This window comes from Diceros bicornis, chromosome 17, assembly GCF_020826845.1.
Source record: "Diceros bicornis minor isolate mBicDic1 chromosome 17, mDicBic1.mat.cur, whole genome shotgun sequence".
Classification (NCBI taxonomy): Eukaryota; Metazoa; Chordata; class Mammalia; order Perissodactyla; family Rhinocerotidae; genus Diceros; species Diceros bicornis.
Genome location: NC_080756.1, coordinates 20,894,634 through 21,038,812, shown reverse-complemented (window position 1 = coordinate 21,038,812; position 144,179 = coordinate 20,894,634). Strand labels below are relative to the sequence as shown.

At 40.0% G+C, this 144,179-nt stretch overlaps 4 protein-coding genes, 3 non-coding genes and 3 pseudogenes across 12 annotated transcripts; 5 read left to right on the top strand and 5 right to left on the bottom strand.

The window, feature by feature from the left end:
• The first annotated feature begins 11,204 nt into the window (after positions 1–11,204).
• On the top strand, positions 11,205–12,140 carry LOC131415729 (olfactory receptor 8S1-like). Its single transcript, XM_058557550.1, has one exon. It carries the CDS (start codon positions 11,205–11,207, stop codon positions 12,138–12,140), a length of 936 nt encoding a protein of 311 aa, XP_058413533.1.
• A 2,660-nt stretch (positions 12,141–14,800) lies between these two features.
• Positions 14,801–23,809, top strand: LOC131415536 (ubiquitin-conjugating enzyme E2 E1-like; annotated as a pseudogene).
• Positions 23,810–29,109: 5,300 nt separating this feature from the next.
• Positions 29,110–31,842, top strand: LOC131415728 (olfactory receptor 8S1). The gene is made up of 2 exons (XM_058557549.1): positions 29,110–29,882; positions 31,680–31,842. The coding sequence occupies exons 1-2, from the start codon at positions 29,110–29,112 to the stop codon at positions 31,840–31,842; spliced, it is 936 nt and encodes a 311-aa protein (XP_058413532.1).
• A 10,274-nt stretch (positions 31,843–42,116) lies between these two features.
• Positions 42,117–43,873, bottom strand: LALBA (lactalbumin alpha). Its single transcript, XM_058557548.1, has 4 exons — positions 43,741–43,873; positions 43,253–43,411; positions 42,694–42,769; positions 42,117–42,177 (listed from the first exon to the last, which is right to left on the bottom strand). The coding sequence occupies exons 1-4, from the start codon at positions 43,871–43,873 to the stop codon at positions 42,117–42,119; spliced, it is 429 nt and encodes a 142-aa protein (XP_058413531.1).
• Positions 43,874–69,230: 25,357 nt separating this feature from the next.
• On the top strand, positions 69,231–70,235 carry LOC131415535 (olfactory receptor 11A1-like; annotated as a pseudogene).
• A 13,123-nt stretch (positions 70,236–83,358) lies between these two features.
• Positions 83,359–104,844, top strand: LOC131415534 (uncharacterized; annotated as a pseudogene).
• Positions 104,845–118,485: 13,641 nt separating this feature from the next.
• Positions 118,486–137,728, bottom strand: KANSL2 (KAT8 regulatory NSL complex subunit 2). Of its 6 annotated transcripts, XM_058558383.1 has the most exons (11): positions 137,666–137,728; positions 136,872–137,130; positions 135,623–135,801; positions 134,991–135,105; positions 133,952–133,978; positions 130,692–130,859; positions 130,308–130,470; positions 128,845–128,941; positions 124,675–124,928; positions 119,966–120,085; positions 118,486–119,266 (listed from the first exon to the last, which is right to left on the bottom strand). In XM_058558383.1, exons 2-11 carry the CDS (start codon positions 137,120–137,122, stop codon positions 119,135–119,137), a joined length of 1,506 nt encoding a protein of 501 aa, XP_058414366.1. In that variant the 5' UTR covers positions 137,123–137,130; positions 137,666–137,728; the 3' UTR covers positions 118,486–119,134. The 6 variants fall into 6 exon arrangements, with proteins under 6 accessions (XP_058414366.1, XP_058414368.1, XP_058414369.1 ...); XM_058558385.1 differs by lacking the exon at positions 137,666–137,728 and having other exon boundaries at positions 124,777–124,928; positions 136,872–137,276; XM_058558386.1 differs by lacking the exons at positions 119,966–120,085; positions 137,666–137,728 and having other exon boundaries at positions 136,872–137,277.
• Positions 119,490–119,627, bottom strand: LOC131416594 (small nucleolar RNA SNORA2/SNORA34 family). The gene has a single exon (XR_009222613.1). It is a non-coding gene; the product is annotated as a small nucleolar RNA SNORA2/SNORA34 family (small nucleolar RNA).
• LOC131416592 (small nucleolar RNA SNORA2/SNORA34 family) lies at positions 120,908–121,040 on the bottom strand. Its single transcript, XR_009222612.1, has one exon. It is a non-coding gene; the product is annotated as a small nucleolar RNA SNORA2/SNORA34 family (small nucleolar RNA).
• On the bottom strand, positions 128,617–128,753 carry LOC131416591 (small nucleolar RNA SNORA2/SNORA34 family). Its single transcript, XR_009222611.1, has one exon. It is a non-coding gene; the product is annotated as a small nucleolar RNA SNORA2/SNORA34 family (small nucleolar RNA).
• Positions 137,729–144,179: the final 6,451 nt, after the last annotated feature.

Sequence of the window (144,179 nt, the reverse complement as noted above, 5' to 3'; positions counted from 1 at the left end):
CCCATCAAGGGATGAATGGATAAAGAAGATGTGGTATATGTACACAATGGAATACTACTCAGCTGTAAAAAATATATGAAATGTTGCCATTTGCAACAACATGGATTGACCTTGAGGATATTATGCTAAGCAAAGTAAGTCAGACAGAGAAAGTCAAATACCATATGATCTCACTCATAAGAAGATAAAGAAACAACAACAAAAACACTTAGATACAGATATTAGATCGGTGGTTAGCAGAGGGGAAGAGGGGCAGGGCAAAAGGGGTGAGAGGGCCCATGTGTATAGTAACAGGTGGCAACTAGACTTTTGGTGGTGAACACAATGTAGTCTATACAGAAGTTGAAATACAATGATGTACACCTGAACTTTATATAATGTTATTAACCAATGTTACCTCAATTAAAACAAAAAATTTGAAACTAATTCAGCCTGAACTTTTTTTTCCAGAAAGGCCTGATGTGGCCTATTGAGCACGCATCATACTTCTGCTTTATAGTGTCCAAAAGCCAAGAGTGATGCCCTTAAAGACAGGGATGTTGCCTCCTCCCTTATCAGCATTTCTTTAAGAATAAGCATTTCTAGTCAGAAACTAAGGATTAATTACTGACCTTCTGTGCTCACCTCTTGAACACTGACCTGCTGTGCTAGCAAAGCATCTCATGACTGTAATAAAAGAGATGTACCTGTCATAGGTGATGTATGTTCCTTTTTCCACGATGGTATATAACCCTGCTTCTTCAGAGTGCTTCCTTCCTTAGTGAAGGTCACTCCCAGACTATAATCCCCAAAACTGGCTCATATAATAAACTTACACCAAGTTTGATTTATAGATTGATTAACGATTATTTCTGTCAACACATATGAAGGGGAAGTGAGTTTCAGAAACTACAAAAAAGTAACAAGAAATGGTGTCAAGGTGAGGAATTATTTTTTTTAATAAGAAAAAGATTTGGGTGACATCAGCAACATGGTGGAGTGAGCTGTTCCCTTTGTCTCTTCCTCTCTGAATTACAACTAAATGGACACTCATTGGCCAATGGAGGATATCCGCACAGCACAACAGGATGCCTGAGGACCCACGCAGCTATATATCTGAAAGTAGATGGACTGGATCTTTGGGAAGTAGAGGAGATAGGTGAGCACACCCCTCCCCGGCCCTGGCAGCTGTGAGCCAGGTGATAGAGCCTCACACAGTGGCCAGCCCAACTCTAAGAGAAGACAGAGACAGCCTAGCTTGCATGCAAATGCTATCCCGGCCTTCGGGAGCACCCACCATGCTGTAGCAGCCCCACCAGTGGGAATGCTCCCTATCGAGTGGCCACAGCTCAGCCCCCATGAAGGAAGACATGAAACCATAAAACTCCTAGAAGAAAACATAGGCAGTACATTCTTTGACATCAGTCTTAGCAGCATCTTTTCGAAAACCATGTCCACTCAGGCAAGGGAAATAAAAAAAATAAAATAAACAAATGGGACTACATCAAAAGAAAAAGTATCTGGAAGGTAAAGGAAACGATGAACAAAACAAAAAAATGACCCACCAACTGGGAGAAAATATTTGCAAATCATATATCCAACAAGGGGTTAATTTCCAAAATATATAAAGGACTTATACAACTCAACAACAAAAAAACAAACAACCGATCAAAAAATGGGCAGAGGGGGCCAGCCCAGTAGCACAGTGGTTAAGTTCGCCCATTCCCTTTCAGCAGCCCGGGGTTCACAGGTTTGGATCCCCAGAAGGGACCTATACATTGCCTATCAAGCCATGCTTTGGCAGGTGTCCCACATATAAAGTAGAGGAAAATGGGCATGGTTGTTAGCCCAGGGCCAATCTTCCTCAGCAAAAAGAGGAAGATTGGCAACAGATGCTAGCTCAGGGCTAATCTTCCTCACAAAAAAAAAAAAATGGGCAGAGGACATGAATAGACATTTTTCCAAAGAACATATACAGATGACCAACAGACACATGAAAAGATGTTCAACATCACTAATTATTAGGGAAATGCAAATCAAAACTACAATGAGAGGGCTGGCCCCATGGCTTAGTGGTTAAGTACACATGCTTCGCTACTGGCGGCCCGCGTTCAGATCCCGGGCATGCACCGACGCACTGCTTCTCCGGCCATGCTGAGGCCACGTCCCACATACAGCAACTAGAAGGATGTGCAACTATGACATACAACTATCTACTGGGGCTGTGGGGAAAAAAAGGAGGAGGATTGGCAATAGATGTTAGCTCAGAGTCGGTCTTCCTCGGCAAAAAAAAAAAAAAAAGAGGAGAATTAGCACAGATGTTAGCTAAGGGCTGATCTTCCTCACCAAAAAAAAAAAAAACTACAATGAGACACCACTTTACACCTGTCAGAATGGATATAATCAACAAGACAAAAAATAACAAACATTGGAAAGAATGTGGAGAAAAGGGAACCCTCATCCACTGCTGGTGGGAATGCAAATTGGTGCAGCCTCTATGGAAAACAGTATGGAGATTTCTCAAAAAATTAAGAATAGAAACACCATACAACCCAGCTACCTCATTACTGGATATTTATCCAAAGAACATGAAATCAACAATTCAAAGAGATTTATGCACTGTTATGTTCATTGCAGCATTATTCACAATAGCCAAGATGTGAAAGCAACCCAAGTCCCCATCAACTGAGGAAGAAATAAAGAAGATGTGGTACATATATACAATGGAATACTATTCAGCCATAAAAAAAGACAAAATCGTTCCATTTGCAACAACACGGATGGACCTTGAGGGTATGATGTTAAGTGAAATAAGCCAGACAGAGATAGACAAACACCGCATGATTTCACTCATATGTGGAAAACAAACAAACACATGGATAAAGAGAACACATTAGTGGTTACCAGAGGAAAGGGGTTAGGGGGTAGGCGAAAGGGGTAAAGAGACACATATGTATGGTGAAAGATAAAAATTAGACTATCGATGGTGAGCACGATGCAGTCTATACAGAAACTGATAAATGACAATGTACACCTGAAATTTCACAATGTTATAAACCATTATGACCTCAGCGAAATAATTGGAAAAAAAATAACTCTCATAGCTGTGCCATGGGGTTGGCGCCACTCTCCTCCATCGAGAGATCCTCTGAGCAAAGCACTCAGTGTGGCCGCTGGGTCTCTCGATATTGCCACCAAGAAGAGATATGTCCCATCTGGATCACCATTTTTGTTACTGAACCAAGTGGGTTCACCTCCTGGCAGAGTTAAAATCAGACTCTCACCCAGAAGTAGTTATCACACAAAGTAGAACTTATTTGCAGCAAATAGGAGGCCACGTGGAATCATTTCCAAAGTCGTGGCTGTCCCCAACCAAAGGAAAGCAGGGGCCTTTTATTTCGGATGGGGAATGAATATTCAAAAGGGAGACGTAGGTATTTGCTTGCACAGGCTCAGTTGGAAAACATGCTTCCACATACATTGCAGGTTATGGTAATAAGGCCTAAGCTCCTCTCAGAGGGGAGATCTTAGCCTTAAAAATGAGGCAAAGGTCATAGGCATTGTTCTTGTAGTGGGGCCTGGTCTGATTCAGGGTGGTTGGTGATTGCATCTCTTACACAGTTAAATGCTTCCAAGCCCACCCTTAAGTTCCTCGGGGCAGTTAGTCAGTGACATAACCACTCACTCTTAGCACACACACACACACACAGAGGCACACACACACAGTGGCTTGGGGAACCCTGCCCTCCAAGCTCCTGGCCCTCACTGTGAGAGTGTGTTAGGGTTGATGGGGTCCTGGGCCTCACTCTGGGCAGGAGTGCAGCTGCCATCATGCAGAGGCATCTGCCAGCCATAATGCAGGGTGTGGCTGCCTGGAACCGGGGAGATGCATATGTTCTTCAGTTCTGTCCTGTCTCTAGTTCCTCCCACTTTGCCCCTCTTCCTTGTCCCCTCGGGAGCACTCAGCATCCTGAAGATGTCTGGGAGCAGGATATGGGTGTGTGGGAGCCAGAGCCATACCTGGGCATCAGCCCATAAGTCAAGGTCACGCCACACGGAGACCCAGGAGCCCCTGTGGACACAGAGAACAAGTGAGGTGAGTGGGGCCCTCTCACTGGCCAACAACCGCCTCCTGGTTCTGCCCTGGCCTGGCGCCTACACCATGGTGAGCCACCGACGATCCACAGAGATGGTCTGGCAGATGGAATGCAGCTCCACAAAGGCCGTGGACTTTGTGGCATGCTTCACCAGACCAATGTAGCCTAGCGAGGAGGCAGGAGGTCAGGCTAGGTGGGGCTTTCCTTCACCATGCTCCTCCCCAGGCCTCCACATGGCCTCAAATGTCACCTTTGTAGGGACCCTGAGAGATGCACACAATCTGGCCCATGAGCTTGTTGTCTCTCCACCCCTGGCACCTGCTTATCTGTGCTGACCGGGGGATGGAGAATGTCACTAGTCCCCAAGGCCATGCCCTCCTCTCACATGCTGTGCCCACAGCCAGGGTACCCTCAAACCCCCTCTTCACCTGCTCAACTCCTTCCATCCCCTACTCCCCATCTCCAATGGGTTAGGAACGTCCTCTGGGCTACCTCCACCAGACCCCTGGGCTTTCCCATCACAGCCCTGACCACTCTGGGCTGTCACTGTGGGGTGGGGTCTGGTCTCCCGTGTACTGTGAGCCCCATGATGGCAGGACCAGCCCAGAGCAGGCACTCAGTGAGTGTGGGCTGAACAACCAAGGTACTCCTCCCTCTCCCCAGCCTCCCACCCTCCCCAGGACAGGCCCCCAGCCCCCATGCCACACTGCCTGCTTCCATTTGGGAACAGTTCCTGCTTGAACCTGCTGGGCAGCCATCCCCCCCTCCTTCCGGTGACAATGCCTCAGTTTCCCTTTGAGGAAACTGCCACCCTTATGCCATTGTGGGCCTGTCAATCAAGAGGCCAGGGCCTTCCCTGACCAAGGAGTGGGACTGAAAGGTGGTAGTCAGGAATTTAAGCCCCTAGTGACACAAAAACTGCAAGCCACAGGAATTCATCATCCCATCTGCAGCACCCTGAGGAAACTACCCCCTGGTCCCAGCTACCCAGATCCCAGGCCTGGTTTCCTTTCTGATACCTGGTTCTGCACAACTTTCCTACAAGTCCCACCTCGGGGCCTTTGCACTTGCTGTTCCCCTGAGATATTCATGTGACTCTCTGTCCCTTCATTCAGATCTCTCCTCAAATGTTGCCTCTTCAAAGAGGCCTTTCTTTAACCTCCTCTATCTAAAGCAGGAGCCCCAATCACTCTCTATCTCCTTATCCTGTTTTATTTTTCTTTGTAGTGCTTGCCATCATCTCATGTCGTACAATGTATGTATTTATCTCTGTAGTAGGTGTTCTAGAAGGACAGAGATTTTTGTCTTGTTCATTGCTATATCTCCAGCATCTGGCACCTAACAGGGGCTCAATCAAACCAAATGAATGAAAAAAAGAAGAAGAAAAGGATGACATTTAAAGATAATGCGATCGCCATGTAGGAGGACTTAACTGGACGAGCAAGAACACATCTCATTCGTTCTGGGCTCTCCCATCTCTCCCAGTGCCTGGCACTCGCTTTTACTGAAGAAAGAGTGAATGAATAAATGTTTTATTGATGTTTGCATCACATGGGTTAATTTAAGTGTAACATGTCCTCTGTGTTTGTTACTTATATGTTAATTCCATTAAAGTGTTGATGACTCTTCCCTGCCTCAATAAGAAATAAAAATTTTGGACTTTAGACATTTCATAAACCCATTGTATGATTTATTAAAAATAATTCATTGTATACTTTAATTATTACTCTTTAAGAAACTCTTTTAAAAATTCATTGTATACTTAAAGTAGAAACTCCAGAAACTTAAGGCTCAATAATATTCCCAGGGTGGAGTTATCTCCTCTCATTTAATTATTACAATGGACAACCCTGTTGTAGAAATAAGGAAAAGGCAAAAGTACGCTCAAAAATGAACTGGAGCTCAGTGATGTATCACAGCTCAGCTCCGTTGACAATTCCTAAAGGGCATTCCCAGCCGCATGCTGCCACGAGGAAAATGTCCATTTTCCAGCAGATAAATTTTTCTTTAAATCTCTTTCTTATTCTCCCTTTTTCAGCCCCCATGAAGCCTAATAATAGTCTCCTCTAGGTTTTAAATAACCGCCTTCATTCAGAAACTTCCAATACTGCCCTGGAGAGAATCCCCTGTGGCTCCTACTAAGTTTAACATCCTAGTTAGCTGGAAAGGGTGTGGTTAGCGAGTCCAGAGCTCAGCTTCAGGCTGGGATGTCAGGGAATACGGGGCAGTGACCCAGCTCCCCTGGGGCCTGACCCAGCCCACGGCTGCCTAAACACAGTTGGCCCTCTGATAGGTTCTGTTAGATCGTTCTCTCCTTAAGTGATACTCTTAAAAGAGTTTTCAGAATCACAGAGGAAATAAATGAAGACAAGGCACATTACTGCACCTGAGAGCATGTGAGAAGGCTTTAATGAACTATATGCCTGTTGTTCAGAATATGAGCTTCATTAGTGAGATTGTCCCTGTCTTTCCATATACACGGTGTCCTGCATTGCAGAATGACACCACTCTAGGTTAAGGTACTCAGGAGAATAATCCTGATTCTGTGATGTATCCAGTGCTTTCAGAGCTTGAACTATTCTAATTTCCTTCACTCGTTGAGGGAAAAGAGAAAAAGCTATGCACCCTGTAAAGAGTCAGATTCTTGTGACAAGAGTTCTCTTACAGGGACATTTCACCTCTGACGTGTCTACCTGTGACGGGAAAGAAAGAACACGTGGAGCTGCCTCTTTCAAGGACAACCAGGAGTATGGTAATGTCTTCTCTAATTTTCTGGTGTTCCCCCTATTTTTTTGCCTGTAAAATTCTGTGTATGTTTTAATTCTTCTGCCTACCATCTCCCCCACCTCCACCTCCTGCCAGTGCATGATCCATTCCACTCGTCCTACACCCTGAGGCTCCTGCCCCACCCATCCCTCAGCCCTAGGCTAGAGGTGGGTACGTGCTGCTCCTTGGCTGACCGTCTCTCCTGGGTGGGACTCTGATATCTCTGTTTCTCCAAATGATGCACTTGTACCAGCTGCCTTGGACATCTTCTTAGGAAGGTCTTTCTTCCCTCCCTGCTTAACACTGAGGACAGTGACACTTTAAAGCATAAATCTTCTCATGCCTCAGGATCCCAAAAGACTTCAGAAAGCTGACACCTAGAATGAAATAAGAACATCAGAGATAGACATTGGACTGTTTCAGGTGCTTATTTTCCCTCTTGCTCAGTACTCCAGTTAGAAGAACTGCAGTAGACTTTTCCCTGTTATTGAAATCACCTGTAGATCTAGTCATCATGGAGACCCTGTGAATAGTGCAAGGCAGCACAGCAGGGGATAGCTCTGAGAATAATTTCAAGTGGATGGAGTTTGTCATTGGTCCTTGCTGCTTCCAGCACTGATATCCTTCTCCCCAGTTCAGATCTCTCCTTTCAGCACACTGGATCACTCAAGTGACCTTGTCCGGCCTGACCTTCCACACACACCCTTCACTGTTTTCTTCATTCCAAAAACATCTGTAAGCAGCCAATGTGTGCAAGGCACTTTGCCAGACACCTAAAGAATCTCTCACTTTATGGAAACCTGTTGTCAAATAGCTGACCTTTTGGACAAGATAGGGTAACTAAGATATCTCCATCAGAGTTGTTCTGCTTAATTGTGGGCTTGATCCTTAAGCCATTGAAATAAATCTGTGATTTTCTGTATTAACAGCTGAGTTGGGGAAGATGCTTATTTTATTGAACCTTCTGAGAGCCATAAAATCATGAACATATCCAATATCCTTCTTCATCTCTTTGTAAGAGAAATTGATCAAACGACCAGATGTGCCATGGACGTGAAGTGTCTGTATTGGCAAAATGGTGACACAGGTGCTTATCGAAGACACTTCTGAAATCCTCTTTTTACATCCCCTACCCTTCCATGATTGGTCTCCCTGTTTTCCCATTTAGTCTTTTCCTGCTCTCACCCCATATTCTAAATTTGGCATCAGTCTTTTTATACCTTAGGATTAAATGAAGCCGATATCTTCCCTTCTGAAAAGCGACTGCAAGTTTGATTTATTTTTATGCTTAATCGAGCTAGGATTTAAACGAAAAGATTTGTCCTTGGTTATTAAAGAAATCTCAGACATCAGTTTGAGGTGCTATTTAGTGATGGTGAGGGGAGGGGGGGATTCCTTTCTTTGTGATGACTTGAAAACCATATGAGGGAAGTAGCTGCTGCCTTCATTCATACAAAATTTGGATGCTGGACAGGACAGAAAATGATTCTCCATAGATGCTACTGCGTTCTTAAGATGAGACTTGAAGCACCTATGGACGGTGTCCAGGTCCCCTTTGTAAGTGAAAGTGGAAGAATGGAAGCAATTTTCAGGAGAGCCACAGCTATACGTATTTTGAAATATCCAACTCTTTGGAAAGAATGACTTCCATTCTTCATTTTACTTTGCTTATATAGATTCAAGACAGAGTGTTTGCTCTCAAAAGAATTTGCAATTTTTTTTTTTTTTTTTTTTTTTTTTTGTGAGGAGATCAGCCCTGAGCTAACATCCGCCAATCCTCCTCTTTTTTTTTTTTTGCTGAGGAAGACGGCCCTGGGCTAACATCTGTGCCTATCTTCCTCCACTTTATATGGGACGCCGCCACAGCATGGCTTACCAAGCAGTGCGTCGGTGCGCGCCCGGGATCCGAACCAGCGAACCCCGGGCCGCCGCAGCGGAGCGCGCGCACTTAACCGCTTGCGCCACCGGGCCGGCCCAAGAATTTGCAATTTTATCCATGCAGGATCCTCAAAAATAACTTCTCCAGCTGGTTATGCTTCACCATCCCTGGATCTACACTAACATTCCGCAGGCACACAAAGGTGAACATTGCCCTATTTGTCCTGGCACACAGGTAACCTAGACTTGGGTCTAAGATGGGCTTAAGCCTGGCTGATGGATTTGTTAATGGGATCCGAATTTAAGCCTCTCTTCGTATAAGTTAGCACCTGGTCATAGATTCCTGGCAAAGCTGGAAGGGTCAGAAACAGAGCTCTCTGAATCAGCAAGATTAAATATTTTTGTAAGGACAGAAGCCTACCATGGGATCAGACTGTGGACTGACAGACAGAAACAGAATACTGGTAAATTAGCCTCAAAAAGTCCAACTGAGGCAGGAATCTTCACATAGGACAGTGACTTACTACATAGTCCAAGAAATTGGGGTTTTAAATGATTCTCAGTATCATCATTAATATAAATTGCTCATCATCTGGTCCTCTTGGACACACAGTCGATACCTACAACAAGAGAATGCAAGAAAAGTTTTTTTAAAAACTGTAAGACTTTCACTCTGACCCTCATGGGAAAATAAAAGAATAATGCATCCACAACATGAATGCAAGCAGCTTCTTGCAATGATGGCAAAGTGCTTGTGAATTCTAAAAAATTAGAGAGCATCAGAGGATGTTGCAGTGACATGAGACAGCACGCTCTGTGTAGGTAACAGCACCCTTGAAATTCAGCAGCAGTAGCCCATATGCAACATGGGTAGGCAGCATGGTAACTTTGATGGACAACAATGTCAGCGATGCTGCTGCCAGGCATCGGTACTACTGGGGCCATTGGAGTGAAAGAATGAGATTGTGCTTAGAGTAGTCAAGAGGTCTTGTCTGAGGCACACATGAGATGCCATATAGAAGTTTCTAAAATTATCTGAGAGGAATTTGAGAGGAAATGAGAATCTAACTGGTGGGGATAGAGCCAGAGAAATGCTGATTTGTGATTGTTGTTGTTAAATTGTAGTCCATGGTCTCAAGGAGCTCACAGTCTGGAGGGGAAAACCCAGACAGATGTTTAACATGAGAAAATAAGCAGAATTCAGAGTACGACACAAGGCAACTGAGAGCAAGGGGCTCAATGATTTGAACAGAGAGCTGTGGGTTAGAGGAGGAGAGAACAGAGAGCTGTGGGTTAGAGGAGGAAGTAGCCAAGACAGTCTATAATGAAACTGGCAGGTTTATATGTGACCTTGGAAGGCCCCTGAGAGACTGGATCAGTGGAATTAAGAGTAAGACATCTGAAGTGGAGAAGAATGTGAGCAAAGACACAGACACAAATAGACCTTTCTGGTATCAAAAGCAGCCAAAATGGCTGAAAGGTTAAGGGCAGATGAGGAAGAACTCCAAATGTCAAAGTAAGAAAAGTGTTCCTTATTACTGTGGACTAAGCCTAGACATTGGTCTCATAATTATTTTAAAAAATGTAATTTATTTCCTGTTTCTTCTACTTGTTGTCAACATGACATTACAAAATATCCCTGAACACCAGACTTCTCACTGGAAAAATGGGGATAAAATTCCTTACCCTGGGGATAATAATTGCTGATCAAATCTCACAGAATTTCCTTGAAACAATTGAGATAGTGATTAAGAAAGTGCTTGTATTTAATGAAATCCTATTAAAGTTAAATGTGTTGTTTATGAAACAAGGAGCAAGGACACATTATGATTCACAGGTCCCCAGCACTTTTGCCTTTCTAGGCCCCTTTTCCATAAAAATATGTTAAAATTTATACTTTATGATTGCAGTTATAAAGACAAATATAATCCAATCTGCATTATATTCATTATTTCTTCTGATCTTAAAACAAATAAAAATATTTTCATCAGCCACAGAAGAATTGTGGCCCTAGGCACTGTACCTACTGCACCTAATGGATATGGGCTTTGGTAAGGAGCCATTGGATGCTTGTGAACAAAAAAATTAGGATTGAGAAACTGAAGAGAGAAAGTTTAGAAAACCACTGCAGATATGTGCTAGAAGTTTTAGGATATCTAAACTATAGGAAGAATGCAATAGCATCTAAATACTGTGAACATGTAAGTGAGCAAGAGATACTCATTTTTCCAGTTACATCTCTATGGAAGAGGAATAGGATTCTCTGAAGTGTGTGAAGACTGTGACCCAAATCTATGATAACAAAACAGGATAAAAACTCTTACTGAGATACAGTGAGGGCAACTTTGAGATGTCTGAGAACTGAGTCCAGGCAGAGCAGGGAGGGATGTATGAGAAGAAGGGTGATGCTGTGAAGGAGATAGAAACAATCATAGGAGATCACACCTTTTCTTTTATTTTATTCCAGGGACATATCCTCCACAAATGGCCTTGAGGAACCACAGCACCATCACTGAGTTTATTCTCATTGGACTATCTGACAACCCCGTCTTCGAGGCCCTGCTCTTTGTGCTGTTCCTGGGGATTTACCTCCTGACCCTGATGGGGAACCTGACGGTGCTGCTGGTGATCAGGACTGATTCCCACCTCCACACACCTATGTATTTCTTCTTGAGTAATTTATCATTCCTGGACCTCTGCTTCTCTTCTGTCACTGTGCCCAAGCTACTGAAGGACCTCCAGTCTGAGAAGAAAACCATCTCAGTAGAGGGCTGTCTGACTCAGGTCTTCTTTGTGTTTATCACTGCAGGTACTGAAGCCTTTCTTCTCTCAATGATGGCCTATGACCGCTATGCCGCCATCTGCCACCCGCTGCTCTATGGCCAAGTGATGAGCAACCAGCTCTGTGTGAAGCTGGTGCTGGCCTCCTGGGGCCTGGCCTCTCTCAATGCAGTCATCATTGTGTTCTTGGCTATTAACCTAGACTTCTGTGAGGCCCAAACCGTACACCACTACACCTGTGAGCTGCCCTCCCTCTTCCCTCTGTCTTGCTCTGATATCTCCATCAATATTGACATCTTGATCTGCTCCATTCTACTGCATGGTCTTGGAACCTTCCTCCCAATCTTCTTCTCTTATGCCCGCATTGTCTCCACCATCCTGAGCATCAGCTCCACCACAGGTAGAAGCAAGGCCTTCTCCACCTGTTCCTCCCACCTCATTGCAGTGATCCTGTTCTTTGACTCAGGTTTGATTCGCTATCTGATGCCCACCTCTGGTTCCTTCCTAGATTTGCTCTCTTCTCTGCAGTACAGTGCAGTCACACCCATGCTGAACCCCCTCATTTACAGCCTAAAGAACATGGAGGTAAAGGCAGCTGTGAAAAGGACATTGGGGAAATATCTGCACTATTTTAGGTAGTGAACAAGGACACAGAATAGTAGGATATGAGTCTGTGTTGCCAAGTATTTGAACTTAAGATCAAATTCTGGACCACTAACTTGAAGGTTAGTTGGACCTCTAACCCTCTCCCAGCTATACTGACAATGAAAAGTAAAATATACGAAATTATATCTAGGCTATATCTGTATAGTTTGGTCTATTTTTTCTTCTACTCCCACACACCACTACCACCACTGTCTTTCTAGAACTCATAGTTAAATGTGTATCTCTGAATTAATCATTTATGTATCTTATCTTGTCACCCTCATTATTTTTTGTCTTATTGATATACTTTGTTCAAGATTTCATCCAATTCATTGTCCTCTGTAGTATTTAGACTATTTTTATTACTTCTTTATAATTTTAAACATCTTAAATCTATATTTATGAATTTCAACTTTAAAAACAAAATATGTTGACACCTCCCGTGAAAGATTATAAATTTATTTTACTTTAGCAATCTTCCTCCTCCCTCTGCTACTTTAATCCACTCCTTGCCTTCTTTTTTTTGTACATTCTGGGGTTTTTTCCCTGGATATTATCAACAAATTATTATCTTTGCATTGTGTGACTTTTGAATCAGTTAAATTCTGGATTTTAATCATAATCTGTAGTTATTTAGGTTTCATTCTATGAATAAATAAATGTATTTAATATTCACATTTAATATTCGCATCCCTTTCATAGCGCTCGTCCCCATTTTCATTTTCCCCTTTCCACAGGACAGCATAAGGGTTAGATGATACAGGGTCTTAAGAGCCCAGTTGCCTGTGTTCATACCCTGACTCCGCCCATATAAGCTTTATGATCCTGACAAATTACTTAACTTCTCTGCACCTCAGTTTCCTATATATAAAATTGGGATAATAATAGTGTCTACATTGTACAGTTATTGTGAGGATTAGAAGAAATGGTACATTGAGCACCAGAACACTAATAGCCACCATCTGAGGATTACCCATCATTGTTCACGAGTTCTTTATTTCAGTCTGCTTTTATTTTGTTGTAGTGTGCACTTATCTACATTTTTTTAAGAAATGGATATTATGAAATATTCCAACACCTTGCATAACTGAGAATCTCTTTATTTTGACTCTACATACGAATGAAAACTTGCCTCATTACAGAATTTTGTGGCCCCATTTTTTTCCTCTCTATATATTATATGTTGTCATCTGGTGTCTAATGTTCTACAGAAGTGTAAGGACAGCATGACATTTTTGCCACAAACAAAACATAGAAAACAAAATAACACCAAAAGAGCAAAAAAACAGTAAAAAAAAAAAAAGTTTAAAAAACAATAACATTGGGCTGGCCCCATGGCTTAGCAGTTAAGTGCGTGCGCTCCGCTGCTGGCGACCCGGGTTCGAATCCCAGGCACGCACTGACGCACCGCTTCTCCGGCCATGCTGAGGCCGCGTCCCACATACAGCAACTAGAAAGATGTGCAGCTATGACGTACAACTATCTACTGGGGCTTTGGGGGAAAAAAAATAAATAAATAAAATTAAAAAACGATAACATCTCAGAAAAATTCAGTGAGCATATATTATAACATATATTATAATTGTGGAAATATAAACTCATCAATTAAAAGGAAAAGACTTTAAGACTGTGTTGCAAAAGCTACATGCTATACACAAAATAAAGACTTCAAACAAAGTGACTCATGAAGGTTGAAAGTTTTTTTAAATTGTTCTAAGATCTAAACTAGAAAATGCATACAGAGAGAAAGCAGTTGTCGAAGTATAATTGTCAGCCAAAATTGAATTCAAAACAAAAAAAAAAGAAATAGAAAAGGAATTTAGCACAATGGTCAAGCAAGTAGTAAACACTCAATAAATATTTGCTGCTTGAATGAATATAACTCTCAAATTTGGAAGTGTACAACCCACAACGATGTTTACAAGCCACAAAGAAAATATAATGACTGCGAACATTAACTGCTCAACTCACAGAGCATAAAATACCGTAGAAAATAACAAGGGAAATGAACAAATTTATAATAATTGTGAAAGAAGTTTATACAGATTTTAGAGTTCTTAACACATTAAATAGACAAAACAAAAGTAGTAGTAAGGAAAAACCGAATAATGTAATCAACAATAATGTCCTAATAACAATATATCTAATTATATACCCTACAAATCAATGTCCATGGAACATTTACGAAAACTGACCAAATAAAAAATTTCATAGAATTCCAAAAAGTAGAAATGCAACAAATTAAATTCTCTTTTCATGGTGTGATAAAATAACAAATACATAGCAGATGTACATAAAATAAACAGAAACCAAGAGAAACATAATTATTTGGAAATTTTAAAATATGCTACTAAAAATATGTGGACAAAATATACATAGTATGACCAAAACTGAACTGAATTTAAGATGAATAGTCTTAACTACTCATATTACTGAACAGGAAATTTAAAAATAAAGTAACAGGGTCCGGCCCAGTGGCATAGCGGTTAGGTTCACGCGCTCTGCTTCCGCGTCCCGGGGTTTGCTGGTTCGGATCCCCTGGCAGGCACCCCACATATAAAGTAGAGGAAGATGGTCACGGATATTAGCCCAGGGCCAATCTTCCTCAGCAAAAAGAGGAGGATTGGCAGCAGATGTTAGCTCAGGGCGAATCTTCCTCACCAAAAAAATAAAAAAATAAAGTAACAATGAATAAATGATTCCAACTGTCAAGGCCAATAAAATTAATTTCAAAAAAGCAGAAGGATAAAAATGATATTAAAAGCAACAATTAATTAATCAGGAAATAGAAAACCAGAATTACCAAATAAACGATGCAGTGTAAGAGCTGTGTGTATGTGCATGTGTGAGGTAATTTCAGCTTTCCTTCTCTTCACCTAACAAAGACCTATAGGAGTAACGTTACCATTCAGGTTTGCATTCTTCTAAGTCTTTTAGCAAAACTGAGAAGGTTGCATTTCTTTGCATTTGCTCTTTTGTCTCCACCCCTTCCCACTCCACAGTGTCAGAGAGAGTGTATGAAAGATTCCAGGCCGGCTCCGTGGCTTAGTGGTTAAGTGCGTGCGCTCCGCTGCTGGCAGCCCGGGTTCGGATCCCGGGTGCGCACCGACGCACCGCTTCTCCGGCCATGCTGAGGCCACGTCCCACATACAGCAACTAGAAGGATATGCAACTATGACATACAACTATCTACTGGGGCTTTGGGGGAAAAAATAAATAAATAAAATTATGAAAAAAAAGAAAGATTCCAGAGCATGCCTGACACCACGGTTTTGTTATTCCAAACTAAGGGCTTTTGATTTGGGCCCCATTCTCAGAAACTCTGTGCTCTGCTGGTCAGAAGGAAAATATAGTCAATCTTCCATAAATCAGATCAATAAAAAATGATAATAATAAGAATGAAAAGATAAGGTACATAAATCTAATATCATCCAACTATGACGAGTCCCTGGAAGAAAGAACCGAAGAACCAGAAAATAATCTTTCCAAAAATCAAAGGAGTTTCCTAGGAAAAAAACAAAGGATATGATATTCATGTGTAAAGGGTTCGACTTGCTCCCACACGATAATAAGACTCACATCCAGGTACAGCGTTATAAAATTTCAGAAGGTCAAGGATGAATAAAATGAGGAATGGACCGACCAGAAAGCAACATGGGGGAACTTTCTAAGCTGTCAACAAGAAAAATAAAGAAAATAAGAATATCTAGGGAAGGGGCCAGCCCGGTGGCATAGCAGTTAAGTTCGCGCACTCCTCTTCCGCGGCCTGGGGTTCACCATTTCGGATCCTGGGCCCAGACATATCCACCACTCATCAAGCCATGCTGAGCGGGCATCCCACATAGAAGAGCTACAACTCTACGACTATGATACACAACTATGTACTGGGGCTTTGGGGAGAAAAAAGAAAAAGAGGAAGGTTGGCAACAGATGTTAGCATAGGGCCAATCTTCCCCCCCTAAAAAAAAAATAGGGGAGGCCGGCCCCATGGCTTAGCGGTTAAGTGCTCGCGCTCCACTGCTGGCGGCCCAGGTTCGGATCCTGGGCGCGCACCGACGCACTGCTTCTCTGGCCATGCTGAGGCCGCACTCCACATACAGCAACTAGAAGGTTGTGCAGCTATGACATACTACTATCTAGTGGGGCTTTGGGGGGAAAAGATAAATAAATAAAATCTTTAAAAAAAAAAATAGGGGAAGAAACTTTAATTTATGCATGAAAGTCATGACTAAATATGAAGCATGCTAAAATGTAGCATGATTCTAAGAAATCGATAGACTATAAGAAAAGTAATTAATTGGAACTTGATGCTTATGACATATTCCCAAAAGCAGCACATATTTAGGACCACTGTCAGATCAAATCACACTACTATGCTTCAGTGAATAATACCTCATCAGTCAGAACACGATTTTTGGTTTTCAATTTTCAGAATCAATCCACAAATGCAATGCAAATAATAAAATCCTAAACAACGTAAATAATACAAACAATACAAATAATGATCAAGATATAAAAGAAAAGGTGAAAGGAAATGTAAGGAAAATAATTTCCTTATGTTTCGCTGTAGGAATAAAGACACCTAGCCTAAAACTGATAGAAGAAATACAGTTGTGCCAGATTTTGTCTGTTTGGTCCTAATACCATCTTTGTGCTTCTAAGTCCCTCAAATCACAGACTAGAAGCTGGCAAACTATATCTCCCAGACTCCTTTGCCGACTGAAAATTCGCTGGTGAGAGGAACTCACAGAAGACCAAAAGGAGACAGATGCTTTTGGTTTTCCTCACCACCAGTGGGCAGAGGTGTATCTTTTGGAAGATGGCAAATGTTAGGTTTTACAGTTTCTAAACAAAAGTAATGGAGGGTAGAGACAAATCTGGCCTGGCAGAGCACATCTGAATTTCTAACTGACCATATTCTTTGAAGACAGGCCCTAGAGATTGAACACTTTTTTCCCTGTCTCCTGACTGCTGCTGTCACTGCTTGTGAGGCCTGGTCTCCACATTTTGTGGAGTCTGAACTAAGTCTGTGCCGCTTTCCCAAGGGATGCCTCACCCCTACATATTTGGCTAAGAGATTCATGGAAAGTTTCTTAGCAAAGATGTTTTACAGAGTACTAAATTTTAAGATCTATCTTCTTTGAGATCAAAAGAAGCCTAGAATTAGATATGTAAATGATCTAATCAGCCATTCCTGGGATTGGTGAGGGAGATCATTTGCTTTGTGCCCAAGAAATAGAATGACTAAGGGACACAAAAGGCAAATGCACACACTGTATTTCTGCTAGAACAGGGTTTCTCAACTTCAGCATGCTTGATGTTTGGGACTGAATAATACTCTATTGTGGGGGCTGTCCTGTGTATCGTAGGATGTTTAGCACCATCCTTTGTCTTTACCCACAAGACATTAGTAGAACCCCCCATCAGTTGTGACAACCATAAAGGTCTCCTGACATTGCCAAATGTCTCTTGGGAGGTAAAATTGCCCCTAGTTGAGAATCTCTGTGCTAGAGCATCTAACTTAAATTTCAATCTACTTTCCTACTATTGTGAGCCAATGCAGGCACTGAAAGAATTCCAGAAACCCTTCCTCTCTAGATCCCAGGGCTGAGCCTACTCAAAGAGTCTTCTCTATTCTTCATTTCCTTTAGACCCAACCCTCTGTGGGTCCTCATGGCTTCTTCAGCTAAGATACTCCCAAGACTGCCATACCTATCTTACTACCCCTACTCCATGAAAAAGATTTGGATTGCCCCTCTCCCTTGAGGTCTAGAGTTAAGCAATGTCCAAGGTCCTTGGCTTTGCTTGGCCCTCCTGATAGAGACATTCAAGCTACATGGAAAAAGAAAGAGAACTTGGGTGTCTTTTGCTCCTCCACTGAAGGGTCCACATCTATTGTGGTGGCCTTATTGTGTCTTCACGGGCTATTGCCTCATCTCAGAACTCCTGGATTAGGGATGGGGTGAAAAGAGGGAAGGCCGGGGCCTCCCCTTTATGGCTACAGTGTGTGACCTACACTGATTTCTGAGCTATCTTGAGAGACTGTGGTACTGACGTGAATGAGCAAAATTTTATCTCAAACAGACCTTCTTTCGAATCCTTACTCAAACATGTAACATCTGTGTGAGCTCATATAAGTTATTTAATTTTTGTGAGTTTCTTTTATCTCTAAAATAAATATAATATATATATATATCTTCTGTGGGTTTTATAAGGACTCAGTGATGTATACAGACCTAGGCATGCATCTATTATACCTAGAACTATATATAATCAAAGCACATAGACAGACTAACTAACTTATAGTAAACATTCACTTAGAATATAGTGTGGATCCAGGAAATATTAGGTATACGTTTCCCTGATGGCTACACTGAGGCACCCCCGCGTGGTGGAGAATAAGTGCTTTGTTGATGTCTATCATGTAGCATGAGTAAGAGACAGATAATGTAGCAAAGAACCCAGCTGAGAGACTGGGAGCATTAGAAAGGAGAGGTAGGGATAAAAAACAAGAAATATCTCGGCCTTCCAGGAGTTTATGATGTAACTATGGTGAAAGAATCGAAACACGTAACTCAAAAACAGTGAGTAATTGTCCAAGTGTCCTTAATATGGAAGACATGTGCTAAAGGGAAAGAAAAGAAGGAGAAGGGAAACCAGTCAACAAAAGCCTGAGATTGCAAATTCTGTTTATTCATTTACTGATTCATTCATCAAGCTTATTGTGAGCATCTTGAATGTGTGGGGCACTGTGCTTATTAACAGGGATTTAACACTAAAGAAGAAAAGTGTACTGTAAGGGTTAATTCCAGCAGACTTGAATTGGCCTGAACTTTTTTACTGAAATAAGAGACATATCTGAATGGCACTGATCCCTGGTCAAAGTATGACATGTACTGATGAATAGTGTTGCTTTGTGTCTATAGGTCCAAGGTGAGTTTTGAGGTCGCTTAGCCCAATGTGTCAACATTGTTTATTGCTAACAATGAGATGGATGATTCGTATCTGGTCTCAGTGAGACTTCACAGAGGCCTCTGCCTTTGGGGCTGGTTACATGGCAAGAATATGCTTTTGTGATCAACAGGTTATAATATCAGTCTAGACTCCTTTTGAGCTCCATGGTTCCAAAGTGTTCCATGCACCCATCAGTTGATTTCTGATCTGAGAACAAAGTACGTCCTGATATGGCAGAGAAGGATAGCTGGAGCTTGCGCCAGGTCTCTCTGGATGCCTTGCTGTAAGACAGCCTTTGGCTGTAAGGTTTATCCTTACTTGATGCTATTGCCATATTGTATCCTTTTCCTGCTATAATCATAGATCTGTAAGCATTGTTATTTGGGGCCCTGTGAGGGTCATTTAATCATCAAACACTGTCTAACTGCTGCCATTAGTTCAGTTGCTATCAGAGGTGGGATTAGATGTCTGTGCCTACCCCAACTCATTTTTAACTAAAAATATGGCTAGGGCATTATTTAGATAGAAAAAATATGATTCTGATAAAGAGGGTGAAAATGATTCATTGATGCCTGATGGTTGCCAAGCCACCCTTGGTCTGAAGTAGCACATGATTTGAAATCTGCTACTGATAATAAAACTTTCCAGTGGAATCTGAAAATGGTAAAACCTAAACCTTGGGATCCAGCAAAATGCATTAGCAGGAAACTTCAAACTAATGGCAGGTCCACTAAAATTCAGTTCCATGGTTGCTGCATTCAATGTTAGCAAAACTAAAAGCTCAGAATCTCCTTTGGTTGAACTTCACCAGGAGATGAAGCTCCAACCATGAAACCAGGGCAACCATAATGATAAACTGGCTACACCTGTGACACCAATTACTATTAAAAATTTAGTTCAAGTGGGACAAGCTGACAACGGAGGGCAAAAAACCATGAAAGTAAGGAGTGTTGAGTGAAAGAATTGCGACATTTTGTAGTGTGTTAAAAGCAGCTCCCTGATGAGCCCTTGTTGAAATGGCTACTGAGAATTTTAGATCAAGGGGCAATGTCTCCATCCTTGAACACTGCTGAGTGGAGGACAACGTTTGCTAGCTCCTGAGGGAATGTTTGGGCTCACCTTGGATCTTCAAATGGCTGCTACCTTTGCCAGGATGATGTGTGGGGCAGCCGCTGGTTTACTAGACTGGATCAAGGGAGCGATCTGTCACACATACCCAGATATATCTGAGCTCCTGGTTCCAATGTGTTTCACACACATGTTGGTGGTTTCTAATCAAGAGAGAAAGCACATGCTGGTGTGGCCCTGCAGAGGGAAGAAAATTGAGCTCCCTCCAGTCCTCCCTGGACCTCTCGCTGCAAGGCAGCATTTGGCTGTGATGCATGTCTTTACTTTAAAGCTGTTGCCAGATTGTATCCTTTCCCTGCAAATCATAGATTTGTAAGAATTGTCATCTTAGATCCTTTGACTCTTCTTTATCAATGGAACTCTGCCTAACTGCCACCATTAGTACAAAAAAAACCTCTTGCGTTCAGGGAGTTTGCAGTTTAGTAGCAGCTGAATGGCAAGTATGAGACCAGCAAGGAGGCCCAGCATGGCTGGGAGGGGTAGTTTCTCATAAGCCATAGGGAGAAATGGGTGGTTGGTCATTTAGACTTCTGCAATGAAGTCTGAATGAGCTAAGATTATTTTGTCCTAAAGCTATAACTAAAGAGACCACTGGGGATTTTGAAAAAAGGAGAAATTAGAAGATAGCTGGGTTTGGGGAAATTTTATCTCGAGGAAGAATGCATTATAAGTACTTAAGGACTTGAAGGAAGTTCAATAAAAACAACACAATATATTAGACCAGTCATAGGCAAAATCAACTTAAGAAACAATGTGATTGACCATTAATATATCCAATGTGTTATTATATCTAAAAATATAGAATTGGAAGCTTGAACATGTCCCTCTGTACCCTGTAATCCCAAGTTTGAACTTCCTGGCGCTCCTGAGCTGAGCTGCAGCTAGAGCCATCAGGAAGCTGGGGGTGGTAAGGCTCAGGCCCCACGGGAGTTCTGTTAGGAGGAGTGTGTGCAGGCCTTTCTCTCCAGGGACGGAACACGCATGTTCCTGGGAACATTAGCACTTGAGTGATGGACCTATGAGTGAAAGGTTGGTATTACCCCACGCAAATGTATCTTTCTGTCTGAATCCCAAGCATCTAAGGAAGAACTAAAACAGAGCTAAGTCTTCCTATCTTGAGGATGGGAAAGCATGAGGAGACTGAAGTGCAGAAGTAGGAACCTGGAATGGGGGGACTGGCAACGGGCCTGCTGCTACACCACAGGCACATGGGGTGGAGACTCCCTTCTCTCGCGAGACTGTTGCCACTTAAGGAACTCAAACAGCCAGCCTTTGGCCACAATGAGCCAACCAAAACAGTACGGAGAGACAGTCGGAGAGATAAACAAGTAGAATAATCAGAACAACCCCATAAAAAATGTCAAAGGAGATAGACATGGACCTAAACAACCAGCATAGAAAAAATAATAGTGAGGGTATTTAAAGAGATTCAAATACAGTAAAATAAAAGACACTCTGGAACCAAGAGCTATAATCTTTTTTTGGTGAGGAAGTGGCCATGAGCTAATATCTGTTGCCAATCTTCCTCTTTTTGCTTGAGGAAGATTGTCGCTGAGATAACATCTGTGCCGATCTTTCTCTATTTTGTATGTGGGACACGACCACAGCATCGCTCAATGAGTGGTGTGTAGGTCTGCACCCGGGATCTGAACCCGTGAACCCCGGGCCACAGAAGCGGAGCATGCAAACTTAACCACTATGCCACTGGACCGGCCCCTATGATTTTCTTATTTAAAAACTCAGACTTCCGGCTTCAGCTCAGAGATGTAGAGGGCTGGAAAGATATCACTCCCACTCTCAAAGCAAGAAATAAGCTGGACAAACTGAAAATCAACAACTTATCTTGGACCATTAGAGAACTGTCACAGGCAGATGGCTACACAGTAATCTGGACAGAAATGAGTGCCTGTAAGGAGACACAGGAAGTGAGCATTTGCTTACCTAGGACAGAAGCTGCCAAGTGTCATATGAACTAGTAGGAAGATTAAACTAAAAATGTTGACAAATTGCTAGAGGCTGAATGTATGCTAGTGTGAGACTGTGGGGATCTTGAAGGCTGCAGTCATAGGGAGGTTCCTACCTTCTTGTAGTTTGTTCCTCCAGGAATCCTACCTGGCTCTCACAGGGAGGATGGGGGAGAAGCCAAAGAAAGCTCTCCGCATGGTGCAGGCTGGGGTAGGGGAACAGCAGCCACCATCAAATTCTCCCAGGCCCAGTTCCCCTATCTCCCTTATGGAACAAAAGGCTCATCCTGAAGCAGGAAATTCATCAAAGCCCATCTGAGAGCACCGGTGCAATCCCAAGGCAGCCTAGGAAAGGGATTCACAACATTAGCCTGAGGAAATTGGTGAATATGGAAAGGCAAAGGTAAGAAAATAGCCAAAACAACTCTGAGAAAGAACAAAATTGAACCACTTACATTACTCAATTTCAGGACTTATTACAAAGCTACAGTATTCAAGACAGTGTTGTATCTGCAAAAGGATAGCAAAGGATTAAACAGGTAGATCAATGAAACCAAAAAACAATCCAGAAATAGATCCACACAAATATGATCAACTGATTTTCGAAACATACAAAGGAAGCTCAGGGGAGAAATGAAAGTCTTTTCAACAAGCGGTGGTAGAACAATTGGATGATGTAAGGGCAAATACTAATTATAAATCACAGGCCAATTCTCCTTGTTGATAATAAGGGAGAGACTTCTCTCCTCCTGCCTTTTTCTTAGAGCATTTACTTTAGAAAACTTGTAATTGTAAGTTCTTTTTCTGTCTCTTTGAAATGTATATAAATCTTTTTAAAAGATAAATAAGCCTCTTCTAGCTGTATTACCCAGTAATGTCTTTCTCAAGGACCTAAGAACCATCTCTTTAAAATGTAACGATCAGAGAAGATAGCACCCATCTCCCAGTTTCTGTGGAATGGTAGGAGCCTAACCTCTCAGAGGGGCCTCACTCCAAGTTGCAAAACTATCTCCTGTCCTCATGGTGTGAGAAGTTTGTTTTCCTTTGGATAAAGCCAATTAGCAAACACAAACGACCACCTCAATTACCAGGCAAATCTAGAAAGAGAATATGTGTGATAAATGGTGCTGTCAAGTTCTCTTACTTAAGGACTCCTTTTTGTTTATCCTGAGAACATGTATGTAATGGGCTGTATCTGTTTGGCTATTGTGGTATAATGGTAAATAACTCTTGATCCTCCTCCTAACTGCAGTGCTGGGCCTAAGGGAGACATTTATGACTGGAAATCAACTATACTTGGTCCACTGGGTTCTGGATATGAAGGTGGTGTGTTTTTTCTGAATATCACATTTTCATCTGATTATTCATTCAAGTCACCAAAGGTTAGTTTCTGCACCAGGATCAATCTCTGCAACATCACAGTCAGGGAGTTACCTAATTAAAGACAACTGGAGTACCACTTAGACTATTTTAAAGGGTTTGCTGTTGATTTATTCTCTTTTCACAGACTGCGTCCTTGCAGATCCTCTGCTTGGAAGTATAGCCATTCAGTATTTGACCAACAGAGCAGAACATGAAAGGATAGCCAGACAGCGGACCAAGTGATATGCACCATAATTCACATAATTTCTATGCAATGTGAAAGGGCAGAAGGCATCTTCTCACTGTGCTGCAAATCTTTATGGCCTTTACTTTATATGACTTCTGTGTGTATGTTATACTGATTCTACTCTCTGATTTTATCCTTTGGAGACTGGGAGACACCTCCAAAAGGTAAATGCTATCAAGAGTAGAACTTTAAAAGAATGAAACTGGACCCCTATCTGAAACCACTCACAAAAATTAACTCGAACTGGATTAAAGATTTAAATGTAAGACCTGAACCCATGAAACTCCTAGAAGAAAACAAAATAGTAAAGCTCCTTGACATGGGTCTTGGTAATGATTTTTTGGATATGACACCTAAAGCACAAGCAACAAAATCAAAAATAAATAAGTGGGGGACTACATCAAGCTAAAAATCTTCTGTACAGAAAAAAAAATCAACAAAGTGAAAAGACAACCTGTGGAATGAGAAAAGAAATATTTGCAAACCATGTATCTGATAAGGTGTAAATATCCAAAATCTATAAAGAGCTCATACAACTCAAGAGCAAAAAACCAAATAATCCAATTTAAAAATGGGCAAAGGATCTGAATAGACACTTTTCCAAAGAAGATATATGAAAGGCCAAAAAGTACATGAAAAGATGCTCAACATCACTGGTCACTAGGGAAATGCAAATCAAACCACAATGAGATATCACCTCACGCCTATTAGACTGGCCACCATCAAAAAGACAAGAGATAACAAATCCTGGCATGGATGTGGAGAAAAGGGAACCCTTGTGCATTGTTGATGGGATTGTAAATTGGCACAGGCACTGTAGAAAACACTATGACGATTCCTCAAAAAATTGAAAATAGAACTACCATATGATCCAGCATTTCCACTTCTGGGAATATATCCAAAGGAAATGAAAAAACTAACTCAAAAAGATATCTGCACCCCCATGTTCATAGCAGCATTATTTACAATAGCCAAGATGTGGATATAACTTAAGCGTTCATTGATGGATGAATGGATAGAGGAGTTGTGATAAATAGAATATTATCATAAATGAACATATCATAAATGTTCATTTATGATAATATTATCATGAGATTATGAGAATATTATCATAAATTCTATGATAAATAGAATATGACAGAAGTGTGAACAAGTAGAATATTATTCAGTCGTAAAAAATGAGGAAATCTTACCATTTGCAACAACATGGGTGGACCCATAAGGCATTAATGCTTAGTAAAATTATGCTAAGTAAAATAAGTCAGATAGAGAAAAACAAATACTGTATGATCTCACTTATATGTAGAATCTAAAAAATTAAAAAATAATAAACTCGTAGAAAGAGATCAGATTTGCGGTTCACAGAGGCAGAGGGTGGGGGGAGAGAGAATTGGAGGAAGGTGGTCAAAAGGTACAAACTTCCAGTCATAAGATAAATAAATTCTAGGGATGTAATGCACAACATGATGACTGTAGTTGACACTGCTGTGTCTTGTATAGGAAAGTTGTTAAAGGAGTAAATCCTAAGTTCTTGTCACAAGGAGGAAATTTTTTTCTTTTTTCTTTTCTTTTCTTTTTTTTTTCTTTTTACTGTATCTACACGAGATGATGAATGTTAGTGAACCTATTGTGGTAATTATTTCACATTATATATAAATCAAACCATCATGCTGTATACCTTAAACTTATACAGTAATGAAGGTCAATTATTTTTCAATAGAACTGGGAGAAAAAGGACTACTTTCAATTTTTCAAAACAGGACAGAAGTCCAGATTTTATTTGGAATCCTCTACTTTCTCTGAGGCATAAACAAAACATTTCCATGAGCCAAGATTAGCCTGTGGCCATTAATCATGATATCTACAAAAACATGTTACTATTTATGTATAAATTATCGAACAAAAGGAAAAATGTATTTGATTCTGCAAACATTTCAAAATAGCATATCACTTCTATATCTCCTTCATAGACCAAAATCCATACCCTACTCTTCATTTCTTTAACAAAAATATCAGTTTTCTTCATTCTTGCTAATTGGAAAGAAGTATTCTTTCTCCTCTCAAAGACCTGTCTCTCTCCCCAGGAGCTGAATTCCATCCACTTTTTTCCCTCAGAAATCTTATTTCATCAAGTATACCCTCTCTCATCTATATATTCAACCACTCTCTCAAATCAGCGTAAGTATACTACATCAAATCTCTCCCATCTAGAAAAACACCAGCAGCCACTGTGTGCCCTTCCGTGATTCAAGGCACTGGATTCACTGTTACACTTTTTGAAAGACTGTTCTTTACTTATTGTTCCAATTTTTCTTTGCCTTCTAATTATTTTTAGTTAATTTCAGCTTTATTGGGGTATAAATGACATATAAATGTCTTTAATCCTTATTCAAATGCAGTGTGGCTCCTGTCCCCACTACTCTTTTGAAACCACTCATAGATGCACCAATGAACCCATTTATGGCTAAATCCAAGAGGAACTTTTATTCTGTTACAAACTTTCATCCCCTGTAGCACTGTATATTGTTGGTCAACAGGTTAACATGCAATCATTATCCTTCAAAATTAGTATATAATAGATATATATTAATCGAAGAAAATAGAAAAAAAAGAGTAGGACTTTGTAGCTGTAGATTAGTTATGTTTAAAATGCCTACTTGCAAGTCTTGCTTCTTTGGTATGCCAAAATATATTTTGTGATGTACTAAAGGTCCTGAAGTCTACCAAATATCGTAGTGCATCTTAGCCTAATTCATTATCTGTTATCTATTATCTATTTTATAACTTTAAGTTATAAAAGTAGCCGTAGATGACTAGGAATTAGGTCATTTGTATTAAACCCAGATCTACTTCTGAGTATGTGTTTCACGCTGCTGTGAAACATGTTTTACCTTTTACCTTTCTCAGTTTGTAGGGAGAGGATTTCCTTTTACCCTTCATAACTCAGAAAGCCCCTGACGTATCATCTCAAACACAAAAAACAAGCTCCTGAAGGCAAAAAGAAATTTATTTCACACTTATTTTTGATGGTGGGAAGTTGGAAGCAATTTGGGTTAGTTAGGAAATCTAATTAGAAAGACAAAGGCTAAGCTGTTACAGAATAGGTCCCAAAATATAGTGAATCAAACAAAATAAAAGATTATCTGTCTTTTAAGTCCAGAGATGTCCGGATGGTCCACAGTGAAAGGCCCAACTGTGTGATCTCCTCGGGACTTATTCAATGAACGACCATTTAATCCTCATCCACGACAAAGACTGATAATTGCTCTCTAATACTTGTCCTGCCCTTCTACCTTTCACTAACAGAACTTTCCCACGTTTTAGACACATGACTATTCATTTAATCTAGAGACCACATTTTTCAGCCCTGTGTGGGCTGGGTAATAGTCAATGACGAAACAATCGTTAAAGCTGGGTGATGGATACAGAGGGGTTATTATACTATTCTTTCTACTTCTGTATATGGTTAAATTTGCCCACAATAAAAGGTTTTTACCACAATTAAATTTTTTTAAAGTTTTTAATCTATTTGGATTTTATTTAAATTTAAATTGCAAGAAACGTAAGAATTCATTTTCATTCTTATTCAAGAATTCATTCATAAGAATTCATTTTGGATGACGTGATAAGATTTTGTTTTCTTCTATCATTAAAACATCTTTAATATCTTTTAAAAATATCTTCAATATCTTTTTCATTTTTATCTTTTATCATCTTATTTTCATAATCATAAATATGAAATCAAACATAAAAAAATAGGAAGGAGGGGAACTATGGACAGAGCAAAGGAGAGATGGAGAGAAGAAAGGAAAGCAGGAAATTCCAAGCTTTAGAACTAGGAAACCTTAGAACTCTGTTTTTTTGCCTTTAGAAATTATTGGCCAAGCAAGGGCCCCTCTTGTATGATGTAGCCCACTGAAACAAGGGTGATACAGGGGAGGAATAGTTAGCCTTGGAGAATTCACTCAGATTCAGAGCAGACCTCCTGCTTAAGGGCCCTCCAGGGACCTCTCTCACTTTCCAAGGTCTAGAGCTGAGATTAAGTCCCTCTGCCCGTTGTTATTTGGGAGGCAGAGTCAAGAAGTCTTCTCCTTGGACAGAAACACTATAGGGATATTTCCTTGCTCAGAAGTCCCACCCATGAATCTTCTAAAGGAAAGACAAAGTTGAGGGAAGCCCATAGAGCCCTAACCATAACTGTGGCTTTTGCTCCAGTGTTGGAAAGGATGCCGTTCAAGTATCCTCCATTGAAAGCATCTCTTATTAGCCTTAGGAGCCCGCATAAAGACAAATCTCCTTCCCATTCAAATCCATCATCTCCTAAAACTATCCACTCTGGGAACCTGTAAGTGTACAACCCCTGAATAGAGATCAGATCTTCATTTATCATCTTCCTGAGTAACCCATCAAGGAAGGAGAGGTGACCACTTTACTGTCCTCTGGTCTAGACTAAACCTTATAACTGTCCATTTTACCAGGTGTCCTAGGTGTTCTTTTATCTCTCCTCTTCTTTTTTTTTTTTCTTGACTTTACCATCCTTGCAATACACAGAAGATGGTCCAAGTTCGACTTAGCTTCCTCCAAATCCCCTGGTACCAACTCAGAGAATAGCATGGTCTTCACGGACTCTCATGTTACCTACTGAGATTACAGTGCAGACAGTGGACATTATAGATTCACAGAAACCCTGGAACCTTTAGAATTTCTAAGCTGCAATGGATTTGCGATACAGCCTATGTTTCCCAGATTGGTTTTGTGATTTTTTTTTCGTGAGAGTCTCAAGTGACTTACTCACGAACTTACCAGTGGCAGAGAAAGGTCTAGCACCATCACCAGGGGTCACAATACCCCTATAAATCATTCAATCATTCATCATGTCTGTCAGACAGATGGTCAGCCAAAATGTCTTTTGCTTATTCACTATACCAGTCAGCCTTCCTGTGGTCTGAGCTCAGTTCCTTTTGGAACTAGAGAACAGCATTTCTCAGTGCTCTGGAGTCTGTTCCCAACTCCCTTCCTTTCCTTCTCCAGTCCGAATAATCTCTGTTCTCTTCTCTTTCCTTTCTAGGTCTGATTCTCTACACACTTCCTTACCACCATCTCCACCTTGGCCAATAGGTTACTGCCCTGAGCTGGGAAGGGCAGAACAGGTCCGACACAACATGGTTGTATCTGCTACATAACCTGTCCAGGGTCAGCCCTGAACCTTTACTCATAATTCCCCATCTGCAGGCATGCTCTGAGACTGATAACCCATTTGAGTATTCTTGTCAGTTCTTGTCCCTCTGAAGGGAAACTTCAATGCTCCATGGAAGTTAGTAACATAACCACAGTCACTGCGTTTGTTCTCCTAGGACTATCCAACAACCCTCAGATCCAGGGAGTACTCTTTGTACTGTTCCTCGTGATTTACCTCCTGACTCTCGTGGGGAACCTGCAGGTGCTGCTGGTGATCAGTACCGATTCCCACCTCCACACCCCCATGTACTTCTTCCTGGGTCACCTCTCCTTCCTGGATGCTTTCTATTCCTCCATCATTGTACCTAAACTGCTAGAGAACCTTCTTTCCAAGTGGAAGATTATATCCCCCCTTGAGTGTTTCACCCAGATCTCCTTGGTCATACTTGCTGGGGGCACTGAAGCTTGCCTCCTTGCAGTCATGGCCTATGACTGGTACCAGGCTGTGTGCCACCCACTGTTGTATGTGGTTGCTATGAACAGGAAGGTATGTACTGGCCTGGTGGGAGCATGCTGCGCCATAGGAACGGGGACTGGACTAGCTAACACCATCCTCCTGGCTCAGCAGCACTTCTGTGGCCCCAACCTCATCCATAGTTTTGCCTGCGAGTTTCCCTCACTGCTCCTGTTGGCCTCTTCTGACCCCTACATTAGCATCACCTCCATCTTGACCACCATGGTGGTCCTGGGCCTTGGCAACTTTGTCCTACTGCTGGGTTCCTACACCTGTATCATCATGACAGCACTGGAGATCAATTCTGCCACGAGTCGGAGCAAGATCTTCTCCACCTGCTCTTCTCATATTCTTGTGGTCACCATCTTTTATGGTTCAGGAATTTTCAGGTATGTCACACTACACTTCCCTAATATAAATGTAGGATATCCCTCACCCTAGGTGGCCTTGGTCTGTAGAACAGAGCATTGCAAAGTAGCAGGAAAATAATTGTATGGGAATACAGAAAGCCTAGGTTCTAGCTCTGGCTGTGCTGTGGACTAGCTGTGTGTATTATAAAAAATCCATTTTATTTCTGAGGCCTCAATATCTAACTCTTAAAATAAGCTTATACAAGGACTAAAGATTTTCCTACTTTCATTAACCTATGGTTTGGGAGTTCTCAAAAGGAAATCAGAGAGCTTGGGGTAGATTTTATTCACTGCTAGACAAAAAGATAAAACATATCATCCTTAAAACAGATGCCATCTTTCTTTCCTACTGGAAGATGATGCCTCTTATTTGTGTCGTAACTATTTATTAGGCACCTACTGTACAGCAGCTGCTTCACATGGTCCAGCTCAATTTTAGCACATATCACACCACAAGAGAAACTTGCTAACCCCATTTTCAGATAAGAAAACTGATTTACAGGAGTAACCAGGTAATTTCTCAAAGGTCCCAGAACAACTTAGTAATGGAGCCATAATATAAACCAAATCTCACTGCCTTCAAACCTTATGTTCTTTCCTACCACTCTTCTCTCAAACATAAAAAGCTCTAGCTGATGAGTCCTCACTTACTAGGAGACAGAAAAATTAATGGTCTGTGCTCTCTGCTGTTGAAGTGGAGATGGATTTGCACAAATTTCTCCACACTTTCTCAATGCATGTTACTTGGAGTGAAGTCAGGAGTGGGAAAGAATGATAAGGAATGGTCCAGGCCAGCTCACCTGAGCCTGTGGACAGATCTCTCTATCTCTCTCTGTCTGTTTCCTCATATAACATAAGGGAAGAATAAGATTTCTCTTACCTCTTTCACAGAAATATTAGGAGGGATAAATTATATGATGAAGAATGACAGTAAAATAAATATCTTTTTTAACCAAGCACACTAGAACCCACAAAGAACCTTCCAACGATGATGGCACCATTGCAAAAAACAAACGTAATGCTTCTTTGGCAAATAGTCCCAGTGGCACTTAACAAGATGCATCCAAAAATTTAATCTTATTATTTTGCATTCATATCTTGTCTTCAACACATTTTGATCTCCCACTTGATTCACCAAACTTGGCTTCTTTTCTAAGCCAAAGAAAATGCACCTAAGGGGACTAATGTTTGTTCCACTAAGCATTATAAAAATAACGTGCTGTGATTCTGAGAGTAATTCCAGAGCCATAAGTGTTGGGAACAATGACTTTATTGGACTAATAATACAGTTTTGCAAGGAATAATCATCACAAGATGAGAACATACAGTTGTATATATATGTAAAAGAAGAGAAAAAAATCCTCATATTGTCATCTTAACTATTAAGGAAAGATGCTTAGAAGAGTATGAAGTGCTACGGAAATGCATGAAATTATCAGTAGTTCTATTCTAACCCCTGCACTTGATATACTGTAGGACTTCCTTTTTCCTATCATGTTCTGCATAAGATCACTTATGTTTGGAGGTGTCTGAAGGCAGAAATGACTGACTTCTCACTGATCATACAGTCATTTCTAGATGCTGTTACCAGCATCCTTTTACCCTTTGTAGCTCAGAGATCCCCTGATGTATCATCTCAAACGCCATGAGTGACAGTCGACTCAGCTCTGAGGACCCTCTTTGCAGAGTCTCTGGGATGGGATGGACCGAGGCTGCCAACAGCATTGTGGCCATTGTCCTGAGCTCGGTTTACTCCTTTGTGCAATTCCCTTCAAGGTACGTGACTCCAGCATCCGGCTCAGCCCTGGAGCAAGTGCTCTCTGTGCAGTACAGTGTGGTGACCCCGCTGCTAAACCCCCTCATCTACAGTCTGAAGAACCAGGAGGTGAAGGCAGCTCTGAGGAGGGTGCTAGCCAGGAAGCCCAGGCTTACCATCTAACCCAGGCTCCACTGCCTCCTCACAACAAGAGGAAAAGTTGTGGGAAGGAAGACGAGGCAGGAAGAGCTATCACCACTCAGCTATCTCAGTGTTCATTCTTTTCCAAAACAAAAGCCTGTCTCAGTGCCCTTCCCTTGTCAAGCAAGATGGGAAACCTCCACAGAGGAGATGACACCCATCCACAGGGGCCCAGTCACCACACAAGAAAATCCTCACAAAAACAGAATGGAGGATCCTCAAAAGTTAAAATAGAACTACCATATGATCCAGCAATCCCACTTCTGGGAATATATCCAAAGGAAACAAAAAGACTAATTCGAAAAGATATCTGCACCCTTATGTTCATAGCAGCACTATTGACAATAGCCAAGACATGGAAACAACTTAAGTGTTCATTGATGGACGAATGGATAAGGAAGTTGTGATATACATAATGGAGTATTATTCATCCATCAAAAATTAGGAAATCTTACCATTTGCGACAACAGAGATGGACCTTGAAGGCATTATGCTAAGTAAAGTAAGTCAGATAGAGAAAGACAGATACGGTAGGATCTCACTTATACGTGGAATCTAAAAGAATTTTCTTTTAATTTTTAAAAAATAAACTCATAGAATAAGAGATCAGACTCGTGGTTACCAGAGGCAGAGGGTGAGGGGAGGGAGAATTGGAGGAAGGTGGTCATAAGGTACAAATTTCCAGTTACAAGATAAATAAGTACAGGACTGTAATGTACAATATGATGACTATAGTTAATACTGCTGTATGATACATAGGAAAATTGTTAAAAGAGTAAATACTAAGAATTCTCATCACAAGGAGAATTTTCTTCTCTTTTTTCTTCTTTCTTTTCTTTTCATTGTATCTATATGAGATGATGGATGTTAGCAAATCTATTGTGGTCATTATTTCACAATATATTTAAATCAAATCGTCATGGTGTACACTTTAAATTTATACAGTAATGTATGCCAATTATTTCTCAATGAAACTGGAAGAAACAAGAATACTTTCAATTTTTCAAAACAATACATAAGTCCAGATTTTATTTGGAATCTTCTACATTCTCTGAAGAATAAATAAAATATTTCTGTGAGCCAAGATTAGCCTGTGGGCCATTAATTGTGATATCTACAAAAACTTGCTACTACTTATATAGAGAACAAAAGGAAAAAATGTATTTGATTCTGCAAACATTTCAAAATAGCATATCACTTCTATATCTCTTTCATAGATCAAAAGCCATATCCCATTCTTCATTTCTACAACAAGAGTATCACTTTTCTTCATTCTTGTTGATTGGAAAGAAGTATTCTTCCTCCTTCCAAGGACCTATCTCTCTCCCCAGGAGCTGAATTCCATCCACTTTTTTCCCTTAGAAATCTAATTTCATCAAGTATATCCTCTCTCAGCTATATCTTTAACCACTCTCTCAAATCAGCGTAAGTATACTACATCAAATCTCTCGCATCTAGAAAAACACCAGCAGCCACTGTGTGTCCTCCCTTGATTCCATGCACTGAATTCACCGTCACACTATTTGAAAGAATATTCTTTACTTATTGTTCCAATTTTTCTTTGCCTTCTAATTATTTTTATTTAATTTCAGCTTTATTGGAGTATAATTGACATATAAATGCCCTTTAATTCTATTCAAATGCAGTGTGGCTCCTGTCCCCACTACTCTTTTGAAACCACTCTTATAGATGTACCGATGAACCCACTTACTGCTAAATCCACGAACAACTTTTACTCTGTTACAAACTTTCATCCCCTGTAGCACTGTATATTGTTGATCAACAGGTTAACATTTCAATCATTTTCCTTCAAAATTAGTATACAATGGATATATGTTAATCACAGAAAAATAAGAAAATAGAAAAAAAGAGTAGGACTTTTTAGCTGTAGATCAGTTATGTTTAAAACACCAACTTGCAAGTCTTGCTTCTTTGGTGTACCAACATATACTTTGTGACGTATTAAAGGCCCTGAAGTCTACCAAATATCATAGTGCATTTCAGCCTAATTCATTATCTGTATTGTTATAAAAATAGCCGTAGATCACCAGGAATTAGATCATCTGTATTAAACCAAGATCTATTTCTGAGTATGTGGTTCTTGCCACTGTGAAAATGTTGTACCTTTTACCTTTCTCAGTTTGTAGTGAGAGGATTTCCTTTTACCCTTCATAGATCAGCGAGTCCCTGATGTATCATCTCAAACACAATAAACACACTCCTGAAGGCAAAAGAAAAAGATTTTATTACACTCTTATTTTTGGTGGTGGGAAGTTAGAGTCAATTTGGATTAGTTAGGAAATCTATTTTAGGAAGATAACAGCTAAGATATTATGGAAGAGATCCCAAAATACAGTGAATCAAACAAAATAAAAGATTATTTGTCTCTAAAGTCCAGAGATGTCTAGATGCTCCACAGTGAAAGGCCCAATTTCCTTCTGTAAGGCTGTTTTGTGATCTCCTAGGGACTTGTTCAACCAACCACCATTCGATCTTCATCCACAGCAAAGACTGGTAATGTTGTCCAGTATCTGTCTTTCCCTTCTACCTTTCACTCATAGAATTTCCCACGTTGAGGCACATGACGGTTCATGTAATGTAGAGACCACATTTTTCAGCCCCCTGTAGTCAAAGCTCGGTAACAGTCAATGAGCTGATAATTGTTAAAGCTGGGTGATGGATACAGAGCAGTTATTACACTATTCTTTCTACTTCTGTACATGTTTAAATTTGCCCACAATAAAGTTTTTACCACAATTAAAATTTTATTTTAAAGTTTTGAATCTATTTGGATTTTAACTTGCAATACATGAAAGAATTCACTTTGCATGACATGATAAATTTTATTTTCTTATTTTATCCTTAAAATATCTTTAATATCTTTTTTAAATATCTTCAATATCTTTTTCATTTTTATCTTTTATCATTATTTTATTTTTATAATCATGATTACGATTTAAAACATCAGAAAATGAGAAGAAAGGAAAGGACGTGCAGAGGGAGGAAGGGAGGGTAGGAGGAAGGAAGGAAAGGAGGAAATTCCAAGCTTTAGAACTAGGAAACCTTAGAAGTCTATTCTTTTATCTTTAGAAATTATTGTCCGAGGAGGAGTCAAGATGGCGGCGTAAGCAGACTCTGAACTCACCTCCTCCCGTGGACACAGCCAATTTACAACTACTCGTGGAAAAATTACCCATGAGACAGAACGGAAAACTGGATGAGAGGAACTCCTGCAACAACGGACAACCCTAACTGAGGTGAAAGAGGCAGAGACTCCCTTCTGGAGAGAAAAACGCCGCCTTCACAAGCCGCCAGCTTCACGGCCGCCGGGAGCAGCTCACAGGTACGCAGCCTCCCTGGAGGCGCGGGGCCCTGAGCCGGGGAGCACCCCCGCTGTGGGCATTTTGTGGACCCAGCACAATCGAGACCAGCGGCATAATATCTGACTGTGCCTGCTGCTAAAACACTGGGGAGCACCCCCAGAAAACCTGGTTCACAAAGAAACTAAAACTGGCTCTTAAAGGGCCCGCGTGCAAACTCACCCGTTTTAGGAAGCACCCTAAAATCACCAGGAAGAAAGGTGTACAGTGCTTTGGTGACAAGAGACTCACCTAATAGGCCCTGAGTGCATCTCGGTGAGGGGTGAGACCTCCCCAGGGACTGGGACATTGGTGGCGGCCATTGTTGTGGCCTGGTGTGGGCGTGCTGACACAGACACCATTGGAGTTCTCCCTGGGGCCTGCTAGCCCAGGGTCTGCCCCACCCGCTAGAGCACCGATTTAATCCAGCTCAGCCAGGGCAGGCAGCCCACCCTAGAGACTGGCCCCACCCAATAACAAGCCCTCAGGCAACTTGTGGGCCTGCATAGATTGGTGACTGGATTCTCTGCAGCCTGGCAACTGAGCCGACTTGAGCAGGGCAGGGTGTGCACAAGGAGCGGGTGGAGAGTGTGGGGCGGTGGCAGAGTGTGTGGGGCTCCCTCCGTGGAGAGACTGGGTCTGCTTGGAGAGGTCGGGGCACTCACACGGGGCAGGACTGTGTTGACTGTGTGTGTGGACCTGTGGGCGGCAGGGCTTCTCAGCTGCAGAAGACTTATACTTCTCATAGACCCACATAGGAGGTTTGCTCCACCTTCCAAAACCTAAAACAATTGGGTGCTCCTGTGCCTGAGGCCAGCCCCACCCAGCTGCAATCCTCAGAGAGCTGACAAGAGACCTAATAGGCTAGAGGCTTACAGCAATTGTAAGGCCCTGAGCCTAACAACCTGCCACGGTGGGGGCCTACTCACTTAAAAGAAATACTGCAACACAAATGTGGTATTAGAACTTGCAGCCAACTGTGCTGGGGATCCCCATACCTGATAAAGAGACTGAAGGGCCCACAACAACTACAAGCAGCTGAGCATTACAACAGCTGGCCAGGAGCATAACTCAGCCTCCCTGGGCGCCTACAGGGAGAGCAAACAGGCCACAACAGAAGGACACACGTAGCCCACATAGGGGTCACCCCTGGAACATTGAGAACCGAGGGAAGCACATTGGAAGCCTCCTAAGGCATCACTTACATAAGGTCACCTATCCAAGAGCAGGAGTCGTAGCTGACCTACCTAATATGTAGACACAAGCACAGGAAAAGAGGCAAAATGAAGAGGCAAAAGAATACATTCCAAGTAAGGGAACAGGACAAAACCCCAGAAAAGGAACTAAGTGAAACAGAAATGAGCAACCTTCCCGACAGAGAGTTCAAACTAAGAGTGTTAAGGATGCTCACTGATATGGGGAGAAGAATAGATGAACTCAGTGAGAATGTCAACAAAGAAATGGAAGATATAAAAAAGAACCAATCAGAAATGAAGAATACAATACTGGAAATGAAAAATTCATTAGAGGGACTCAAAAGCAGAGTAGAGGATACAGAAGAACGGATCTGTGAGCTGGACGAAAGACTAGAAGAAATTACCCGAGGTGAACAGGTAAAAGAGAAAAGAATTAAAAAGACTGAGGACAGTCTAAGGGACCTCTGGGACAACATCAAGCGCACTAACATCCGTGTTATAGGTGTCCCGGAAGGAGAAGAGCGAGACAAGGGGTCAGAGAATCTATTTCAAGAAATAATAGATGAAAACTTCCCTAACCTAAGGAAGGAAACAGACATCCAGGTACAGGAAGCACAGAGAGCCCCAAACAAGATAAACCCAAAGAGGCCCACACCAAGACACATCATAATCAAAATGTCCAGAATTAAAGATAAAGAGAGAATCCTAAAAGACGCAAGAGAATGTCAAGTTACGTACAAAGGAAACCCCATAAGGCTATCAGCTGACTTCTCTGCAGAAACCTTACAGGCTAGAAGAGAATGGCATGATATATTTAAAGTGCTAAAAGGAAAAAACTTACAGCCAAGAATACTCTACCCAGCAAGGTTACCATTCAAAATGGAAGGAGAGATCAAAATTTTCCCAGATAAGCAAAAATTAAAGGAGTTTGTCACCAAGAAACCAGTGCTACAAGAAATGTTAAAGGGACTGATTTAAGGGGAAAAGAAAAGACCACAAATAGGAAAAATTATCTATTTCCATGATTAGAACGTAATGGATACAAATGCACAACAAAGAGGTTAGATATGATATCAAAAACATGAGGGAGGAGGGGAGTTAAAGAGTACAGCTTTCAGACAGAGGTCAAACTAAAGTGACCATCAATTCTGTATAGAAGAAGAAAGGAACAGAGAAGGACTACTAAAACACTGAGAAAAAAAAAAAGTTAAAAAATGGCAGTAAGTACATACTTATCAATAGCTACTTTAAACATCAATGGACTAAATGCTCCAATTAAAAGGCATAAGGTGGCTGACTGGATAAAAAAACAAGACCCATATATATTCTGCATACAAGAGACACACTTCAGACCTAAAGACACTCACAAACTGAAAGTGAAGGGATGGAAAAAGATACTCCACACATGGCAATGAAAAGAAAGCTGGGGTAGCAGTACTCATATCAGACAAAATAGACTTTAAAACAAAAACTGTAAAAAGAGACAAAGAAGGGCATTACGTAATGATCAAGGGAACAATACAACAAGAGGATATAACACTTGTAAATATCTACGCACCCAATGTAGGTGCACCTAAATATATAAAGCAATTATTAACAGACATAAAAACAGAAATAGACAGTAACACAATAATAGTAGGGGACTTTAACACTCCACTTACACCAACGGATAGATCATCCAAACAGAAGATCAATAAGGAATTGGCCTTAAATGACACACTACAACAGATGGACCTAGTAGATATATACAGAGCATTCCATCCAAAAACCGAAGAATACACGTTCTTTTCAAAGGCACATGGAACATTCTCCAGGATTGATCACATATTAGGCCACAAAACAAGTCTCCATAAATTTAAGAAGATTGAAATAATACCAAGCATCTTTTCTGACCACAACGGTATGAAACTAGAAATCAACTATAGGAAGAAAATCAGAAAAGCCACAAATACATGGAGATTAAACAAAATGCTACTGAACAACGACTGGGTTAATGAAGAAATCAAAGAAGAAATCAAAAAATACCTGGAGACAAATGAAAATGAAAATACGGCATGCCAGAATTTATGGGATACAGCAAAAGCGGTTCTAAGAGGGAAGTTTATAGCGATACAGGCCTATCTCAACAAACAAGAAAAATCTCAAATAAACAATCTAACAATGCACCTGAAGGAACTGGAAAAAGAAGAACAAACAAAGCCCAAAATCAGTAGAAGAAGGGAAATCATAAAAATCAGAGCAGAAATAAATGAAATAGAGACTAAAAAAACAATAGAAAAAATTAATAAAACCAAGAGCTGGTTCTTTGAAAAGATCAACAAAATTGACAAACCTTTAGCTAGACTCACCAAGAAAAAAAGAGAGAAGGCACAAATAGGTAAAATCAGAAATGAAAGAGGAGAGGTTACAACAGACACCTCAGAAATACAAAAGATTATAAGAGAATACTACGAAAAGCTATATGCCAACAAATTCGACAATCTGGAAGAAATGGATAAATTCTTAGAATCATACAACCTTCCAAAACTGGATCAAGAAGAAGTAGAGAATTTGAATAGACCAATCACGAGTAAGGAGATCGAAACAGTAATCACAAACCTCCCCAAAAATAAAAGCCCAGGACCAGACGGCTTCCCTGGTGAATTCTACCAAACATTCAAAGAAGACGTAATACCTATCCTTCTCAAACTCTTCCAAAAAATTGAGGAGGGAGGGATGCTCCCTAACTCATTCTACGAAGCTGACATTACCCTGATACCAAAACCAGACAAGGACAACACAAAAAAAAAGAAAATTACAGGCCAATATCACTGATGAACATCGATGCAAAAATCCTCAATAAAATACTAGCAAATCGCATACAACAATACGTTAAAAAGATTATACACCATGATCAAGTGGGATTTATTCCAGGGATGCAGGGATGGTTTAACATTCGCAAATCAATCAACGTAATACACCACATTAATAAAATGAAGAATAAAAATCACATGATCATCTCAATAGATGCAGAGAAAGCATTTGACAAGATACAGCATCCATTTATGATAAAAACTCTGAATAAAATGGGTATAGAAGGAAAGTACCTCAACATAATAAAGACCATATATGAGAAACCCACAGCTAATATCATCCTCAATGGTGAAAAACTGAAAGCCATCCCTCTAAGAACAGGAACCAGACAAGGATGCCCACTGTCACCACTCCTATTTAACATAGTACTGGAAGTCCTAGCCAGAGCAATCAGGCAAGAGAAAGAAATAAAAGGGATCCAAATAGGAAAGGAAGAAGTGAAACTGTCACTATTTGCAGATGACATGATTTTATATATAGAAAACCCTGAAGAATCCACCAGAAAACTTTTAGAAGTAATAAACGAATATGGTAAAGTGGCAGGATACAAAATCAACATACAAAAATCAGTTGCATTTCTGTACACTAACAACGAAGTAGCAGAAAGAGAAATTAAGAATACCATCCTATTTACAATTGCAACAAAAAGAATAAAATACCTAGGAATAAACTTAACCAAAGAGGTGAAAGATCTGTACACCGAAAACTATAAAACATTTCTGAAAGAAATTGAAGAAGACACAAAGAAATGGAAAGATATTCCGTGCTCTTGGATTGGAAGAATTAACATAGTTAAGATGTCCATACTTCCTAAAGCCATCTATAGATTCAATGCAATCCCTATCAAAGTTCCAACAACATTTTTCACAGAAATAGAACAAAGAATCCTAAAATTTATATGGAACAACAAAAGACCCCGAATAGCTAAAGGAATCCTGAGAAAAAAGAACAAAGCTGGAGGTATCACACTCCCTGATTTCAAAATATACTACAAAGCTATAGTAAGCAAAACAGCATGGTACTGGCACAAAAACAGACACACAGATCAATGGAATAGAATCGAAAGCCCAGAAATAAACCCACACATCTATGGACAGCTAATCTTTGACAAAGGAGCCAAGAACATACAATGGGGAAAAGAAAGTCTCTTCAACAAATGGTGTTGGGAAAACTGGATAGCCATATGCAAAAAAATGAAAGTAGACCCTTACCTTACACCATACACAAAAATTAACTCCAAATGGATTAAAGACTTGAATGTAAGACCTGAAACTATGAAACTTCTAGAAGAAAACATAGGCAGTACGCTCTTCGACATCAGTCTTAGCAACATCTTCTCAAACACCACTTCTGACCGGGCAAGAGAAACAATAGAAAAAATAAACAAATGGGACTACATCAAACTAAAAAGCTTCTGCACAGCAAAGGAAACCATCAACAAAACAAAAAGACAACCTAACAATTGGGAGAAGATACTTGCAAACCATACTTCTGATAAGGGCTTAATCTCCAAAATATATAAAGAACTCATGCATCTTACCAACAAAAAAACTAACAACCCAATTAAAAAATGGGCAAAGGACTTGAACAGACATTTCTCCAAAGAAGATATACAGATGGCCAACAGACACATGAAAAGATGTTCAAAATCATTAACTATCAGGGAAATGCAAATCAAAACTACAATGAGATATCACCTGACGCCCATCAGAATGGCTATAATTAACAAGACAGGAAACAACATGTGTTGGAGAGGATGTGGAGAGAAGGGAACTCTCATACACTGCTGGTGGGAGTGCAAACTGGTGCAGCCACTATGGAAAACAGTATGGAGATTCCTCAAAAAATTAAGGATAGAACTACCATATGATCCAGCCATCCCACTGCTGGATATTTATCCAAAGAACTTGAAAACACCAATTTGTAAAGGTACATGCACCCATGTGTTCATTGCAGCGTTATTCACAATAGCCAAGACTTGGAAGCAACCTAAGTGCCCATCAAGGGACGAATGGATAAAGAAGCTGTGGTATATATACACAATGGAATACTACTCAGCCATAAGAAACGATGAAATCCAGCCATTTGTGACATCATGGATGGACATTGAGGGTATAATGCAAAGTGAAATAAGTCAGAGGGAGAAGGTCAAATACCGCATGATTTCCTTCATTAAGTAGTAGATAATAACAACAATAAACAAACACATAGAGACAGAGATTGGATTGGTGGTTACCAGAGGGGAAGGGGGGAGGGAGGAGGGTGAAAGGGATAATTTGGTACATGTGTGTGATGATGGATTGTAATTAGTATTTTGGTGGTGAACATGATGTAATCTATGCAGAAATAGAAGTACAATGATGTACACCTGAAATTTTTACAATGTTATAAACCAATGTTACTGCAATAAACAAAAAATTAAAAAAAAAAAAAAGTATTGTCCACCCTAGGGCCCCTCTTGTATGATGCAACGCACTGAAACAAGAGAGATACAGGGGAGGAATAATTAGCCTCACAGTGTCCACCCACTCACCCCATTTCCTCCCTCTCCATCCAGGAAGAAAATACAGCCAGACTCTCAAAATCAGGCCCTTTATTCAGGACAGAGGTGGAATTCATTGTTGTAGGGAAAGTGCCACTGGGGGCACTGAGCGAGGATCAAAAGTCCAGTGCACCAGTCATGCATCCCTGAAGAATAGTCCTCAAATGTCCAGTGGTGTCAATACAGGGCCCAGGGCTTAGAGGCAAATTAGCTTCAAGCGGGTAGAAAGAAGCAAACTGAGGTAGCCTCAGGAAAGAGGAGTTCCGGAAACATAAAGAGGGCAGAAGCAGCAAAGACAGCAGGCGCTCACAAATCCTCGCAGAGCCACTGTTCCAGCTTCTCAGAGCAGAGGGCTTTATGAGCCAACCTGAAAATGGAAAATGAGACAGGGAAAGTTGACTGATTGGATCTTAGCTCAAACTCCCATCTAGCTTTGTCCCCAGGAGGGCTGAGGTGGAAGAGTGTGGATGAAAATTACAGAAAGACTCTCCTAGCCAGGTGGCAAGGTACACTGAGCCACCTAGTGGGGTAGTCATTTTTTAAAATCCAATAAAATTATAGGGCTAGAAAAGATGTGCAATGGTACCAAGGGCTTGCTTTAGGGTCTAGGACTAAAGACCTAGAATTAGGTATTCAAGTCCAGGTGAAGGGAGGCCTGGGGCTCAGCCCTCTATCAGGGATACCTAAATAGGAAAATTGCTAAACAGAAGTGTAATGATGAAGACTTGAAAACTGAAAACCTGAGTCTGATCGATGAGTTTTGTTTTGGAGACTACATTCTGTGTTAAATGACCAGGATATAGAGAGAGGGGAGTGGTGCTGGGACTAAAGGAATGAGAAGAAGGAGGGAAGGGGGAAAAAAGAAAATAGAATGGGGATTCACCAGTAGTCAATTCCTTTATTATCCAGGATCTTCTTGGCACACATCATGTCATCAGTAAGGTCATCATCCAGGAACTCTGGCAGAAATTATAGAGAAAAGAATGAGAGAGCTAAGTATTACCCAGAAAGGTGATGGGTTTCCTCTTCCCTGGATCTAGTAGGTCTGGTCCTTCTCTGAACTGCAGGCTTATGCCTGTTGCATTTCTCTCTGGGAAAGCCAATATAGTAATGCCTCTCCCTAGGTAGGGACTCCCTTCACCTCTCTGGGGTATCTCCGGAGGAATTCTCAACTTCATCAACTGACTTACTCTGAAGATGCAGGGTATCAAACTTCAAGATTCCCAGACAGCTCAGATCATCTAGCCATGAACTTCAGGGGACTGTCTGGGGATTTGCTGATCATGAAAAATTCTAACAGCCTCTTACTCAGTACTGTCAATTCAAGTGCCGCAGTTGATGTGGAGTCCAAGGCAGTGAAGCCAGAGATGTGCTTGACACCAAAAAGGAGATAATCCCAGGCTCCAGAAAAACAGAGGAACAGGGTAAAAGAAGCTACTCACTGTCACAGGAGATGTCACAGATGTTCCTTGACTGAAGGATCTGGTTGTCGCTGCACCAAATTTTATTATTGATCTGGAAGAGTCCATATTCTGTGCGGCCATTGTTATTGAGTATGGTTTGTGTGTCATAACCACTGATATGAAATATGGTACAGATCCCTGAGGGAAAGATGAGAAAGAGATATCACAGAGGTGTCCAGGCACAGCATAAATGAGAACCTGTATTCCCAGACAAACAAAAGCTCTCCATCTGATCTCCAAATATGGCAAAGCACAGAATATCTTGATGAGATGAAAAGAAGAGTTTTGAAAAGGATCAGATAATAGGAGAAAGGAAAGACAAGAGAATAAATGTAATAAAAGAGTAAACAGATAAACAGAGAAGATAGGATTATTCGGTAATTGAATGAAAGTGAAGAAAAGTGGAGGAAAAAGAGGTTGGAGGAGAGAAGCAGACGAAGGGGACAACAAGGGAGCAGAGAACTCACATTCAGGCAAAGTGGTGCCTTTATAGCCATCCATGGGTTTCAGCACCTGGGACAGCTCACATTTTGTAAATTGCTTGGCCTGGATGGCAGGGAACAGGATGCCCACCAGGAGCAGAGGGATGAAGGACATCATTTTGGCTGTCCCCAAGAACCTGAAATGAGGGCACCACTCAGCTTCACCTCCTTTTATTCTTGGAGAAAGCCTCAGAGGCTCTGGCACCAAGCTCCTATATCCAGGAAGAGGATGAAGAAAGACTGATCGTGCCAACACAGAAACTCTTGAGCCTGCCAACTTCCTTCCGTAATTTCACCCCACTTTTTCTTCCCCTCCTCCAATCTCTAGTCCATACCAGGTATTATTCTCCGTCCAGAGAGAGTTCCAAGCATGATCCAGTTTCCCATTTGGCTTTGTTTATATCTTTGTTTCTTATAGGATTGGTTCTAGGAAGCAGGATGTCCCCAGCCTACTTCAGGAACAAGGGAGGCCTCAGGAGTAATATGAGTGAGGCAATCAGAACAGACAATAAGGGTCCATGGCCAACTACCCCTTCCCCCTAGAAACATACAGAATATGGAAAAGAAGTGTATGTTATCACATACCATGGCCCCAGGATTAGAGCTGGCACTTGCCCAGCCAACCTAGGCACGAAACAAAGCCGAGGAGGAGTCCCTTGATATAGTGGCTCATGGCTGAAGGATCAGGAATAGGGATAGAATATGGCAACATAGACAAGGAGAATCAGACAAAGCTTGGATCCAGAGACTTTCTACTTCAGAAAGATGGAGAACTTCACAAGTGTGTATGACAATATTTAGCTATCCTATGAGCTATTATCAGGCTCTCCACCCCCAGGAACCACTACCACTAAATAACCAGACACTACATTGGCATTAATTAAGATGCTATGTAAATCCAAGACTAATAAATTTGTAACAGATTTGTTCATGGGTATAGAAAGTTGTAGACAGCCTCAGAATTGGCCACAGAAGGTTAAAAAGAGAATGACCCAAGCCAGAGGGAAAATTGGACTTTAAGCACTTTAAGATTGGACTAGGGTATATCTGAAGCTCACACAACAAGATTCTGGATCTGAGCTTCAAGATCAGTGCCCTTGAGCAAGTAGAGTTAAGGATACTAGTTCTGAATAATTTCTTCAACTTATTGACATCAAGTTTCATATCATGGTGCCAATAGCTGTTAGCCTCCTTCATGCCAGGGCTCATCCTCCTTATCTCGATCTCTAAACCTTATTTCTTATATTGCAAGGGGTATCTACCCCAACTAAACTGTTTAAGACTTCCAAACTGAAGGTACTGCAAACTGATATCATACAGCTCTTCAGAATCAGGGCAAACTCCTCAGTTTTATCCTATTTTCTATACTACAGATAAATAGTATATGAAGTAGCACTAGTGAAATGAGTGTGGAGGATCTTGGTGTGCCAAGAGAAATGAGCAGAAGGTCCTGAAAGCAAAGAGATACATGTTCAGAAACACAGCAAAAGTGCTGCCACTGCATTTCTCCTCCATTTCACCTAGAGGCATTGGAAGGATCCATGGAGGACAGGAATAGGAATTCTATCACACTAAGCAAGTATGGTTGAGAATATGGCTGGGGGTGAGAGGATGACCTTGAACTATGTGGGAGAGGGACAGATAAGAAAAGCTAGTCCTGAGGACTAGTCTTTCCAATATTGGAGTCTGGTGTAAAATACCTTCTGCCTGGGCTATGGACTAGTACCTGTTATAGAATAAAATAACGAGTCAGGGTATCAGGAATCACAGGGACTTTCTACACTTCCAGCCAAGTCAAGACTTATGGCAGCAGCCTGCTTGCCTGTAATTTGGCTGTACCTCTTCCCTTCCCTGTAAGCCATAAAAAGCAGTATCCAAGTCAAGAATCACAGCTAAGTACAGAAAAGAAAATAAATGTGCCTCGGGCAAGAGGAACCATTATTTTCCTAGAAATGTTTGTAAAATAGCATATCTGGGACTCATCTGAAAAAGAAGATAGAAATGTCTAATGAGAACATTACAAACATTCAGAGAAAGATATAGATTCTTGGAGATAGACCAAAGAAGAACAACAAACAATGATCCCAGCAGAGAAAGAGGAGTTGCGTGGAAAGACGTGAGCACGGCTAATGGAGGAAAGCTCCTGCCAAAATCTCCCTTTCCAGAGAGATTTAGTTAGGGTGCTCTGCGTGCAGGCTGAGATCTGAATCGAGGCAGTGAAGAGACGTTTACAACACACTGGATTTTTCGGAAATATACTAGGAAGCTATGTTTATTCTCTCAAATGCTATGGTAAAAATCAGGGTTTCTCAAACCAGTCCTTTTTGGAGAACTTCTAGAGATTAAGAAATCAGAAGCATCTGCTTCAAAATACATTTGGCAGTAGCCATTCAAAACTACCAGTTTGTAGGTGAGCAATAGTTCACAGAGAGAGCCCAGGGCAACCATTTGGAGGGAACACCCTAAGGGCCACAATAATATGGATCATTACTTATGGTTAATATTCTCACCTTGTACTCCTTCCTCCCATAATTCAGGTAAATTATCACTAGATGGACAATGAAGCTAGATCTTGGGGCTGGCTCCGTGGCACAGCGGTTAAGTGCACGCGCTCTGCTGCTGGCGACCCAGGTTCGGATCCAGGTGTGCACCGACACACCGCTTGTTGGGCCATGCTGTGGCAGTGTCCCACATAAAGTGGAGGAAGATGGGCACGGATGTTAGCTCAGGGCCAGTCTTCCTCAGCAAAAAGAGGAGGATTGGCATGGATGTTAGCTCAGGGCTGATCTTCCTCACAAAAAAAAAAAAAGAAGCAGCAGCTAGATCTTGGACTTAAGACCCACATTTCGGACAAATTCTTAATTGAATTAGAGAGTTATTTAAAGCAAATAACATTTGGAGATGGAGTGCTTTCTATTGGCACTTTTGTTTTTGGTTGCTTGTGCAAAACTCCATGCAAAGTTGCTTAGCACTATGGATTCAGGTTCTATAGCCACACCGAAGGCCTGCTCTCAATTTACATAGGATTGTTTTGAATTGTTTCTATAAGTGCTTTTTTTGTTGTTGTTGTTTTGGGTTTGGGGAGGCTTGGGGGTTTTTTAGTCATTTTTTAATTAAAATAACATTGGTTTATAACATTATATAAATTTCAAGTGTACATCATTATGTTTCGACTTCTTTGTGGACTACATCATGTTCACCACCAGAAGTCTAGTGCTTTTATGCTTAAATGAACCATTGATTTATTTTTGTGAATTGAGAATAGTGTCAACAAAAAATGCAAATATACAAATGTAAATCAAAAAACACAAATTATTTTATGATTTCCTTCATTAAGTAGTAGATAATAACAACAATAAACAAACACGTAGAGACAGAGATTGGATTGGTGGTTACCAGAGGGGAAGGGGGGCAGGAGGAGGGCGAAAGTGATAATTCGGCACATGTGTGTGGTGATGGGCTGTAATTAGTATTTGGGGGGTGAACATGATGTAATCTATGCAGAAGTAGAAGTATAATGACGTACACCTGAAATTTATACAATGTTATAAACCAATGTTACTGCAATAAACAAAAATTTAAAAAATTAAAAAAATAAATTAAAAAAACAAATTATTTTAAAATGTACTAACTAAAATGAACTTGACCTTCTTAATTGAATATTAGCTAAAACAAATTGATATGCATGTAGTTACCAAGAAAGTAATGAAATTTCTATGCAACTGTTAATAGATAACTCATTTTTAATTTATAAAATGTCTATCTTTAAATAAACATATATTTATATAATTTTACATCAATACCTTTGATAGAATCTTACATCCTGTTTTTTAATGTGGTACTTTTTTTCCTTTTCTTTTTTGATTGGCTTCCCCCTCCCCCTTCTCATTTCTTCCCTTCCACACATTGTCACAGTAACTCACATTAAAGTCTACCATATATCTATCCATATTTTTATCAATTACTGTATTTTTATATATACATATTGTTTTGCTATTCATTTAAAAAAATTTAATCCACCTGAAATTCTATCTGGATTTCCTCTTCTGTTCATCTTGTCATATTTGTCTATTCTAATACAAATATCTTGCTGATTTCATCGTAGTGGTAGTGTATACTAACACTGCAGTTGTAGTGTTCCACCACTGTGGTAACTAACAGTGTAGTGGTAGTACTAACATTCATGATAGTGTTCCATACCAATGGAACATTTGGTATGTTCTGATATCTCAGATGACAAGTCTTCCTTGTTATTCTCTTTTTTTAGAAAATTAATCAAACTTTTAATTTTCAAAAATAATTTAAACTATTGTAATAATATTATAATAAACTCACATATACAAAGATTATAATAAACTTGCACATAGCTTATACCCATAGATTCACTCACGGTCAACATTTTGCCACATTTGTGAATTCTCTCTCATGTTCTTTTTTCTCCAGCTTTATTGAGATATAATCGACATATAACATTGTGTAAGTTTAAGGTGTACAACGTGATGATTTGATACACGTATATATTGTGAAATGATTACTACAATAAGGTTATTTAACACCTCCATCCCCTTACATAATTACCATTTGTGTGTGTCTACGAGTGATGAGACCATTTAAGATCTACCATCATAGGAACTTTCAAGTATATAATATAGGTAATATAATATGTTAATATAATATAGTTAATTATAGTCACCACGCTGTACATTAGATTCCCCAGAACTTATTCATCTTATAACTGTAAGTCTTACCCTTGGACCAACTTCTGCACCCCCAACCCCTGGAAACCATAATTCTACTCTGTTTCTATGAGTTTGATGTTTTTAGTTCCACATATGACTGAGATCATACAGTAATTGTCTTTCTCTATCTGACTTATTTCGTTTAGCATAACGCCCTTAAGGACTATCTATGTTGTTGTAAGTGGCAGGATTTTCTTCTTTTTCAGGCTGAATAATATTCCACTGTATGTATATACATTTTCTTTATCCATTCACCAATTGATGAACACTTAGGCTGTATCCACATCTTGGCTATTGTGAATAATGCTGCAATAAATACAGAGATTTAGATATCATTTCAAGATTGTGATTTCATTTCCTCCAGATATATACCCAGCAGTGGGTTTGTTGGATCATATGGTAGTTCTCTTATTAACTTTTTTGAGGAACTTCCATACTTTTTTCTCTAGTGGCTCTACCAGTTTACATCCTCCCAACAGTGCATAATGGTTCCCTTTTCTCCACATCCTCACCAACACTTGTTATCTCTTGTCTTTTTGATAATAGCCATTCTAACAGATGTGTGGTGATATCTATTGTGGTTTTGATTTGCATTTTCTTCATGATTAGTGATGTTGAGCATCTTTTCACGTACCTGTTGACCATTTGTATGTCTTCTTTGGAAAAATGTCTGTTCAGGTCCTCTGCCCATTTTTTAATCAGATTATTTGGTTGAATTTTTTGTTGTTTTTGATTTTTTGCTATTGGGTTTTAGGAAATATTTTTTATGTTTTTTATATTAACCCCTTATCAGTATATGGTTTGGAAATATTTTCTCTCATTCTGTAGGTTGCCTTTTCATTTTGTTGATTATTTCTTTTGCTGTCCAGAAGCTTTTTAGTTTGATGTAAATCTGCTTGTTTATTTTGCTTTTATTGCTTGTGCTTTTGGTGTCATATCCAAAAAATCATTGCCAAGACCAATGTCAAGAAGCTTTTTCCCTATGTTTTCTTCTTAGGAGTTTTATCATTTCAAGTCTTACATATATGTCCTTAATCCATTTCAAGTTAATATTTGTGACTGGTATAAGATAAGCGTCCAATTCACATTCTTTTGCATGTGAATACCCAGTTTCCCCAGCACCAATTATTGAAAAGACCGTCCTTTCCCCGTTGAGTATTCCAACTCCCTTGTCAAAGATTAGTTGACTGTATATGCATAGATTTATATCTGAGTTCTCTATTCTGTTCCATTGGTCTATGTGTCTGTTTTTATGCCTGTACCATACTGTTTCAATTCCTATAGTTTTTTAATAGAGTTTGAAATAAGGAAGTGTAATGCCCCCTGCTTTGTTCTTTCTCAGGATTGCTTTGGTTATTTGGGGTCTTTTGTGGTTCCATCCAAATTTTAGCATTATTTTTTGTATTTCCATAAAAAATGCTGTTGAAATATTAATGGAAGTTGCATTGAATCCGTAGATAACTTTGTGTAGTATGGATATTTTAACAATATTAATTCTTCCAATCCATGAACATGGGTTATCTTTCCACTTATTTGTGTCTTCTTCAATTTCCTTCATCAATGTCTTATAATTTTCAGTGTACAGATCTTTCACCTCCTTGGTTAAATTAATTTCTAAGAATTTTGTTGTTTTTGATGATATTGTGAATGGGATTGTTTTTTATTATTATTATTTTATTGTGAAATTTTTGTTGTACACTATTGTTTGTCAGTCAGCGTATAAATGCATCCCTTCACCCCTTGTGCCCACCCCCACCCCCCTTGCCCCGGGTAACCATCAAATAGTTCTATCTGTCCATATGTTGGTTTATCTTCCACATATGAGTGAAATAATGCAGTGTTTGTCTGTCTCTTTCTGGTTTATTTCACTTAACATAATACCTTCCAGGTCCATCCATGTTGTTGCAAATGGGATGATTTTGTATTTTTTTATGGCTGAGTAGTATTCCATTGTATATATAGACCACACCTTCTTTATCCAATCCTCAATCAAGGGACACTTGGGTTGCTTCCATGTCATGGCTATAGTGAATAATGCTGCATGGATTGTTTTCTTTATTCCTTTTCAGATAATTTATTGTTAGTGTACAGAAATGCAACCGACTTTTGTATGTTGATTTTGTATCCTGCAACTTTACTGAATTAATTTATTAGTTTTAACAGACTTTTAGTGGAGTTTTTAGGATTTTTCTATATATAAGATCATATCATCTGCAAACAGACTACTTTACTCCTTCCCTTCTGATTTGAATTCCTTTTATTTCTTTCTCTTGCCTGACTGCTCTAGCTAAGACTCCCAGTACTATGTTGAATAGGAGTGGTGAGAGTAAGCACTCTTGCCTTGTTCCTGATTTTAGAGGAAAAGCTTTCAACCTTTCACCCTTGAGTGTGACATTAGCTGTGGGCTTGTTTGGCCTTTAATATGTTCCTTCTATGTTCTATATATTCTAATATTCTTAATATGCTATTATTCTTTTTCAAAATATGCTGACATTCTAATTATTTTTTCATACAAATTTTAATATATTTTATCTAATTTCCGCGAAAAACCTGTAAACATTCAAATTAGAATTACATACAGTATGCAAAATAATTTTTAGAAAAATAACTTTTTATGATGTTAAATCTTTAATCTCAGAATATATGTGTTTTTCTTTTGTTCAGATGTTATTTTACATACTTCAGCAAGATTTTATAGTGCTTTCATACAGACTCAATGCCTTTTTTGTCAAATTTATTCCTGAATATATGACACTTTTTATCATTAATGTGAATGAGTTATTTTCTTCTTTCCATTTCTAGGTATTTACAAGTAGTACCGAGAACAAGTACCTTTTTGTAAGTATATCTTCTACGTGGCCACCTCACAAAATATCTTATAAATTCCAGTATATTTTTTACTAATGTTTCAGGGTTTCTAAGTATATGATCACATCATCTCCAAAGTCATGGGTAAACTCTCTTTTAGTTCTTTGGCTTCTAGCAAAGAGAAAAAACTCTCAGAAAAGCTATGTGCCTCTGCCGTGGCTGAGGCCATAAAATAATTAACAACAACAATAATAGTAATGTTCTCTCGTGAGAACATAGAATTGTTGGCCTGTTCTCACTCAGGTCTGAAGTTTATGTTTACATATCCACGTCCAGTCAAGGATGGACTATAGCAGATGATATGGTGCATGGACCAGATTCTCTCCTCCACTTACAGGATAAAAGCACTCACTCCCCCAGCTGCTAGGAGGGTTATCTGCAGACAGTATTCAACTGAAACCCTCTCTGAGAATTACTCTCAGAGGAAGAGAGCTCTTTTGCCTCAAAAGGGGATAATTCTTCAGGGCCATCTCAGCTCCACAACTTCTATGGGATTGGCTGAGTACTCTGTAGTGCATCATAATTAAACTTGTCCCTCTAACTAATCCTACTTCCTTCAGGTTCTCATCTCCTCATATATACACACAGGCGTTGATTCCAAAAGCACTCTCCCATCAACTTCTTGTATACCAATCTCCATCTCAGAATCTGTTTCCTAAGGAATCTGACCTGTAACAAAGAATAATAATAATGACGTCTAGTTTGTGGGGTTAGATGTCCAAAACTAAAACTACTGAAAACAGGAGCATGAAAGTCAGGCAATATTTAGAGTAAAATTTCCTAAGGCCTTATATTCTACAAAAGAGTGGTTAAGATATTAATTAACTTTGCTAAGAATATACTAGCAAAATTTTCAAGTCAACTAGTAAAAGGACAGAAATATAATATATAAATTCCAAACTCAGGCCAGCCCCGTGGCTTAGTGGTTAAGTGCGCACTCACTGCTGCTGGCGGCCTGGGGTTCGGATTCCAGGCATGCACCGATGCACTGCTTCTCTGGCCATGCTGAGGCCGTGTCCCACATACAGCAACTAGAAGGATATGCAGCTATGACATACAACTATCTACTGGGGCTTTGGGGGAAAAAAATAAATAAATAAATAAAATTTAAATGGTTTAACATTCGCAAATCAATCAACGTGATACACCACATTAATAAAATGAAGAATAAAAACCACATGATCATCTCAATAGATGCAGAGAAAGCATTTGACAAGATACAGCATCCATTTATGATAAAAACTCTGAATAAAATGGGTATAGAAGGAAAGTACCTCAACATAATAAAGGCCATATATGACAAACCCACAGCTAATATCATCCTCAATGGTGAAAAACTGAAAGCTATCCCTCTAAGAACAGGAACCAGACAAGGATGCCCACTGTCACCACTCCTATTTAACATAGTACTGGAAGTCCTAGCCAGAGCAATCAGGCAAGAGAAAGAAATAAAAGGGATCCAAATTGGAAAGGAAGAAGTGAAACTGTCACTATTTGCAGATGACATGATCTTATATGTAGAAAACCCTAAAGAATCCACCAGAAAACTTTTAGAAGTAATAAACGAATATGGTAAAGTGGCAGGATACAAAATCAACATACAAAAATCAGTTGCATTTCTATACACTAACAACGAAGTAGCAGAAAGAGAAATTAAGAATACAATCCCATTTACAATTGGAACAAAAAGAATAAAATACCTAGGAATAAATTTAACAAAAGAGGTGAAAGATCTGTACACCGAAAACTATAAAACATTGCTGAAAGAAATTGAAGAAGACACAAAGAAATGGAAAGATATTCCGTGCTCTTGGATTAACTTAGTTAAGATGTCCATACTTCCTAAAGCAATCTATAGATTCAATGCAATCCCTATCAAAGTTCCAACAACATTTTTCACAGAAATAGAGCAAAGAATCCTAAAATTTATATGGAACAACAGAAGACCCCGAATAGCTAAAGGAATCCTGAGAAAAAAGAACAAAGCTGGAGGTATCACACTCCCTGATTTCAAAATATGCTACAAAGCTATAGTAACCAAAACAGCATGGCACTGGCACAAAAACAGACACACAGATCAATGGAATAGAATCGAAAGCCCAGAAATAAACCCACACATCTATGGACAGCTAATCTTTGACAAAAGAGCCAAGAACACACAATGGGGAAAAGAAAGTCTCTTCAACAAATGGTGTTGGGAAAACTGGATAGCCACATGCAAAAAAATGAAATATAGACCCTTACCTTACACCATACACAAAAATTAACTCCAAATGGATTAAAGACTTGAATGTAAGACCTGAAACTATGAAACTTCTAGAAGAAAACATAGGCAGTACGCTCTTCGACATTGGTCTTAGCAACATATTTGCAAGCACCATGTCTAACTGGGCAAGAGAAACAACAGAAAAAATAAACAAATGGGACTACATCAAACTAAAAAGCTTCTGCACAGCAAAGGAAACCATCAACAAAACAAAAAGACAACCTAATAATTGGGAGAAGATATTTGCAAACCATACATCTGATAAGGGCTTAATCTCCAAAATATATAAAGAACTCATGCATCTTACCAACAAAAAAACTAACAACCCAATTAAAAAATGGGCAAAAGACCTGAACAGACATTTCTCCAAAGAAGATATACAGATGGCCAACAGACACATGAAAAGATGTTCAAAATCATTATCAGGGAAATGCGAATCAAAACTACAATGAGACATCACCTCACACCCGTCAGAATGGCTATAATTAACAAGAGAGGAAACAGCATGTGTTGGAGAGGTTGTGGAGAGAAGGGAACTCTCATACACTGCTGGTGGGAGTGCAAACTGGTGCAGCCACTATGGAAAACAGTATGGAGATTCCTCAAAAAATCAAGGATAGAACTACCATATGATCCAGCTATTCCACTGTTGGGTATTTATCCAAAGAACTTGAAAACACCAATGCGTAAAGATACATGCACCCCTGTGTTCATTGCAGCATTATTCACAATAGCCAAGACTTGGAAGCAACATAAGTGCCCATCAAGGGATGAATGGATAAAGAAGATGTGGTATATATACACAATGGAATACTACTCAGCCATAAGAAACAATGAAATCCAGGCATTTGTGACAACGTGGATGGACATTGAGGGTATTATGCAAAGTGAAATAAGTCAGAGGGCGAAGGTCAAATACCGTATGATTTCCTTCATTAAGTAGTAGATAATAACAACAATAAACAAACACATAGAGACAGAGATTGGATTGGTGGTTACCAGAGGGGAAGGGGGGAGGGAGGAGGGCGAAAGGGATAATTTGGCACATGTGTGTGGTGATGGGTTGTAATTAGTATTTGGGTGGTGAACATGATGTAATCTATGCAGAAATAGAAGTATAATGATGTACACCTGAAATTTGTACAATGTTATAAACCAATGTTACTGCAATAAACACAAAATTTAAATAAATAAATAAATAAAAATAAAATAAATAAATAAATAAAAATTCCAAACTCATACAGGAAAGACATAGAATAAGAAAATAACAGACAAGCAAAAAATAGAACTAAAATGTCAAAACAGAATTAAACTAAAAACAATAACAGAAAGATACATGAAAAATCCCCCAAATATTTTGAAATTAAAGAACACACTTCTAAATAACCACTGGTCAAAGAAGAAATCTTAAGGGAAATTAAGAAACATGTTGAACTGAATGAAAATAAAAACATTGCATATTAAAATCTGTGGGGTGCAGCTAAAGCCTTTAGAAGGAAATTTATATCATTAAATGCTTATATTAGAAAGGAATAAAAGTTTCAAATCAGTAATCTAAGTTTCCACCTTTTCTGTAATTAAACTAGCCCTTTAAAAAGAATAGTGGAAATATCCATCCAGACTTACATGGCAGTATTGCAGGAAAAAAAAAAGCACTAATATGTAATGTCCTCACCTATGTCAACCTATACTCTGGTGCCCATGGAAAGAGGGCAGCGTCCGATGAGAAAAGTAGCCTGGACATTCCAGGTTGGGGGCATCAGAGAAGTAAATCAAAACCTATGGAGATGGAAATAGCAGAGAGCAGCACCAGCAACTGAGGAATAACTTCCAAAAACACAGCTGTAGAGGAATATAAGATAAAACTCCCACTTTCCAACTTTATTCAAGAAGAAACTAACTCTTGAAGGTGAATGGGGGGGTACAGATGAACACTTGCATTACAAAGAATCAAACTGTGATGAATATACGTCAGAATCAGAGAATGACAGAAGAGCTATCGGACCAGTTTGAAAACATGAGCAACCTCTAAGATATGTGACAAGCGTTGGGAAATCAGTACCAGGACTCACAAATTGGGTGAGAAGTAAATGGGTAAGAAGGAGAGATCAAAATCCAAAGGAGTTAGGAATGAATGGCAAGTAACAGCAGGTTAGAATTCAGGCAGTTGGAAACAGGGCAGAACACAAAGATCAGGAGTCCCTGTGGCATTTACCCTTCAGCACAGCTGGAATAGAGGACACCTTTGGAAACAATAACATGCGTTTCTATTCTATTCTTAAAAGAGCTGTTACCACTTCTGAGTTGACAAGAGTGGGAGCTCTGACAGTTCAGCTATTCCTCTATTCAGGATGACTTTACCACAGATTTTTAAATACCTTTGTTGAGGGAAAATTTACATACAATTAAATGCACCTATTTTAAGTGTACAGTTTGACAAGTTTTGATAAATATATATATCCATGTAACACACAACTAAAATTTAGAACATTTCCATCACTCCAGAAAGTTCCCTCATATCCCTTGGCAGTCAGTGCCTCCTCCCTGACACGAGGTAAACTTTGATCTTATTTCTACAACAATTAACGAGTTTTGGCTGTTCTAGAAATTCACATAAATGGAATCATACAATATTATGTTTTATGCCTGGCCTTCTTCACTCAGTATAGTATTTTTTATGTTCATCAATGCTGCTGTGTGTAGTCACAGATCACTCCTTCTTATTAATGAGTAATGTTCGGTTGCATGACTATACCACAATATATTTATCTACTCACTTGCTGGTGGACCTTTGAGTTTTTTTCCACTATGGGGCTCTTATGAACAAGGCTGCTTTGTACATTTGAGTGCAAGTCCCATTGTGAATATATGTTTTCATTTCTCTTGGATAAATACCTAGGAATGGAACTGATGTGTCATTTGGAAGTGTATGATAATCTTATTTTTTAAATGTAAAACTTTTGTCCAAAATGGATGAATTATTTTTGCATTCCCATCAACGATGTATGAAAGTTGCCATTGGTCCACATGCTCATCAACACTTGGTTTTATCAGTCTCTAATTTTAGCCACTCTAGTGGATATATAGTGGTATCTCATCATAGTTTTAACTTGCTAATAAATATCTCTATATGTAACAATTGACCAATCCTAAATCTTCTTTTGTGAAGTTCTATTCAAATCTTTTGTCCGTTTTTTATTATGTTGTCTTCTTATTATTAAGTTGGAATAGTACTTCGTATATACAAGATCAAGTTCTTTTTCAAGTATATTTATTGTAAATATTTTCTCTCAATCTGTGGCTTGCCTTTTCATTTTCTTAACAATATCATTTGAACAGCAAAAGTTTTTTTATTTTGATAAAGTCCAATTTATCATTTCTCTCTTTCATGTTTAATGCCTTTTATGTCCCAGCTAAGTAATCTTTGTCTACATACTCCAAGTCACCAAGATTTTCTCCTATGTTTTCCTCTAGAAATGTTATCATTTTTTACTTTTAATTTATATCTATAATACATTATGAGTTAGTTTTTGTGTACAATTTAAGATAGGGGTCAGGGTTTGGTTTGGTTTCATTTTTTTCCTATATGGACAGTTGTTCTATAAGTGTCTACATAGACAATTGTTTTATATATATATATATATATATATCTCCAGTTGTTCCAGAACATTTTCTCAAAAGACTGACTCCCTTCCACCCATTGAATTACTTTGGAATCTTTGTCAAAAATCAGTTGAAATTTATGTGCTCGACTATTTCCATACTCTTACTTTGTTCCATATATAACATATCCTTATGCCAATACAACACTATTTTGATTAGTATAGCTTGATAAGAAGCCTTGAGACCAGGTAGTGTAGCTTTTCCAACTTTGTTTTCTTTTTCAAAATTGTTCTAGCTATTCTAGGTCCTTTGCAATCTATGGAAATTTTATAATTCTCTTCTAATTTCTACCAAAAAATCCTGATGAAATTTTTAATTTGAGATTTCATTAAATCTATAGATCAATTTGGGAAGAATTGCTATATTAACAATACTGAGATTTCCAGTCCATGAACATGGTATAGTTTTCCATTTATTTAGGTGTACTTTAATTTCAATGCTTTGTCATTTTCAGTTTATACATCTTGCCCACATTTTGTTATATTTATCCATATGGTTTTGTGTGTGTGTGTGTGAAGAAGATCAGCCCTGAGCTAACATCCGATGCCAATCCTCCTCTTTTTGCTGAGGAAGACTGGCCCTGAGCTAACATCCGTGCCCATCTTCCTCCACTTTATGTGGGACGCCGCCACAGCATGGCCTGACAAGCAGTGCCGTGGTGCACGGCCGTGATCCGAACCTGCAAACCCCGGGCCGCCAGCAGCGGAGCACGCGCACTTAACCGCTACGCCACGGGGCCGGCCCCTGTTTTTATGCTATTTTAAATGGCATTCTGAATTTTATTTTCCAGTTGTTTATTGCTAGTTAATAGACAAAAAGTCAACTTTTGTATTTTTACCTTGCATTCCGCAACACCGTCAAACTCACTTATTTGTTCTGGTATTTCTTTGTGGTTTCCTTAGTATTTTGTATACACCTAATCATGTCATCTGCAAATAAAGATAGTAGTGTACTCAGAGTTTTTCTGAAGACTAGGTGTTGAATTTTTCAAATGTTTTTCCTGCATTTATGATTTTTCTCCCCTGTTCTTTAATGTGGTAAATAACTTTGATTTTTTTAATATTAAACCAATCTTGCATTTCTGAAATAAACCACACTTGGTCATGATATACGAGCATATTTATATATTGCTGGAATTAATTTGCTAAAATTTTGTAAAAGATTTTTGTGTCTGTGTTCATGAGGTATACTAATCTGTGGCTTTCTTTTTTTTATTTATTTTATTGAGGTCATATCAGCTTATAACACTGTAAATTTCAGTTGTACATTATTATATATCAGTTTCTATATAGACTGCATCATGTTCATCACCAATAGTCTAGCTTTTATCCATCACCATACATACGTGCCCCTTTACCCTCACCCCCTGCCCCACCAGGAACCACTAATCTGTTCTCCTTATCCATGTGTTCATTTATCTTCCACATATGAATGAAATCATACAGTGTTTGTCTTTCTCTGTCTAGCTTATTTTGCTTAGCATAATACCTTCAAGGTCCATCCGTGTTGTCACAAATGGCACAATTTTGCCTGACTTTCTTTTTCTATAATGACTTTGTTAGGTCTTGATATTAGGATTATTCTGGTCCCACAAAACAAGTTAAGAAATGTTACCTCCTCCTCTAATTTCTGAGAGAGTTTCTGAAGAATTCACCTGTGAAGCTATCTGGGTCTAGAGTTTTCATACTGGGAAGGTTTTAAATTATGAATTTAATTTATTTTGTAGTTATAGGGCTATTCAGTTTTTTGTTAATTCTTGTGTCAGTTTTATCAATTGGTATCTTTCAAATAATTTGTCCATTTCATTTAAATTGTCAAATTTATTGGCATAAGATTGTTCATAACATTGTCTTTTTAATCTATTAATATCTATAGGGTCTGTAGCGATGTCTCCTCTTTCGTTTCTGATATTGATAATTTGTACTTAATCTGGATTTTTTTAATCAACCTAGCTGAAGATTTATCAATTTTATTAATTTTTTCAAAGAACTAATTTTTGTTTTATTGATTTTTGTCTATTGTTGGTTTCTTTTGTATTTTTGTAGATTTCCACTCTTATCTCTATTTCCTTTGTTCTATTTCTTTGAGTTTACCTTGCTCTTCTTTATCTAGCTTCTTAAATTGGAAGCCTAGATTATTGATTTAAAATTTTTATCTTTTCCAATATAAGCATTTAAAGATACAAAACTCCTTCTAAGCACTGCTTTAGCTGCATCACATAAATTTTGAAATTATTATTATCATTTAACTCAAAATATTTTCTCATTTCCCCTGTAATTTCTTCCTTTACCCTTGGGTTATTTAACAGTATGTTGCCAGTGACTATAGTTAATAATACTGTATTGTATATTTGAAAGTTACTAAGAGAGTAGATCTTAAAAGTTCTCATCACAGGAAAAAACTTTGCAACTATGTGTGGTAATGGATGTTAAATAGTCTTATTGTAGTGATCATTTCACAACATATACAAATATTGAGTCATTATGTTATACACCTGAAACTAATATAATGTTATATGTCAATTATATGTCAATTAAAAATATATATTGACTAAATTCCAAATATTTGAAGATTTTCTAGATACTTTATTGCTATTGATCCAATTTACTCCCCTTGTGGTCAGAGAAAATACCTCTTTTTATATTATGTATCCACTAACATAGATTTATAATTACTTTTTATGCTTTTGTGTTTTAAATTCTATACCAGATTTTAAAGTGATTTATGCACCTACTTTACAACAGTACAGGATTCTATATTTGTCTGTATATTTACCTTTACCAGAGAGTTTTATACCTTCATACAGTTTTGTACTGCTGTTTATCATCTTTTTGTTTCAACTTGAAGGGCTTTCTTCAGTATCTCTTGTAAGGCAGGTCTAGTGGTGATGAACGCCTTCAGTTTTTGTTTGGGGAAGTATTAATTTCTCCTTAATTTTTGAAGGACAGTTTTGCTGAATATAGTATTCTTGGTTGGCAGTGGTTTTTTCTTTCACACATTGAACGTATCATCCCACTCCCTCTATCCTGTAAGGTTTCTGCTGAGAAATTGGCTGATAATCTAACAGGAGCTCCCTTGTACATGACAAGTCACTTTTCTCTTGCTGCTTTCAAGATTCTCTTGTTGTCTGTGACTTTTGACAGTTTGATTATGATGCATCTTAATGTAGGTCCCTTTAGATTGATCCTAATTAAAGTTCTTTGAGTTTCTTGAAATTATATGTCCATTTATCTCCTCATATTTGGGAAGTTTTCAGCCATTATTTCTTCAAACAGGCTCTCTGTCCCTCTCTCTCTTTCTCCTCCTTCTGTGACTCCTATAATGTATATGCTGTTCCTCATGAGGATGTCCCATAAGTCCCTTAGGCTATCTTCATTTTTCTTCTTTTTTTTCTTTTAGCTCCTTTGCCTCAGTAATTTCAAAATTTCTATCTTTAAATTTGCTGATTCTTTCTTCTGCCTGGTCAAGTCTGATGTTGAGTCCTGTCAGTGTATTTTTCAATTCAATTATTGTGTTATTCAGTTTCAGAATTTCTGTTTGGTTCTTCTTCATAATTTCTCTCTTTGGTGATATTCTTATTTTGTTCATGCATTCTCATTTTGTTCATTTCTTGATTTCATTTAGTTGTCCATCTGTGTTCTCTTTTAATTCGTTAAGCACCCTTATAATGGTTATTTTGAATTCTCTGTCTGGTAATTCACATTTTGCCATTTCTTTAGGGTTGGTTTCTGGAGGTTTAAATTGTTCTCTTGAATAGGCCGTGTTTTCCTGTTTCTTTTTATGTTGTGTTATTTTCTATTTCGACTTCCGTATTTGAAAACTCAGCTGTCTCTCCCAGTCTCTGGTTTCATATAGGGAGGACTATCTCCAATCAGCCTAGCTAGAGAATCTGGAGAATGATCAAGCCTTTTCTGGGGATGCAGCCTCTCTGGGTTTGCACAGGTAATCTCCTAATTAAATAGGTTTGCCTGTTTCCACTCAAGATCTCCTTGTGTCTGTCTGCAATCCTTACAGCCTCTATGGCGCTGTAGAAAGTTGCAGTACTAGAGTTCCACCTAGTGTCTGTCTGTGGTACTTCAAACTCTGGTGCTAGACCAAGCCACATTGATTGCCTTTGTTTTCTATGGCCCCCAATATGAAATCTCATTCCTGTCAGTGCTTAGATTCAGGCAAGACAGAAAACAGTCTCTTGGCAGCACTCCAAAAAGTCAGAATAATGGATATACCTTCCACTCTTTTCCTTCCCAAGGAAGAAGTCAGGAGTTGGGGGTTTCCTCCCCATCATGCCACGTGGAGAGGAAGGGCTCAAGTGAGTGAATGTAAGAATTTGCCTGCTGGGCTTCAGTGGGGTTGCCTCATGCTTGAACCTTATGTCAATAATTTTTTTTTTTTACACAAAATAGCCTTCAGCACTTTCAGGCCAAAAATATAAATATTTTTTTTCTGTTTACCCATGTTTGGGGTCTACTGGCCTCAAAAGGTTAGACATAACAGTTTGTACCCACTTTCAGGAATACATATAAAGGATATAAGCTTTCAAATCTGAGATGCCCACTTTCATAAAACCACAAATGGCTTATTCCTACAAACATCCACCATTCCTCCTCTAATATAAGAAGTGGGGCAATGGAAGATACATTTCTTCATAACCATTTGGAGAGCAGGTTGGTGCCACTGTCCTCAGACTCAGGGTAGCTCTGTCTGCAGCTAGGATGGAAGAAGCTGTAGGCTAGCCTCATGGAGTCACCAGCAGGAGAGTTGAGGCAGGAGATTTTACCCAGCCACTGAACCTGGGAGTAGCAGAGTCTTCCGTCCCACTGGGACCTGCCAAGTTTTAATATAGTACTGGATTTTCCCTATGTTGTTTCAGATTTGTCATTTTACTGAGTGGTGAAGACAGCAGCCACTTAGTACCTGAAGCAGAAGAAAAAACATGAATTCCCAACATCTAACAGGAAGACCCCCATCCAGGAATCTCTTAACTGATTTCTGATTTTTCACAAAGGCAATTAGTTCATATAGTGTTGTTAAATCCTTGTTTCTGCGGGGGAAGGAGGGTCTGGGGGCTCCTATTCTGCCATTTTGCTGATGTGCTCTATTGTCTCATTTTTCTCTGCCCAATGGTCACATTTCTCTGCTTGTTTGCATTTAGACTAATTGTTTTATTAGATACTGGACACTATGAATATTCTGTTGCTGAGTGATAGAATTCTCATGTCTTCCTTTGAATGGTTTTGGCTTTGTACAGGTAGACCATTAAGACACTTGAGGCTCAGTTTAATCGTTTCAAGCCTTGTTTTTAAGCTTTATTAGAGCGGGTCTAGATTAGCCTTTATTCTTGGGCTACTTTAATCCTATTCCTAAGGTGTGGCCTTTCTAAGGTATCTACTGAATGCTCCCAGTTTTCAATGAGATTTCTCCAGTCTGGTTGATTGGAAATCAAATATCTCCCACTGTGTATGAATTCCAGTAGTTACTCAATTTACAGCTCCTAGTAATTATTCAGCTAAAGTCTGTGAGGATCCATAAACTGGTTTCTAGAATTCTTTCTCTGCACACCTCCCTCCTCTTCTGCCCCAATTCAAACAGTCTCTGTGGCGCCCGACTCTGATCTCTGTCTCTTCAAATCAGCAAGACAATCCCGCTCTGCCTCTGCTAGGTCCCAAATCTCGAAAGCGTGTCAAGGCAGTGAGCTGAGGTGGTGGTAGGGCTCGCTTCAATTGTTTCCCTTCCCTCAGGGATTACAGTCCTGTGCTGTATGTTTTCCAGTAGCTAAAAACAGATATTTCTTATTTTTTTTCCATTATGTAGTTGTTTACATTAGGAGAGCTAATCTGGTGCCCGTTACTCCTTCATAGGCGGAAGCTGAAGACGCTTACCCTCATTTTTAACTTTCTAAAACCTTTGCTACTCATTAAATTCTAGTACATATTCCACTTTCTCCACTAACTTCCCATACTCCCTCCTCTGTAATCTCAATAAATTCTGTAGCTCTTTTGTGGCAGTTGTCACATTTCATATTATACCATGGTTATTTGCGAGAAGATGCTATGTCTTGACCATCCGATAATACCTAACATGTTGTGGGGTTCAAAATATATATTTGTTGAATAAATGAGATACCCCAAAATATATTACCTTCTTATAAGTGGAAATACATAAGAAAAGGATAAATGACCCTCCCACTTTGTAGAAGGTTGGAATATATATGGTCTACGGTCCCTCCCGACTCAAAGCTTCACTGAAAAAATGGTTAGGCAAATTGTGCTATATCTACATAATAAATATTACATGATTATTTTAAATGGAGGGATATATAAAGTGCTTACAATAAAATGTTACGTTAAATACGGGGTTAAAATTGTATAGTATATGATAATTACAACTATGTAAAAAATGCGTATAAAAACTTGAAGGAAATATATTTTTAAATAACGGAGTTATTTTAATGCATATTTGCTGTTCATATGTTTTTATTACCATGATCCAAAATTAGTCTTGAAAGACAATTGGCCTGGCTATCTAATTACCTTCATAAAGGATGACATAGAATGATCAGTTATTCCAAAAGCCAAACTTTGTTTTTATTAAATGTCCCCCTACGTCTTACTGAATTAAACTAACAACCTTATTGAGAATATTAGTTCATGTAGTTATCTGCAAGCACATTTTGCAATCCTGCAGGGCTCACCAGGAAGTTTACTGCTCATAGTGTGGTATTGTAAGAGTGCTTTACTGAGATTTTGTCTGTTAATGACTGAGGCCATTGTTTGATAACATCCACTTTATATTTTTTCCGGGATGAAATCTTGACAATCAATAGGAGCCAAGTTAGGGTGCATTTTATGTATATCTGTACATCTGTGTGTCTGTTCCACAATGCTTATAATTAGGAGATAGCAAGTAGATGAAGATAGTTTTTATGAACCAACTTAATCATGTTTCCAGGCCAACTCATCACAGTTTTCTTCTTTTTCTTAATATCTTCTATTTACCTTTCTTTCTCCAAAGGCAAAATTGTGGAATGTCAGATTTGAATTCTGACTCTACCACTCACTAACTATAAGATCCTGGACAATGTACTTGACCTCTCTGTGCTATAGTTGCCTGATACATGTAATTGTAGATAATGATAATAACTACCTCCTATGATTCTTGTGAGGCTTCAATGAGACAATTTTGTAAAACTCTTATAAAAGAACCTAGCACTCAGGGACTATTCGATAAATGGTCTCTTTTAGTGTTGTTATTTGCTTTCTGGTTTTACGCATCCTCCTCTTTATATTCTCTCTATTCATTCTTGATGCTTATATCAGTGATCTGGGATGAGGGATACAAGAAGCTAGTCCTATGAAGGTGAATTTTTCCCCAGGCAGATTTCTGCATTTAGGAAAGCTGGCTCTGGATGAAGGGGGTGTCTCATCAGGGTACTATGGCCCCATCACCAAGGCATGAGCAACTCAAAGTAGTAACTAGATAACTAACCATATTTTCTTTTGTTCACTGCTCTATACCTAGACTCTAGAACAGTACCTGACAGGTCGTAAATACTCAATAAATATTTCTTGAATTAAGTAATGTCATGACACATTTTTATACAAAAACATAATCTAATACCTAGAAAACAACATATAGATCCTTATTTTCCACTTTAAACTCACAGATAACACTTCAGAAAAAGAGCTGAAACTAAAGCAAACTTCTAAGCACAAGTCAAATATTTTTACTACTATTATCATAAATCCTAAATCAATAAATACTGGCTTTCCTTTCTACCTAGAAAAGGCTCTTATTCTTCTCTTTCTCACCTGGCACCTCCCGCAGTCTCTTTACATATCCCAAGACCTAGGCGGCCATATTTTATTCTCAGCTACTCCCTCAAAGAAAATATACTAATTACTTCCTTGCAGGTCACCTTTTCCTCATCCAAGTCTTTCCACTCTGCCGTTCACCTGTGAAGGTAAGACATTTGTCCAATTTCTTCCAGGAAGGGCCATCCTAGTCTGTTCCTAGGAAAACCCAACCCCTGCCAGGACCCTGTGCTGTCCTCCTCCTGACCTAGATCTGCTCTCTGCTTTCACGTGGAAGGAACTCAGTGCTATATTTCTGCATCAGGGTTCCTTCTTCGCGTTTGTCATTCAGCTGCATTTTACTATCTGCCTCCATTATCTTTCAGGGGACTGATCTGGTTTTATGTTAATCTGTGATGTTAAACTGTCAAACTAAACAAAACAAATTATCCACAGAATTATATGGTAGTTTCCTCCTGCCTCCTCCCTGATAAAAGATTAAAGCAGGACCCCAGGTCCTAACCCATACCAGAGTAGAAAACTGCTGATTTAGCCCTTAGAGGTCGTACTCTAGATAATTCATCCCAATGCTGCAAGGACGAATCACAGCATACTCACATTTCATTGTGGGGTTCACTCTGAGCATCAGATATTTGTTGAATAACTTAATATTTGCTTTATGAATTATAAGGTATTAGATAAATGTTGGTTTTTAATTGTGGCTGTTCTGATGTCTTTCCAGTCTTTCCCTATCTCATAAGGAAGAGGTCGTTAGATTTGAGTGAAAGACTTGGATATGAACCCTGGTGGACCAGAACATTCCCCTGGAACAAAAACATAGATGCAGCTGCTCCAATTGAATCCAAGCTACACTTCCTCCCCAGGGAGGCTCTTCTTCAACCCCCACAAGGGAAGGAGGCTGCCCTGCTCTAGAAAAGGCAGTAGTGTCCACAGCAGCACATATAGAATAGGGACAAGAGTCTTCTGTGGGTACCCTGGGGTGGGGAGAAGCCAATAACATGGAGCCTCCACAGGAGAGAAGCAGAAAGTCCACAGAGCTGTCAGCTAGCAGAAGAATCTAGTCCAGGGGAAGACAACCAGGAGGGAAGGAGTTGACTCCAAGCCCAAAGCAGGTCAGGTCCCCTCTCCACTGAATCTGAGTATCTAGAGTTCAACTGGGCTGATATTACTCCGCCCACAGAGAGGACCACCTCTGACCCAACCCAAACAAATTCAGAAGAGAGCTTGCCATATTTTTTAAATGTCTTGTGTTTGTTCCAGGAGGTTCCAACGAATGGGGCCCATATTTGCCAACAAACTTCCGGAAGTTCTAGGAAGAAACTTCATTTCCCCTACTAGGATCCCATTCAGTGAGCTTCACTTTATCTTCTTTTTTTTCTTTTTTTTTTTTTTTTTGTGAGGAAGATCAGCCCTGAGCTAACATCTGCCAATCCTCCTCTTTTTTTGCCGAGGAAGACTGGCCCTGGGCTAACATCCGTGCCCATCTTCCTCTACTTTATATGGAACGTCACCACAGCATGGCTTGACAAGCGGTGCATCGGTGCATGCCCGGGATCCGAACCAGCGAACCCCGGGCCGCCGCAGCGGAGTGCACGCACTTAACCACTTGCACCACCGGGCCGGCCCCTCACCTTATCTTCATACCCCAAAAATCATGCTGTAAATAATAATAGTTAGCCCCCATAAGAATCACCTCTATGAAACCAGCACACGTAGGTGGGTATGGGTTTTCCACCACCACCACCCCCTTGGTCCTTGTTCTGCCTTCTGAGCTCCTATGGGCTAACTATAATCCCTCTTCTTCATAAGAATCTCTCCAATATTTGAAAACAGCTACCATATTCTTCCATTAGTTCTGTCTTTTCCAGATTAAACATTTCCACATTCTTCATAGGTTCCTCATACTTCACGGTTCCCAAGTCCTAATTCATGATAGTCAACAAAAATCTCAAATCATTTGCATATAAATGGCTACTAAGTCAGGTCTTACCCTTCTGGTACTTTTTCAACTGATTGTTAAAGTCTACATGCAGATTTTACGTGTGCCCCCTGTTAAATTTCATCTTATTCTTAGTCTAGCATTTCAAAAGACAAGATTATTTTGAATTATAATTCTGTCACCTGTAATATTGGTTTTCCCTCTTTGTTTCATATCATTTGAAGTTTGATGAGCCATGCATATTTGCCATGTCTATCAAAGTCACCGTTAAAATAGGTGAAGAAGACAAGATCTACAAAACCTTCTCCCTTTCACTAGACATCTTTCTCCAGACTTTCGGAGAGTCAATAATGAATAATTTGGGTGTATAGTAGCCAAACTGATAGTATTATCTTTAAGCTCCCAGTCATCATCTTTTTATGAAGCTTTACTGAAATTAGTATGCCCTTTTTCTACTCCTCCCTCCTGATCTACTAAATTATTAATACCACCAATAAAGGACATTATGCGAGATTTCACATTATCATTAGCATTTTATCGCTCCTGATGATGTCTCTTTATGAGACTTTTAAGTGTTCTATAAAACATCTATTTAAGAATTTTATCAGGGACCAAGGTCAAATTCACGGATTAGCAAGAGCAATAGCAACTTTCTGATCATAAGCATTGATTCAGAGTCCAGACTTGAGAAGTTTTGGGTCAGTTGACTGGTTGGTTTGGTTAGTTTTACTAGTTTCTTCTGCACTCTCAATTCAAGTCTCTCCCTGGCTCTTTAAGAAGTCACTAGTATATAGAAGACAAAAAAATGTTCAAATACTTGTGAAAGCATTATCTTTGCTCTATGTGTGTACCTCTCATGTGACTCAAAGTATGTCTGCATGATATAAGCCCAAAACCAGAGAGAAGGTAGGACCAGGGAAGGAACACAGAAATCCTGTGTTCTTGCTGCCGTCTGTGAATACATAATATCATCTTTCTTAACTTCAAAAATGAGAAAACTCTATATCATATTGGGCTTTCTGATTTCTTCCTCCCACCATACACACACATACATACTTACACACATACACCCTCTCTGACTTCCATCTCCAACCTTGATCATGGTTCCATCTCAAATTCTGAGTGACAGTATTCCAATATTCCCTCCATTAGGGGAGGACCTAGAGATTCCTTCTCTATTTAGTGACCATTTAAATGCCTCTTGGCCTAGCCCACGCATTAATTGTCAGATGCTGCAATTTTTCCATGGCAATTGATTATTGGAAAATTATTGTAACTAATTCACTTATTTATTCATTCATTCCACAAATACTTATCAAGGTCTTCCTGTGTGCTTGGTGTTAGGTACTGCAATAACAGTACTGCAATAACTAAGAGAAGGAATCCTTTACCAGTGTAGAATTTTCTAAAGAACCCACAGTTAGGTGAGATAAGTTGAGCATTTGACCTGTATAGAGAATATAGGGCAGGAGAACCAAGACAAAGAAAGTATCCCAGATTCTGATAAACTGATTAGAGACTGGGCAAAGTTTGAAAATGGCTTTACCAACAGCCACCAGGCCACTTGCCCAAGGAGAAAGAATGGCTTCCCAGGGAGTGGATCTGAGTTAATTCAGATCTTTCTATATTGCATCTATCATAGAGTAAATGATATAGGATTGCTTATCAGGATTTCCAAATCTCACTTTCTTGGAAAAGGAAAATAGTCTGAGATGAGTGGCTGTCTCAAGGATGTGCATGACTCAGAGTAAGACCACCGCCCTACAAGGTTATGGACACTCCACCCACCCCCTAGAAGAGTTTACCAGGTGTGGTTCTCCTATTGATGTTCAGCCAGGATTGTCAGGTAAATAGCTCACTGCTGATTGGAAAAGCCCTATGCTGTTCTCTGATTCTGATATTTCTGTCACTCAGAAAGGATTTGGGAAAGCACTGTAGGATAGTAGTCTATGCAGGAACTTTGGAGTCAAGCAAATCTGGGTTCAAATCATGACTCCACAATAATGACCTTGAATAATGGGCTTAAACTCACAGGGTCTTAGTTTCTCTTCTGTAAACAGGAGACAATAAGGCCTGTCTCCAATGCTTGCTGTGATGAATAAATGAATAAACCAAGCATGATGTGCAGTCATAATAGGATCTTGGTTAATATTAGTTACATTCCTCTCTTCTCTTGGGCCCAGATCTAGATGAGGAAGCAGTCCAGTGGTGACAGCAAGAACCAGACCACCTGGCTGATCCTAGTGGGCTTCGGGGAGCTGCAACACCTGGGCTTCCTCCCCTTCATCCTCTTTCTGGCCATCTATGTGGTAACAGTCAGAGGCAACGCCCTCATCGTGCTGGCTGTGGCCTCCAGTCGGACTCTCCACACACCCATGTACTTCTTCCTCTGCCACCTCTCCCTGCTGGAGATTGGTTATACCTCCAACATCATGCCTCAGCTGTTGCGGAGCTTCCTGGAAGGAAGGGAAGCCATTTCGTTGGTCAGCTGTCTAGTCCAGTTCTATATATTTGCCTCGCTGGCTGCAGCTGAGTGCCTCCTGCTCTCGGCCATGTCCTACGACCGTTACTTGGCCATCTGCCGCCCCCTTCACTACCCTGCCTTGATGAGCACCTGGTTGTGTGGCTGCCTGCCTGCTGGAGCCTGATTCAGCAGCTTCTCCTTCTCTGCCTTTGCTCTAGCCCTGGCAGCCCCTCTGCCCCTCTGCCCTGGCAGCAGAGAGATTGACCACTACTTCTCTGACTTTGCTCCAGTTGTAGGGCTGTTCTGCGGTGATGTGGGGGTCATGTGGGGACCTGGAGTGAACATCTCAGGCTTCCTGACACTGACCCCCTTCCTATTGATTGTGGCATCCTATGCCTTCATCCTGAGGACTGTGCTGCAAATACCTTCATGCCATGGGAGGCAGAAAGCCTTCTCTACCTGTTCCTCCCACCTCAGCATGGTCGGGGTGTTTTATGGCACCCTCATTGTAGTCTATGTAGCCCCAACAGACCACATGCCCCCTTTGCTCCAAAAAGCCTTCTCTGTCCTCTACACTGTGTTCACCCCTATGGGAAACCCCATCATCTACAGCCTTAAGAACCAAGAGGTAAAGAGGGCCCTTCATAGGCTCTGGGGACTGCTCATCACAGGACATACCCCATTGAAGGAGATAGGACAGCTATTGACTTCTTTCTGGATTCCAGATTAGCCCCTTCCTCAAAGTCTAAAGGACTAGAGAGCATTGCGATGAAAAGATGGAGACTGTGGGATTGAAACTTCATGTCTAGGGCCGGCCCCGTGGCTTAGCGGTTAAGTGCGTGCGCTCTGCTGCTGGCGGCCCGGGTTAGGATCCCAGGCGCGCACCGACACACCGCTTCTCTGGCCATGCTGAGGCCGCGTCCCACATACAGCAACTAGAAGAATGTGCAGCTATGACATACAACTATCTACTGGGGCTTTGGGGGGAAAAAATAAATAAATAAAATCTTTAAAAAAAAAAAAAAAAGAAACTTCATGTCTAACAAAATGAGATAACTTCATTTTTCCAGTTGGAATGGGGTAGGGATCAAAACACATCCGGTACAGAGCCTAAATACTATAGACACTCCATAAATATTAGTTGAAAAAAATTAATTAATTAATTAGTACAGAAAAAAATGCAAGAGGGAACAGAGCATAACACCAAGTGGGGAACTTTTGCAGATTATTAATCCAAGGTGGCAAGGACTGAGGTTGGCAGATAGGGAAAGGCGAGTTAGGGAGATGGTAATACTATTAAGAATTAAGGTAAGATCTTATGACATGCTTCCAACGAAAGCTCAGATATAAAGAAAAAAACTCTAGAGCCTAAAGATTGTAGAGTAGCGACGTAGGTAGTGATGGGATAAGAGCCACTTCCACTGCATACAGACAGTGCTCCTCCTTGGGAAAGGAAGGGTCAGTCAGAGGTGAGGAAGGAGATCTCTGCACTGAGGCCTGTAGCCCAAGAGCCCAATTAGGCCACTGCTCTGGGAATTCCCATTAGTCCTCCTATTGCTGATGTTGGACCAATAGGTAGTAGGGGAAAGGAAGGAGGCAATTAAATAAGAAAATAAAAAAATAAATTAAATCCAATGAGAGGATTCTGAAATTTTGCCTCTATCAGAGAATCTTTAAAGGCTTTTAAAAATGACACAAAAACATTTCTAATTTTTTTTAATATATCAACATGTTTCCCAAGATATGATATGTAGACTACTATATCAGAATGATCTGGAGTCGTTGCTTACAATGCAGATTTCTAGGCTCCTCGCCAGACCTACAAAATCAGAATCTTTAGAAATGGGGCCCAGGGATCAGCATTTAACAAACGCCACAATTGATTCTCAGTGTAGGGAGAGGGCATGGTTTCCAGGGTTGAAAGGGATGCTAGTAGGAAAACAGAGCAAGAAAAAAGAAAATATAGTTACTCATGGATGTAAACAGATGCAACCCTGAGTGGTGGGAATAATATAGTCGTATAAAAATGGCCAGTGAGAGGATCTGAAGGAAAGCAGAAAATCTGCAATAGACAACTGTCCTGTCTGGGTGGAGTGGGAACACAGAGCAAGAAAAAAAGAAGAGAAAATTTCCCTGTCCGGAATGTTGCTGGGGAAATGGGTAGGACCTAGGCTGCATCTGAGTTTTTAAAAAGTCTCTGGGATGTTTCTTCTTTGCATTAAAGTCAAAAATGAAATCTTGTGCTGTGTGTGACAGTGTCCTGGAGAGAGGACCAGGATGGAGTGAACAGGGAGCACATCAGTTTCCCCGAACAAAGAGCCCAGTGCCCTCCTCAGGATGCAGGACTCACACCAGGCCCAGAAGAGTTTGTTTACTCTTTGTATGAGGGGCACTGAGAACACAGTCTAGAGATAGGTAGGGAACATCCAGGAGGCGCTGGAAGTATGGGTCCCAATCCCTGTACAAAGCATGTGGCTGCCTTTATGGTACTATTTCAAGGGTTTTGAGAAAGCTCCAAGACCTTCCCCTCACTCCCACCACCTGACCCCCATAAGCAGTTCTCTGCCTACTCCTAAAGCCAGAAATTTCAATTTAAAGTGTCATTGTTTTAATCATTGGTCAAATGTACATGGTACTGTGATGTAGAGGAAAGAAGCAGACTTATCTGTGTTTTGATCCCAGCTCTGCCACATGCTAGCTTAGGAAAATGACTTAACCTCTTTGAGTCTCAAATTCCTCATCTGTAATATGAAAGGAATAATAATAATAATAATAATACATAAATACATGCATATTTCACAGGATTTTTGTGAAAATTAAATGAAAGACATATAATAAATCCCTCTATCTCTGTGCTTTGATTGGCCCATGACATATTTTAATAAATATTAGCTCTCCCCTCACCCTACCTCTCCCAAAAGAAAGTCGGGAGACACACTCGCCCTTTGGTCACAACACCACTGAGGGCCAATCTTTCTTTGAGTAGAACCCTGATTGCGTATAAACACAAGCACATCTGCTCTTTCCTGTTACCTGGCATAAAAGGACTGAGACAACACTGGGAGGATGACAGACCATAAGAAAACTGGACCTAAATAGAGGAGAAATCCTGGGGGAAAGAGTCAGAGAAGAAAAGTAAAAAGGAGGAATGGGAAGGGAAGGAGGAGGAAGGGGGACAGGGAACAGAAAAATGGAAAGAGAAGAGGAAGCAGCGGGATAATGGAAGAGAAAAGAAAAAAACAAATGGAAGAGATGAGAAAGGAAAGTAGTAGGAGAAGAAAAGGAGAAGAGAAGGATTTAGGAAACCTTTCCCAGATTCCTCCACTTGGACCACATGTTTGTTTTCCTAATGAAAAGGAAACAGATGGATTTTTAAGGGATTGCATAAAAATTTTAAGTTATTAATAGGACTTCTGTTCAATATTGCATTGTAAGTCCATGCGTTGCGATATCCTATATACAGAAAGCACGTAGCAATAATTGGAAACATGCAAAAAGAGAACATTAAAAAGGCATATAATGGTTCAAAAGCAAGATAAATATCTCCATGCACCATAACTGTAAGAAAACTATTAATAAAAGCTGTGAGTAGGGCTGAAGCTGAGGGCCTGCTGGATGCCAGGTTTAAGCAGGTAGAGACTGAGTTCAGCTCCTGCAGGTTAACAGAGACTAAAATCTCTCCATCTGCAGCAGAAACTAGAGCCAGAATCACTCTAGAAATGAGGGGCTGGAAACAGGGCCTCTTTTTCATTAAAAATAAATGAAAAAACTGCTGCCTGCCTCTGTCTGAGGCAAAAGTTTATACAGAGCACCTCCAGGGAGGAAAGAGAGCACATAGCTTGTGTGTTCTCTCCCACTCAAAATGAGTCTGAGATCCAACTTTATAAAATACTTGAAAAAAAAACTTAACTCTACAAAAGGTGGCCAAAAAATCAACAGTTGGAAGAGAAATTAAGCTAGAAAATATTAAAAGTATGCTTTAAAGAAATGCTTTAAAGTAAATGTTTAAGATCCTCAAAAAGACAGTGAATGTGGGACCAGCCTGGTAGCAGAGCGGTTAAGTTCTCTTGTTCCACTTTGGCAGTCGGGGTTCGCCGGCTTGGATCCTGGACGTGGACATACTCACTGCTCATCAAGCCATGCTGAGGCAGCGTCCCACATAGAAGAGCTACAACTCTACAACTAGGATACACAACTATGTACTGGGGCTTTGGGGAGGAAAAAAAAAAAAGAGGAAGATTGGCAACAGATGTTAGCACAGTGCCAATCTTCCTCAAAGAAAAATTTAAAAAAACAAAACAAAAAACAACAACAACAAAAGACAGTGAATGAATTATTTACATATAACACAGAGGAGAAAATCATGAAACATATAGGCAGAATTAAAACAAGCCCAGATAGACATGTAAAAGAACAAATTTGAAAATTGGAAGTGAAAAACCTAATCATTGAAATATTTAAAGACTCAACAGGTAGAATAAACTCTAGATTTAACAGAGGTGAAAAGAGAATTAGTGAATTACAAGATAATGTTGAATATTTCTCCCAAAATATAGCACAGAGAGGCAAAGAGATAAAATATCAAAGAGCAGTACAAAGACCTGAAGTTTAAATGGAGAAGCTCCAACATTTGCTGATAGGAGTTCCAGAAAAACAGAATGGGGAAACTGAGGAGAAGAAAAACTTGAACAGATAGTGAGTGAGAATTCTCCAGAACTGAAAAGAGATATAAATTCTCATTAAAATATATTCAAGATATCAAACAAAATAAATAAAATGTAAATCCACACTTGGACACACCAGAGTGAAATTGTAAAATATTATGGATAAACAATAAGGCACATACAATTATGTTCAGTGCAGTATTTTTTGAATAACAAAAATTGGAAACAATCTAAATATTCATCAACAGAAGAATGAATACAAAATAGATGGAAATACAATGAAATACTGTAGAGTAGTTAATGTGAATGAGAGCAAGTATCAACATGAATAAACCTCAAAAACAAGTTGAATAAAAAATGCAAGGTGCAGAATGATATGCACAGTGTTGGTCATTTGTTTACATTTTAAAACCACACAAAACAATACATACATTGTTTGAGGGTACATACTTGTATAATGAACACATGAAAACCTACATAAAAATAATACACACAGGGGGCCAGCCCAGTGGCGCAAGCGGTTAAGTGCACGTCCTCCGTTGCGGAAGCACGGGATTCGCCGGTTCGGACCCCGGGCGCACACCGACGCACCGCTTGTTAAGCCATGCTGTGGTGGCATCCCATATAAAGTGGAGGAAAATGGGCACGGATGTTAGCCCAGGGCCAATCTTCCTCAGCAAAATAATTAATTAAAATAAAAATAATACACACAAATCCAGAATCCTTACTATCTCTGTAATAATAGCCTCAAGTACAGGCTATTTATTTTCCCAAACTCAGATATATCTGGATCTAGAAGTAACCAATCTCACTCTTGGCATGTTGAGACCATCAACAACCCCACCTTCTTTTAAAGTCTCCTATTTCTTTGAGGTTTGTGTATTTTTACCACATGCCTACTCCCTTCGGTTACTCTCCTTCATTCCTTGAGAACACTGGCACTTGTTTCATAGGATTTCTATCCATCCCAAGACCTATTCCTATTCTGAGTAATTCAAACATCCAAGAGTGTCTTATCCAACACCTAGCCTCCTCAACCCAATAAGCATCTCCTCCACTCCACTTCAGTCGCCCATCCCCATGGCCCCATCCTGGGTCTTGCCATCATCCAGAACTGCTTCACCTCTGAAACCATAAATCACTTTTCTCACCAACCTCTTGTTCTTTCAGGTCACTTGCTCAATTGCTTCCAATACTACTGTTTCAATTCCACTGAGACATTCAGTCCACTAATAGTCACTTCTACTGTATTTCTATGTATTAGCCTCCTTCTGCCTTCACTTCTCTCCTTATCCAGATAAAATTCTATAGTCCAAAATGTAAATCACTTTTGCCAATATCTTCCATTATGTTGCCTTATTATCTTTCTGTCCACTTGCCTGGAAAAAACCTAACCCCAAATACACGTTCTCATAGGTGCCTTTAGAGTAAAGGTCAACCTCCTTAACATGACTTGGCCCCTGCCTGCCTCTGGACAAATGCAGATGTATTTCTTGCCACTCAAAATCTCATACCTATGCTCCAGCCATAATGATTATCTTTTATTTCCTTGAACATACCCAACTCTCACGCCTTTTCACCTGCATTTTTCTCTACCTGTAACAATTTCCTGTGAACTATGCCTAGCACTTGAGTAAAAAGTGGGCAATCAAGATTTGTTGAATTAATTCAATCAGTGAAAGCATGAGTAGATGGATAGCTGGACCAATTACCCTTAGTAAATAGTATTATAAATAAGCTACGCCTAGTATTCATTCCTTCACATCTCCAAGTTAACATCATATAATGCCATTTAACATGTACAGGCTTGCCAGCTATTTCAAGAAGACCTACAGAGGCTCCCTTCTAGCATTACCACTATTACTTTTGTGCATCTTTTTAGAAAGTATTTATCTAGTTATAATTCTTCTTTCACAATGTCCATCCATCTATCTGAAACCAAGACCTTGTGCTCCAATAATAATAGTCAACTGTTTCTAAGTATATATATCATCTCATTTGTGCTTCACAACAAACTGTGAGGCAGACATTATTGACACCATCTTATAGTTGAATAAAACTAGGCTCAGAAAGGTAAATTTAAGGCCATTAAGATAATAAGGAGTGAATCCAATACTCAAAAACTCCAACCTTTTTTATCTCAAAGTCTATGTTCTTTTCATGATTAGTATTGCCATTCTTGGTCAAAAATAAAAGAAAGGATGAGGAGAAAAGGGAAAGTATATGAACACAGACATTATTTTTATGAGTGAATGATGACAGTAGAAGAAACCAGATTTGTAGAGAATAAAGGAACAGAGAAGGTTGGGAGCAAACAGAGAGCCAGAGAAAGATGACTGAGCAAGGATGAATTTAAGGTAAGGAATGCATCCCAGCAAGCCAGACAGTGGGTTTCAGCACCAAGGACAGCGCACACTCCAGCCCTGTTGGGGGATTAATGAGCAGAGAGCTTTATCTTCTGTGTTTGTGTTGGGAGAGTGTGAAAAGAGGTGGGGACATCTCCTTTAACCTCTAAAGGGAGTAGACAACAGAGAAGAGGAAGAGACTTGGCATTTTGACACTGCCCAAAAGAAGAGGATGTAAAGGCAGATCTTTGACCTGGCCATGGATACCAGCAACCTTTCCCAACCTGACTTCTTTTTCCTCTCCCCTGGGTTACCTGCTCTCTATCCCTTGGGATTCCATGTGAATCCTTTTTTCTTGGCTCAACCTCAGCAAGCTTTTGTTTTGGATAAGTGTTGAGGTTTTTATCCGGAACAAATCATCCCCCCAGGAAGTAAGGGAGCTCACAAGAGACAGAAGACCCTATGATCAGCATATGCCCATGTCTGCACTACATGGCCTTCTCAGGACCTACTGGTAAAACTCCTCACACCATCCTCCCACCAGCAGCTCAAGATTCCCTGCAGCATTTCCAACACAGCCATCGAGTTTCCTACCAAGACAGAATAATCATTGTTCTAGAAAGTAGAGTTTGTGACTGATACATTATCCCCCAAAAAGGTACAGACCTGGAGGTTGTGCCAAGTCATAATCCCTGCACATGAGACAAATCACAAAATCAGAGTACCCTAGTTGTAAGTCCAAAGAGGACTTAGAGAAGAGAGAGCTATGAATCAGAGACAGGGCAAGGTATAGAAACTAGACCCAAAGATTGTGAGAAGTTAGACTCCTTAAGCTATGATCGGCACCAAAATTCTACCATGAAGAAGGAGGCACTTCAAACAGGTAGTAGCTGGATAACTATGCAACTTCTCTATGGGACAGGCACTAGATTTCCCCTGAAAGTGTTTTCATTCTAATCCTTTCTCCCCACCTCCTGACTTGAAGCCCTAGACTTTGAGATGGAATGGAAACTCAGACTGTGATCATGCCTCTTAAATGTGAGAATAACCTCATCATATCTCTGGAAGGTTAATTAGCTGGTGCTATGGGCTGTTTTCTGTTTTCCAAAAATTCATATGCTGAAACCCTAATCTCCAATGTGATAGTATTTGGAGATGGGCACCTTTGGGAAGTAATTAGGTCATGGGGGTGGAGACCTCATGATGGGATTAGTGTCCTTATAAGAAGAGACACTCTCTCTCTCTCTCTCTCTCTCTCTCTTCCTTCCTCCCTCCCTCTCTCCCTTCCTCTCTCTCTCCACCACATGACACAGAGAGAAGGTGGCCATTTGCAAACCAGAAAGAGAGCCCTCAGAAGGAAGTGAATTGGCTGGAACCTTGATCTTGGACTTCCCAACCTCTAGAACAATGAGAAATAAATTTCTGTTGTTTAAGCCACCCAGTGTATGGTATCTTGTTATAGCAGCCCAAACTAAGACAGCTGGTGTACAGGAGTGATGGGCCTCAGGTATTCCTGAGAAAATTAAAACATTCTATGAGATAATCCTCTAGGATGGTCTGACCACTGTGAAACTTTTCTCTGGAACATGGGTGGGAAGGTACAAAAGAGGGAATAATAATAGCTTATATTTGCTACATGCTTACTATGTACAGGCACTGTTCTCAGTGCTTTGTATTAACTCATTTAATCTTCACAATAACCCTGTAAAGTAGGTATAATTGTTATCTCCATTTTACAAATAATACAACTGAAACATAAAGAGATAGAGTGACTTCCTCAAGGTCACACATTAACAAGTGTCAGAGCCGGGATTTTGACCCAGAGGTCTGGCTCCAGAGTCTATGCTCTCCATCATTGCACTCCAGCTGGTTGCAACCAACAGAGTAACTCCCAGAGTAGTAAATCTCACCCTATGAGACCCAAGGCCCTATTTTAAATTCAAAAATTTTATAATTTCCCCTTTATTATTCTGAAGTGAAATTCATAGATAATATAACCTAGTGCCACACATAATTTCATGAAAATCAACATAATGCACCAAATGTCAAATAAGAGAGAAATAAAAGAGAAATAATTAATTATAAAATAATATTTATTTTAATAAAAATGCTTGGATACAACCACACCAGAAGACATAATATAATAGTTGGATGTTAGAATCTCAAACACAGAACCATTGTGAGTATAGCAGCTGCAAACACAGATGAATACAGACGTGTCACATTGGCAACTCAAGCATCATGATCAGCACTGCCATCAAAGATAGGATTTCCTGAAATGATAAATAACCTTGTTAAAGCTCCAAACAAAACAAAGTACAATTTCCTCTTGGTTTACACAACAGTTGTATTCCTAGAAAATTCAGTATATATTAATTCCATGAAAAAAAATGCTTTTTGTTTGTATGTGAAACAGACTTAGGTTTAATTAATTCTTTTTTTTTTTTTTTTGTGAGGAAGATCAGCCCTGAGCTAACATCCATGCTAATCCTCCTTTTTTGGTTGAGGAAGACCAGCTCTGAGCTAACATCTATTGCCAATCCTCCTCCTTTTTTTTTTCCCCAAAGCCCCAGTAGATAGTTGTATGTCATAGCTGCACATCTTTCTAGTTGCTGTATGTGGGACACGGACTCAGCATGGCCGGAGAAGCGGTGCGTCGGTGCACGCCCGGGACGGAACCGTGCCGCCAGTAGCTGAGCACACGCACTAAACCACTAAGCCATGGGGCCGGCCCAGGCTTAATTAATTCTTAATAGGTTTTATATCTACATGAATGTCCACCAAGACATTTTTTAAAAGTCAAGCAGGACACGAAAAATTCTTCATAATATAGTATTGTCCTGCACGTTGATGGATAGCTAGACCCCACTCCCTAGGTAGTAATAGCTCCCTCTAATCATTGTGACAACCAAAAATGCCTCTACACATTCCAAAATTGCCCCCTGGGAGTCGTATCACCACCTTGTGAATCACAGCCCTAAAGTCTATAACTTCCAGACCTCAAACAGTGACAGTAGACTTCAGTCCTCCAGGGAGAGGCTGATGTTCTCTCCTGGGGACAGGCGCAACTTTAAACCTCTTGACCCACCAAGAGGTAAAGGACACCATTGAGAAGCTGTGGTGGGAATCCAGGGGACCTAGTTTAGATGGGCCTCCATTTGGCACTTCAAAGAGAAAAGTTTCCAAGGACTCTTAGGTTCCAGAAACTAATACCTTCTCCAAAGAGGAGAGGCACCAGGGGGACTTCAGGAAATTAACTGAGGGTCACCTTCTGTCAAAGAACTACAGGTGGCCTTCAAATGAAAGGAAAGAAGATCCAGGGCAGAATTGAACACAACTCACTAATGCCAGAAACGTACATCAAATGCTTTGAGCCATTGGCTACATATTAGAAAGACTCAAACAACATTTACTACTCAAAATTAGCTGGTCACTGTCCATTTGGGTGAGAACTCTATGGAAAAAATTCAGCCTTGAATCTGGGGAGAAAGAACTGTATTGGGAAATTTTCATACAGACAAACCTCAAATCACATCCCTGCCTAGCAGTCTACCAGAAAAACCCAAAGACAGAAAACAAATAACTGGGTTATAACCAGCCTTCCTGGTTTCTCCAAATGAATAGTCCAGATTTAAGAAACGTGCTCTGCTGAGGCCTATGGATTTACATATTTTGGATTTTCTGGGACAGTCTCAATTTGATATGGTTTAGTTCTTGTCAATAATGATGATTTGTTAAATGTACAACCAAATATAATTCCATTTTTTAAAATTTACAAGGCTTTACATATAAATAAATACAGAAATAAGAAAATAAAATTTTGTCAGACCAAAAGTTCTGGTTTGGAGCTTAGAAAATGTAGTCTCTATACCTACAGGGCACTAGACCTGGGGCCATGAGGGCTCTGTCCTCTCTAAGTGCACATTATTACTATTGAAGAGCTTGGTCTTAATTTCAACTTACACATTAGAAGAAACATGAGCTGGCTCCTAGGATCCTGATCTCACACATAACAGGGCTATTAATAGTCCTAGAAGCTCCTCTTTCCAGGACCACTCCCATTTCCTCATCTTCAGTCCAATTCATTAACATTTCCAGGACATTCCCATTCACAGCAATTACTACTTTGGGTCCCGAGGTAAAGACAGAGGACTGACTGACCCTCAGAATTTTGGAATATTTTACTGATATATTATTCCTGCCAGAATTATGGAACTCTGCTGGGACCAGCCAAAAGCTAGATTCAGAGAAGGATCCTCTGCCAGAGATTTTATAAAGACATCTTGACATATCAAAAACCCTTCCAATATTCCCTTTACCATAACTACCAAATTCTTATAATTTATCTATTCAATAAATTTTTGGCCATTTAATATTATTATTTATGACTCTAGCTCTTCACAAGAATATAAGAGTATAAGCATCCTGGGGGTAGGGATTTTTGTCTGCTTTATTCATTGCTGTATCTCTGGTTCCTGGGAGAGTGCCTGGCACATAATAATCAAAAGTGTGACTGGGATGTATACACTGAAAAGCATTATGCCAATATTAACTTCTAATTATGATGAGTTAAGAGAGATTCTGGTTTGCCCTGGGGAAACATAGATACTTCTCCTTCTTCCCCAGTCTCTCCCTAGACATTTTCTGATGCTGCCCCATCTAACCAAGGATTCATGCATACAGCATCTCCATTCTATCCTCAGGCTCTACGTGTCCTCCCACCTTCCCTGAAGTCCATACTGGTTGGGCCAGTTCAGGGGATGAGGCCAGAGCAACTCTCCCACCCCCTGACACACAGGTGTCTGCACTAAGGTTATTGACTCAAAACTATCATTGTGCTCTGAGATGTAAGATGCAGTCCAGCCCTGGAATGCCATTATTAACAGTACCTGATGCAAAGATTAACTACATTCTGATCTTCTCTCTCCTTTGCTGCCTTCTTGAAGCCTATGAAGCCAAAATCTATAATAAACATGACCTGGCCAGAGAGCTAATGGCTAGAGGTGTGAGGTCACTTGCACAGGCCAAAACGGTAGAAGAGACCCTGGAAAACTGTGAGTATGATCCCTTGAACCACTCTCTCCTCTTCCCTCTCCTCATTCAGCTGATAAGTTTTTCTACTGTCTCCCTTTTTGCTGTTTTTTTCCCTTTCTCAACTCACTGGCTGAAAACTGTCTTTCCATCCTACATGCATATGCCTCTCTCCCCAGGCATTTGCATGGCAGACTATTCAAGTGATGATGAAACCAACGAATGTGGTTTTGACTACACAATCTTCCAGATCAATAGCTGCAAGTGGTGCAGAAACAATACAGGCCTCATGAAATACCTCTGCAATGTTCCTTGCAGCTTTAAGGACTCCATACCTTTCTGAAACTTTGGGACTCCATACCTAGAGGTCTAGAACTTGACTCCAGACCTATGCTTGCAGCTCTAAGACTCACTCTGATTCTTGGTTTTTTTCCAGGTTGGGTAGGTGAGAGATGAAAAGAACAGAGAGTTTGCTGTAAAAAAACAAAAGAGGGCAGATAAAAAAATATCTTGAGACAAATGAAAATGGAAACACAACATACCAAAACTTACGGGATGCAGCAAAAGCACTTCTGAGAGGGAAGTTAATAGTAATAAACTACATTAAGAAAAAAGAAAAATCTCAAATAAACTAACTTTACATCTCAAAAGTATTGGTAAGGATGTGGAACAACTGGAACTCTCATATACTCCAAGTGATAGTGTATGTTGGTACAACCACTTTAGAAAACTGTTTGGAGATTATCTACTAAGACTGAATGATCCAAAATTCTCCTCCTACATATATATCCAACATATATGTATACATATGTTCACCAAAAGACACATACTAGAATGCTCATACCACCACTATTTTTAATGGCCAAAAATGAAATTACCCAAATACCCATCAAGAGTAAGAATAGAGGATTCTGAGAAGATGGTAAAGTAGGAAACACCAAGAACTTGTCTCTCTACCTAGACAAAAATTGCACTGGCAGAATCTGTCTGATGTACCTGTTTTAGAATTCTAGAGTCTATGGAAGGCTTGCAACTTCCAAAGGAAGTTGAATGGTAAACTGTGGTTAATTTCAGTCCATTTCAGCTCTTAGCTCAGTAGCAGCTACCCATCCCCTGCCCCCTAGCCCCATGGCAGGCAGCCATGCACATGTTCCAGCAGCAGCTTGTGCTCAGCTTAAGAGAGCCAGGGTGGGCAAAATGACCCTGTCCTCAAAATATCAGGTATCTGTGCCCTGATCACTGATTGTTGCTTCTGATCACAGAAGCGAAGACAAAGAGGTCAGCAGCCACTGTTGTGGTACACTGTTGTGTACCTCCCCCCATTGCTGCAAGCCCCTCCCCTCCTGCTGAAGTGACTTCCAGGGGATTTAATGGGCCAGCACCTTCCCCTCTCCCATTTTTCTCTTGATCCACCTTTGGAAGGCATACATTAATTATTAGGACATTCAAAAGCAACTGTATATACGGAGGAAATTAGAAAGCTACCGTGCATGCCTGGGGAAAGGCTCAGGCTCAGAGAAGACCTGAGAAGACCTTAGGTTGACACCTCATGCTGGTCATTGGCACAGAAACAGCCTACAACAATCAAAACAAAACAAAGGAGCAAAACCTGGAGAACAGGAGGGAATATGATTTCCAGAGTCACTATATTATAAGATTCAAATGTCCAGTTTATAGCAAAAAATCACAAGGCATACAAAGAATCAAGACAGTATTACTCATTCAAAGGAAAAAATTAATTAACAGAAACTGTCCTTGTAAAAGGCCTATGGCATATTTACTAGACAAAAACTTTAAAACAATTGTCTTAAAGATGCTCAAAGAACTAATGGACAATGTGGAGAAATTCAAGAAGATGATGTATGACATGAAGTCAGCATCATGGCTGAATACGATGTCCCTTGTTCCTGTCCCCCGCAACAAAAATAACAATTTTGTATCATCCATGGACAGAAGTGTTTTTGTCGGAGCTGTGGGACCCAAAACCATACAGCAAGGGACTCAAGAGAAGTCTCACCCACCCACGTGTTGGGTAACAGGCATACAAACCTCAATTCTGGCTTTGGATCCCTGCAGTGGCCCAGGAACCAAGCTCCAGACCCTCTCAACCAGAGTCTGGGCCCCTGGAAAACACTGTCCTAGACAATCAACCACAGGTGAGAGAGCCTTTGTGGAAATCCAGGTTTCTGGCAGGAAGTTCCAGCACATCATTGGAGCAAAAAAGACGAGTTTGGATGCATTGGAGAGGGTAAGAGGAACAGTTTGACTTTATCCACATCACCCCTTCCCCAAGGTGGCAAGAAGAGAAATCTTGCCCATGATTTCTTTTACAGGGGAAAGTGAGAATGTGTGAGTGACCATCCAGCTTCCCCAGTTGTGCACAATGCTGCCAAAATGGCTCATCTCTCTCACCACATCCAGAGTACTGAATCGTGAGCTCCATGACTTAAGTGGGGAGGCTTAGAGAGTGGCAGATAGACTCTTAGAGAGCAGTAAAGGGATGTGGATCCTACTAACTACATTGCAAACTCCATCAAGAAGCCCACCCATGAGCCGCTGGGGACACCTCGCCTGTGGATCACCCCAACTGGCCCACAGGCACCCTAAGCACTCTGCATGCCTCACACACACACACACACACACACACACACACACACACCCTTGTGGCTGGCTCCCTGTGTGCCCTCCCAATAGTGGCCACAAGAGCAAGCTTTGGCAGACAGCTAGTGAGCAAGCATAGCCAGCCAGCCTGAATCTGTGGGCCATGGAGAACCACAAACTTGAGTTTTAGTGCCACTACTGGGAGAACGAAAGGGAGACTGTCAGCCCTCGGCCTGGTGCACTGCAGGTTCAAGAAAAGGCATACAAGGTTAAGAATTCTGCCACAAGAGGGAGCAAGAAGCATGGAGCAGGTACATCAACAGAAAATTGAAAAAGACCCAGAATCCCTAGCAAGGATGATGGAAGGTATTTCTCTACCTAAGGAAGTTACTAAAGACTGGAGGAGGTGACTGCTACTTCAAGTGTGAAGAAAGCAACACAAAACTTCAAGGAACATGAAAAATCAAGGAAACGTGATACCACCAAAAGATCACAATAATACAGCAGTCTCCCCTTATCCACAGAGGATAGGTTCCATGACCTCCAGTGGATGCCTGAAACCACAAATAGTACAAAACCCTATATACACTGTTTTTTCCTATGTGTATATATTTCCAATATGACAGCAAAACTAGCACAAATTGCTTTCTCCTTCTTCACAATTTCACCAATGGGTGGGTAGCATATACAGCATGGATATACTGGATAAGGACGATTCACATTCCAGGCGGGATGGCATGAGATGGCATGAGATTTCATCATACTACTCAGAACGGCACACAATTTAAAACGTATGAATTATTTATTTCTGGAAAATTCCATTTAACAGTTTCAGATCATGGTTGACCACAGGTTACTGAAGCTGCAGAAAGCAAAATCACAGAGGGGACTACTGTATTCCAATAACTGATCCCAAACACATGAAGATCTACAATTTACCCAATAAAGAATTCAAAATAACTGTTTTAAGGAAACTAAATGAGCTACGTGAAAACGCAGAAAGATAATTTAATGAAATCAGGAAAACAATACACAAAAAAAATGAGAAGTTTAACAAAGATAGAGAAATCATACCAAAAGAACCAAATGGAAATTCTAGAGCTGAAGAATACAATGAGTGAAATGAAAAATGCAGCACAGAGCATCATCAACAGAATGGATAAAGCAGGAAGAAGAATCTGTGAGTTAGAAGACATGAAATTTGAAATCATCCAGAACAAAGAAAAAAGAATGAAAAAGAGTGAAGAAAGCCTACGTGATCTATGGGATACCATCAAGAGAATCAATGTGCAAATTATTGGAATTCTAGAAGGAGAAAAGAGAGAAGGGGGCAGGAAGCTTATTGAAAGAAATAATGAGGGGCCAGTCCAGTGGCACAGTGGTTAAGTGTGCACACTCCGCTTCAGTGCCCGGGGTTCGCAGGTTCACAGCCCAGGCACGCACCGACACACAGCTTGTCAAGCCATGCTGTGGTGGCGTGCCGTATAAAGTAGAGGAAGATGGGCACGGAGGTTAGCCCAGGGCCAATCTTCCTCAGCAATAAAGAGGAAGATTAGCATCAGATGTTAGCTCAGGGCTGATCTTCCTCACAAAAAAAAAAGAAAGAATGGCTGAGAACTTCCCAGAGAGATTTGGACATTCAAGTTTGTGAAGCTCATAAGTAACCAAATAAACTCAACTTAAAGAGATCCTCTCCAAGACACATTATAATAAAACTGTCAAAAATCAATGACAAAGAGAATCTTAAGAGCAGCAAAGGAAAAGAAGATTGTAACTGATGAGGAAACTCACATAAGGCTATCAGCAGATTTCTCAGCTGAAACCTTAGAGGCCAGGAGACAGTGTAAGGATATATTCAAAGTGATGGAAAAAAAAAAACACTGCCAACCAAAAATATGCTATTCAGCAAACTAATCCTTCAGAAATGAAGGAGAGATAAAGACTTTTCCAAAGGTGCAAAAGCTGAAAGTGTTCATCACCATTAGATCTTCCTTATAAGAAATTCTGAAAGGAGTTCTTCAAGCTGACATGAAAACACTAATTAGTAACATGAAAACATATGAAAATATACAACACACTGATAAAGGTAAGTATATAGTCAAAGTAAGTTGAATATGGTTACAAAGTATTTGTAAAATACTTCGAAATTTTGAAAGTTTAAAAAAATTTGAAAATTCACAACCATATTACAAAATAAGTTGTAATATGGTTATGTTAACCACTTAACTATAGTATAAAGGTTAAGGGGCAAAAGTATTAAAAATAACTATAGCTACAATAACTTGTTACATTATACACAATATAAATTACATACACAATATAAAAAGAGGTAAATTGTGACATCACAAATATGAAAGGGAGGAATGAAAGGGTAGAGTTTTGTATGCAATCCAAGTTAAGTTTATATCAGTAAAATAGACTGTTATATCTATAAGACGTTTTAAATAAGCCTCATGGTAACCACAAAGCAAAAACCTACAGGAGATACACAAAAGATAGAGAAAGAAATCAAAGCATACTACTATGGAAAATCATAAATTCATAAAGAAGATAGCAAGAGAGGAAGAATAGAAAATGAGAACTACAAAACACCAGAAAACAATAAGGTGGCATTAGTATGTCTGTACCTATCAATATTACTCTAAATGTAAATGGATTGAATTCTCTAATCAAAAGGCATAGAGTGGCTAGATGAATAAAAAAACAAGACCAATCTATAGGCTCCATACAAGAATCTCGCTTCAGCTTCAAGGACACACATAGGCTCAAAGTGAAGGGATGGAAAGCAAGTAGTCTATGCAAGTAGAAACCAAAAGAGAGCAAGAATAGTTATACTTATATCATACAAAATAGACTTTAAGCCAAAAACTGTAGCAAAAGAAAAGAAGGTCATTATATAATGATAAAGGGGTCAATTCATCAAGAAGACATACCACTAGTAAATATATATGCACTCAACATCAGAGCACCTAAATATATAAAGCAAATACTAACACAAATGAAGAGAGAAATAGAGAACAATACAATAATAGTAGGGACTTTAATACCCCACTTTCAATAATGGACAGATCATTCAGACAGAAAATAAATAAGGAAACATTGGACTTGAACTATATTTCAGACCAAATGGAACTAACAGACATGTATAGAACATTTCATTGAACAACAGCAGAATATACATTCTTCTCAAGCATGCATGGAACATTCTCCAGGATAAATCACACGGTAGGTCTCAAAATGAGCCTTAGCAAATTTAAGAAGATTGAAATCATACCAAGTATCTTTTCCAGCCATAATGGTATAAAACTAGAAATGAATAACAGGTGAAAAGCTGGAAAATTCACAAATATGTGGAAATTAAACAACATATTCCTAAACAACCAATGGGTCAAAGAAGATAGCAAAGGGAAACAAAAAATATCTTGAAACAAATGAAAATGGAAACACAACATACCAAAATCTTTGGGATACAAAAAAAGTGGTGCTAAGGGGGAAGTTTATAAAATAAATGCCTACATTAAGAAAAAAGAAAGATCTCAAATAAAAAACCTAACTTTACACCTCAAGTAACCAGAAAATGAAAAACAAAGTAAGCCCAAAATTAGGAGAAGGAAAACAATAACAAAGATCAGAGCCGAAATAAGTGAAATTGAGACCAGAAAAAGAAAAGAAAAGACCAATGAAACTAATAGTTGGTTTTCTTAAAAGACAAGAAAAATTGACAAAACTTGAACTAGAATAACCAAGAAAAATGAGAAGATTCAAATAAATAAAATCAGAAACGATAAAGGAGTCATTACAACTGATATCACAGAAATACTAAAGATCATAAGAGACTACTATGAGTAATTATATGCCGACAAATTGGACAATCTATAAGAAATGAATAAATTCCTAGGAATATACAACCTACCAAGTCTGAATCACGAAGTAATAGAAAATCTGAACACACAAATAACAAGTAAGAAGGTTGAATCAGTAAACAGAAATCTCCCAACAAAGAAAAGCCCAGGACCAGGTAGTTTCCCAAATGAGTTCTACCAAATATTTCAAGAAGCATTAACATCAATCATTCTCAACTCTTCCAAAAAATTGAAGAGGAAATAATACACCCAAATTCATTTTATGAGGCCAGCATTGTCCTGATACCAAAGCCAGATAAGGACACTACAAGAAGAGAAAATTACAGGCCAATATCCCTGATGAATATGTGTGTTTTGTGTCAGTCTCAGCCTATTGATAGTGATACTACTGGCTAGGAATGCATGTGGGCACTCACCTGGGCCCATACTTCTTGTGATGAGCCCCCACAGACATTTCTCCAACCAGAGCCAGTATCATGGCTGGACCAGCCCTTGTGCTTCTTATTATGATTGCAAGAGGCACCTCAACAATAACCATCAGGGAACTTTGAAAAAACAAGGTTTATTACTCACAGATCCTGGAGGATGCACAGCACACCTCGGGCCACACAGTGAGGTCACAAGTAGAGAGAGAGAGAGAGTATCAACCTGAGTTTCTGTCATATTGGGGTCGAGGGTGGGGTGACTAGGGTTTCACAGGTTCACTCTTTATTGGTGAACTTATAATATAAGAATGAGAATTAAAGCATGGGAAACTAAAATCAAGGTCACTCAAGTGGTCAGTTATCTAGGTTACCCAGGGCTTTCTAAAAGGAGAAAGTCACGTGTGGGGCAGCCTGGCTCTTTACCTAATGATGTAGCTTCTTTTAAAGAAGAAATCACAAGGGAAATTAAAAAATACTTAAAGATAAATGAAAATGAAAACACAGCATATCAAAACTTATGGGACACAGCAAAAGTGGTATTAAGGGGGAAATTTATAGCTATAAACACTTACATTAAAAAAAACAAGAAAGATCTCAAATCTACAACCTAACTTTACAACTTAAAAAAACTAGAAAAAGAAGAACAAACTAAACTCAAAGCTAGCAGAAGGAAGAAAATAATAAAGATTAGAGAAGAGATAAATGAAATAGAGAATAGAAAAAGAATAGAGAAAATCAATGAAACCAAAAGTTAGTTCTTGAGAAGATCAACAAAATTGACAAACCTTTAGCTAAATGGACTGAGAAAAGGAGAGAAGACTCAAATTACTAAAATCAGAAATGAAAGTGGGGACATTGCTACCAATTCCGCAGAAATAAAAAAGGATTGTAAGAGAGTACCATGAAAACAATTGTACACCAAAAAATTGGATAACCTTGATGAAATGCACAAATTCCTAGAAATACAAAACCTACCAAGAACACTTCCTAACTCATTCTAAGAGGCCAGACAGAAACAATACAAAAAAAAAGAAAACTAAAGACCAATATCTTCATGGACATTGGTGTAAAAATCCTCGACAAAACACTAGCAAACCAAATTCAGCAGCATATTAAAGGATTATACACCATGACCAAGTGGGTTTATTTCTGAAATACAAGGATGGTTTGACATACAAAAATCAATCAATTAATACACCATGTTAACAAAATGAAGGACAAAAAAAAAAACACATGATTTTCTCAATTGACGCATCAAAAAGTGCTTGACAAAATTTAACACACTTTCATGATAAAAACTCTCAACAACCAGGAATAGAAGAAAACTACCTTAATATAATAAGAGCCATATAGCAAAAACACACAGCAAACATCATACTCAATGGTGAAAGACTGAAAGCTTTTCCTCTAAGATCAGGAACAAGGCAAGAACGCTTGCTTTCGTCACTTCTATTCAACATAGTACTGGAAGTTCTCACCAGGGCAATTAGGAAAGAAAAAGAAATAAAAGGCATCCAAATTGGAAAGGAAGAAGTAAAATTATCTCTGTTCATAGATTATATGGTCTTATATATAAAAAATTCTAAAGATTACACATACAGGGGCCGGCCCCATGGCTTAGCGGTTAAGTGCACGCACTCTGCTGCTGGCGGCCCGGGTTTGGATCCCGGGCACGCACCAACGCACCACTTCTCCGGCCATGCTGAGGCCGCGTCCCACATACAGCAACTAGAAGGATGTGCAGCTATGACATACAACTATCTACTGGGGCTTTGGGGGAAAAAATAAATAAATAAAATTAAAAAAAAAAAAGATTACACATACACACACACACACACAAACCTGTGAGAACTAATAGATGAATTCAGCAAAGTAGCAGAATACAAAGTCAATATGCAAAATTCAGTTGCATTTCTATATACTAACAATAAACAGACAGAAAAGGAAATTATGAAAACAGTTCCATTTACTATAGCATCAAAACAAACAAAATACTTAAGCATTAACTTAACCAAGGAGGTAAAAGACTTGTATAATGAAAACTGCAAAATATTGCTTAAAGAAATTAAAGACAAAAATAAATGGAAACACATCCCATGTTCATGGATTGGAAGACTTAATATTGTTAAGATGTCACTACTTTCCAAAGCGATCTACAGATTCATTGTAATCCCTATCAAAATCCCAATGACTTTTGTCAAAAACAGACAAACCCATCCTAAAATTCATATGGAATCTCAAGGGACCCCAAAAAGCCAAAACAGTGTTGAAAAAGAAGAAAGCTGGAGGATTCACATTTCTTGATTTCAAAACTTACTGCAAAGCTCTGGTAATCAAAATAGGGGGTACTGGCATAAAGACAGACATATAGACCAATAAAACAGAATAGAGAGACCAGAAATAAACCCTCACATATATAGTCAAGTTAATTTTTGACAAGGGTGCCAAGACCATTTGCTATGGTCTGAATGTTGTGTCCCCCCTAAAATTCATATGTTGAAATCCTAATCCCCAAGCTGAAGGTATTGGAAGGTGGGGCTTTGGGAGGCGATTGGGTCATGGCAGCAGAGCCTTCATGAATGGGATTAGTGCCCTCATAAAAGAGGCCCCAAAGAGATCCCTCACCTCTTTCACCATGTGAGGTTACAGAGAAAAGATGATCATCTAGGAAGCAGGCTCTCACCTGACACCAAATCTGCCAGAGCCTTGATCCCAGACTTCCCAGCCTCCAGAACAGTGAGAAAGAAATGTCTGATGTTTATAAGCTACCAGTCAATGGTATTTTGTTATAGCAGCCCAAATGGACTAAGGTACCATTCAATGGATATTTCTTCTAGGGATCTAATATACAGCATGGTGATATATTTCAAGTGTATTATATACTTGAAAGTTGCTAAGAGAGTAGATCTTAAATGTTCTCACCATAAAAAAGAAATAATAATTATGTGAGATGATGGACATGTTAAATAACTGTACTGTGGTAATCATTTCGTAATATATAAGTGTATCATATCATCACATTGTACACCTTAAATTTATACACTGTGTATGTCATTTATATCTCAATAAAGCTGGGAAAATGGGAGGGAAGGACAGCCTTTTTGACAAATAATGCTGGGAAAACTGGATATCCACATGCAAAAGAATGAAGTTGGACCTTTACCTAACACTATATACAAAAATTAACTCGACATGGATCAAAGACCTAAATGTAAGACCTAAAACTATAAAACTCTTAGAAGAAAACATAGGACAATACATAGCAATTACCCAACAGATCTAAAGAGGCCATTGGTATAAGAATATAACATTTTTCCCAAACTTCTGCTTTATGTTAGACAGTTCCACTTGTATGGTTCTATCACTCCCTTTGAGCATTTGCTTATTCACACTCAGCAGAAAACACAAAAGACAGGAGAACAAGAGCTCTCTGGCACAAGAACAAAACATCCTTTTTGATCTTTGGGCCTTTTGGCATCTTCAGCTCATAACTGTCTCTTGCTCACTCTCTGGTCATTGGGCTCTGAGCCCTGCCTCTTTGTCTACACCTATGATATCCATATATAGATGACCTTCTACATTTCAGCATCTTACCTGTTAAATATGTCACAGGTGCCAAAGCCAGCATCTCCCATACCCTATACTAGCCAGATTCCTATTAAGTTTGGCCCTGTCTCTGCCTATAACCCCTGTATCAAAGAGTGAGGTCCAAAGGCAGAATACCCAATTATTCAAGGAATAAAGAAGCTCAGAAGACAGCAGTAGATTATCAGAATTGCCTTACTAACACAGACTCATTGGCCAACCACCAAAATTATCTCTAACAATGTCCTAGGAAAAATATTTCTAGTGCCTGACATGGTGACTGACCCAATAAATGTTTGTTGGAATGATGAAGGGAAGGAAGGAAGGGAAGGAGGCAGGGATGGAGGGAGGGAGGGAGGAAAGAAGGTAGGTTTTTCTCAAGATTAACCTTACAAAGTTAAGCATGTCTCTTAATCAGTGCTTCCAAACATTAATGTGTCCATGAATCAACTGGGAATCTTGTCAAAATGCAGATTCTGATTCAGTAGGTTTTGGGTGGGGCCTGAGATATGGCATTTCTGACAAGCTCCCAGGTGATACCAATAATGCTGGTCCATGGAACATACTTCTGGTAGCAAAGATATAAATAACGCTACATACCATAATGAAGAGACATGTCAGAGAATGGAATGGTGGACCTTGGGATGTCATAGGTTTCTCACCACTGTACCATCTCAACAGATGTATGAGGGTTAATTTTATGTGTCAACTTGACTGGGCCATGGGGTGCCCAGATATTTGGTTAAATATTATTTCTGGGTGTGTCTCTAAGAGTTTTTCTGAACTGGTAGACTCCTATTTGAATTGGTAGACTGAGTAAAGCAGACTGCCCTCCCCAAGGTGGATGGGCCTCATCCAATCTGTTGGAGGCCTGAATAGAATAAAAGGCTGAGTAAGAAAGAATTCTGTCTAACTGCCTTCTCCTGCCTTCAGACTAGGACTCAGATTGGAACTTACATCATCAGCTCTCCTGGTTCTCAGACTCAGACTTGTACTGGAACTTACACCATTAATTCTCCTGGGTCCAGATTTCTCCATAATTGCATGAGCTAATTACTTAAGACAAATAAATAAATACCTGCATAAAACACATACACACATCCTATTGGTTCTGTTTCTCTGGAGAAGTCTGACTAATATAAGATGTTTGATGATCAGTGATCACAGATGTTAGAGAGAATTCAGAGTATAGTTGGGGGTTTAGATCTGATGACTTCTTTCAGATGCAGAGATACTGTTAACTTAGGTTCTAGTGAACTCCTATTCAACCAATGGTTTACTATTTGCAGATGCCAGAAGATCCTCAATCCCTCCAAACTCAGTGATGCCCATCTAGAGTGAGTGGGAAAATACCTTCAGCCAAGTACAGATAATGAGCCAAAGTTCAGCACAGCATACAGGGATAACCCCCTTTTGGGACATTCCAACAAAAATATGAGGCTTGAAAATAACACTCCTTTCTCCTACCAACTCCCTTCTCTCCCCATTTCCTCCCTCCATGCATTTGCCCAAATCTAAGACCCCCCACCGAGACTTTATTCCTGGTACCATTCTTGGTTACATCCCCTTCCCTGAAGTTCACACTGGCTGGACCAGTTTGGGGAATTAGCCTTGGGCAGCCAAGTCTTTCTTCCTGGCATAGATGCCAGGACTACTGCCTACTCAGAGACACCTTTGTGTCAGGAGGGTATAAGAGACAACAGCATCCTGGGCATAACAGTCTTGAGTTCCACTAGCTGCAGAAATGAGGTCCACTCTGATCATCTCCCTCCTTAGCTGCTTCTTTGTAGCTTATGAGGCCAAAGTCTTCTCCAAGTGTGAGCTGGCCCGCAAGCTGAAGGCCCAGGGAATGGATGGCTATCGTGGCTACAGCCTGGAAAACTGTGAGTATGAACTACTCATCCATCATTTCTGTCTCTTCCCAAAGAGGGCCTCTTTTGCAAACCAGCCATCTCTCCCCTTTCACCTCCTGATTTCCTCACTTGTCGGGGCTCTCTCCCACTCCCGTGACTGCTCTTCCTGTCTCTGCCCCCTCTGCCCTGTAATTCCTATCTGGTTCTCCTTTTCTCTCTCTCCACCAGGGATTACCTTATCTATAACAGATTTTCTTCTTTTTCTCCCCAAAATTACCTTCCCACTCAATGGCCCGGAATATTTCCTTGGATATATCCAGAGACTAACCTATTTCCTTTTCTGCCGCCATCACCTTTGCTTTCACCTGCATCCTTTTCAGTCCAGGTCACTGGAGCACAATAGGTGCTGCTTCCACCCTCTCCCCTGCCCTTTTGTCTGACAAAAAATAACCCACACCTGCTAAGTTTGTTTAAAGGTTGTTCTAGTGTCACAAGGGAGTTAGGTGGGGATTGTGAGAACAGAAGGTGAGGCAATGACAAGGGTGCAAGAAGGATTGAGAATCTCAGTCACCCATCTCATTGGTAAGAACACATGAACTTTCAATTTCCCTTAAATATCTTCATTTTTTCCATCCCAAACCTACTCTTTCCTGTCACCCACAAGGATGGTTTTTCTGGACTTCCTTCCTAGGATTCTCCTCCACTAACTCTCCACCTCTTCCCTTGCATATCCCTTGGGACATAGAGCAAAAGCGAATATATGCAGCAAGAGTGGATATTTGGCTGGAAGATGAGGCTGAAAAGGTAGACTGGAGAACAGACTGTGATTGAGTGATTATTGGGCATTCCAAATGCATTTATTTAATAAATTGTCATTACATACTTACCATGGACTAATTATTGCTTAGGACTGGGAATACACAATAGATTATCAACGACCTCTAACATTTAGCATCCCATAGTCTTTTCATCTCAGTCTTAATGGACTTTTATTTCTGGTAGCTCTAGTACAGCACAAATTGTATCTCATCATGGAGCACTCTCCTCTTTCTATCCACACCTTTTGCTCTCTCTGACCCAGGGGTCTGCATGGCTAAGTATGAGAGTAACTTCAACACCAAGGCTTTTAATGGAAAAAACGCCAATGGCAGTAGTGACTATGGGCTCTTCCAACTGAACAACAAATGGTGGTGCAAAGACAACAATTATTCTTCATCAAATGCCTGCAACATAATGTGCAGTGGTAAGGACTCTATGCCCTCTGAGGGCTGGGTGGAGTGGGGCAGGTAAAATAGGTGCAAAATTGAATGCACTACTCCCTAACACCTGACCCTCAGTCTGTGCTGGGGAAGCTAAGCATAGGGACTAAAAGTGCCCTGAACAGTCCTGACACTAAAACAAGATTCCACAGGAATCCTCCTGCCAAAAAGGAGGAAAGAGATACACTGACTTGTGACTGAGCCTCCTGATCCTGGATGCCCTCTGGAAGGAACTGGGCTCAGAGATAGATTCTAAGCAAAGGCAAGAAAACCCAGGCAAAACGGAAGCCAAATCCACAGAAGGGCTCCAGAGATAAAGGGTTTCTGAATCTCAAGATTCAGTTTCCTCTGGGAATTCCCCTCAAGAAATGATTGATTATTAAAATAGGAAAAGGGATTTTTCCCTCCTCACTCATCTACTTTTTCTTTCAGAACTTATGGATGATAACATCGATGACGACATCACCTGTGCCAAGAGAGTTGTGAGAGATCCTAATGGGATGTCTGCCTGGTAAGGAGAACGTGAAGGACAGAGAGCAGCCACTCTGCCAGGGATGGGCCCCGACAGTATCTGGGATGCTGATGTAAGCCATATCTCTGCTGTAGGATTTTCCCTGGACTTTGTAGGGAGCTGAGACTGTTTCCCTGATGTGAAATGAGGCAGAACAATACTGTGATGCCTGCAGTGCAGCACCCACACACATGTGTCTCAGATGAGCAAGCTCTCCATATCTGGGACACTCCCACAGCATAAACTGACTCCAGCCTGAAGGCTCTATATTCTTTCTCAACTGAGCCCCTTACAGACTCCTGCCCCTGCCTCTGATCTATGCTTTATTTCTCTATCTTTAGGGTAGCCTGGGTAAACCACTGCAAAGACAAGGATTTGTCCAAATACCTGGCCAGCTGTAACCTGTGAGTCTGTCCTTGAACGTGGCTCCTGGAAAAGGTGGCCCAGAAGGCAAGGCAATTCCTCAAGGTTCTTGGAAGCTCTGAATCTTCCCCCATCTCTGCCTCCAAAATAAAAATGAATCAAGTTCAGCTGTCTCAAGTAGCGTGTTTAAGGGCTGGGTTATGACAGAGACTTGCTACATGATAGAGACAACTGGAAATCCTGCTCTCTTCAAGCCCACCATTGAAGTTTTCCGTATGTCCTCTGGAGAGACAGTTAAGGAAAACCCTTGCTTGAGAACTTTTTAAGGCTAAAATTGACAGTTGACTATAGCACGCTAGATGCCAGCTCTTATGATGCCAGCTCTTATGAAATTTATTTAATAGAGACGGCTAATATTATTCTCCATCCAAGAAGGATAGTTTATGATCAAACAGAAGAAAATTGTGGGAGAGATTTGGTCAAGACATGGGGAACAATTAGCAGAATATGAGGATGATTATGTTGGCTAGGGTAAATGACTACAGCACTCTAACAGAGTCCCAAAAATATGGTGCTCAAACGAAACAGTCCAAGATGGGTAGATAGGCTCCTTTGTCCCACACAGACATTCAGAAATCCAGATTCTGGGGGCCAGCCCCGTGGCTTAGCGGTTAAGCGTGCGCACTCCGCTACTGGCAGCCCGGGTTCAGATCCCAGGCGCGCACCAACACACCGATTCTCCGGCCATGCTGAGGCCGCATCCCACATACAGCAACTAGAAGGATGTGCAACTATGACACACAACTATCTACTGGGGCTTTGGGGGAAAAAAAAAGCATGTTAGCTCAGAGCCGGTCTTCCCCAGCAAAAAGAGGAGGATTAGCATGGATGTTAGCTTGATGTTAGGGCTGATCTTCCTCAATAAAAATAAATAAATAAATAAATAAAACTTTAAAAAAAAAAAAGAAACCCAGATTCTTTCCATCTTGCATCTCCACCAACCTCTACAGCAGTGCTACTCGAAGTGTGCCAGCATTAGATCACCTGGGAGCTTCTGAGAAATGCAAATTCTTGGGCCCACTACAGACCTATTGAATCCTTGTTTTTAACCTGTTTTAATGAGCTCTCCAGGTGATCCTTATGCATAGAAAATTTTGAGAAGCACTGCCCTAGGGTATTGTCCTCATCCACATGGACAAAGGTGGATTGAAGGCACTCCATGCTTCAATTTGCAGGAAGGGGAATTCGTTTGGAGAAACACACATGCAATATGTTAAGGTCCAGGCCTGGAAGAGGCACATGTCACTTTCATTTATACTCCAAAGGTAGAACTTAATCACAAGCCATTCCTAGCTTCAAAGGAGCCTGGGAAATGTAGTCCCCAGCTAGGCAGCCAGGTGTCCTGCTCCAACACTATTATTCTGGCAAAGGGGAGAACGGATTTTGATGGACAACTAGCAGTTTCTGCCATAGGAATTAATAGATCACTTAATAAAGCGAATCATAATCACTTACATTCCTAGAGTATAAATGTTTCATTGAACAAGTATGCTTCATGGGACATAACCATATAAAAGTATTTTTGTGCCCCACCATCCCTTTAAATTTATTGTGTAGGGTAGGTTCTTCTCCCATCTCTGAACAACAACTCAGGCAAGTACCATGACTTTTCTGGCCACCTTCAGGTAATGAAAGCACACCAACTCTGTCCAAGGAGTCCTCTCCCCTCTCCAGCTCTTTTCTTGGCCTCTGCAACATCTTTTATAGACTGACAATGGAAGATCAACTAAAGATGCAAAAACATATTTCCACAATGTCCTTTTGTAAATATTTGTAGTCTTGCATTTCACTTTAAAATGTGGCATTTATTGTCTTGAGGCCTCTGCTGAAACTAGGCCAAAAAGAGTTTCCCATTTAACGCCCTGGTACAATATCTGTTAGAACAGATTACAAAGTACTTTCAGAGACTAGAACTTATTTGACCACACTCTGTGTTACAGAAAGCAGGACACTGAGGTCTCTTTCTCTGATTGCCACTGTCACTGCCTTGCTACTCCTGCAGCTGTCACCTTCCAGGTAACTGGCTCTCTGAATGGATATCATCATTCCTGCTGCTGCTGCTACAGCTGCTGGCTGGACTTCTTTCCTTGTCTGGTCAGCATCACCATGGCTGAGCCCCAGTTCAAGGTTCCCAGGTAGGAGAAAGAGTGGATGAACAGGAGGGTAAAGTGAAGAGAAAATAAAGAGAGGCCAGCTTGTATTCTGGCATCAACACTACACAGCTCCTTAATAGAGCTAATTCTCCCCCAGTTTTCCTGGAGGAAGTTCTCTGCACCTCCACACTCCAGGAGGCAGAAAGGTGGTTTCTCACAAGTATCCAAGAACCCTATCCCTTCCTGTGGTAGAGTGAATTATTGTTCCCAATTCCTTACCCCCCTCCCTCTGTCATGTGATCTTCCAGAGCACTACAGTGGACAGAGTATATTTCCCCACCACATGGACGTTGAGCTTGGCCACGTGACTTGCTTTGCCAATGGAATGTTAGCAGACGTGACACAAGTAGAAACTAACAATGTGCTCGCGTGGTTTTGTTTCGCTTCTTGTGCTCCTGTGATTGTCAGAAAAGAGCATGTCCCAGGTGTCCACTGTGCCCCACCCCCACCTGGGCCCCAGAATGAAACATGGAACAGACTTGAACCCAGCCCAAATCCTGGCTCCTAAAGTAGAGTCCCCTCCCCACTCCACTCCACCAACAATCCACCAGACCCAGGAGCGAGAAAAATAAAAGCCACTGAGTTTTGGGTTGGTTTATGACACTGCGGAAAAAAACTAATACTCTTCCCCCCATCCCACGTAACTTCTCAGAGTTGTCCCCTTCACTCTCCACCACAAATCCTACCCTCACTTAGATTACTAGCAAGACTGTATTGTGAGGATGCCGATTCTGTACCTCTCTTGATGGATTTCCATTTCATTAAGTTAAAATATATTTACTGAGCCATTACTTTGTAGTTGGTTGCCCAGAAAAGGGTCTGAGATGGCGGCCCTGACCTTTGTCATATTACAATCCCAGGGAGGGAATCTAAAGTCCCCACTCAGAATAATCCAACCGGTAACTAATATAAATGGACCCTTAATCAAAATCTAATGTAGTTCCTTTCCTCTCCCTATATAAAATCGATATTGAGAGTGTCTACATATTTTTTGTAAATGTTGGTTCTGCATTTATGAAATAAAAGTTAATTTTTTGTCTTCTTTTGATAGAGCTGTAGATGCAGGATATTTTTATTCACCTCTGGAAATACAACGTTGTTCTTTTTATCCTCTAAAAATCAACTAAAGAATAGCTGAGGTAAACAAAACAAAATGAAAAAACTCACACTACCAGATATCAACACCTATCACAAAGCTATAGTACTTATGATAGTGTGGTATTGATGCCAAAATAGGCAAATAGATTAGTGGAACAGAATGGTAACTCTCACAAACATAGTCAGCTGATAAGACAAAGGTAGTTCTGTATTGCAGGGGAAAGGATGCTATTTTCAATAAATGGTGCTGAATCAACTGGCTATCCATATGGCTGTTCTCGTTATCTTTATTCATCTCAGAGCTCTCTGTGGTATTAGAAGAGCAAGGAACAGACACACGTCTGATTCTAATCAGGTGTGAACTTTTCTGCTCATTTAATAAATAAAAATTTAAAAACCAGAAGCACCAAAGAGGTAACAGCATACTTTTTTAATCATCCCAAAATCTAGATATAAATTGGACTTCGAAGTAGTTCACCTCAGAGCTGCTGAATCAAGTAAGACTTTGTCCTATGACCTTTCTTTTTTTTTGGCTACACCAAAGGAGCAAGCCCAGATGGGAGCTGTGCTAGAAAGAAAAGGAAAAGCAAGCAATCATTTCACCCCACAGCAGAGCAGACCCCAGGATCAAGAATGGCCACCAATGGAGTTGGCAGAGTTCTCTCTGGATGGTAAAAACTCACGCCACACACAGTTAATGCTTTGCTCTTGCCCTGTATCATTTTATTCAAAACAGTAAGCTTCCTTTTACCTAGAAAAAGGAGATTGGGTTTGTTGTTTGCATTTCTAGAAATCCTTATTTGAGCAATATTGACCTCACAGCTCAAAGGGAGGGAAAGAAAAGTTTGGACATCAGGGTTACAGACCCCTCTGACAACTACAGCCAAGAGTAGGGGAACTGTGAACAGACACTTCACCAAAGAAGATAAATGGATGGCAAATAAGCATCTGATGAAAAGATGCTCAACGTCATTAATCATTAGGGTATAGCTAATTAAAACCACAAGGAGATACCACTACATACCCATTAGAATGGCTAAAATTAAAAAGACTGACCATATCAAGTGTTGACAAGGATGTGGAGGAGTGAACTCCCAAACACTGCTCGTGGGAATGTAAAATGGTAAAACCACTTTGGGAAACAGTTTCTCAGTTTGATCCAGCCATTCCCCTCCTATGTGTTGACCCAAAAATACAGGAAATAAATGTCCATACCAACGCATGTACACAAGTGTTCATAAAAGCTTTATTTGTAACCGCCAAAATCTGGAAATAAGCCAAATGTCCATCAACATATAAATGGATAAACAAACTGTGACATAGCCAGATAAGGGGATACTACTTAGCAATAAAAAGCAACAAACTATTGATACACACAATAATAGGATTGAAGCTCAAAATAATTACACTGAAAGAAGCCAGACAAAAACAAGAGTACATACTGTATAATTCCATTTATATAAAACTTTTAAAAATGCAAACTAATCTGTAGTGACAGAAAGCAGATCAGTGGTTGCTTTGGGATGGGGCATAGGAGGAATGGGAAGGGGAGACCACACAGGGACACAGGGAGAGTTTTGAGAGGAATGGATATGTTTACTATCTTTATTGTGGTGATGGCTTCAGGGGTCTACACATATGTCAAAATCTATCAAATTGCATACTTTAAATATGTGCTGTTTATTAGATATCAACTACTCCTCAGTAAAGCTGTTTAAAACAATAAAACTGGTAAGGGTCAACCATGAACAAGACAATAAAATATAAATCTCAAAACTGCACTCTGCCTAAAAGGAAAGAGGTTCAACTAAAATTTAGAGTTATATCCAATGCATGTAGGATAAATGCATTACAAGCATATGGACTCATATAGGGCTCCATGTAAAATAATCTTACTCGTGAGTCTATTTGGATTCTTATGCCAGCTCTGACACTAACTACTAGGCGTTATGGGTTGAATTGTGTCCCCTAAGAAAAGATATGTTGAAGGCCTAAATTCCCAGTAACTTAGAATGTGACCTTATTTGGAAATAGGGTCATTGCAGATGTAATGAGTTAAGAGGAGGTCATACTGGAGTAGAGTGGGCCCCTAATCCAATACGACTGGTGTCCTTATCAGAAGACAGCCATGTGAAGACACAGAGAGATTGAAAACAACATGTGATGATGAAGACAAGGATTGGAGTTATGAAGCTGCAGGTCAAGGAACGCCAAAAATTGCTGGCAAAGCACCAGAAGCTAGGAAGAGGCAAGGAAGAGTTCTTCTCTACAGGTTTCTGAAGGAGGATGGCCCTGCCAACACCTTGATTTCAGACTTCTAGCCTTCAGGACCGTGAGATAATAACTTTCTCTTGTTTTAAGCCACCCGGTTTGTAGCACTTTGTCACAGCAGCCCTGGGAACCCAACACACTTGGTGTTACTGATAAGTCAGTAATATTTTCAGGTCTTGGTTTCGTCGCTTTTTACATAAAAGGGTTGGACTAGATTATATATAAAATTCCTTGGGCAAATTAGTTAATCTCTCATGCCTTAGCTTCCTCATCTGTAAAACAGAGATAAATATATAACTGGCATATAGAAGCACTAAGTAAGCGTAAGCCACTGGAGGTAGTACTAGAAAGAACAGTAGTAATTCTCCCAGTTCTGGCAATCTGTGGTGTATAACCAATCCCAAAGGATATGGGATTTAGGTGTCTCACGAATTCTGACAAAGAGAACTTAACAGAAAGAGAACTATCCTATAATTTGGGGTGAGGGTGGAGTAAGGAGTAGAACAAGCAGAAAGAAGTCCTAAATAGCTGTGACAAAGGGGCAGACACAGGCAGGAGGGCATTCTTAGAGCAATTGGTCCTCGCAACCCCTCTAATGCTTTACATTTCATTTCAGATGGGTAAGTCCACCTCAACCCCAGCTGAGGCCCTCCAGGAATGAGAACACTCTCCCCCATCCAGGCTCCTGCTGCTAAGTGGCTCACCCAGTGGTGACTCTACCTCCACCCAGTCTGATCATGGTGCCAGCACCACCCATTTTTATTCAGTTTTTCTATTAATATTTATTGAATGCAGATATATTCTAAGCACTATGTAGGGGTAGAGATACAACAGTGAGTAAAATAGAAACAGTCCCTATTACTACAGTTCTAGAGTCTAAAAGGGTGGAGAAACATTAAATAAATACTTTCACAAACACTCATACATTACAATTGTGAGGGTGTTATGAAGGCAAAGACAGAGCGAACCATCCCAGTGGTCAGGGGAGGGCTCCCTGGGAAAATGAGGTGAGATCTGCAGGATAAGTAGGAGTTAACCAAGAATGAGAGCATTGAAGAGAAGTTGGAGGAAACACTCCAGGCAGAGGGAGGCATGTACAAAAGCCCTGAAGCAGAAGGGAGTTGGGCACACTTGTGGAACAGAAACAAGTCAGGAAAGGTGAGGCTACAGAGGCAGGCTGGAGACAGACCGTGCAGCCATTGCAGTTCACTTCATAGCAAGGAATTTGGTCTTTATCCTAAGTCCAAGCGGAAGTTACTGAAGGGTTTTTAAGCAAAGGAGTAACATAATAAGATTTGTATTTTCCAAAGATTACTCAGATGGCAGTGTGAAAAATAGGTGAGAAGGGGGTAGGTGTGGCCATAAGAAGATAACTGAGAGGTATTGGAGTCTTTCAGGTAAGACATGATAATAGTGTCGTGAATCAGGGTGGCTGTAGACATGGTAAGAAGTGGATACAGAAATGTGTTGACGAAGTCTGATCTGTTGCCCAAGACTTCATCCATCATGGGTTCTGTTACTCCTCTACACTCCCACCTCACTGCTTTATTTCCCTCTCCTCTCCCCTTTACACTCTCACCTCACTTCTGCCCCCTTCTTCTTATCTTTCCCCCCATCTCCCTGAGCTTGGGCAGACTCCTCCAGCTAGAAGTTCCTTCAGTAGTATTGAAAAGATGCACATACTGTCTCCCTAGTGCCCTCTGGTGGTTATACCTAGTCACTGCATCTTTGTCTGCTTGTGGGAACTCGGACCAGAAAGCAGACAGAACCTGGCCTGAAGGCAGACCCTTCCCCAGACCACAGAAAACCATGTGGCACCATGCTTCACCTATGCGTCTAGCACTTTTTCTTCAGCTGAGCAGGCAGTGACAGCCAGCTAGTGCTAAAAATTTAATTCAACAAATATTTATGATCATTTGCTATATACATAGCTACCAAGAATTTATCTAGAGTAAGACCAATGCCATCACAGTTCTGGCGCAATGTAGGGAATCAATAATTTTCATTAAACAAGGAGACAGAAGCCAAAGTGCATGAGTAATAAGTATTCAAACAAGCAGTCAGTGATAAAATGGAAGTTTAAAAAAAAAAGAATCTGTGTGATTTGGGATAGGCCAAGGTCAAGAAGCTAGATAGGCCCTATCCGGAACTCTTCCTCTTAGGGGCCAACACTGAGGATCCTAGATTTAGGGCAGGACCGGGACCGTGGGGCAACATGTTTGGAGATCAGGCCCACATTCCCTTTCTGTTTTCAGTCTTGTGTTGTTCTCAGCATTCTACCCTTAAAATAGAAGAAGCCCAGCACGGTGTGTTAATTCAGAGTCTGAGCTTCAGTCAGCCCGGGAGCCCATGGAATTATTAGTGGACTTTTCCCTCAATGATACCTTGAGAACAAAGCAATTTCTTTCTTTCCTTCGGAGTAAAGTTGAGCAGAGCTTTGGGTCCCTGCACTTCTGCTGCAGACATCTGCAAAGTGATAAAACGTCTGCCCATAAATGTGTCCTGCGGTTTCTGGATCTGGGATGCACTGATCAACTAGAAGTGGACCAGGCTTATCTGAGTGAAGTCACGACTCTTTTGGCTCAGATGATCCACCTGAACAGGCTTAGTCTGTCTAACATCCCTTTTAAATCTTGTAAGGGGAGAAACTTCAGAACTTTTCTCATCTGGCTTGGGTGGCTGGACAACCTCCTGGAGCTCAGCTTGTCTTTCTTCTGCCTCACAGATTAACGGCACAAACTGCTCAGAGTTCTGCCACCTCAGTTGGATACATTGTATCTATATTTCTGTGGCCTTTCTAACAGAGATGTCACTGCTCTGTCCCAGAGTTCTCAGACCACACACCTAAGGCTGTTGAATCTCAGGAACAATCAGATATTCTTGGAGGATTACGAGCCCTTCCAGACTCTGTTGGACGTCTCAGGCACCCTGCAGCATCTGGAGATACATAATTCCCTGATAACTGATTCTACTCTGTCTGCTGTCCTCCCAGCCCTGAGCCAATGGTCCCATCTCTGCGTCCTTAGCTTTGTCTTCAAGCCCATTACAATGCCTGTGCTCATAAGCCTTCTGCAACACTTAACATCCTTGATGGAGCTGAAGCATGTGGTTTATCCTGTCTTATCCCTTGCTATGAACAATGGAATTTTTGTGGCAGTTTGAAGCCACAGAAACTTGGTGAAGTGCAGGCCCAATTGAAGGCGATGCTGCAGGCAGTATAGTGGGACAACATGAACTGGACCACTTGTCCTGAGTGATTTACACAGTACGAGTTGTTTCAACACTGATCTGTGGCTATTAAAGCACTCAGTGTTTTGCCTGAAGCCCAAGTTTGTGGAGACACATATATAAAATTCTACTGTTCCAGGAAACTGGGGTTAGGAAGATTGAATATGTAACTGACCTCTATAAAAGAGGAACTCTGAAAAACAAATAGAGGAATTTGAAAAGTCCTGTGGATCTCTTGCCCCTGGCCCTTGACATCCTCTTCTGGTTACTAACCACAGTGTTGGGGTGTGTGACATAAGCTGACCCAGTCATGGTACATCATTTCCCTATCCACACTGATTGGTCCATTTATGTATTTATGGGCACTTGACACAAGTCAGATCAATTGAAACTCTTCCTAGATGTGGTAGTTGTTGAAGCCAATAATTTTGCTCTCTAGGGTTCTACAAATGTCTTGTATTATGATTGCCTTCAGTTGCTTATTGAGAAACCAAACGCAAGTAAAAGGAAACAAACTATGCCTACTACCTACTGGTGTCTTCATCAACACGTTACTAGCTGCTTTCTCAGGTCTCAGACCCCTGGCTCAGTTGTTCCTTATTTAACACACATTTGCCAAGTATCTGTTGATTTAGATACTGTCTCAGGTGCTAAGAAAAATAAAGTCCCTTATCTCAAACCAAAAAAAAAAAAAAAAGGAAGTGGAAAGGCTTCTTGAGAGAGAAGAGATTTTAAAATACTGCATGTGTAAGTCTAGGTCCTCCAAAAAGCAGATGCCAAGATGGGATTAGATGTGCAGATGTGCATGAGGGGAAATGGGGAAGGAGCTAGAGAAGACTAGGAGAGCCATCAGACTACAAAAAATGTCTGACTCTCATAAAGGAGAGAGGGAAGGAAAGAAGCTTGGGTGGAAGTATCCTAGAGTGCAGTGAATCCTACACGTTTGGCAAGGCCATTGAAGAGTCCACGAGCCAAAGCATTCATCAGAGGAGCCCGAGTCTCCCAGAAACAGGCCTGCCTCAGTACCTCTGCCACACTCAGTCATTGGCTGGTGCAGGCTATAGGAAGCATGGCCTCGGTGTGCATGAGGTGCTGGTGGCAGGGAGGAGAAAAGAGAGTAGCTGAGAGCACTAAAGTACAGAATTTGTGCCAGTCACTTTAGTACTTGCCTCCAAGAAGATCCCTGACACCAAGGAGCAGACATCAGGGAAGGAGAAGAAGCTGCCATCAAGTGAAGCTGATGGTACAAGAGGTATGGCTTGGGGTTTAAGAAGACTCAGAGCCCTAGAATAGGGGTGTGAGAAGAGATGAGAACCAATTCCCTCTCACACTAGAGTATGAGCACCAAAAGGGCAGGGGCAATCTACCCATCTGGGTATCCCAAGCCTAGCATAATTCCTGGAGCATTAGTAGGTGTTCAACAAATACATTTGGGTCAGGTTCTAGGTTCATTTATTTATCAATTAAGGCTCCAATACCAGGCAAGCGAGAAGCAGGTGACAGAGTAAAAGTGTGAAGGGAAGAAAATAACGTCATGAATAGGACATATATATGCTTTAGGTAGTATGTGGAAGCAAAATGAGGTACGCCACCAAGACTTGTACATGGGGGAAATGACTGACCTCGGAGAATTTAACAAAAAAACAAAGTTACTTGAAACATATAGAATGGCCTCAGGCCAAGGTGTGACTGAAACATTTATTGAAGTTATTTACATTTTGTTTTGTTTTGAGCTTGTTTTGGACAGCCTTAGCATGACCTTTTGGAGTCCTAGGCAAATGCAGATAAGAGACCATTCTCACTTGCAAAATCTTAGGATATTATATTGCTGTATAACAGTTGCCGGACACATGGAAAATAGTACGTCGTCCAAAGCACCCATTTTTTAACAAACAGACTTTAGTTGCATAAAATTCCATTCCCATAACATCATTTCGACCCTTTTCCTATCACCGTGGCGTTCAAGGGAGTAAGCCTGACACTGCAACCTTCACACCTCATTCACACTCTCTTGCCAAAGTTGTTTCTTGTAATCTCTGGGCATCTTAAGACATTTCACTCCATATCCTGGTACATGGGAATTCCCTCCACACCCATCATCAACAAATCAGAATACCACAGAGCTGAGCTATGAACTAGGGAAAGGTAAGGAGGTGAGCATTCTAAAACAAGAGTACAGATTGCCACTAGGTCCTGTGTTTAAGAGATAATGCAAACGTATATACGTACATTTTTTAAAATAGAAGAATATATCATAAATTTATATAAATTATTACCTATACAGTGAAGGGGAGACAGACAAGAAAGGCAAGAGATAGAAGTTAGACTTCTTTAACTATGCTTTGTTTTATAATTTTGACTATGGAACCATGTAACATTTTACATAATTATAAAATAACTAATTTTTAAGCAACCCCTAAAAACATAAAATAAAATAAAAGCACCTAGGTGTTTATCTATTTGGCAAAATAATCATACAGGAAGGAACTATTCTGAAGTAACTTTAAAATAAGAGTCATTTTACTGAATATCCCTAGTAAGATCTACCCTAAGGGAAAAGAACTGCAAAAATGTCTTTACTATTTTCAATAATCATATTCTGGTGATAGTGTTGATATTATTATTCTGAAACTTTTGTGTTTACATGAGGTGTAATTATTACAAGGTATAATAAAGCAAATGAGCAATTAGGTTATATTCTAATTCTATCATCCTTGGTGTCCTTGAGAACAGAGATGGCTAACATGGGAAAAAAAAATGTACAGATGTAAGACAGAAGTTGTTAAAACTCTTTAATCCTGAATTTGAATTAGAAGTGTCATATGAAATCATGACAGATTCAGATTATATCTTTTTGAAAATAGAGAAAAAGAAATATTTCTTATCTCTGTTCACTGAAAAGGTCTAGAAATAATGACCAATCCAGTAGCAATGGGCATCCCTAGCACTCAGATTGTGAAACACACCATCTCCTGATAAAAACGAACCAGGGCTCCTCGTAGAAATGAGTGATTCTGGGTTTGGAGGAGGAAATGAACAGATAAGCCTAAACATCTTGGCATCTAAATAGCAAAGAAACTATCAAAGACTACTGAGGTCACATCAAAAGCACTCAGGAGTCAATTTAAAGAACATCCCTCTGGCCAAAGATAGGACAACTTAAGTATTAATAAGGATTTTAACTGTTAATAGACTAAAACACATCAAAAATACTTAAATAGATAAGTTCTTATAATTTTTAAAACTCTGACTACTTTCAGAGGTTCCTAATGAACCAACTCATTTCAAAAAATAGTAAATTAAAAAAAGGAATTAAGCATTTATCCTGCCTTTCCTATGCAAACCGTACCACTGGATAATCACATAGTAGATAAGGAGAAACTTCTCTTCATATAAGTTTTCCAGATCATAAGTGAAGAAGTAATAAAGTCAGAATTACAACATTTTACAACTCCTAATGAATCAACAGATCTAGGATTGAGCATCAAATGGCTGCTATCATCACAAAAAGAGAGACAACAGACAGTATATGCCTCCTGAGAGAAGAAGACAATACAACCTATGAAGTAGACTTCCCAAAATAATGAACCTGAATCTGATCAAGCCTCTGGACCCAACTGACAATTTGCAGAAAATACAGAATAACATGTTAAACTACACTACAGAGATGCAATGAGCTAAATCCAGACAGTGAAAACTGTACAAGACAATCTATTTTCTTCCACAACAAAAGCATAATTAGGAGAAGAGAAAAAGGGTAACATATAGAGTAAAAGAAACTTATAAGACATATCAACTAATCATAATGTGTGAACTTTAAATGGATTCTGATTCAAATAATCAACCTATATAAACACACATACACACAGCCTAGTGAATCTGAAAAAGGTTAGATAAGTATCTTAAATCTTACAAGAAGCCCCAGTGGTCATGGTGGAGATAAACTGATGAAATCTAAAGGAATAACAGCAATGGAAGCCAGAAGACAGTCCTGAAAGAAAACAATTGACAAGCCTAGAATCCTATACCCAGCAAAAATATCCTTCAAGAATAAAGTCAAAATAAAGAAAAATTCACACAAAAACTGAAAATGATCTAAATGCTTCAGTTAAAAGACAACTATTAAGAATGGATAAAAAAATAAAATCTGAGCCAGCCCTGATGGCCTATTGGTTAAAGTCCTGCGCTCTCACAGCTTCAGTGGTCCGGGTTTATTTCCCAGTCGCAGAACCACACCACTCATCTGTCAGTTGCCATGCTGTGGCAGCAGCTCACATAGAAGAACTAGAAGGACTTATAACCATGCACTGGGGCTTTGAGGAGAAATAGAAAAAAAGAGGAAAATTGGCAACAGATGTTAGCTCAGGGCAAATCTTTCCCTGCAAATAAATAAATAAATAAAATAAAATCTAACTATATGCTGTTTACAAGACTAACATTGAAAACAAAAATACAGAGAAGTTGAATCAAAAATAACGGTAGGGGCCAGCCCAGTGGCACAAGCAGTTGAGTGCGCGCACTCCGCTGCGGTGGCCCAGGGTTCACCGGTTCGGATCCTGGGTGCGCACCGACGCACCGCTTGTCAAGCTATGCTGTGGCGGCGTCCCATATAAAGTGGAGGAAGATGGGCATGGATGTTAGCCCAGGGCCAGTCTTCCTCAGCAAAAAGAGGAGGATTGGCAGATGTTAGCTCAGGGCTGACCTTCCTCACAAAAAAAAATAAATAAAAAAATAATGGTAAAAAAAAAATACATGCTGGGCCGGCCCAGTGGCTTAGCAGTTAAGTGCGTGCGCTCCGCTGCTGGCAGCCCGGGTTCGGATCCCGGGCGCACACCGATGTGCCGCTTCTCCGAGAGGCCATGCTGAGGCCACGTCCCACATACAGCAACTAGAAGGATGTGCAACTATGACATACAACTATCTACTGGGGCTTTGGGGGAAAAAGTAAAAATAAAAAAAATAAAAAATAAATTTAAAAAAAAATTATAAAAAAAAAAAAAATACATGCAAACACTAATTAAAAGAAAGCCAGTATATATATATATTAATATCAGGCCAAATATACTTTAAGGCAAAAACATTATTAGATATAAAAATAACAGATTTATTTGAGGTAGAAAGAAACAATAAAGATAAAACACAATTAATAAAATAGACAATAAAAATCTAACAGAAAAGAATAACTCAACCCAAAGTTGGTTAGTCTTAGGAAAGACTAATGAAATTGATAAACATCTGGAGAGGCTAAGAAAAAGAGAGGATGCACTGATAAAATTACAGGAATGAAAAAAAGAGAATCAATAAATATGATTCAGTCTTTAAATAGATAAAATTATATTACAAACTATTTTGTAATAAATTTGAAGATTTATGTGATATGTAAAAATCCTAGAAAAAACATAACTCACCAAAACTGATACAAGAAGAAACAGTAAATTTAACAATCATGTACCATTAAATAATATGAATCAGAAAACAAAAATCTTCCCATAAATAAAACTCCAGCCCCACATGGTTCCATAGGCAAGTTCTACTAAATATTCAAAGAAGAAATAATTCTAATCTTACACTAACTATTCCAAAAAATGGAAAGAGATGATAGAAGCCCAACTCATTTTACAAGGGCAGCATAACCACGATAGCAAAACAAGAAAAGAAAATTTATAAAATAAATCCAGGAATACATAAAAAGAATAATAAATTATGACCAGTTGGGTTTATACAAGGAATATAAGATGTGTTTGAAATTAGAAATAAATCAATATCTTTCAACATCTTAGAGATTAAAGAAGAAAAATAATTATCTCAATAGACACAGGATTTTTCTGATTAAATTCAGTACCAATGTGATTTTTTTTTTAATTTAGCAAACCAGGAATAGAAATTTGTTAATCTGATATCATCTACGAAAAAATCTTCATCAAATGTTTTAAATCCGGGTCCTTCTGAATCCAAATGCCATGCACTTGGTCAAACTATATTGTTTCCTTTTCAAATAAATCCAAGAAGTTGAATATGGCTGGAGAGCTAACAGGTAAGAGAAAGAACATTTCTTTGAGATGACTGTCAGGTAAGTAAGGTCAGATCATGGAGTCTTAAATGCCATGCTAAAGAGGTTGTTTTCCTAACAATGAGGTACCACTGAAGGCTAGAGGTTGGCATAAGCAGCGGAGTAACCAAATGAAGTTTGTTTCAGAAGATCATTCTGGCTGCAGTATGGATTAAAGAAGGGTAAGACTTCAGGCTGGGAGACCCATTAGGAGGCTGTTGCCTTTCTCAAGAGGGAAAACAAGGGGTCACAAATTCCAATGCTTGTAGAAGCCAAACATGTAACATAAATGAGTGAAGCAGGCAGGTTCTAAGACAATACGGAGTGGTGGGAACTGTGGAAAATGAAAAGCACATGCCTTGTCTAAAAAAGACACCCACTATTCAGCTCCAATCAGTTGTTTTCATGCAAGAATACTGCCCAGTATTGCTAGATCTTCCAAATTTTCAAGAAAATTTTAATGTGATTTTTTTATTTTCAAAATTATGCAAAAGAAAGAAACCAACCAAATATTGGCCAAATCTGGCGCAAAAGTCACCCGTTTGCAACCTATGGCTCAAAACAAGGTAATGTCAGTAGAGATGAAGGGGACAAACTCAAAGGATATTGTGAAGGAAGAACTGTGATAATGACCAATAAGATGTGGGCAGTAGAAAACAGGGATAACAATGGATGACTGCTGGGCTTCCAGTTTAGTCATTGGGTAGACAGTATGCCATTCACCAAGCTGTGAAACACAGGTAGAAGAGCTTCAAAGGACAATCAGGTAGCTATAGCTAATCGGCAGCAGGAACATAACACTGGGCAAGGAAATAGAAGTCATTTTCAAACTGTACTCCTCAGTTCTCCACCCACCACCCCCATCCCTAGAACTGTGAGTCAGCTGTATCAGTGACGCCTGGTCAAAGCAGAAGGGCACTGGAACCAAGCAGACTAGGTCTGAGAAAAGTTAGTTAGATACACTGATCAAATGGAACCATCCACAGGGGCTGAACAGTGAGGCCAGGTGGTATTCCCTGATGACGTTAGAACGGTGACAGTCCTGGTGACCTGGGGTTATAACCAGGATAGCCAATCACTGCAGGCTGTGGGATCTGGGCAGCTGGGCCAGCTGGGGACCCAAAGCATTAGGAAAATGAAAGAACAGGGAAACCGGAAAATATTCTCTCCACTTAGAGGAACCTAGATTTCAAATAAGATTGAGATTATGACCTCTTGCCCATTACATCATTCCTGGTTGTTGCAATCTGAAGGCATCGACCTATCTTTATCCCAGACACATACTGGTCACAAGGCTTCCTGTGAGAAAGAAGGAAATCTTGCCATTTGCAACATGGATGGACCTTGAGGGCATTATGCTAAGTGAAATAAGTCAGACAGAGAAAGACAAATACTGTATGGTCTCACTTATATGCAGAATCTAAAACCAAACTCAGGGCTGGCCCCGTGGCTTAGCGGTTAAGTGTGTGCGCTCCGCTACTGGCGGCCTGGGGTTGGATCCCGGGCGCACACGGACGCACCGCTTCTCCGGCCATGCTGAGGCCACGTCCCACATACAGCAACTAGAAGGATGTGCAACTATGACATACAACTATCTACTGGGGCTTTGGGGGGGAAAAAAAGGAGGAGGATTGGCAATAGATGTTAGCTCAGAGCTGGTCTTCCTCAGCAAAAAGAGGAGGATTAGCATGGATGTTAGCTCAGGGCTGATCTTCCTCACAAAAAAAATAATAAAATAAAATAAAATAAAACCAAACTCATAAAAACAGAAAAAGCAGAGAACAGACTGGTGGTTGCCAAAGGCAGTAGAGGTTGGGAGCAAGGAGAGTGTAGGGGGTGGGGGCATGGGGATGGGTGACCGTGGTCAAAAGGTACAAATTTCCAGTTATAAGATTAGTAAATTCTCCGGGCCAGCCCCGTAGCTTAGCGGTTATGTGCGCGCTCTGCTGCTGGCGGACCGGGTTCGGATCCCAGGCGCACACCGACGCACCGCTTCTCCAGCCACGCTGAGGCCATGTCCCACGTACAGCAACTAGAAGGATGTGCAGCTATGACATACAACTATCTACTGGGGCTTTGGGGGGAAAATAAATAAATAAATAAAAATCTTAAAAAAAAAAAAAAGATTAGTAAGTTCTGGGGATGTAACGTACAATTAAATTTTAAAAAGTAGCTAGGGCCGGCCCCGTGGCTTAGCAGTTAAGTGTGTGCGCTCTGCTACTGGCGGCCCAGGTTTGGATCCCGGGCACGCACCGACGCACCGCTTCTCCGGCCATGCTGAGGCCGCGTCCCACATACAGCATCTGGAAGGATGTGTAACTGTGACATACAACTGTCTACTGGGGCTTTGTGGGGGGAAGGGAAAGGAGGAGGATTGGCAGTAGATGTTAGCTCAGAGCCGGTCTTCCTCAGCAAAAAGAGGAGGATTAGCACAGATGTTAGCTCAGGACTGATCTTCCTCACAAAAAAAAAAAAAATAGCTAAAAGTTAAGTAGGAGAGCCAGAGGGGTTCCTTAAAAGGAGGCCCTTCCAGCCCCATGTCCTAGTGGTTAAGTTTGGCGAGCTCCGCTTCAGTGGCCCCAATCGTGGGTTCAGATCCAGGGCACAGACCTATACCATTTGTCAGCAGCCATGCTGTGGCAGCAACCCACATACAAAATAGAGGAAGACTGACACAGATGTTAGCTCAGGGTGAGTCTTCCTCAGCAAGAAAAATTAAATTAAATTAAATCGAATTAAATTAAATTTTTTAAAAAAGGAGGCCTTATCTGCAACATAAGAGCAGATAAAGCTCTGGAGGACCAGGCTGAGAACTCAGTAAGAGGTGAACTCCAGAGAAGCTTAAATGCTCAACCAAGATTGTACTGTTATGCTAAGGTCAGGGGCCTGACTAGAAAAACGTGGGACCCTAAAATATGGGATGAAGACATCTGGGTGGAAGCCTGTGAGAATACTGGCTCTGCAGACTTCCCTAAACCCTCAGTTTGCAGAAGCAGCCCATCACTCTCTAGCAAGAGCTAGCACTTCCCACATGTGAGAACTAAAGGGGGTCCTCCTCACAAAGCACGAGTCCTCTCCCTCTCCCCAAATCTGCCTCCACCTCATCTCTTGGCTGCCAGGCCAATAACTAGAGTTAAATTCCAGCATAATCCAGCTAGAAACGCACTAGGCCTGATAAGGGAGGAAACTGGACCCCAAAGGAGCTGTAAGAATTAGCTAGCATGTACTGGTAGGAGCCAGGGGAATACCCCTGGAACTGGATTTTGTGGGTGCTTGATCAAAGGACCAAAAAACAAGACTGGATAAGCAGGAAGTCATTGACTTGGGAGCACTTTCTCAGTACACAGGATTTAACACCTTGGCAAGGACCCCAGGGAATGGGGCAAACTCACTGCTAGGATGCCTCTCAGAAACCTGGAAAAAATGATGGCCAACCGTCAGCAAAATGAAAATGCCTGAGTTGCCCTGGCAGAAGACAGAGGAAGGAATCAAAAGGTGCAGGGAAAAGGGCATGCCACAACGGGTCTATTATGTGAGGCCCAGAGGACACTCCCATTCACGAAGGCCATCAGGAATGCACTGGTGAGAGGAGCATCAATAACACTAATAAGTTTAACGAGGCTTCTCCTCTGCAGGCCAGGACTGAGCTTGGTAATAGCCACGAAGATGATGGGGCTCCTAAGTAAAAGAAGTCAGGTGGGCAGCACTTGACTGCCAAAAGTCAAGGAACCACAATTATTGTCAAAACACAATTACTGTCAGAGGGCAGCCAACAGGCTGACCCACAGGGAGTTATGGAGATGGTTAATAGAATATAACATTCCTAGAGATAAACTAGATGGGTAGCCACAAGGGTACTGCTTAACATCTACAATCAGAAGAAAATAAGAATGGAGGGATTGGAGACTCACGGTGGTCATCCTAACAAAAAGTTACACTCCTTTGCTCAGTTCCCAGACCTGAGCCAACTTTCAGATTTAGAGCCCAGTGACTGAAGAGACAGGTCCACAAGAGTGAGGACCCTGCACCACTACAACCAGTACATATAGTAATGAGTCCTTCAATACTTCCCTATTTATTTGGGTAACTACACACTGGGGAAAAGGGAATACTCAGTCTTTTCAAGGATTAGTGGACATAGGTCTGAGTCGACACTGATACCCAGAAACCTGAAGTGTCACCATGGTCCTGCATCATACTGGAGGCCCTTCCAACTGCTCACTAAAGGTGGGTACCCACAAGACCAACTGGAGGAGAAAAAAAACAAGCCTGGTTTATAGATGGTGGGGGGGCTCAGTTTGTGTGTGCAAACCATAAATTGTTGGCAGCTGCATTACAGCCGTATCCGGGGGCAGATTCGTGAGCAGTGGCCAACGGCCTGGCCAGTTGGTCAGGAATTGGAAGAAAAAAGACTAGAAGATCAGACACAAAGAGGGTGAGATAGAGACATGTAACTAGATATGAGAATTCACATGAAATGTGAAGATTTTTTTCTAACACTTATTAACATCCCCCAAGAAAGCATCCTCCGTCGAAAAGGCAATGACCAACCAAGTGGACAAAATGACTTCGTCAGTTGATGTGTGCCATCCTTCATCATCAGCCACCCTAGAACTAGGACAGGTACATAAGCAAAGTAGACACAGTAAGGGATGAAGGCTATGCTGACATGGACTCCTACTTACCAATGACTACTTACCAACTAGCTACTGCCCCTTCCAAATGTCTAACCAGCCAACAAGTGACCAACACTGAGTGCCTGATATGGCACTATTGCTCAATCACACAACCAGTCTTCTTGGTAGTAAGTAGAATAGGCCCTTTCCATCCTAGAAGAGCGAGTGGTACATCCTTACAGGGATGCCTATTCCAGGTATGGGTTTCGCCTTTCCTGCTCAGAGGACCTTAGCCAGCAACCACAGGCATGAAACTCCACACAACACAGCACCTGACCAAGGAATCCACTGCACAGAAAAGGAGGGACCCACTGGTCATAGCACATACTTCACCTTCCAAAAGCAGCTGGCCTTAGAGGAAATACTTTGCAAGGATGGGTGCCATCCTTCAAAACACAATATATGCACTGAATCAGAGATCTCTATAAAGTGCTACATTCCACTGAGAAGAATAATGGGTTCAGGACCAAGGGATGGAAGCAGAGTAGCCCTACTTACTACACCCAACGACCCACTGGGGTATTTCCATCTCAAAATTTTAGGCTCTGTAAGGTTAGAGGTCTTGGTCCCAAAGGGGAGAGCATTCTTGCCAGGGGGCACAGCAAAGTTCCGACTGAACTATAAGCTGCTTCTGCCACCAGGACTCTTTCAACAGTGTCCAGGAAGTAGCAGGAAAGGAGCCTCCATTTTGGCAGGATAATTGACTGATTAGCAGGAGGAAGCGGGGCTTCTTTTATGCAACAGAAGTAGGAAAACCCAGGTGCTATTTTAGTTTTCTGTTGCTGCCATACCAATTACCACAAACTTAATGTGGCTTCAAACAACATAAATGTAATATCTTATAGTTCTATAGGTCAGAAGACCAGCACAGATCTCACCAGGCTTAAATCAAGGTCTAGGTAGGCTGTGCTCCTTTCTGTAGGCTCTACAGGAGTCCATTTCCTACTGATTCAGGTGTTGGCAAAATTCAGTCTCACGCAATATAGGACTGAGGTCTAATTCTTTGCTGGCTGTCGGTTGGGGGCCATACTCAGCAACTACAGACTTCTCTGATCCCTGTACATATTCCCCCACATCTCAGAACCAACACCGAATCCTCACAGTCATTTCTCTCTGATCACAGCTAGGTAAGGCTCTCTGCTTTTAAAGACTCATGTGATTAGACTGGGCCCACCTGGAAAATCCAGAATACTCTCCCCGTCTCCAAGTTTTAACCTTAACATCTATACAGTCCTTTTTGCCAAGGTAACATGTTCACAGGACTCAGGGATTAGAATATGGACATCTTGCGAGATGATTATTCTACCACAGGTGCAGCTTGGTACTCCCTAGCCCAAGTGTAAGCGAACCTGTACAGCAATCCTGGCCTGTGAAGGGCACGATTACCAAAGGCTCAAGACTCCTCAGGAATGTTAGGTTCCCACTCAGGAATGTTAGGTTCCCACTACCAGGTAAGCTACCAAGACCTACTGTGATAACCAGGGATGAAAGGAATTCAGAATGTTTACTGGAAAATGAGCACAAGTCGTGGCCCAAAGACAAACTGCAGCAATTGGAGCTGTAATTCGTACCCCTAACCTAAGTTCCTCTAAGGAAGAGAGGCCCCTCAGGAATTATGAACATGAGTGGAGAAATGGATCTGACACAAGAGGTAGACTGTAGAGGCCATGGAGGTATGCCACCCAGATCTTCCTCCAAGAGAACCCACTGTAAGCAGTTGACAGCCTCCAGATTCCTCACCTTTGGATCTACCAAGGTGTTACACTGAGGCCACACTTCCCTCAGGCTGCTGCCAATGACTGAGTACTACAGGGGTACTGGGCCATTTCTTCTAACAGGGAACCTGTACTTAAGGACTCCATCAAGCAGCAGACTTTCTTGGAGATATGGTACAGACTGAGGCTCTTCCTACCAAACTCTGATGTTTGCCCGTGCCTAATAGAAGCCACAACCTTAGAGAAGAGTAGTAGCTGTATGTGGCCTTCTCAAAACTCACCATCGCTGGGTTTGCAAACTTGAGTGACCACCAGAATTTCTGGGTGCTAAGAATGCAGATTCCCTGGCTTCCATCCCCCCTCCAAAAACAAGTGCTCATGGGCCTGTTAATTTACCAAACAATCACCTTGGGTGACGTGGATGATGCTAGCAGTTTGCAGATTACTTCTTCAAACAGTGGGAAAAGGTATACTCTGTTGCAGGAGCAGATACGTTCTTGTTCACAGCTGCATAACAAGTAATGTTTGTCTTTGTGGATAAAGTGTAAAAAGTACTAGACAAGAAAGGAGCAGATACCACAAACTGCAAGAGTTTACTGCAAGACCTGTTAAAGGTGACCTCAGGAATTCATCTGATGGGCCTTCTGAGTTACTTCCAACCATACGTAAACTAACGCCAAGGTGATGGTGTTAACTGTATAAACCCTTTCCCTGTTCCTCAGTTCAATTCTTATAGAAGGTCATCTTTTGGCCTCCTTGTCATAATGCATTATAGTAATAGATAACTTCTAGCACAGGTGATTTAACCTACCTGAACTTCTATTTTAACCCTACCCTTAGAATCATCATCAAAATGATCTGGACAATTTATGCCTATCTCTGTGATCCAGCATCAGGCCCAATGTCTCTGGAAGTTTTATATATACATTCCTAGCACTAAAGAATCTTGAGATGATAATCAGGCATTAATTGTGAGAAAGAAATGGAAGTGGGAGTAGAGGGCACAGAGAGGAGGGTGAAAAGGAAGATATTTGTAACTTGCCGGCTTTAATAAGGAAGTCCCACCCCTTTCCACTTCTTACAAGTTTTTATCTTATCCTTCAATCCAAAACCAAAATAAGTTACTAAAAATGTATTTACTTCTTGGGATGGAAGTATATCTGTCCTGTTTTCCCTTTCCCATCACAGACAGCTCCCTAAGGACTCCAAAAATAGACATATACTCCCAAATTCAAACAAAACATTACATTTTCATAATATTTTAACATTTATAAGAAACTATATACAATAATTTTTTATTTTAATCTTACATAAGATAGCCACTACAGAAATTTACATAGGTTAGAAGCAAAATAGATGGTTAAGGAGGGCCCAGTCCTATGGGCTATTTTCTTAGAGGTTATAGGTCAGAGTCCATTGGGGGGAGGGGTTCAGATTACCCAATTAAGTGAGAGGCAAGAAAAGCCTAAAACGCAGGCTGTTAGATAGAGATAACCAAACATTAGGACCATCAATATCCCAAAGGTACACAGCTCCCACCTAAACACCATGTTGATTTGTTCCAAGACTTGGGAAATCCTATTATAAAGATCTCTCTCCCCTTAGGCGCAGGCCCAAATACTCTCTCAATCACAGCAGCTCTGACAGGAATCACCTCTCTCTCTCTTCCTTGCTCAGCATGGAGAAAGACACCCAAAACTTTTAGACACTATTGGTCCCTTCCCCCAATATTTGGTTTATGTTTGACTATAGCATACAATAACCCAGGAAAAAAACAAGATAGTCTGGGTTGTTCTTCAGTGAGAGATGGTCAGAAATACTTGTTTAAAGAACGGGAAATTCAAATCCTCCAAAGTCAAATGGTTCCCAAAACAAACTATCAACTGATAGAAGTGGGTTCTGGCTTCCCATTTGCAGTAGCCACTCCACTTTGAGGCAATGGTGCAGAGGCTTTCTCAGAATTTCGAGATCCCTGCGATCTGCACCCATCTCCAGCCATCTGTATCTGGCCCTGTTAAAAGAAAGTCACTTTGGTTAAAAATTCATTCACTGTGGTCTGAAGCATGAATCTGACTTATCAATGCCCATGTATAGTACCAGCAAGAACAAGACAGGAGAAATAAAACAACTATGGGTCATTGCTCGTCCCCATACTTAACTATCCCTGACCCTTGGAGTCAGAAGTTATTACTTGTAGCATTCCTGAGACTCTCTAAATGGGAGGGAGAGTTGTGGGTTGTTTCTTCCAAATGAAATAGCCACTCTCCGTTGAGGTTCCAGAACAGCCAACAGCTCACAGGAAGATAGTCCTTTGGGCCTCTGCTTGAAACCAACAGCTATAGTATTAACTGCTGGTCTTCAGTCAGGGCCACTGGTATCCCACCTAAGTCTCAAAGAAAAAAAGCCAAATCATAGAACTTGTCCTTACTCTACGATGAAAACAATTCCAGTGTTGAACTCACCCTTAAAAAGAACAATTTACCTAGATTCCTCATCTTAACCTTTTCTAGTTAGCTAAATAAATTTGTGTCCAGCTGTCTGAGATATGGGACCACGGCATTAGGTGTCCTCTCTAACGGCCCATCTGGAGAACTGCCATCTAGAGGCACCATTACAGTCTAATTGTGATAACAACCCCACTCCCTGGGAGTACATGCTAGCCAGAATCAGCAGGGAACCCTGTGCCTGGCTGGGGCTGTTCTTCACTTGCCAAAATATCCACTGAGCCTTCAGCAATTTCTTTGACTGAATGATCTTCAAGGGTTAGTGAAGGATCAAAAAGTAAGGGTGAAGGAGGGCACTGCATACCATCACCCACAACATCCAAGTCCTAGGAAAAGAAAGAAAAAGCCTATCAGCAATACCAAGGGAATAATAAGCTCAAGTTGGTATATTTTTTGGCAAACCTCAAAGCAATTCTCTCATACTTTCCTCACCCCTTGCCTACCTTTAATCAAAAAAAGATTTTCCCAGAATGTCCAACAAATGGGATAAGATCCGAAAGCACTAAGAATTTTTTCTTGTTGCTTAATATAAAACACAGACCACTATAGTAGCTTTAAAAAGTGTATTTTTTAAGTAGGAAAACTCAGAGACAGAAAATATAATAGTAGCTACTAGGGGTTGGGGGGAGAGAGGAAGTGGGAGTTATAGTTTAATGGGTACAGAGTCTCTGTTTGGGCTGACTGACGGAAAAGTTCTAGAAATGGACAGTGGTGATGGTTACACAATATTATGAATATACTTCATACCACTGAATTATACATTTAAAAATGGTTATAATGGTAAATTTTATGTTACAAATACTTTACCACAATAAAAAAATATGTATTAAAAGCATATTCTAAGACTAACTGTAGTCAACATCTAAGTTCAACAGCAGTGAATCTAATAGGACAATCGGTATAATTACAAATTAAAATGAAATACTGCCTTAAAAGAATGGACAATATGAGACTGCTTGATTAATGTCCTAACAGCCACAACGCAAGCCAGTGAGCAAGAGGGAGAAGGGAGAGAAAGGATAACAAACTCAAAGTCCCTCTGAATAGCTAAGAAATACTATTTTGGTTAAGTCCCTGATTCTTAAATCTAACATAGTCCAATTGCTCTGCTAAAAAAAAAAAAAAAACAGGACATTATATTCTACAGACTATGTTTCTTCCAATTGAACTGGCCATTCCACTGGGGTGCTGAATGGCCAACAGACCATAGGAAGACATTGCTCTTGGCTCCTGTTTGAAACCAACAGCTACAGCAAACCACTGGTCTTGATTCAGGGCCTAAAGCATTACAGAAGCTCAGACGATGTTTCAAAATGACTTTCATGCCATCACTATCTAAGAGTCTACTGATAAACTCTCCTTTCCAAGACTGAAAAATGCTTAAGGGTTTGTACTCCCCTACGCCCAATCCACTTTACAGGGGCTCTATGTTTCCAGCAATGGAGCTTCATGAAAAGCTTAGTTCTCTGCTTTTAAATAAGTCTGAGAGTTTGAAATCCTTTCCCTTTTTCGGTGCTATTCACCAAAAATGAGAATCACATCTTCAAAATAATTAAGGAAAAGAATATAATTAAAGAACATAGTGGACTTAAAGCTGCTCAGTTTAAGCAGAAACATAGGGAAAAGGATAGTCAGCTCCTAATGTCCATTTCATGTGTTAGAAACTTCTGTCCTGGGGCCGGCCCAGTGGCGCAAGCGGTTAAGTGCTTAAGTGTGCACGCTCCGCTGTGGCGGCCCGGGATTCGCCAATTCGGATCCCGGGCGTGCACCTACGCCCTGCTTGTTAAGCCATGCTGTGGCGGCGTCCCATATAAAGCAGAAGAAGATGGGCACAGATGTTAGCCCAGGGCCAGTCTTCCTCAGCAAAAAGAGGATTGGCATGGATGTTAGCTCAGGGCTGGTCTTCCTCACCAAAAAAAAAAAAAAAGAAAGAAACTTCTGTCCTATCCACAGAAACCACTGTTCTCACACAATTAAGATTATGAATTGTTTTCTCCAATTCTTTTACTATGCACAATTATTATACAAATAACTCGGAATTTAAAAGAACCCATTTAAGTGGTGAGGCAAAAGGTTTCTAAGTCTCAAGATGACAATGGTATGGAAATGTTTTTAAAGGAAAATAGATACTGAACAGGCTTTTCTCACATACTCAGTGTTGTCTGTTACAAGAATTAAAATTGGGAAAAGGAACCTAAAATAAGAAAGGAAGAAAGTATCAGCAGAAATGCCTATCATAACAGGAATATTTAGAGACGTAAGTATCAGGACACAAGACAGAATCCACATTTTGTTCTGATCTCAAAAACAAAGCTCAAAAACCACACACACAAAAAGCAAGCAAGCTCAAAGTAATAGGATTAAGGTATTAGGTTGTTCCTTGCCAAACATCCTTGGATCAAAGCACAGAAAACAGGCAAGTGTAATATCCAGAATGAAACGCTGAATTTTTAGCCATACTAATATCAGATACCTGGTCCTCCCATAAGTAAAGTTACCAGAAGTTAACAAGTTATAGAAATGATATCTAAGGCAGAACATAAGTAACAAGTTAAGACTGCTTGGTGAAATTCATATAATTAAGAAATTTTTTCCCAGCATAATTTCATATTAATAAATAAATCCAGAATTTATGGGAACACAAAAATTTTCTAAAACTGGATTTTCTTTCAACATTTTCTGGAGAATTTTTACCTCCAAACATTAAGCATAAAACTATACTTTTTAATGACCAACGTGGTTTATCAAAAGTACATTAATATGAACATAATAGATGATCACATACAAACACGTGATTGTTTATCATTTTTAAACCTCTAACAACAAAGGTCCATGCTAAAAACCCACTGAATTCTCAAAAATAAGGTTACTTCTCATACATTCTTTAAAAAATTCATGCCACAAATAAGGATTAGGATTAACAGATTTGATGAAATATTTTAAAATATTTTTTAAATTAAGATTCCTTAAATGTCAGTTTTCGCCTATGATCACATCTTATAATGTCTAATATTTTGTGTATCTCTAAAGAGCAAACAGGAATATACTCTTCAAACATATTGGAAGTCATATTTTCTTAAATCTAGATTAGCAAAGATTTGAGAAAGAAAACACCATTTTAAACTAATATGGCAAAAACAAGCCAAGGGGGAAAAGCAAAAAGGTCAAAACAGAAATGGTTCTAGAAATTAACAATCAGACAAAATAAAAGTTAATAACCTAGTACATAGGGTATTAAACCTACAGAAAACACGTGCTAGTTTCTACATATGTACATTAATATTTGAAGAGAATCTGGTGATGTAGTGCTTATTAGGTTATTTTTTAGACCCTATAAAGTTGCTCTAAGTGTTAACTGTTACTAAGTTTAAAAAAAATATAGCACTTCTCTGGGTTTTCTTCGCATGTAATAAGAAGGGAAATGGACAAAAATCTGTCTTTATCAATCTAAGGCTATCTATTCATTTACTCTCTTCAACATGTCCACATTGGAAAAGTTTAGGAAGCGATTGAGTATATAATCTCTAAGGTCCCTTTCTAGTTTTCATATTCTAAGAAGCTGTGTGAAAGAAACTTTTTAAAAAGCAATTATAATCAAGATTATAACAAAAATTATAATTTTATTATAAATGAAGTAATGAAAATCAAAAGTTTAATAAGCCTACAGACAGTATATAACCAAGAGAAAAAGGGGGAGAAATTATGAAAGAAAAATTGGTATCAGTTTATTCTTAATGTCACTTTTTCAGATATTACTCTGTCCGGATATCTTTTTTAGTGACCAATACCCTTGAGGCCACTCAAACCTTGTTTCTACCCTTAGCAAACAATCTTGCAACCTATATTGAATTTTCCATTTAGATTTGTCACTTTAAACGTGTCATGGTTATATACAAGACACCTTTATTATGAAATTCAGAAGATTTATCTTCAGAATAAATAATGAAGACCTTTATCCAGAAGGCTAAAGATTAAGCAAAGTGCCAAGATAAAGACGGAACGTCAACTGATCCCTAAAATCAAATAGTAGGGTAGTGCTAATTAGGAAAACAAATGAAATCAGATGAGTTTATGGGCTTGGACTAATCGAGGAACAAGCTGAAAAAGGCAGAGTAGTGTACATACATAGAAGGTGGTAAAAGTAAATACTTAGGGAGATCACTGTTGTTCTAAACATTCACAATAGACTCTGTACTAACATATCAAAAATGAAAAACAACCAGAGTTAAGCTTAGAGCCATTTCTTGAGGGACACATTAATCTGAAAATGAAAATCCTTACCATAGGGCCAAAACACAAGTTTACACTGTCAAGAGTAGATATGAGAACTTATTTGTATTATTAAGATTCTATGGGGGCCGGCCCGGTGGCGCAAGTGGTCAAGTGCGCACGCTCCACTGCGGCGGCCCGGGGTTCACTGGTTCAGATCCCGGGCGCGCACCGACTCACCGCTTGTCAAGCCATGCTTCGACGGCGTCCCATATAAAGTGGAGGAAGATGGGCACGAATGTTAGCCCAGGGCCAGCCTTCCTCAGCAAAAAGAGGAGGGTTGGCAGATGTTAGCTCAGGGCTGATCTTCCTCACCAAAAAAAAAAAAAAAACAGATTCTAGTGAATCACCTTGTGGATGGGTACCAAATTTCCTGGCTACACCAAAACCAACCATAACCTTGACTTTCCAATTTCCCTCAGTTTACAATTTTCCTTATTCCCACAGAAAAAGAAAAACTTGTGCAAATTTAAACTGTCTCTAAATCAATATGCTAACATACAAATGCTAACATACAAATACAACCATACATATATAATTTCAAAAACTTTATCAACTCTCCTGACCACAAAACTAACCTATTCTTACCATTAATAAATAAGGCCTTGCTTCAAGTGCCAACCAGAGCAGAGCTTCTCTAACTTACATCACTGAACTCCAGAGGTAAACTCTCAGTGGGCTGAAGCTCAGCAGCACTCAAGTACAGATCCATGGGGCCGGCTTCCAGATCGTCTGGCACAGACAGTACCTGCTCGGGCTTATACATCTGAGGAGGCAACTGGAAATGCAGTGGGCAGCAGGGATCCTCAGAGAGGCTTACAGGAACTGGTTTGTTGCAGGGTACTTCTTCAGACCCCTGGCAGCATTTGAAGAGAACCTGATTCGTGTCCTGACAAATATCTGTAGAAAAACGGTCAAGGGAAATAAAATGGATCTATCGGAGGTACAAAATAGAAGCGTTGTCTGCCACGTAAAATTCAAAGTGAGGACTACACAAGATAACTGGTTACATTTGATACAGAACCAAATGCAGTTAGTAATTTTTGAAGTTATTTCTCAAAATAAGTGTCTAAATTTACTAGCATCTAATCCTAGCTCTATCAGTAATTTAAAACTAGTCCCCAACCTCTGTTGCAGAATCCTAATCATTTAAAATAGAGACACTAATCTTGTTCTCCCTCATGAGGGTCAAACACAAAACATTTGAAAACATAGTGCTAAGCAAACAGCAATAACAATCCTAGCAATCTACACCTATTCAGAAGCATGTCATGGCAAATGCAAATAGCTTGCAGAGGTCCCTAACAACCCTTTCTCTCCAAGAGGCAAGAGATACAATGCTCTTTCTGCTCTATTGAGCAGACTGGCAAAAAGTTTGCAAAACCTTTCTGAACCTTGTTTCCAAAATATTTACATGATAAATTTGTTTAAAGCAGCAGGGGATTGGGGAAAAATAGAAGCTCTAGTAACAGTAACTAGGTATCACATTCTCACAGAAAATAAAAATAAATTTCCATTCCTCCTCCCTTTTTTTTTAGGGGGAGGTGGTTTCAGTGCAGGGGAGTTCTGTTATGATCCCAAAGAGAAAGGGAAGAAGACAATTTTGCTTATGAGGGCCCACGAGAAGGAAATACTCCAGGAACGCTCCAGGAGCCCTAACAACTTCTGTTAAGGATAGAAGCAGAAAAGGGCTATATTTCCAAGTTGGCAAAGCTCTGTAGGATGAATCAAAATTAAAATCATGATTAGATAAAGTATCAAAATTCCAGTTCAAGTTACTCTACAAAACACATTTTATTTGAGTGTTACCATTTCTTGAAATCCTAACTACATGGTTATTATCCCTAGATTAATAAACAACTATTTTCTCAAATTTGGGCTTGTTTTTAAACCAGAAAGCACAATTTTCTATAAACTGATTGTACCCAGGATAATGGAATTATGGGTAATCTTCATCTCCAAAATTTTAAGGTAATTTTTAAAAATTAAAAAATCTAATGTACATTATAATTATTAAACCAAATAAAACTTCTTAAATAAAGCCACTTCTTTCAATCTATTCTTGAAAACTGCTAAACTCTAAGGCAGGGTTTCACAACCTTGGCACTACTGACATTACAGGCTGTCCTGTGCACTGTAGGATGTTTAGCAGCATTCTTGGCCTCTACACACTAGTTGTCAGTAGCACCCTCACCCTGAGTTATGAGACAAGCAAAAATGTCTCCACCCGTTGCCAAACGGGACAAAATGGACCCCATTTGAGAACCACTACTCTAAAAACAGTAAACAGTACAAAGTAAATATTTATTGAATGAAAATGAAAGACCAAATGAAAAAGCAAAGGAATCTAATGGGAATAATCAGATTTGTAGTCTCTGTGCTTAAGAAAATCTAAACAATCTCTAATGTGCTTAGGAAGCCCAATCTTACTTAAATTATTAACATTTAAAATGTTAATCCATTAAATTAAATGTTTTAATCAAAACTTTTTACATGGAATTCAAAGGACTTTAACAAATTTCTTATTAATTTAATACCACAATATCCTGGAAAAACCCTCCCCCCCATCCTCCTCCACCCCCTTTCCTTTCAGATGGGGACAACAGAGACAAGAGAAGGGAATGGTTGACCTACAACTAGAGTCTGGGTCCTTCACTTTCAGTCCAGTGCTGTCTCCATTAGACCAGAGTAAAGAGTTAACAGGTCACCAATGGCAGTCGCATCTCTCTCTGGGATAAGGACTTAAGGAAGGGTAAGTGACTTAAGCAACTATGGAGTGGAAAGGAAAAGAGCATAAAAGAAAAAATTATACTACCCTTCTCTTTTCAAATATATTTCATTTTCAACTTTGTTTTTTAAAATATTAATATTCCCATAAACTATTTGAGTATAGTACTAGAAGAAAAGTCTAAAATACTCTTTAATATCTGTCAGTTGGAGGTTTTGCCATTTAAAGTAATTCAAGCTCACCAAGAAAACCTGACAAGTTATATAAAGCAGAGGAAAAAAGGGCATTCATAACCCCACCATCCAAAATTAGTCACCTCTCTACTACATTCCCACCCAGTATTTAGTTCCATGTAGTTAAAATATACCCTACAGAATTCCATATCCTATTTTTGTCACTATCAAACATTTTCATGTCATTCATAAATTTTGTTAAATGTTTAACGCCTAAACATATTCCATATTATGTTGCATCATAATTTTCTACTCTATTCCCCATCTCTGAAAGTTTTAAGGCTATCTCCAGCTGGAGGAATTTCACGTAAAAATACTCGTCTGCATTTGATTATCTCCTTAAAATAAATTCCCAGAGGTGACATTATCATATCAAAGAATATGAATATTGTCAAAGTGCTTTCTAAAAAGCTTGTACTACTTCATATTCCCACTGGCAGTGTTTAGAAGAGCCTATTTCACCATACCCCTCACCAACTTCTGAAATTCACTCCCACTCATTAAACATCATCTGTATACAAGTATCAAATCTATAGATTAAAAAAAATTCCTTGTTTTATTTCCTATTTCTTTTATTTATAGTGAAGATAAACTTTTCAACTATCAGCTACTTCTACTTTTAATCTGTCCACAGACAGCCTTTGCCCAATTATATTTTGAGCATTTATCTTTAGTTTTTAATTACTTTGCACAAGTATTTTATATATTAAGGAGAGTAATTCTTTATAAGACATTTGTTGCAATATTTAATAAACTGGTAAAATATTTAAAAGAAAAAAATCAGTTGTCTTTTCAAAAGATCAAGGAAAGGCTCTCCTTCTCTTCCTATTACAGAAAATATATTTTACTTTCCAAATATCTTGTATCTCTTGCCAGGCAAATGAAATCCAGCAAGATTTATGCCTTTCACATAATGAAGATCATCATATTTAACAAGTGTTTTTACTGTGAAAGTAACTTTCTCAATCAGTGTCCATAATAACGATTTTCACTTTCACAATCCAATAAACAACCCAAAAAGTTTTGCAGCCCGATAGTAAATGTAGTACCATAGCAAAATTAAGAGATGCTACGATGATTCAAAGGCAAATTAATTGGGGAGGAATCATCCCATTTTTGGAAACAGTAAGTTTCCAATTTGAATGAGGTCTAAAATGTACAAGTTAGGGGCCTGACCATATAAAAGGATAATACTCAAAGGAAGCTCACCGTTTATAATCATCCTATTGTTTTTGATGGAAAACCCACAGTGATTTTTTTTGTAATAACTGGATTTAACAGTACCATAATTCTTTTTTTTTTATAAGGTTTTTTTTAATTTTATTTATTTATTTATTTCCCCCAAAGCCCCAGTAGATAGTTGTATGTCATAGCTGCACGTCCTTCTAGCTGCTGTATGTGGGACGCAGCCTCAGCATGGCCGGAGCAGCGGTGCATCGGTGTGCGCCCAGGATCCAAACCCGGGCCGCCAGCAGCGGAGCGTGCACACTTAACCGCTAAGCCATGGGGCCGGCCCATCAGTACTATAATTCTAATATGCAAGTTAAATCAGGGATCTCTATATTTTGGAATCCCAGTATTAATCAACCACAAATAAATATTAGCCCATATCTATTACCAATGACTCAGATGTTTCTTTCTAATGAATTGACCATTACATTTCTAAAGTTCTGAAATGGCCAACAGACCACAGAAAGACATTTCTTTAGGCTCCTGCTTGAAACCAACAGCTTCGGCAAACTGCTGGCCTTGATTCAGGGCCAAATAAAAACAAACACCTTCAATGAAACAAGCTATCACAGAGATTCCCACTAGCCTTCAGTCTAGCTAGCAAACCGAACAGAAAAAAAGATACGGGTAAGGCAGTGTCTGGTCATTGGAAGAGACTGATTGGAACAACGAACATCATCCACAAAGGCCAAGCACCTCTGACTGGAACGAGTGGTATGGGCCTAAAATGGAGAAAACAGATAAATCACAACAAACCCACATAGGAACATACAACCACTTATCTATAAGAATACTCAAGTTACAACATATAAGAAAGGTACATCCTTAAAGACTATAAACTTCAACATTTAACAAATTTATTCACCAATACTATTCAAAAGGAAAAAAAATTTAAAACCTCATGTCCAAATGAGTCAACCCTAATCCAAAATACACCTCTCTATAAAAGTATGATGTAGCCTAATGGTTTTCAAACTACTTTGTCTTTCAGCAGAACCCTTTTTTAAACTGTAATTTTACATGGACGCTTAACAAATAAAGAGATAAAAATGGAATTACTCTTACTGAAGCAGAGACGAAGAGCATGAGAAACAAACTTAAGAATAATCACTTAACTCTGCTTCCTATCAACCTTATCTCCTGACATTTATTGCTCCTATTCTTTTTTTTTTTTTGGTGAGGAAGATCAGCCCTGAGCTAACATTCATGCTAATCCTCCTCTTTTTGCTGAGGAAGACCAGCTCTGAGCTAACATCTATTGCCAATCCTCCTCCTTTTTTTCCCCCAAAGCCTCAGTAGATAGTTGTATGTCATAGTTGCACATCCTTCTAGTTGCTGTATGTGGGACGCGGCCTCAGCATGGCTGGAGAAGCAGTGCGTCGGTGCACGCCCGGGGTCTGAACCCGGGCCGCCAGTGGCGGAGCGTGCGCACTTAACCACTAAGCCACAGGGCCGGCCCTGCTCCTATTCTACTTATCTTCCCACCTTCTAAAATAAGATTCCCATGGGCCGGCCCAGTGGCGCAGCGGTTAAGTGCGCACGCTAAACTTCGGCGGCTCCGGGTTCACAGATTCAGATCCCAGGCGCGCACCAACACACCACTTGTCAAGCCAGGCTGTGGCAGCGTCCCATATAAAGTAGAGGAAGATGGGCACAGCTGTTAGCCCAGGGCCAATTTTCCTCAGCAAAAAAAAAGGAGGATTGGCATTGGATGTTAGCTCAGGGCTGGTCTTCCTCACAAAAAATAAATAAATAAAACAAGATTCCCAAGCAACTTAGGTTAACCTGTGTCTATGTCTGAACTGAAGAATTAATGAACCAAAGAATTTAGAAATCTATGGCAACCCCTCAGCTTGCAGATGAGAACAGAAGCCCAGAGAAGTTATCAGTGCAGGCACAGAACTGGTCAGAAGGGAACTCAGACTAGATCCCATGTCTCTGGACTTCCAGATAAGTGCTTTTTTCAACATACCCCACGTCCAACAAGTCAGATTTCAGAGCCAAGACTGTACAACAGTGTTTTGACGATTACCTTAACTTTGTAAATAAAGCAAATATATACATCTTAGAGGTATATACACAAATTACCTGTTGGGCGGCACCATCTGTGGCCAGCATCCTGCGTTCCTTCAGCTGCCTGTGTAGCAAGGCTTCCACTCCATAGCGCTGACGATACCTCCGAAGACATTTTAGACGCTTTAAGTTCTCTCGTTCTTTGGCCAAAAGTCCCTCTGGGCCAGTCAGAAGACTACTACCTGGAGAGTCACAATGGTCAAGATGTTATTCACCAAGCAACCAATCAAGGATGCTTCTCCAAATTAACAAGAAGTAAACAGGGAAATCTCTGGCCATAAGAGAGGCAGTTTCAAAAGCAAATTCTCCTCCATTCAAGGTACCAAGACAGAAATAAATCTAACTACTACCAAATTCACACGGTGAACCCACAACAGCACGTTGGAACCGGCATAAAACTTGCCTAGAGCTTCATGTTCCACTTTGCGATTATGTAAGTAACGTCGTTTCTTCTCTTTGAGTAGATGCTGAAGTCGTTTAAACTGATCAATGTACAAAGACTGCAAACGAATTAGCTTTTCACGCATAATCAGGGCCACTTCTTCTGCTGTGTAGACACCAGCATGTCTGGAATAAAACACAGAATTCAGCAAAGAAAAAGAAAGCACAATAATAAAACTCAAACTTAAAAGGAGAAAAAGGTAGAGGTTAGACCTAAGTTTGTCATTTAACAAGTAGTCAGTGCTGAGACAATCACCTTATTAAACAGGAATATTTTCACACAGCCATTTTACCATTCAAATTTTGTTATTAAAAACAAAACAAAAAAGAAAATCTCCAAGAATGGATACTAATGTACGATCTTACAATACGGGGAAAGGGAAATGTTTCATTATTTTTCCCAGTTATTTGCATTACGTTTAAAAAGAAGTAAAGACATAGAACACTCAAAATTTTTATAACTCTACATTCTTATTCCAGTTAATAATTTAATACCGAAAAATCACTTACCAGTCAGGACAGTTTAAAAGTGTTCAATCTAGTAGCAAGTACCTTGATATATCTTAATTAAAGTACAAAAGATAACAAATAATTACAACTTCTAATTTAAAAATACATTTCTACATTGGAGCTTACATGGGCCCTCAAATACTGGTCACAATGGCTATTCACTGTCCTCAGCTCATTTTTTTGTGTGTGAGGAAGACCATCCCTGAGCTAACATCCGATGCCAATCCTCCTCTTTTTTGCTGAGGAAGATTGGCCCTGGGCTAACATCCGTGGCCATCTTCCTCTACTTTATATGGGACGCTGCCACAGCATGGCTTGAAAAGCAGTGCTTCAGTGCGCGCCCAGGACCCGAACTTGCGAACCTCGGGCCGCCAAAGCAGAGCGCGCGCACTTAACCGCTGTGCCACCGGGCCGGCCCCTCAGCTCATTTTCTTGACAATATTCTCAAAATACAGTCGGCCTGGGTTAACTCTTAACTGCCAAAGATCTAGATCCACATTAACTTTAGTAAGCTTTCCTGCCAATTATAAACAGAACTTTTTAAAAAGTTTTTCTAGTGATTAATGAAGTTACCTAAGCAAATGAGTTAAATGGCAGTTTCATTGAAGACTGTTTCCTGTCTCTGATTTAAGTAACTCAAAATTAAGACATTAACCGCAAATTTAAAAGACGTTTGGTTCCATTTGTCTTGTGTGATCATTACATAAGCAGAAAGAACAAGCTAGATATAGTCATGTACTGCATAACGATGTTTCGGTCAACGACAGACCGCATATACAATGGTGGCCCCATAAGATTAGTACCGTATAGCCTAGGTGTGTAGTAGTCTATACCATCTAGGTTTGTGGAATTACACTCGATGATGTTCACACAGTGACAAAATCCCCTAACGTCGCATTGCTCAGAAGGTATTCCCATCGTTAAGCGACACGTGACTGTATATACCTTGACTTGATATTTTTGTATTGAGTAAAAATTATTTCCATTATGTAAAAGGCAATAAACACAAATCCCATACTCAAACTAATTTTAAATCCAAAAATTATGCTTTCTTTAAAAATCAGCTGTGAACTCACTGAAATACAAAGAATAAATAAAATTATTAACTTTGACTAAAAGCCAGTAATCTCCACCAAAAATATTTCTTAAATATATAAGAGCCAATACTATCTGTGTATAAGAGAAATAAAACTACAAAATACTCTGAATTAAAAATAAGTGAACAGAGACTAAGAACCAAAACATGATGAATAAAACCAGCAAATTAGAGAAAGGACAAATCTAAGACTATAAGAAAATGTGAGTTTTAAAAATATCTAATGTCTAACCAAGGTGACTAGGTTACATTTTCAGGAAAATGGGCCATGTCTGCATTAATATGTCTGCAACCCTAAAATACTGAGGCCTTAACCTAATATCAAGTTTATTAAAATGAAATTAATTTCATTGTACCCTGTGAGAAGAGAATTTACCCAATGGTCTAAGGACTAGAATTTATAAAGGGGAAGCCACTACAATTAGAATTTACTACAAATCATTTTCAGGGGAGAAGGGGCGTGTGTGAGCACCCTAACTAATATGAATGCCTAGTTCATGTGACCAACGGGTCATTTATTTAAAGACAGATATTCCAGACATTCAGTTAGTTATTAAAATCATGTACTAACTCCCTTTGCTCTGATATGCATAAATATAAGTCAAGATATTATTACTAGAATTCATCTTCAAAAAAGAGTGAGTCACTTTATATTCCATTAAACAGTGTCTCTTATTAAAGGGCATTCTCCCAAATTTCTTTATTTTGATAACAATGATGAAGACTCAATAACCTGAATGGATCTTTACGAAAAAAGGCTCTGGATGTGTGTAGAGGTCATACGATAACTACTTAAAAAAGGAAAGAAAGATTTAACAATCACTCTTAAGCTAAAACTTCACCAGTGTTGGATGTTGCTGTAAATGAGCTTTTAAAGATTATTTTTTACAATGCAATTAAGTAAATGGTTACCTTGAGGGAAATCGCATATAAATACCTGCAAGTAGGGGAAAAAACTATGCCAAAAGTAATTCTAGTTAGGATAAAATCTCCAATGACAACAACATAAACAATATAAAAAACACCCTTTCTGAAACAAGCAAATGAAGATATATGCTATAAATTGTTAATGATTCAAAAAGTGGTCCTAGTGATGGCAAAAACATTGGCACCAAAGATGAAAATTCTTAATTAAAAGAATTCCATTAAACAAACACTTGTATTAACTATCACAGGACAGTAATATGTAACCATATTAACAAACTAAATATTATAAGCAGACATTTAACAACTGTATTTACATCCCTAAAAACACATATATTTTAGTGGGCCAAAATTTTTTTGGATAATCTCACTGGGAGAATTAAGGAAAGCCTTATATGTAGTTGCCTAATAGTTGAGCATATCTGGGGCTTTATTTTCCTCTTTGAATGTTCCTTTTAGGATAAAGTGACATCAATTACCTACTCCTTTTAACATTTATACTTCTCATAAAACTACCTGGTATTTTGGTTTATATAGCAGTCTCTTGTAAGTTAGATTAGCATGAATGTATCCCCTAGAGACTGATCCACTCTAGGTTACTACTGACAAAATCAAGTTTCTGGACGTTCAAAGCTGAGTGTTTACCACACCAAACGACAGTCACTTTGTGACCCTACAGAGCACACACCTCTTCAAAGCAGCAAGTCTGGCATTTCTAGAAGCACAATGGGAGAAAAAAAAAAGAATATGTTTGGTATAAAGTTACTACTGTGAGAGAATCCTGCTAGAAAACAAACATTCCTTCTCAAACTACTTAGATGAACTTTCCAAATAAGTACTTCCTGACTACGCTGAGATTACTCAAGAGAAATAGATGAAATTATTCTACTCAGAAAATGTAACCCTAAACGACTTCTTATAAACCTCAGAGTCCTAAATAATGAAGAAGATGCTATTCTAAGAATTTAAGTCCAACACAGTCAAGTCCAGAAATTCATTACCCCCTCCCACTATATACAGTACTTCTACCTTAACTGTCAGTGGGAAGTGTTAAGACAGAAGTCAGAAAGGAAAAAAAAAAAACACTCAACGCAAACCATGAGACACAGCAACCTGAGACTTTGGAGCGGCAATGTTTTTCATGTTTCTACAACTCCTAAGGTGATTGTGGGTTAAGGGAGAGCAGAACCTTAGTAAGATAGAATTAGGCTGATTACTCACTTCTGGGTTTCTAAATCTGTTTCTCTTAGGCATGAAACCAAAGGAAACTCTTGAACATCTTTTTATTTTTCTTAAAAAAAAAAAAAACCATAAAATGTAACTTTGCAAAAAAAGTAGTTATTCAAATACAATCATTTTATTATTCCTGAGGTTTAAACCAAGAACCCATTCCATCAATTTTCTCTTTAACTCATCTAAGCATTTCGCAACCCACCTCCCACTCTTATCTCCAAGAAATTTCCTACTTTCTTCCCTAGTTTCTCAAGTGTAGAATTTGATGTCCAAAAATTTTCCCAAATCAGACGACTTCTAAAAAAGAATCAAATCCTGCCTTGAAGATGGTGATGAACCATGACACTTCAATATACAGAAGCCGTTACTCCTCACAAATAGCTAAGCTATCTTCAATCCCCCTAGGTTATTGATCTATTAACGGCATGCAATACTACATTTCACATACTAACTACATCAAATACTTAAAAGCCTTATGTGGAGTTACAACTTACTTTAGGGGATCTTCTTGATCACTGTCTATGCTATCAGCTTCACTGTCAGGGTCACCTCTCCATGTCTGATCCACAGTAATGGGTTCCTGTTCCCCATCACTCCAGCTGTCTTCATCTGAGGCAAGGAAGGGAGAGCAGCCATTAAGACTTCCCACCTCTGTAACTCCACCACACAAAACTAGATTACTTAACACAATGACCCAAATCTTAAATTTAAGAAAACTTAGTTCAAAGGCACTGGCAAATAAAAACAGCTCAAAAAGATACAACCCAGGTAAGATTACTTATAACATAAATGAGTTTAACCATGCCCTTAAAAGGACAGAAAGGCCAACTCAAAATTACTGTTTCCTGAAGTTACCTAGTTACCTTACCTAACAAAGATGATAAGTATAAAAACAGCAATGAAGGAAATAGTCATAAACTCAGGAAACTAAACCTAAGAACACACTACTTCAACTGAAAAGAACTGGTGAACGACATAGCAATCCTGGAATTCTCACCCAAGTGCCAATGAATTAACAATAATATTGCATTATCAAGCGCCATATAAGTTCAAGACACTGTACTAAACCAAAATAAGTTCTTTGTTAACTTTCTTCCTCCTTTTTCATCGTAAGAAAAAGCCTTACCCAGAATTCGGCTGGCTTCACTGCGGCTACTTTCTGGAGTCTGAGACCCCAGCTCTGTCTTAGCATAGGAGCTCAGTTGGCACAAGAGTGTTTCACCCATAGGCCCTGGATTGGTCTTCTTCATTTGAGCATGAAGTGCCAGAGCATTCCTACGGGCATGTTCAGCACAGAAGGACACCCTGAGAAGACAAAAAGTTTTATACTCAGATAGGTTCCTTCGTGAAAGAGTTCAATGATTTTCATAGTCACTGATCTTTAGATCATTTTTAGGAAATTAAAATAGCTATTAACTTCACTAACAAATTAAAAAGGCCAGTGAGGCAGAGTAATTTAACTGGCCCAAGGTCAAGTCACTTGGTATTACTAAAGGGGAAAGCAGGTAGCATAATCTAATGCTCTATCCACCAAACAAAACATTCCACCTATAAAAATGCTGACGTCGGGGCTGGCCCGGTGGCGCAAGCAGCTAAGTGCGCGCGCTCCGCTGCGGCGGCCCGGGGTTCGCTGGTTCGGATCCCCGGCGCGCACCGACGCACTGCTTGGTAAGCCGTGCTGTGGCGGCGTCCCATATAAAGTGGAGGAAGATAGGCACCGATGTTAGCCCAGGGCCCTCTTCCTCAGCAAAAAAAGAGGAGGATTGGCGGATGTTAGCTCAGGGCTGATCTCCTCACAAAAAAAAAAAAAAATGCTGACGTCATCTCACAACAAATCAAAGGAATCCACTTTTACCTTTCAAAACTAGTTCCGGAAGGCAACTCTACATTTTACTTCAATATCAATCCATTGTAGGTAGTAAGATGTGGGACACAATTTTAAAACCAAAAGATACATATGCAGAATTATCTAGCCAACCTATGTTTCTGCATGGATACCTTTGCTTATATGATGCCAGCTATGAAGCCTTTCCCAGAAAAACACACATACATACAATTTTGCATATTAACAAAGTTTAGGAATGGCCAAAAGAGCCATGGACCCCCAGGGTTAAGACTAATCTAGAATATCCCTTATTTTACAGGTAAGGGAAAAGATCCAAAGAGATGAACTGAGTGCCCCAAACGGAAGTCTCCTTCCAGTTTTCTACCGTTTTAAGATTTTTTTCATTTTCCACGGATATATCCATATCCCCAATTTTACAAGTACGTGACCTAAAAACTCAGGCAGCTCCGCCCAAGCCCATGTCATACCACATCCCCCTCTCACGTTACAACTAAAAGTACAAACGACATAGATATCTAGGCATATATACCCATCTTTCTTCTCAGGCTTTGGGGCAGCACTGGGACATCTTTTTCCATTCTTCGTCGATATGTAACTACACTGCTTGAAGGGTGCATTCTTGTCTTCAAGGATATGTTTAATGCAAAACTCCTGCCCCTCCAGACGAGGCTGCGAGCATGGGCGATGAGTGAACGAACAAGACAGGGGCTCCTGAGACCTGGGCACTGGGGTGATCCTCCCCCGATTGGTCGGCAAGACGTGGATCCGAATCCTGTTCATACCAAAACCTGCAGGGTCACACAAAAGATCAAAACGCCCTTACCCTTTCCGAAAATTCCTGCTGCACGATATCCGGGCAGAGCGCGAGTAGTTTCTAAAGGACAGGCCGAAGTCACGGCTCCGTAACTCCCCTCCGCCCAGGTCCCCCCAGGCACGAGAGGATTTGCTCACCTCAACTTCTCCCTCCATGCCCGCCCCACCCCGACCACTACCGCGCCGAAAATATCTCAAGGAGTCGCACGGCGGCGACACGAGGGGGAAGCACCAGCGAAGCCACCACGCCGCCCCGTCTCCGCCTCCCTGCACGCCGCCTTTGTCCCGGCCCGCCTCAGAGCTCACGGCTGGCCCTGCCCGTCCTCGGCGGCGCGTGCAAGCGCCATTTTGTCCAAGGCTCCGGGCACCAGAGAATCTGGGTCCTAGGAGACTATGGGAGGAGAGCGACCCCGACGCTGAATGAGGCAGAGCAGCAGCTCCGAGCGCACAGAAGGGACGAAGCAGGAGCCTAACTGCAAAGGGAAAGAGCAAGCACGGCCGCCATCTTACCTCTGCCGCCGCGCCGAGCCGCGCCGCTAACCCCCTGGCCGCGCCAGCGGCTTCTAACTCGGCCCCGCTCCTTTCCGGGCTCCCAACCGCTGATTGGCTACTGCGCCTACGGTGGTGTGTCACCATTGGTCGAGGCCAGCTACCTATCACTTCTGGGAGGGCGGGGCGCTGAGAAAACGCGCGGCTGGGGTGGCTGAGACGACCTGTCTGTCAGCAACTCCGCCCGGAGGAAAGTGAAGCGAAGTCAGCGCGGGCTGCCGGAGCCGCTAGCCGAATGCGACTGTATTTCCACTTCGCCGCGTGGCTGGTGTTCAGGTCGCTTTTGGTCGCTCTGTGGTCCTAGGCTGCAGCTACCTCACCACCCCTACACAGCGGGTAAAAAAATCAGACATATAGAGGCCAAAGTATCACTGTACACTTGACTCTGTTTATACAGGAAAAAGCTTTCGTTTTCTTTGTGCGTTCATTTACGGAAACATTTTTTGGGTATTTAATGAGTCTGGGAAATTATATATACAAACATTTAATTTTCAGAGCAACTCTAAGAGGTAGAGGCTGTTATCCCCATTTTACATATAAGATAACCGAGGAACAGAATGGGCCCATATCTAGTAAATGGGAGAGGGAGGCGAATTTGAACCCAGCCCTTATTAGTGATCCCTTATTGCGTCTCATATAGTAAAGATTATTGGACTGAGAATAAGGAAACATGAGTTCTGGTTTAGGCCCTGATTCTCTAAAATTCTCTACAATTCCATGCTAAATAATGCAGGTATATAGAAATAGACACAATCCCAATTTTATCATCCTTTAAGGATTTTTAGTTAAAAGCATCTCTCTTCTTTCATCTCCACCACTCTTCTAGAAATGAACTAGCACTCCCCCCTTAACCCTCCTGGATCTTTTTTGCACCCCAACCTTCCCAAGCTCCCTTATCTGCTGTCAGTTTCATTTAAGTAAGATGTTTCTCCAATACCAATGAGTAGGTGAGCATCAATCACAGTGGAGGTGAGTGTAGAGGCATAGAGAATCTACAACGCTCAAGAACACCAGGGGCAAAACAAAAATGGGGGGGGGGGGCAGGCAGAAGAGGTGCTTTTCCCAGAGATTAGGGAAGCCCTAGAAGGCTCTTTCCTGAAATTCATTCATTCAACAAATATATATTGAGCACAGAAGTCCCAAGCACTGGGGATAGAGAGAGAACAAGAAAGCTAACCCTTCTCTTTTGGACTAAACATTCTAGAGCAGTTTGGGGTTGTGCATGCAATACAAACATAATATTAATAGCAAAAACAACTATGATTTATATACACAAGCAAACACTCCAACCCTCAAAAGGGGTACAAAGACATTTGTTATAAACAGCCTATAACTCAAAACTAGCCAGAGGCAGTCACATTACAGAAAATCTGGAAATCAGAATCTTCAACCAAATGTGGTAGTATCAAAAAGGAATATTAAAACTACTATAGGGAACAATGTAAAGAGGCATTAGGGACTAGCTAGGGATGCAACAAAGACTTTGTTTAATTAGAGGGTTTACTGAAGGTCTTAGTTGGGGAAAAAAAAAAAAAAACTCTGCTGCTAAGACCCGAAACAGACATGAAATTGCTGCTTAGAACCACTTCCTTCTAAGTGGGGGAAGAGGCAGATATTATTAAAGGGTCAAGATATTGGCCAATTCTTTGTGCTGTTTAACAAAGTAAATGGCTATTTTTTATCGTTAAAGTGGACCTGAGGCTGTTTGTAAATAGAGGTTGGGAAAGATGAATTCTTGAAGGAAAGAGAATTTTTAAGAAGTTTTGGAGGCTAATCCTAGAGAAAAGTGTGTGTGTGAGAGAGAGAGAGAGAGAGAGAGAGAGAGAATGAATGTCAAACTCCTGGTATTTCTGTAGTTTTCCTCATCTCAGCATATGACAACTCCATCCTTCCAGGTGGTCAGGCCAAACACTGGGAGTCATCGTTCTCTTCCAACCTTATAGCAGATCCTACCAGCTCCAACTTCAAGTTATGTAACTTATTACTTTCAGCACTTCCAACCTGGTCCAAGCCACTCTTTTAACTATTGTGAGAGGCTCCTTACCCCTGACGCCTACATTCCATTTTCAACACAGCAGCCCGAATGAACATTTTAAAACCTAAGCTAGATCATGTCACTTCTTTGCTCAAAACTTTGCAATGGTGCCCCACTTCACTGTCTTCATAAATGAAAAGGCCCCACAGTATCTAGCCTTCTATTGCCTCTCTAACCATATACGCTACTACTCTCCCCTCCTCACTCATTTCCACACTAGCTACACTGGCCTTGCTATTTCTCAAACATGCCAGCATCTTCACCTCAGAACCTTTACACTTGTTTCTTGGAATGATCTTACCTCAACTCTTCCCCTGACTTGCTCTCTCACTTCTTTCAGGTCTTTGCTGAACTCTAATTTCATGAGGCCTTCCTCCACCCTACTTGCCTACACACACACACACACAAAATCCCTATCCCTCCTTCCCTGCTTTACATTCTCCAAAGTACTTATCATTCTAACATACTACATTTTACTTGTCTCCCTACAACTAGAATATAAGTTCTATGAGGGCAGGATGCTTCTTTTATTTACTGCCATATTTCCATCAGTAAACAGTACATAGCACTTGGTAGGTACTATTTTCTAAAGAAGGAATAAATGAAAGGCAGAGAAGGGCCTGAAACTACTTTTCAGAAAAGGTGTATCTAGTATTCAACTTTAACTTAATTTCATCACTGTGCTTTTTTGGTTATCTGTTGGTTTTAAGTGTTATGTGAAATGAAGAAAAGGGGTTGAGATTCCACAGTGCAAAAGAAGTAGGACATGTGACAATCCATAAAACAAATCAATTCAGAAGTAGGCCCAGAGCTAGAGATTACAGTAAATACAAATCTCAAAGCGAAGCTCACAGAAGTCATACAAGGGGCTTCAAACTGTCTACAGAACGTCGAACAACAGAGAGCAAGCCAGTCTTATTCAGCTCTCAGAAGTGTCAGGGAAACCAGGATGGTTTAGGCATTAACCATAAGATGAAGCCTAGCTCTGTATCAATTAGTTTAACAAACCCTATAACTGGAGATCCAGTTGTTCATAACCTTTATAATGATTTATACCTCATCTATCCCCAAGGATGACACAGTTGATATTAACTCTTAACAAAGGCAAATCACTAAATTTATTATTTTGTAATATCATCCATTCCAACATTCTTCATTTACTGCTTCTCTATTGTTCCATTCAAACCGGACCAGAATTCCTAAAACAGCAGTGACTTCCACAAGTTTTAGGAGAGGTACAGCAAACGATAATCTTGTCTTATTTTAGAAAATGGAAGAAGGAATGAACAGAACTCAAGTGATTTTTTTTTCACAAGTGTGTATCATTGTTAAACTTCTTTTCCTTTGAGCTTTTAAACTATAGCTGCTGCTAACTTTGTGTTATAATTTTGGACTATTTTAGCATAAAAATTCTTTCCCTTTAAATGTGTAATTTACAAGATTTACCTTGTGTGTGTGGTTTTGTTATGTCCCAGGAAAAGGGTGAGTATTCACAATCAATTTTTCCAGGCCCTACCACGAATGCTATTAATTTTTTTCTCCCAAATGCACTGCGATGTCTTTGAAATCTAAGTTTATGGAATTTGGACAATATGCCTGCTAATTGACAGACACATCTGCTGACCCAAATTTTCTTCTTCCAGATACACTGTCTTTGAAAAAAAAAATCTGAAATCAGTTTTCAAAGAACCAAGTATACAATTATGAATCATGTTGATAGTGCTTGCTAGATAAGCAGTACATGTTGCTCTCATCTCTTAGAGCTATGTATTTCTTGTGTACCACTTTTCCAGGTATCCATGCAACAATAAGGAATGAGGGTTTTTTCCCTGACTACATCATACTTATAGTAGGTTCACTGTGATGACTAAATCTTAGGTTTTTCCAATGGACTCAATTCCCACAGGATCTTGTGCAAAACAACATACTACTACCAAAACTAAAACAAAACTGTAATCATATCAATAAAATGAAGGTTAAAGACTAATTTGAAGACTCAGTACACATAAACAACAATCAGATGAGTGTTTTAGCATTAACATTTATTGATGGGATGGATAAATACAGATTGAGAAACATACTTGACAGCAAGATATCAAACTGATAGCCAGACTATAAAATGTATACAACATCCTTTCTTAAATTAAAAAAAATTTTTTTTTGAATTTTTACAAAGAGCCCTTACTGTAATGGTCACTTACATCCTATCATTCACATAACAGCAGTAGAGACCCCAGGGGTAGCATCCAGAACTGAGGTGCCCCAAGGAGGACAGAGGCAACAGCAGAATAAAATGCTGAGAAAGGACTCAAGAGCAACACAAAGAAAACAGACAAAAATATCACCACAAAATTGTACCTGAGTGATATAGATTGGTAAAGTGTTTTACTTTTTTGTTTGTTTGTTTTTATTCTTTGCTCTTTGGTCTGACAAGAAGATGGACAGTTTTAGGTGTGTGGAGTAGGGTGAGGGAAAGGTCCATTTCAAATCCAGAAACTTAGGTTAACCCTAGTTAGGCTGCTGCATTCGCTTTTTTGGGTGCTTAACCCAGCCAGCACTTCCATACTGTAACCAATTTCAATGTGATCAATCAACCACTGATCAGTTAGGTCCTCAGCTTTCAACTGAAGAGTTCCTGATAACCTGATGGAGACATACTTGCTCTGGCTTCAATTAGCATGCTGTCAAGCATCCCTCTCCATGCTTAACATGGCAACAGAAAACCCAAGAGTCTTTCTCTTCTTTTCATTCAACAATGAATACACACTCAAAAAGAGGAAGAGCAGACACTGCTTTTTAGTAAACATTCTTTTTCTTTCCCTCCCTTTTCCAATGCCAAGTTCATATTAAAAACTTTAGAAACATTAAAACAGAAGGATCTCCCACTTAAAAAATAATTTTCACTCCAGACCACTCTATCAGGTAGGATTACAGTACCATGCTTATTTCAAACTCACACCCACAGAGGGATAAAAAGACAAAATAAAACTGACAGTGTGATACAACATGAACATTTCTTAAACCATCAGGAGCAAACACTCAGTTAAAAGCTGGGTGTTAACAAGCAGCAACACGAGAAATTTGGGGAAGTATCAAAGTCACTGAAAGCTTAGTGGGAGGGACTGTGGAGGGCTTATTTCTCACCATGTGAAGGGTTGCATAGACGGCTTTAATTCTCCCAAACCCAAGAGAATATTTGTATTCCAACTTCAAGATGATCTAGAATCTCCCTTTTCTTAGCATTAGTATCAAAATAACTCTTCAACAAAATAATAATCCTTTTAAAAAATTAATCAGTTCCCAAGTTCCCACAGTTCCTGTGTTTCTGTGGAAAACACAGATATGTTTAAAATCCAACCATAGTGGGATAAGACCCCTCTAATTGCCTTTGTCCAGCAGCAAGTTATGAGGGGTATGTATGGGGAATTAGATAGCAGAGGCTTAAGGAAATCCAGCACTGATGTTACCATGATTTTATTTCTATATCCTAATCCATTGCTGTTTCCAACTGGAGATTTAAAATTTTTCTGTTAACACTGGTGAAGCCAATAATACACAACTACAAAAAAGGATACATTACATCAAAACACTAAAATCATTAAGAAAAAAAAGAGGAAGCTGAGGGTCTCAGATATGGAAACACACTGATTCATGAGTGAGTAGACAAATTCCTACATATTTTCTAAACCCAAAAAGCATAACTGATACTTCAGAAGACCAATTAAGCTTTAGATTAATGCTTCACTAGAGTTCAGTTAACAGCAACACAGGTATCTGATTAAAAGCCCTAAGGACAATCCACAGGTATTTGTTTTTGCCAACATGAGATTCAAGCCAAGTTTTAGGAATGAGATTTACAGAACTTGAGGCTCCAGGCCTGCTTACCACCACTTATCCTTGATAGTTTAGGTTAAAAGGAGGGGAAAAAGGCATTTACTAGACTAACTTTGGATTATAAATCCCATTTCTCACCCTTTGAAGGTGTGAGGGTAGAGAAGACACAGAGTTTAGAAACCACACAACCCTTTGAAGCCTACGTTTATGGAATTTCGACAATATGCATGCTAGCTGACAGACTAGCTAACCCAAAGATAATGCAGCAGCTTCATGCAGAGCCTCATAAGGGGGTTCATGACATATGCACAGATCTAAAAGCAGACACTGTAGGTATCTTAAAACAGTATCAGGAGGCATTAATATAGGAAAGTCTCTAAACTGACCTACATCAGCAATGATCTACTAATGCAAAGGCCAGACTATGCAGCATAAAGCAGCTCTTAGGTTTTAAGCTCTAGTAAGCACTTTTTTCTAGTTCACTCCTGACAAAGTTCTAAGGAACTAACTCCAGACTGGCACAGAGAACTGCCATGAGGCCAAGTGACTATGTATGCCCCTATGGTGAGGGAGAACGTGGTTAGAAATATGTGACATTTGATGAGA

Bases quoted from the DNA above. Each gene is read 5' to 3' on its own strand.
- KANSL2 (XM_058558383.1), bottom strand. From the start codon at position 137,122: ATGAACAGGATTCGGATCCACGTCTTGCCGACCAATCGGGGGAGGATC. The intron at 135,106-135,622 runs GTAAGGCTTTTT...TCCTTGCCTCAG, and splicing joins TGAAGCCAGCCGAATTCTGG to ATGAAGACAGCTGGAGTGAT. The intron at 119,267-119,965 runs GCAAGTGAAGAA...TTCTTTTAACAG, and splicing joins AAGGCTCAGTGGATATTTTG to GGCCAGATACAGATGGCTGG.
- LALBA (XM_058557548.1), bottom strand. From the start codon at position 43,873: ATGATGTCCTTCATCCCTCTGCTCCTGGTGGGCATCCTGTTCCCTGCC. The intron at 43,412-43,740 runs GTGAGTTCTCTG...TCTTTCCCTCAG, and splicing joins AGGCACCACTTTGCCTGAAT to GGATCTGTACCATATTTCAT. The intron at 42,178-42,693 runs GTGAATCCCCAT...TTCCATTTTCAG, and splicing joins AATAAAGGAATTGACTACTG to GTTGGCTCATAAAGCCCTCT.
- LOC131415728 (XM_058557549.1), top strand. From the start codon at position 29,110: ATGGAAGTTAGTAACATAACCACAGTCACTGCGTTTGTTCTCCTAGGA. The intron at 29,883-31,679 runs GTATGTCACACT...ATTCCCTTCAAG, and splicing joins TATGGTTCAGGAATTTTCAG to GTACGTGACTCCAGCATCCG.
- LOC131415729 (XM_058557550.1), top strand. From the start codon at position 11,205: ATGGCCTTGAGGAACCACAGCACCATCACTGAGTTTATTCTCATTGGA.